Source organism: Eumetopias jubatus, unplaced genomic scaffold (assembly GCF_037043125.1).
Source record: "Eumetopias jubatus isolate StellerSeaLion01/CBP00866 unplaced genomic scaffold, mEumJub1_p1.0 scaffold_3, whole genome shotgun sequence".
Lineage (NCBI taxonomy): Eukaryota > Metazoa > Chordata > Mammalia > Carnivora > Otariidae > Eumetopias > Eumetopias jubatus.
Genome location: NW_028274809.1, coordinates 19,937,442 through 20,078,017, shown reverse-complemented (window position 1 = coordinate 20,078,017; position 140,576 = coordinate 19,937,442). Strand labels below are relative to the sequence as shown.

The 140,576-nt window shown below is 47.5% G+C and overlaps 6 protein-coding genes, 1 long non-coding RNA gene and 1 pseudogene across 9 annotated transcripts in view; 4 read left to right on the top strand and 4 right to left on the bottom strand.

Annotated features, from left to right (window-relative positions):
- The window catches only part of LOC114203260 (uncharacterized), a 35,047-nt gene extending 29,509 nt beyond the window's left edge, over positions 1–5,538 (bottom strand). The window contains exon 1 of the long non-coding RNA XR_015767846.1: positions 4,456–5,538. This is a non-coding gene — a long non-coding RNA (uncharacterized LOC114203260). The remainder of the gene's footprint in view (positions 1–4,455) is intronic.
- Positions 5,539–13,650: 8,112 nt separating this feature from the next.
- On the bottom strand, positions 13,651–17,817 carry CXCR1 (C-X-C motif chemokine receptor 1). 2 transcript variants are annotated; one of them, XM_028092175.2, is made up of 2 exons: positions 17,721–17,817; positions 13,651–16,755 (listed from the first exon to the last, which is right to left on the bottom strand). In XM_028092175.2, the coding sequence occupies exon 2, from the start codon at positions 16,741–16,743 to the stop codon at positions 15,673–15,675; it is 1,071 nt and encodes a 356-aa protein (XP_027947976.1). In that variant the 5' UTR covers positions 16,744–16,755; positions 17,721–17,817; the 3' UTR covers positions 13,651–15,672. The 2 variants fall into 2 exon arrangements, with proteins under 2 accessions (XP_027947976.1, XP_027947977.1); XM_028092176.2 differs by having other exon boundaries at positions 13,651–16,751; positions 17,721–17,811.
- Positions 17,818–29,123: 11,306 nt separating this feature from the next.
- LOC114200177 (S-phase kinase-associated protein 1 pseudogene) lies at positions 29,124–33,331 on the top strand (annotated as a pseudogene).
- Positions 33,332–58,498: 25,167 nt separating this feature from the next.
- On the top strand, positions 58,499–87,908 carry ARPC2 (actin related protein 2/3 complex subunit 2). Its single transcript, XM_028092243.2, has 11 exons — positions 58,499–58,603; positions 58,827–58,908; positions 66,597–66,631; positions 67,961–68,073; positions 73,314–73,359; positions 76,352–76,538; positions 77,194–77,287; positions 82,798–82,924; positions 84,137–84,237; positions 84,698–84,798; positions 87,449–87,908. Exons 2-11 carry the CDS (start codon positions 58,835–58,837, stop codon positions 87,471–87,473), a joined length of 903 nt encoding a protein of 300 aa, XP_027948044.1. The 5' UTR covers positions 58,499–58,603; positions 58,827–58,834; the 3' UTR covers positions 87,474–87,908.
- A 687-nt stretch (positions 87,909–88,595) lies between these two features.
- Positions 88,596–95,034, top strand: GPBAR1 (G protein-coupled bile acid receptor 1). Its single transcript, XM_028092195.2, is given in 3 exon segments — positions 88,596–92,291; positions 93,864–94,816; positions 94,818–95,034. Coding segments are annotated over 3 exon segments (1,431 nt in total). The 5' UTR covers positions 88,596–91,994; the 3' UTR covers positions 94,999–95,034.
- Positions 95,035–95,289: 255 nt separating this feature from the next.
- AAMP (angio associated migratory cell protein) lies at positions 95,290–100,209 on the bottom strand. 2 transcript variants are annotated; one of them, XM_028092196.2, is made up of 11 exons: positions 100,014–100,209; positions 99,394–99,552; positions 98,589–98,708; positions 98,038–98,177; positions 97,643–97,787; positions 97,261–97,344; positions 97,041–97,156; positions 96,776–96,879; positions 96,534–96,624; positions 96,208–96,362; positions 95,290–95,760 (listed from the first exon to the last, which is right to left on the bottom strand). In XM_028092196.2, exons 1-11 carry the CDS (start codon positions 100,132–100,134, stop codon positions 95,685–95,687), a joined length of 1,311 nt encoding a protein of 436 aa, XP_027947997.1. In that variant the 5' UTR covers positions 100,135–100,209; the 3' UTR covers positions 95,290–95,684. The 2 variants fall into 2 exon arrangements, with proteins under 2 accessions (XP_027947997.1, XP_027947998.1); XM_028092197.2 differs by having other exon boundaries at positions 99,394–99,549.
- Positions 100,210–100,545: 336 nt separating this feature from the next.
- Positions 100,546–103,059, top strand: LOC114200143 (putative thioesterase PNKD). Its single transcript, XM_028092137.2, has 3 exons — positions 100,546–100,650; positions 101,386–101,554; positions 102,676–103,059. Exons 1-3 carry the CDS (start codon positions 100,584–100,586, stop codon positions 102,866–102,868), a joined length of 429 nt encoding a protein of 142 aa, XP_027947938.1. The 5' UTR covers positions 100,546–100,583; the 3' UTR covers positions 102,869–103,059.
- Positions 103,060–103,958: 899 nt separating this feature from the next.
- Positions 103,959–120,164, bottom strand: TMBIM1 (transmembrane BAX inhibitor motif containing 1). The gene is made up of 12 exons (XM_028092136.2): positions 120,063–120,164; positions 111,210–111,451; positions 109,863–109,963; positions 109,009–109,073; positions 108,780–108,833; positions 108,236–108,286; positions 107,676–107,715; positions 107,401–107,438; positions 107,135–107,222; positions 106,707–106,802; positions 105,662–105,715; positions 103,959–105,238 (listed from the first exon to the last, which is right to left on the bottom strand). The coding sequence occupies exons 2-12, from the start codon at positions 111,409–111,411 to the stop codon at positions 105,092–105,094; spliced, it is 936 nt and encodes a 311-aa protein (XP_027947937.1). The 5' UTR covers positions 111,412–111,451; positions 120,063–120,164; the 3' UTR covers positions 103,959–105,091.
- Positions 120,165–140,576: the final 20,412 nt, after the last annotated feature.

Below are 140,576 nucleotides of genomic sequence, written 5' to 3'. Positions count from 1 at the left end.
TAATGTAAGGTGAGGGTCGCAGTGCTACTGAATCTGAGTAGCTGAGGGTGAGTCCTGGGAATCTGGAGGCCCAGATGAGTGTGATCAAGACTCAAGTTTAAAACCCACTCCCCCAGAAGCAATGATGGCAGAGAGGCCCAAACTAGCAATGAGAAATGCACTGTTGGAATGAGAATTGTTTGTGAAGGTGAGTCTTTCCCTTACAGGTCTATATTCTACTTCCTCTCTCTCTCCATACTGTATGCTTCCAGTCTCTAAGACCCTCCAACCCCTGCTGACCCCGAGCCCGAAGCAAGGTGGCCTTGCATTGCGGCCTCCTCCTCCGGACCATTCTACCTGCCCAAGGTGGAACCGATGTGGGGATGGGGAGGGAATGTGGGGAGGAATGGAGATCCCGTCCCAACTCAAGGCCCCTCCCCCAGCAGCTTCAGAGACATTCACAAGTCACCTTCCCGGAGAAGACAGACACACAACTGATTTCTCAACAGAGCCTTGCAAAGTCTGATGTCAGACATGTTCCCCTGACCAAAAACAGCAGGGTCAGCTTCCTATCAAATCTGGCTCTGTGCCAAGCCAACTCAGCGATGGGGTCAAACTCTTGAGTCCCATGAGGGGACCTGTCCCATGTTCTTCTCTATTCCACTACAGTAATAAGACCAGCTAGCATTTCTAGAGGACTTTCTTGGATGGCCAGCATTATGCTAAGGGGTTTACTACACTAGACTGCACCACTGCCTATGACACTTTGGACAACTCTGCTGCCCTGTAAGTCCACACTTGAGTCTAACTCAATTGCCAAAATGCAAGAGCATGACTCCCAGGGAGATTCTGAAAGACTCGGGAGTCTCAATGTCATAGGAGCTCCCAGGGACCAAAGTCAGGGATGCACAAAAACCCTCTGTTTATGGGAAGATCCTGCTAACTCAGCTTAGGACACATACATGTAAGCGTGTTATTCGCATCATACTCTATGCAAATGGCACCCCTTAGGCTGTGCAGTGTCAAATCTGCCCATCTGTGAGTGGTGGCCCTGAACTGCCCTACCTGAATCTACACGGTCTGGGTGGAAGGGAGCTTAAAATATCCCCCCCTGGACTGAACTCCCCTTTTAACAGGTGAGTGACTTGAGACCCAGAGCAGGTGGACACCCGCGAAAGGTCTTGAACTACAAGTGAAAGAAGCAGAACTAAACCCTGGTCTCCAGGTCCCTCATCCATTGCCATCTTCACTATACCAGGAAGCGTCCTGTCAAGTTGCTGGGGAACCTAATTCCCATAGGACTAACAGAAAGATTCATGAGAACGTGCCCCTGACCTTTTTCTTCTCGTACCTATAGATAAAGATCCAAGGGGAAGGAAAACCCAAAACTAGAGACTTAGAGCGCAGTCCTAAACTTACTTCTTCATTTATTTGCATCTGTCATGAGAAGCCCATAAACATTTGGAGCTGGTCTAGATGGTAGATTTAGCTATTTAGGGATCTGGCCCCAGGGCTCACCACCTATAAGTAGGTTTAGCTTAGGTGGTAAGCCCTGGGACCAGATTCCTACATGCACATCCCAACTCTAGTTAAACTCTTGTGCCTCAGTTTCCCCCTCTGTAAAATGGACTAATTACAGAGCCAGCCTCATAAGGTAGTTTTAAGGATTAGATTAGTTAGTGAGCACATAAAAAGCACATAGCTCAGCAAATGAGCAAAGGGAAAAAACAAGAGACAGAGGGAGACAAACCAAGAAGCAGTTTCTCAATTATAGAAAACAAACTGATGGTTACCAGAGGGGCGAGGCATGGGCAGATGGGTGAAATAAGTGATAGAGGTTAAGGAGTGTACTTGTCATGAGGAGCAGCGGTGATGTATGGAATTGTGGAATCACTGTATTGTACACCAGAAACTAACACAGCACTTTTAACCGGAATTAAAATTAAAAATTTTTTTTCTCCTCTTTTTCGCCTGGGTGGCTCAGTTGGTTAAGCGACTGCCTTCGGCTCAGGTCATGATCCCAGGGTCCTGGGATCGAGCCCCGCATCAGGCTCCCTGCTCCACGGGAAGCCTGCTTCTCCCTCTCCCACTCCCCCTGCTTGTGTTCCCTCTCTCACTGTATCTCTCTCTGTCAAATAAATAAATAAAATCTTAAAAAAAAGAGAAATAAACATTTTTTAAAAAGCACTTAGTTTAGTAATGAAACATGGTAAGCTTTCAATAAATGTTAGCTATTATTTTTTCTTTAAATATTTAATTTTGCTTCAACTTCACATATGTAGTAATTCGGGCTACACTGTATGCACAGCAACACTGATAGAAAGTTCAAACGAGCTCCCAGCTAGATTGTCAATATAAAATGACCACAGCGACCATCAACTTGCCTGTCGTATAAAGGTGGTGACATTTTGAAAATCTGTTCTGCGACCCAATCTGTTCTGCTTTTAGCCATCCATTTTCTTATATCTGCTAATAAGTCAGATTAGGCAGTTTTTATCTAGGAAGTCAGAACCCCGTAAACTTTTCAGAAGACGAATCTTAAATCACGCACCTTCCTGAGGGCTGACACTCACAGCAGAGAACATGCTGTCGTTGGAGAAAGCCAGTGTGGTATGTTCTCTTTTCCCATCATACGCCTGAATCCTGCCCAGAAAAGTTCTTGCATGCGGTAGATGGAGACTAATTAGCTGTTCTGTTCATTCATTTAAAAGCTGATCAATCTCTGTTTTAGACCTCACTCTTTCCCTGACTCTAAAGATGAAGGGGTGAACAGGTTCACCTCTCCTAAGACCTTATGGTCTGATGGAGAAACACAGGAAATCAATTAACACAACCCAAATGCAATAAGCATTCGAATCAAGTATGCAATGGCTTTATGGGACCACATGGAGGGACTCATAACTCAATGTAAGGAGGCTTTCAAAACAGTCTAGCTTGTGAGCTAACTTTTGAGGGACGAATAGAATTTAACAGATGGAGATGCAGGAAAGGGCATCCAGTGAAAGGGAATAGTAGACACAAAAGCTCAGAGATGAGAGTTTAGAGACTTCTTTGAGGTTATCATCCAAGCCTCCCTTCTCCAAGCTCTGTGTGTTCTACCAGAAGCTGCCTCCATGGCCAAAGTTGGGCCAATCAGAGTTGCTTTCCTGGAAATGGAAGGCTGGGATTTTGATTGACTTGGGGTGATGTAAACTCGTGCAGTAGCCATGGGCGGAAAGAAGCAGAGAAAGCTGGTATGCTTGGAAAAAGGAGTGAAACAGAACTGCTAAATGCAGTCGAGATGAAAAATCCGTAGTCCCCAAAGAGAGAGAGCCCAAGAAAAGAGCTACTTTCTTGTTCCTTGTTCTTTTCCCTCTTGGAATCTCCTGACACTTAGGTCCATCAGATGACCCTTGGATCCTTCCACTAAATTCCTTTTAGGCGTCAGTCTCTTTAAAGCAGATTTCTATTGCTTACAAGCAAAGAAATCTAGACTAAGGCAGACAGCATGATGTATTAGGGGAAATTTAAGGAAAAGAGTCTGGCCAAAGCAAAGGTCATAACAGATGTGGGATAAAAATAAATAGGACCAGGCCAGAAGGCAAAGCCGAACCTCAGAGGACCTTGAATGCTATGCCAAAATGTTGGAGCTTTATCCCACAGGCAACAGGAGATCTGGGAAAGCTTTCAGCAGATGAATATGCAAACGGATCGTTCCCTGAGTGGTGTGTGAATGGACCACGAGGGCTAGAGGTTCAGGCAGGAGTCCGGTTAGGAGGCTATAGCAGAAATCGTGAGAGTCTGGGCAAAGTAATGACAATGGGAGTGGAGTTTAAGAGCTCTTTAAGAGCAAGACAACAGGACTTAGCCATCAGGGATAGGTGTAGGGCAGCAAGAAAGAGGGAGTGGGTCAAAAAGATTTCTTCCACCCATAGCTTGGACTAACAGCTTGAAGAAAGCAGGTTTTGGAGAGAAGATACTGGCTTTCATTTTGGATTTACGGTTACGTCCAAGTAGGCATGTCAATGTGCATTGGAAAATTTAGCTCAGGAAGCGCAGGGGAAATGGCTAGCTTAGAAACACATTTTTGAGGATCATTTCCACTGAGGTGGCAAATCACTAAAGCCACAGGGGTAAATAACATCACCCAGGGGAAGCTGATAATAGAGAAAGGGCAGGAAAGGGGGGACAATGGAATCCGGAAGAATGCCAACATTTAAGGGTCTGGGAGAGGAGGAGGAGCCTTCCAAAAAGACTGAAAAGAAGACAAAGATACATGAGGAAAGCAGGAGTCCAGGGAAAATAAACCTTTAAGAAGGAGGAAGTGAGGAAGTGAGGCATGTGGAGAAATAGCTCTCCTATGTTACTGGCGGGACTGAAAATGCAACCATCATTTTCTTCCTGAGCTCACTCTTTGTCTACAACCAGTATAAGGACACCCAGTGAGCAAGCTGTGATTTGGCACCTCAAGGAAACTCTCCGGGACCCTCTCCCCACCTGTCCGTTTGAGGCTCCTTGGCTTTCTTGTCAAGCTGGCGTGCATCCCTCTGCCAATTCCAGCCTGGCCACCTAGAAAGAACAGTGCCAGTTTCCCTGAGTGAGTGTGTTGCTTGCACCAGCAAAACCTCCCAGCGTTTTTCATTTTCTTTCCCAGCCCTATCTCCCTAACCCTTAGGTGAGACTCCATGGGCCAGAGTCCATAGTCTTAACCACAGCGTCCACTCCCATTGCCCCTGATACTGACTAATTACCCTCTGCAGGCCCAGGGACTTTACTCTTGTCCCGTAGAAATGAGCTCATTTCCTAAAAGGCCCTTGGCCTCTTGTTCCTTTCAAGTGTGCTCAGACTTACATGAACCCCCAGAGTGGCCCAGTTCAGGTTCCATCTGAGACTCTGCTAAATGTCCCTCATCTCCCTTCATAGGCTTGAAGCGTCCCTTGAGCCATGAGACTTAGATCTCAGCTGCAAAGTGGAGCAGAGAAATAGGGCCATAGCTGACAGGGATGTGGTGGGGTCAAGGGAGGGTTATTATAAGAAAGGAGCTTGTATGCTAATGGGAATGATTCAGAAGAAGAGAAAAAAATGGTTGTTGTAGGAACATGAAACTAGACCATTGATCCCCTTTCCAAGTTCTGTCCTTTCATCTCAGAGCTGCCCAATGCCTATGAAAGTGGTTTATCCCAACTCTCCTATTAGCCCCTTGCCCTTGCGACATCATGAAGGAAGCACTGCCATTAAAGTTAGAAGGTTTGGGGATACTTGCCAGTTCTTCAGCTGAGTCACCCTCCCAAGACTCTCTGCTATGGCAATAATGTCTGCCATTTGTCAAAGCCCTGGTCTGTTTCAAGAGTCTGGCATATATTACCTTGAACCTTGACAAGCATTTAATGTTACCATCCCTTCAAGGAGACAGGGGTTCAGAGAGGTTAAGTTACTTGCTCAAGATCATAGAAGTCAAGATAGACCAAGATCCAGCCTGCCTCGGGGCGCCTGTGTGGCTCAGTCGTTAAGCGTCTGCCTTCGGCTCAGGTCATGATCCCAGGGTCCTCGAATCGAGTTCCACATCAGGCTCCCTGCTTGGCGGGAAGCCTGAATCTCCCTCTCCCACTCCCCCTGCTTGTGTTCCTGTTCTTGCTACCTCGCTCTCTGTCAAATAAATAAAATCTTAAAAGAAAAAAAAAAAGAAAAGAAAAGAAAAGACCCAGCCTGACTCAAATCCTTACCATGGCTCTCACTCTGCTGTGTTACCTTGAGTGAGGTACTTAATCTCCTTGGCTCTTATTTCCCTCATCTGTAAAATGGGAATAATAGTAATTGTTACCATAAAGTCTCAGTGAGCATTGAATGAAATCATGACTGTAAGAAGTGTCTTTCATAGTGCCTGGCACAGATTAGGTTTTCAATTAGCAGACACATCTGTTGGTGACAAGCTAAGCTGACATGTCAGACAGAGGCATGCAAGCTTCTCATGACCTTGAGAAGTTAACCTCTGAGCCTCATGGCTCAGAAAGAGAGTCTTCTGTGTGAGGGAATGATTCCAACCATTCTTGTTCTAGGCTTAGTGACTGGAAGAAAAGTATTTCCCTCACCCAGGGGTATTTGCCCTTTTTCCAGAGGGCCTGCCTACCCCAAATAATAAATTGCTGGCAGATGAGAAAAGAAGGTATTAGAAGGGGAGGAGGAAGAAAGGAGGAAGGAGGGGAGAGCAGGAGAAAGAAGGGAGGCCTTTCTGGAAACGCTCATGTTAGACCTGGTCAGCAGCTTCCTGGAAAGCACAAAGAAGTGGCCTTCTATGATGTATCTAATCACTAATGATCATGATCTGAGCAAAGATGAAAAATTTTCTATCAAGTCATGGAACTCTACATCTGCACAAATATGGATGCATTTGTACATCTCTGTAGACTCTTAGACTTAGATCACCTCCTGGAACTGGAAGGGAGCTTACCTAATCAGACCTCATTTCAATAAAGAGGAAATTGCGTTTCAAAAAGTTTTAGTGAATATTCAAAGTCACACAGCTGCTAAGTCTTTCTTTTCTTTTCTTTCTCTTTTATTTAATTAGAATTATTTCCCCCAAATCTTCAGATTGAGCTTGTGGTACATCAGGACCCCCAGATAGACCTCCTTGTTCTGGTCACCATGACACTATAGGAAATTTCATGAACTCTTCACACATTCTCCATTCACAAGTTTCCTTTATCCCCTCAGTTTCATTTCTACAGGTTACGCCCTCATCTTAAGGATTGAACACAAAGTTGGGCACATAGTAGGCATTTGATACATAATCGGTTAACTGGCTTTGATTCTTACTCATTCATGTATGTTTTCTAAAACACGTTGGTCATACATTACACAGAGAATAGTGCATGCTAAGTATCATCAGGATCCCAGCCAAGAGAAGTTCACAGGACACTGGCAAAGCGGGGAGCCCTGCACTGCATGCTTAGTCTCCCTCTACCCTCCACCCTTTCAAAGCTGGAGCAAAGCCAGCTCTTTCAGGAAGACAGCCTTGTTTACAACATGGGAACCAACAGAGGCACGGATGTGGCCTCATATTTCTGTTGGGCAATACAACTTCTTCCCATGTCGGAAGTGACTGGATTTCTTCAGAAGCACCTTCCTACTTACCTTCTCGATCTTACTTCTCCCACCCTCCCACTCCCCTGAATCTGAACCTGGCTAAAAGAAGGGGGTGATCATTCTGGGATAATCCACTATCACTCACCTCCAACACACACATACGCATCCACACTGTGAGTTAACTAGAAATCTGATCAATGTGTTTTCCAGGTTGATATTTAAGATGTGTTGGGAGAAAGCTTTAACAATGTTTATCTTTATGGAAAGGAAGTAAAGAATAGGAAGGGAAACTTTGTTTTTATTTTGTGTGCTATTTGAATTTTTACTGATACCCTGTCATCATGATGGTGGACTGAGGAGGCATGAGAAACAGCGCACACACACACACACACACACACACAAACACACACACACACACAATCTATGTAGAAATATGTTAGATTACATGTATTTTTAAGTTTTTAAATAAATGCCAGAGATCAAAAGCAAAAGGAGAGAGAGAGAGATCTAAGGGCCAGATGGAAAGGAACTTAGAAATGTATGGACTTATCAGGAAGGAGTTAAAGTCAGAGGAACCCAGAAGGATGCTAGAACTGGTCATGCACCTCAAGGATGGGAATGGTAACAGCAGCAGGTCTACAGACCCCACACACCAAGAAAAGGCTAAGAACTAGGAAAGACTTGGCCCACACTTGTCTGGAGATAGAAAAACACCAGGTAGCTCTGAGACATGACCAGAAAGTGAGCTGCTTGCCCTAGGCCAAAGGGGAAAGGGAGCCACCGGGGGAACAGTCCCGAGTCCCAAGCTGGAGTAACAAATGGTGAGGACACAAATCTGCCTTTTGAAATGGTATGGAAACCCAAGACCAAGAAATAACAACAATAACAAAAAATGCTCTGAACCATGTGACCCAGCAGAGTTCCAGCAAGGACGGCCATGACACTGTCCCTGTGTAGACTTCTTCATAATCTAAAACACATGCAAGACTCCCATGGAGATAAAAAAAAAAATGTTCTTCAATAGATGAGCTCACAATCAAATATTACAAAGACCTAATACCACTACAATCAACAGTCAGCCAACACAACAAATGGGAGAATTTAGACCCGAGGAACTGAATATAACAGAACAATCTGATTGTGCCCTTAAAATAAATATATTTTTCAAATCCAGGGGAATTTTATATCAAAAATGGAAGATTGAAGGAATGTTTTTATCTCTGCTCCCACTCAAAAATCCCCTAAAAATGACACTAAAAGGACTTTTATTTTATTTATTTATTTATTTATTTATGATAGAGAGAGTGAGCACGAGCTGGTGGCGAGGACAGAGGGAGAGCGGGGCTGCAGGGCTTGACCCTAGGACCCTGGGATCATGACCTGAGCCTTAACCTACTGAGCCACCCAGGCACCCCAACACTAAAGGGATTTTTAAGGCATAACCCCACAATGTACAAGAACAAAGAAAATTTGAGAGAAAATATAAGAGTTTTCTTTAACAGAAATCAGAAAGTAGATGTTATTGGACCAGGAGAAAATGAAGGGAGCTAAAGAAATCGTCGCAAAAACCGTAATATTTTCAGAAAGGTAAGAGGAAATATTGCAACCATGAGGCAAGAAAGAGATGTTATAAAAGAGAACCTTGGGGAACAGAAAAAAAGTCTATTGGAAATTTAAAATATGATATCAGAAATGTTAAATTCCAATTAACAGGTTGAACAATAAAGTTAAGGGTAACTTCATGAGAAGTAGAAAGATGAAGATACTGAAAAACAGGCAAAAAGTGATAACAAAAAATGTATTAGTGAATCAACCTTGGGGAGTTCAACACCCAGAAAAGGAATCCTAAAAAGAAGAGAATAGAGAAAATAGAGGGTAGAAAATTATCAAATAAATAATACTAGAAAATTTCACAGAACCTGAGTCTCCAGATTAAAAGGATTCACCAGCAAAATGAATGAGAAAAGAACCCCCACCAAGGCGCATCATCGTGCATTCTAAAATTAAGAAGATAAAGAAAATATCCTAAAAGTTTCTTTTTTTTTTAAAGATTTTATTTATTTATTTGACAGAGATATAGAGCGTGCACAAGCAGGGCGAGTGGCAGGCAGAGGCAGAGGGAGAAGCAGGCTCTCCTCAGAGCAGGGGGAGCCCGATATGGGACTTGATCCCAGGACCCCGGGATCATGACCTGAGCAGAAGGCAGTCGCTTAACCAGCTGAACCACTCAGGCGCCCAAAAGTTTCTTTTTTTAAATAATCTTCACACCCAACGTGGGGTTCAAACTCACAACCCTGAAATCCAGAGTCACACACTCTACCAACTGAGCCAGCCAGGAGCCCCCTAAAAGTTTCTAGGAGAAAAGTCAGTCTCTTACAACAGATCAAGAATTAGATCAGCAGTCTCAACATCAGCAGTCTCAACAGCACCCTAGAAGCTAGAAGAAATTAAGAGACAGAAAAATTCTGAAAGAAAATAAATTCCAACCTAGAATTCAATACTCAGCCAAAATACCAATCAAGTATAAAAGTAGAATAAAAGCTTTTTTGGGGCGTGCCTGGGTGGCTCAGTCAGTTAACCATATGCCTTCAGCTCAGGTCATGATCTCAGGATCCTGGGGTCAAGCCCCATGTCCGGCTCCCTGCTCAGCAGGGTCTGCTTCTCTGTCTCCCTCTGCCCTCCCCTCCAGCTCATGCTCACTCTCTTGCTCTCTCTCTATCCCAAATAAATAAATAAAATCTTTTTTTAAAAAAAGCCTTTTTTGGAAATTCAAGGTCTCCAAAAAGTTATTTCCCATATATCCTTCCTTAGCAAAATCTAGTAATCCAGCAAAATAAGGGATAAACCAAAATAATGCTTATTATTGATGACATTTATATAGTACCTATTGTATGCTAGGCATTCCTCTAAATATCACAGGTGTGTATGTGTGCTCATTTAATTTAATTTCCATAGGAAATAGCTGAACATTGTTACTATCCACATTTTATAAGGTAGTAGAGGGAAGCTAAGTAATCTGCCCTTGGTCACAAAGCCTGTAAGCACTTAAGAAAGAGGAAGATTCAACACACATTCATGAAAGGAACTTCCTCAACCTGGTAAGGGTCCTCTACGAAAAATCTTCAGCTAACATCATATTTAATAGAGAAAGAGTGAATGCTTAACTCCTAAGACTGGGAACAGGACAAGGATGTCCACTTTCACAACTTCTATTCAGCATTGTACTGGAGGTCCTAGCTAATGAATTAAGGCAAGAAAAACAAATAAAAGGCATTTTAAAAAGGAAGAAATAAAACTGTGTTTATTCTCAGATGACATGATTATGTACATATAAAACCCAAAAGGATCTTTAAAAATAAAACCACTAGGGGCGCGTGGGTGGCTGAGTCGTTAAGTGTCTGCCTTCGGCTCAGGTCATGATCCCAGGGTCCTGGGATCAAGCCCCGCATCAGGCTCCCTGCACAGCGGGAAGCCTGCTTCTCCCTCTCCCACACCCCCTGCTTGTGATCCCTCTCTCTCTCTCTCTCTCTCTCTCTGTCAAATAAATAAAATCTTTTAAAAAATTAAAAATAAATAAAACCACTAGACCTAATAGAATTTCCTGAGCTCCCAGAATATAAGGTCAATATATAGAACTCAATTATATTTATACGTACTGGTAAGAAAAAAACCTGGAGGGGCGCCTGGGTGGCTCAGTCGTTAAGCGTCTGCCTTCAGCTCAGGTCATGATCCCAGGGTCCTGGGATCGAGTCCCACATCGGGCTCCCTGCTCAGCAGGAAGCCTGCTTCTCCCTCTCCCACTCGCCCTGCTTGTGTTCCCTCTCTCTCTATCTCTCTCTCTGTCAAATAAATAAATAAAATCTTAAAAAAAAAAAGAAAAAACCTGGAAAAAATTAAATATCATTTATAATAGTATCCAAATAACCACAAAATACTTAGGGATAAATTTAACAAAAGATGTACAAGATCTGTGTACTGAAAACTACAAAACATTACCTAGATAAATTAGATAAGATGTGAAAAATTGGAGAAAAGTTCCATGTTATTGATTAGAAAACTCAATATTGTTCAAATGTCAACTTTCTCCAAACTCATCTGCAGATTCAACATAATCCAAATTAAAATCCCGGTAGGATAATCTTATAGAAATTGGCTATCAGATTCTAAAATTAATCTGGTAAGGTAGTTAAAGCAATTTAGGAAAAAAATTTAAAAAGCACAGGCCCGAAAAGTAACCGGTCCAGATTGAAAATAGGACTAGGAAGGACTCCAGGAGAGAGGTCTCCAAGAAAGAAAAATATATATATAGGTTATCTGATGAATGTGAATGTATTGAGGGAGACATTTGAGAATGATGTAATAAAAAGTAATGATGAAAATCCTATTATTAATTCCAGGGAAGACAGAACTTGTACAAAGAAAGGAAATGTAAACATTGTGTCCAACAATGAATAATTTCTTATATAGTCATTATAACAAAAACACTGAACGCTGATTTAACCAAAAAGTGTGATTATCTGTCCTGGGAGAAAGGGAGGAGCAGTATTTGTGTTTGCTTGGACAGGGTAAATGCTTGAGAGAGTTTGAAAAAATGTTAAATCCTCAGAAGCCAAAGGAGAAAGTCAATAAATGATATCTAAATCTGGGCGGGGGGGGGGATCAAAAGCATGATATTTAGAAATGTGTACACCACTATTAAATGAAACAGCTATGAGAGTTGAAAGTTGTTTCCTTCTCCCGCAGGGACTATGGCAGGAGGGATGCTGCTGATGTTCATTATAAGCTTTATAAAGCTATTTCACTTTTTTTAACAATGTACATGAAATATTTTGATTAAAAAAACTAATTTTAGAAAGTCTGAAACATCGTCTATTTTATATATTTTTAATTCTTTTTTTTTTTGTTTTTTGGGGGGTTTTTTTTTTTTAATTTTTTTAAGGATTTTATTTATTCATTTGAGACACAGAGATACAGAGAGAAAGTAGAGAAAGCATGAGCAGGGAGAGAGGCAGAGGAAGAGAGAGAAGCAGGCTCCTCGCCGAGCCAGGAGCCCGATGTGGGGCTCGATCCCAGGACCCTGGGATGACCTGAGCCGAAGGCAGATGCTCAACCATCTGAGCCACCCAGGCGCCCCTATATATTTTTAATTCTTAAATTCATGTTTACCCTCAAGGTTGGAAAAAGAATCTTGAGTTTAAAAGCAGAGTCCCAGGTTACATAAAAGCAACTGTGGTGAGAACATAGCTGTTAGCCATTTGTGGCTTTCTAGAAGGGCCAAACCCAGAGATCTTTGGTCGCCCCAACCTCTGTGTGGAAATAGCAAAAGGCTGTAGTCCATCATGATTTCTCAGTTAGTGGTCATCTCAGAGAAGACACATCTCGGGAAAGACCCTTGGACCAAAGAGGAGGTGGTCATTTTATTTCCTCTGAAAGTCCCTAGTTCAAATGCAGCTTGCAGGGAAAGGGACCATCTTAAACCCCTACAGATAAAACTCGGACTTTCAATTAATGTTTTTCCTGAAACTAGTAAGAACGGGCCACTGGACTGGGGACAAGGGATGGGTGAGGAGGCCACGGGTGGTCAGATGGATAACTAGTATAGGGGCAAGTAGTATATTTCAACATAATTGCATGGAGGCTGGAAAATGTTAACCTAGCCCACAAAACAAATTTTCTTTTTTTAAAAACATTATATACTTTATTTTTTTTAAGTTTGTTCACTCATCATTCATTCATTTATTTTTAGTAATCTCTACAGCCAAGGTGGGGCTCAAACTTACCACCCTGAGATCAAGAGTCGCATGCTCTTTCCAGTAAGCCAGCCAGGTGCCCTCAAATCAAATTTTCAAAACTTACAAGCAGCAAGCATTGAACAGAACACACATCCACATCCCAATCCCTCCCCGACTCTATCCTTGATGTTCCCCACATCCCTAACCCAGTCCCATCCCCGGCTCACTACCGTCTCTGACACCCCAGTCCCCTCCCAAGATGCACTCCATCCCTGATCCCAGCCTCACCCTCGACACTGATTCCCTCCCTGAGGTGAAACAGCTCCTTGACCTTGCCCTATCTAGTGGTTGAAACACTTGTTTTTGATATTTCAGGCTGCCCTGTTATTTCAGTACCCACATCCTGGCATTGTTACAGATCTGAAACCCCAATCATTTCTGTGTTGAGCTCTACCCGGAGAATTACACCTTGCATTGAAAATCTAATGGAACAATGTTGCCCTTGTTCAAAGGGAGTTCTGACTACAGTTGGCCCTTAAACAACAGAGGGGTGAGGGACACGGACCCCACCATGCCATGGCAAATCTGTATGTAAATTCTTGACTCCCCAAAAACTTAACTGCTAACAGCTTCCTGTTGACCAGAATCCTTACCAATAACATGCATAGTAGATGAACACATATTTTGTATGTTCTATATACTATATTCTTACAATAGAGTAAGCTGGAGAAAATGTTATCAAGAAAAATCATGAGAGGGCCCTTGGCTCACTCAGTCAGTGGGACATGCGACTCTTGGTCTTGGGATCATGAGCGCAAGCCCCATGTTGGGGGAGTAGATTGTATTTAAAATTTTTTTAAATCATGATGAAAACAGATTTACAGTACTGTATTTATTTTTGAAATCCACATTATCAGTGGACCCACACAATTCAAACCTGTGTTGTTTGAGAGTCGACTATATAACCCTCCCTATTTAAAATACTTCCAAGTTATTTTATTGCTGTTTGATTCCCACTTCCCAGGTTACTAGCGAGGCCAAGCATCTTTTCAGATACATGTTCGTCATTTGTGTTTCCCCAGACACAATATGGATCCATATTTACTTACTGAAGCCCCTGACAGAGTTGTCTTTGGGACATCAGAGGATGGAGGAAATGGGCATTTAAGCTTGCAGTTGAGAGGTGGAAGGGCGTTAGGAGAAGGAGGGAGGGAGAGGAAGGGGAGATTCCCAGACCCTGTTGCCAGTCCTCCTCCCTGGATTTCTTCAGCATTCTTCCGGCTTCTCTCCTGAATCAGATCTATCTCTTAGGGCTTGAGCCCTAACTCCTTTCTCATCAACCCACTTGGAGACCCTCAGCTGGACAGCCAAGGTACCTCCATCCTTGCCCCCAGAAAAGCATTTTAGACAATGCTCCCCAGAAAATGGTGAATCTACCAGTGATGTCTTTTTGCTCCAGCCACTAACTGGACTACAATAGCAGCCCCTGACATTCACTCCCAGTTCTGACATCTCTCCCTGAGACTCACCACACTAGCACACTCATGCCATTCCTACACTTCCCCCCATACCTGGTCCCAACCCCACTGAACCTCCCTGAATCTCATTAACCCCAGCCCCAGCTTCTCCCCATTCTGGATCTCCCCCTGTTCCTGATATTCATCCTTTTCTGAACTTCCACCTTGTCCCAACCTGCCACCCCATCTCTGGCTCCCTGCCACATCACCTCTAACTCCAACCTCATCCCTGGTTCCACTCTTAACCTTGATCTAAACCTTATCTCTGAACTTCTCTCCATCCCCAACCTCAAACCAAATGAAACTTTTCCTTATAATTTCAGCTTTTATCATTAGGTATTTGACCCATTTTGAGTCAACTTTTGTACATAGTGTAAGGAAAGGGACCAAGTTCATTCCTGTGCGTGTGGATATCTGGTTTGCCCAAACCATTTGTTGAACGACCATCCTTTCTCCATTGAATAGTCTGGGTGCCCCCTGTTGAAAATCATTGGCCATTTACACTTAAGCTTCTTTCTGGGCTCTTTATTCTCATCTGCTCCATCTGCCTAAGTGTGTTGAGCACACTTTTTGCCTCTTTGTCACATCAGATCCTACAACCATATTCAAAGGTGAGAACCAAGGGGGTGTGCGTGTGTGTGTGTCTCTCTCTCTCTTTTCTTAATCAGGACTACTTCCCAGGAGTCCCTGGACCCAGCAGACTTCCTCTTAAGCAATAGTGCCCTAGGGCCAGTTTGTACCTGCTTGTGAAAGCACTCATTACATTACTTGAAAACTCTTGAAATCGCCATGGTGGGAGCATTTATACCGGGCAACTCAGTAAATGCTACAAATCAGGACTTCTTTCCCCCAGGAGAGTGGTTTACCAGCACACCATTGCCCTGAAATCTAAGTAGTCCGAAGTGAATGGCAGGGCCACTCCTAGCCAAGGGAGTCTTCGAAAGTGAGTATCTGTCCTTCTCAGCCTCTCTCAAGGGAGGTGGGCTTTGCTGGCTAGCGAGAAAGGGACAGTCGGGGCAGCAGCTAATGCCGTTCACCACTGATGCTTCCCCATGTAGGAACTTTCTGTAGTCACTTGAAGGAATGCCTTTTAAATGTCTTTAACTGCCTCAGAGAACAGAGTGCTGTGGGCTCAGCGGTGGGGTGGACTGAGCTCTAGCAGCTGACAGAGTAAGTATAGTCAGGCCTGGGGGACCAGGGCAGGCTTTCTAAACCGTACAACGGGCCTGAAAAGGACACGGCCCCAGTCACTTCCTGCAACCACACCCGGGGGCTGCCTTGACACAGAGGCTGTGAACAGCCAGTGGACATGAGGCTCGGAACGGGATGCTGATGGTGAGGGAGGAGCCCCGAGGGGCTGCGACAGGGCCGGGGTGGGGGGCTTAGAAGGTAGTAGAAGTGTTTGCTGAAGAAGAGCCAACAAAGGAAGGCCTGCCGTCCTTGGACAAGAACTCCTTGCTGATGAGCCCATGGAAGGCCATGATCTTGAGGAGTCCATGGCGAAACTTCTGGCCAATGAAGGCGTAGATGAAGGGATTGAGGCAGCTGTGGAGGAAGCCCAGAATCTCGGTGGCATCCAGGGCCCGGCCAATGTCATTGCGGCGCTCACAAGTCTCCTTGATCACCCGGAGCCTCATGAGGGTGTCTGCGACCAGGACCAGGTTGTAGGGCAGCCAACAGAGCAGGAAGACAAGCACGACAGCGAAGATGACCCGCATGGCCCGGTGCTTCTGCCCCATGTGGGCCTGAAACAGGGTGCGCAGGGTGAGCCCATAGCAGAACAGCATGACCACCAGCGGCAGGAGGAAGCCAAAGGTCTGGGGCAGGGCCCGCATCACTATCCGCAGTTTTGTTGTATTGGCACCCATGTCCTCGTAGCAGACTGGGCTGGAGTAGGGGGGATTGACGGCCCTGCGGAAGACGAAGATGGGTAGGGACAGGATCAGGGACAGGGCCCAGATGCCTAAGCATATGAACTTGACCCAGTGCCGCTTCTGGGTCAACGTGCGTGTGGCATGGACAATGGCCAGGTAGCGGTCCACGCTGATGCAGGCCAGTAGTAAAATACCACTGTAGAAGTTGACTTCCTTCAGGAGCGAGACCACCTTGCACAGGGGTGTGCCAAAGATCCAGCCCTTTGCCTTGGAGGCGGCCCAGAGAGGCAAGGTCAGGGCGAAGAGCAGGTCGGCTATGGCCAGGTTCAGCAGGTAGACGTCAGTGACAGACTGGCTGACCCGACTATGTAAGACAACCAGTATCACTAGGGAGTTTCCCAGCAGGCTCAGCACGAAGACCAGGGCATAGGTGACCACCACTGCGTACTTGTTGTGTGTCTCATTGTCTATCCTACAGGGACTATATGTTTCTGTTGGTGGTGTGCCGCTGAAATTTCCAAATTCATCATAATCCCACTCATCGGTAGCATTCCATAGATCATTCATCAAGACAATCATGGTTCAACCTGGCTGAAAGATTCAAAGGGAAGAAATGTAATTTAATAATTCAGATTAAAGTCACCCATCAGGGACAGGAGAATAGTTACTGGGATGTCTTCTGCTTCTCTGTGGGTTTGGCGACAGGAGGTCCTTTCCTTCTCCTCTATTTTGGACTTCTTTAGAGGTCAATTTCATAGCATCATCGTTTGAGAAAAGTCCCCATCTTGTTCCCTGTTATCACCCCCTACATATCCACAGAACCATCAGCAGTGCTCAGGCATCTTCCTAAATTGTGAAACGCTTTGCTGAAGCAAAATCATACCAGAAGACCAATATGTAAAACCGACAAAAATTCATCTGCCGGGAAGGAGGGGGTGCTGCCATTTCTACCCAGACAGCTGCTCAGGTGGCTCCCCGAAAACTCCCCAGATCTCCAGGAAACAGTCTGAAGACGGTGGAAAGTTACCGGGACTGGAAATAAGGATACCTAGTACCCAGTCCTCACTCTATCCTGATTTATCAATACTAAGCTCTGTAACCTTGAGTGGGTCGTTTGACCTTTACAGATTTCTGTTTTCTCCTCTGCAGCTTGAGGGAGGCAGAGTATATAACCCCTGACTTGCTTGCAGCCCTGAGGTTCTATAAGTTCATTCCGATCCACACATTTTAGTATGTTCTCTGCCTGCCGATACTGCATTTTTACAGAAGACAACATTTGAGGGCAAAGCAATAAACATTAGATTGGGGAAAGGTAAGCCTCTTCCCTCAAAAAAGGGAGAGGCATGAAAGGGGGAAGTGACAAGACTGTGACCCCCTTGTTACCGACTACAGCCACGTATGAGATCAGAATTGAATAGGTAGTCACAAGGAAGGAGGCAGGAAGCCAAGTGAGCAGAAGTCTTCACGTCCCAGAGAAATGAATGCATTTTCTAAAACACAGTCAAACCAAGTCTCCCTCCCCAAGGAAAGTCCTGGCAACAGAGGTGGCTTCCTACCTGAGGCACGCCCGTGGACACACACGGCCAGGTGTGTCCAGCTGTAAAAGGCTGGAGCTCAGAGACCAGCGGGACTTAACAGTCAGAGGAAACTTGATGAATAAAGGGAAATAGGGAAGCTTCGTCACTGCACACCTCCTCTCTGAGCCCTGCCCGTCTCCATATTTGGAGAGCAGGTAAAATCAAGGGACCGCACGGCATCAGAGACTCCCAGGACCCAGATTTTCAAGCAGGGCTACCAGACATGAAGGTGGAGTTAAGGGTCCACTATCTGAATTCTCCACTTGGATGACTGTTTTTGTTCTCTTTTTCTTGCATTTGTGTCCACTTGTTTATCCCTTAAATTCCCTTAGATCACCTTTGAAAGCTTCCAACTTGCTTGGACATGAATAAAGGGGAGAGGACTTTACTTTTGACAGTAGAGACTTCAGGAGTCCACTGTAGGCGGGCCTGGTAGGAGCCCCCCACTTAGGAGGGACTGGGCCCCCCTCCACCCCCGCTCAATTTTGTGGGAAGGAGGTGGAGGTCTGTCCGTAAGCTGTGTTTGGACAACAAGCACACAATTTTTACTTCTCCTGTAGGCTTCTTTGGGGTGGCCCCAGGGGGTGGTGGAGACGTCATGAAGATCAGAGGGAGAACCACCCCCCCACCCCGACACACCACACAACCATTCTCAACAGTTGGTTGATTAGAATGGCCTGAGGCTGGGGGCTGGGACCACTCCTGCAATCTGGCTGGACAGCAGGGAGACCACTGGAGCTGGGGCAATCTGTGAACGCGGAGTTGGGGTTAAGGTCATCTTGCTCCTCTCCCAGAATGAAGGATGGCTTCTTAGAACCTGCCTCAGCTGTTCCCAGCAGCTAATGTGTGTCCCCTGGCTTTACTCCTCTGGTACAGGAACCACGTCTCTGTTACAACATGAACCCTACTGCATTATAACGATGTGCTTACAAGTCAGCCTTCCCCGCCAGACCGTGAGCTTCCAGAGAATAGAGACCCTCTCTGATCCATCTTCTGATCCTCTGTCAGGGAACAAAGTAGGTGCTCAATCCATGGTTGTAGAAGAAATGACATTAGATATACCTGCTGTGATTCACAGATCAGGTCACCACCCTGATTCAGAGCTTCTATTGCTTTCAGCCACACAGTCATAGATGAGGTATGCCTGAAAGCTTCACTTCCACACAGCCAGGCCGGTCTGTCTGGCATCGTTCTTCTCCAACCATCCCCTTGAGTTTAAAGTTAGCATCGATCTGTTCAAGTATAAAGTCTGCCCCTACCATAAATGCCAATTAATCATGCCCCCGGTGCCTAAGTTCTGTCACTGGCAAGCATACTTTCTAAGCTAAGTCATGCTCTCCTCCTGGGTTCTCTTCCCATTCATAAAAAGTAGCAGGAAGTATAAGGAGACAATTGCCCTGGGGCCACCCATGCTTTGCTTTTACTGGTGTTGGACTATTGTGTTCTGATGCCTAGACCAGAAAGGACTTGAAGGTGGGGAGTCCCTGAAGGGAATGGACTTTCCCTTATTAATCATCTAGGGGAAAAGTAATTCTGGGGCAGCAAACAGTGACTAGTAACACAGGAGAGAACAGACTGTCTGGGGCCTGTCTGCAAAACGCCTACGAATACTCAAGTGCAAGCAGAGGCCATGGGCAAAGAGAGCGTCTGCCACAAGGGGGCGGTAGTCGCAGGACAGAGCCGTCCTTGCGAGGGACCCAATGAGAAAGACCAGGGCAGGAGCCGCCCTAGCTAATATTTTAAGTCCCTCTTTGTATACAACTCACTTCTGCTTTTCTTAAGCCCTGACTCTGGTCAGTCCAACATTCCAGTCTAACCCAGTGAATGAGGTATGAGGAAAGGGTCTGGTCCTCCCTCAGGCCCAAGGAGTAAAGGAGAAGCAGTCCCTCTGGGTGGTTGTGGGGGCAGCAAAGGTGGTAGCTTAGGTCTCCAGTGGGAAGGCGATCTGGAGGACAAGAGTTAAAGACTCTCCCCTTCATGGAAGGAGAGAAAGGAAAGAGCATTCCACTGAAGAAGGGGAAAGGCACATATAGATGAGCTTGGAATAAAACGTTACCCACTTGAAAATGTTCCAGCAAGTCCGCCCACCCAACATATCTTCCGTACCGCACCTTCCCACTTAGAACTGCTTCCTCTTCAACGGATCTATAAGGTTCCTAATGGGAAAGCATTTTTCTATTCTGTGCAGAACATCCAGGGCCACCAAGATTGCTGTGACATGTGTCACCTGGATGCCAGTCCTCTGGCAAAATGCAGAGGCCTCTTCTTGCCACTGTGGTTTGAAAATGGAAGTTTCTGTGTAAGAGCATGTGAGCAGCACAACATGGCTGCGAGTATATCTATTCCATCCCGGTGTCAGCTTTCATGCCAACAGCAGCATCTCTTCACATTCCTGCAGAAGGGCCCACGTGGACCTGGGGACTGAAAGAGAGGTAGAGGAGGTGGAGGAGGGGATTCGCCCCTCTCCCCAGTGATTACCCCCATTGCCATAGTGACAGGTGCAGGGTAAGCATGTGACCTAAGATGACCCACGCAGAGCCAAGTTCGGGATGACTATTTGGTGACAGTGGAAAAGCAAGGATGTCATCTTAGTTACAGCTGGAAGCCATTTGGTAATAAGTGGCAAACCAGTCCAAGGACCAAAACTAACACACAGAAGAAGGCAGAACTGAGAGAATCACAGAGAAACCGAGCCAGAGTCCTGAACAAACCAGAGGCGATCTTCCCTGGGTACTTTTCAGTTCTCTATTGTTAAGACCAGTTCAGGCTGAGTGTCCTGTGACTGGCAACCAAAACTGTGACCAACTGAAAGAGTTCTAGAAAACAAGGTGATCTAGGATGAGAGGAGAGGGGAGGAAAGTCAGTGCATCACAGGGTCCAGGCTGTGAGAGTCAGGGTAAGTGAGGACTTGACAGAGATATGACCTGGGCAGGTGCAGAACCTCCAAGGCCTGACTGCCGAGCTCTGGCAGAAGCCAAAGAGGAACTTTGAAAAGTAAGCACATAAAAACCCAGCTGAGAACACACTCCTGAATGAATTCAGACATCCTCACAAAGGACCCAGAAATCTCTGCTTTGGAGTCAGACAGATGATGCTTCGAATATGGCCCTTCCTTTATTGGTTGATGATCTTGGACAAGTTTCTTAATGTGCATCAAAATATCTTTATCCTTGGAATTAAAATTAAAACTTAAAAAAAGATTTTAAAAAAATCCTTATTCATAAAGATGGGGATAATGATACTTGCCTCATGGTGCTACGTGATGATGAACTGGGATAGAGTGCAGGCTCTGGAGCCAAACCACCGTGGTGCAAATCCCAGCCCTGTCCCTGGCCAGTTGTTGCCCTTCGGAGGCTTGGATACTGGCTCAATTGCCCCAAATTTTCTTGTCTGTAAAATGGGAAGAAAAGTAGCACCTAGCTCATAGAACTGATATGAGGATTGATGAGTTAATACATACAAAGTGCTTAGCACAGTATCCGGCAGATAATAATTGTTCAATCACATTTTGCTGTCTTTGTACCCGCCCCCTCCACACACAGTCCTATTGGGAGAATATGCATCAAACACACTAAACAATGCAGACCCTCTGACCCTAAACTCCCACTTAATGTGAGGAATGGAAGGGGGGAAGATGGAGGGAGGGAAAACAAAGCTTATCACAGGGTTGTTTATATAATACAGGTTGATAAATTTCAGTACCCTTCCAAAACTTTTATACAAATAAAAGTAGATCTATAAAATGGAACACTGTGAGTCCATTAAACACAACACTGATAGCTACAATTAATGTTAGGGAAAGGTAGCTATAATAGGATGCCAAGGGCAAATACGGGTTAACAAGTAGAACGTGCAGTAGGATAACACTTTGTAATAAATGCATGTGTGCGCCCAGGGGAAAAAATAGGAGAGTCAAAATGTTAACAGGGGTTATCTTTGGGGGGTGGGACTACAGATAGTTGCTTTCTTGTTTATATCTTTTGATGTTGCCCAATCTCTCAAATAAGCACGACTTCTGCAATTTAAAAAATATGTATTTAGCCATTTTCACACACACACACACACACACACAAACAGTAAATAACCTTCTAATGGTCATTTCCCCTTCTCCTCACTCCCATTTGCCGGTCCAGCTAGGTTCGTGAGCAGACGCCCAGGACCTCGAGTCTCCTGTCCACTGAACTCCCAACTCCTCAAGCCCTGAATGCCCTGCATCCTCCCTCCCCTCCCCTCCTGTGTCACCCGCCCGGGTTCTCCACTGTTGTGGTTTCCAAACTGTGTTATTGAATCATTTTTAGAAGTCTTTCCCTCCCACTGGGCTGTGAATAGGCAAGACTCTGGCACAGAGTAGTGATTCATAAACAAGCCCTTCGTTCCTCACCCCTCCTTAAAGGCAGGAGCTATAAAGGATCCTTTTTTGCATTCTTGGTGCCCCGCAAAGTGTGTGACACATACAAGTAGATGCCAAACAGGAAGTGAGTGGGTGACCAGCACAGCCACACGGAGTCCTGTGCTCAAAAGAGCCCTGAGCTTGGGGCAGAATGCTCTGCAGTCACTGCCTTGAACTTCTTAATACTTTATCTTGGAGTCGGTGTCTTCTGAGTGAAGTCTGGTGGGACAGTGGAGCGCACACAGGGGCTTGGAGCTCAGCTCACTTGCAGTGCCACCCTTATCGCCTCCTTGGGCTCAGCCTCCCACTCCCCCACCCCACAGGGCCCTGTGCTTCAGGGAGCACAGCATTAAAGAGCAAATAAAAAACACAGAGTCCACTAGAGACCATCTTTAGGGGCACCTGAGTGGCTCAGTCACTTAAGTAAGCCCAGGTCTTGATCTCAGGGTTTTGAGTTCGAGCCTCACATTGGGCTCCCCGTGTGGAGCCTACTTAAAACAAAACAAAACAAAAAAACACAGAGTCCGGTTAAGAGAACGATCATAGAAGAAAGAAACAAGCTTTTCTCCTGCTTTTGGAACGAAGGGCCCCAAGCTTTTATTTTGTACCGGGTCCTGCAGCCAGCTCTGCACCAAGTAAATGTTGGTTAAATGGATGAAGTAGTGGAGAGGAGTGAAGAGGAGGATTAGAATCTTCATCTTAGCTCAGCCGATGGCCACTCCGTCCTTCCAGTAGCTCAGGCCACTTTGTAGACTCTTCTTTGACACCTATCTCTCACACTCGACATTCAATCTGCCAGAAAGTTCTGCCAGTTCTACCAAAATAGATCCCAACTCCTATTTTCTCATTACCCCAACAGCTGATACCCTGGCCCCTGCCACCTTCCCTTTCTCGCCTAGGTTGCTGAAGTGGCCCCCCAGTCCTCCTGCCCTTCCAACCTCTTCTCCTCATGCCCACCGGAGTGATGCTTTGACGTTCTAAGTCAGATCACACCATGCCTTCTCACTGCCCTCCCATGGCTCCAAAGAATGAATTTCACTGCTTTAATATTTTTGAGTGCATTTTAAGCAGCTTCACAGTGGAGAAACCTGGCGAACACTACCTTAATCAGTTAAGGAAGGTTGACATCACCTGGGACGCTGTGTGCTCCTACCCTCCCGACAGAACATGATGAGAAGTCACCCACCTGTGGTGTCCTCTCCAAAAACCCATAACCCCCATCTAGTCGGGAGAAAAACATCAGACAAACCCAGACTGGGGCGGGGGAGTGTTCTATAGCATACCTGAACAGCACTCCTCAAGACTATCAAGGTCATGAGAAACAAGGAAGGACTGAGCAAAACTACCCTAGGTCACAGGAGATTGGGGTGACATGCCAGCTAGAGGCAATGTTGGTCCCCTGGCCTGGATCCTGGTACGGAAAGAGGTAATAATGGAAAAGCTGGCAAAATCCAGATAAAAGCTGGAGTTTCATTGACACTTGTTTTTAAAGTTGTCACCTATCTGATTTTATGGAGTTTCATTTTTCAGTCTTAAAACTGATTTTTGTAATTGAAAGATTCATTTCTACCTTATTTATGAATACAATTCCATTCTCCTATTTTTGAGAATGCTTTCTGCCTACAGGTCTGGGTGGATTTTAGTTATTTTTTTATTTTCATTCCAGTGTAGTTAACATACAGTGTTATATTGAGTTTTATTTTTTATTTTTTTTAAAGATTTTATTTATTTATTCATGAGAGACAGAGAGAGAGAGAGAGGCAGAGGGAGAAGCAGGCTCCCAAGGAGCAGGGAGCCCGATGTGGGACTCGATCCCAGGACTCCAGGATCCTGACCTGAGCCGAAGGCAGACGCCCAACCATCTGAGCCACCCAGGCGCCCCTTGAGTTTTATTTTTTAAATCGGGAGTAGTGGGTATTGAAGTTTGTCAAAGGCCTATGTAGAAGGTCATACGATTTTTTTTTCTTCTTAGATGTATTAGCATGTGAATTATATTAATGGCTTTCTGATGTTGAATAATGCTTGCATTTGGGGGGATATATCCCATTTAATCATGAAAAAATGAATTTGAAAAAAGCCAAAATCCTTTAAGGCCTTCCCCATCATTCCCCACCCCCACTCCCACCCTGCCTCATCATCCCTGTGTGTTAGTGTGCTGGGGTGACTCACACAGCAGAGAGTTATTGTCTTACAGTCCTGGAGGCTGGATGTCCAGGATAAGGGTGTCAGCAGGGCTGGTTCCTCCTGAGGGCTGCCAGGGAAAATCTGTCCCAGGCTTCTGTCCTAGCGCCTGCTGGCTTGTTGGGCATCTTTGGCATGCCTTGGCTTATCGATGCATCAGCCTGATCTTGCCCTCATCATCACTCTCCTCAGATGCCTGTGTCTGTGTCCAAATTTCCCCTTTTTCTAAGGACCTTAGTCATATTGGATTCGGGCGCCCTCTGATGGCCTCACCCTAGCTACTGACATCTGCGACAGTCCTATTTCTAAATAAGGTCCCATTCTGACTTACTGCGGGACTCTAACATATGAAGGGGTGGGGAAGGGAGGGGACCCCTTAGAGCTCTGCTCCAGTCATATTAGCCCGGCTCCTGCCTCAAAAGCATCGCTTCCAATGCCCACTCTTCTCTGAATGCTCTCCTATAGATCTCCCACACGTAACTCCTCCACCTCCTCTGAGAATTTGCTCAAATGCTACCTTCTCACTGAGGCCCATTCTGTGCCCCTATTCCCAACCGCACCTCCCCTAGCATTCCTGATGTCCCTGGCTGTGCTATATTCCAAACATGTTTCCCCTCTCACAGCACTTACCACTTTGACCGTACTCCATAAGCTGCATGTGTATTACAAACACTACTGTTTATCGGCTCTCTCCTCTCTAGACTATAAGCTTTGGGAAGGTAGAAATCCTTACCTATCTAGATCACTGTATCTCAAGTGCCTAGGAGACAGCTTGATGATTAGGATGGGATAAAAAGTGGTTGAGGAAAGAAAATCAAAAGAAAAAAGAAAAGAAAGAAAGAAAGAAAGAAAGAGAGAGAGAAAGAAGAAAGAAAGAAAGAAAGAAAGAAAGAAAGAAAGAAAGAAGAAAGAAAGAAAGAAAAAGAAAGAAAGAAAGAAAGAAAGAAAGAAAGAAAGAAAGAAAGAGAGAGAGAGAGAGAGAAAGAAAGAAAGAAAGAAAGAAAGAAAGAAAGAAAGAAAGAAAGAAAGAAAGAAAGAAAGAAAGAAAGAAAGAAAGAAAGAAAGAAAAAGAAAAAAAGTATGGGCTCTATTCCTAGAGACTAGGAGACCCACAAGTCACTTGCTTTCTGTTTACCTCACCTCCAGTCTCTGGGATATAGCACTGAAGGGCAAGCTGACTCCACCATGGCTGTAAGAAATGACTTAGCAAAGCCTGAGACCCCTAGTGATACCGACACCACTTGAGATCAAGCGAGGGCTCCGTTGCCTGGGGGGGCAAGGGGAGGGGGGTTGACTCTGGGTGGCCAGGGGCTGCCTTTGCAAGATTAGCCCAGGAGAGGGCAGCATTACCTTCAAATCAAAACAAATGGCAGTGGGGACAAGAAATTGAAATCATCTCCGTGAAAATACCCTCTACCCCATAGAAGTTGAGTCAGGCAGCCAACATCCAGAACCTAACATCACCCTTGAAGGTTTGCAAATCCTCTCACATGCTTTCATTCTTCCCTCTACATTCCTCCCAGAGGAGAGTTTAGCGGTTGGCAAGAGTGTGAGCCCAGCTGGAGACTTGCAGTTGAAGTTAATCACCCTTGTGCTCATAGGCCACCCAACTTCCAGCGGGCTTCTAGCACTTCAGGGCCCTGTCCCTGTGGTCGTCCCCTTCCCCCACAGAGCCTTCCTCCAGACCAGTGGTTCTCAGTCTCTCTGTGTGAGCCCGCACTTTCAAATACAGCACATTGGGATGCTCTGGGCAAAATCATTCAAAGGTATATTTCAAAGAATTGGAAATCTTTCCACAGTTTTCTCAGAGCTCATTTTTTAGTTGGTGCCAGAGCCCCCGTCTTAGGCAGCTCAGGCTGCTGTCACAAAGCAGCGTGGACTCGGTGGCAGATGGACGTCCAGGCGCCAACACGGTGGGGCTCTTAGTGAGAGCTGGCTTCCGGGCCTGCAGACAGCTGCCTTCCCATGACGTCCGTGCACAGTGCTGACAGAGACAGGGCTCTGGTCTCTCCCTCTCCTCCTAAGGACACGAAGCCCATCACGGAGGCCTCACCCCATGACTTCAGCTAAACCTAATTGCATCCCAAAGGCCCCACCTCCAAATACCATGACACTGGGGGTTAAGGCTTCAACATATGAATTTTGAGGAGACACAATGTAGTCCATAGCAAGCACCATGTCACACTTTAGTAGGATGATTTCCTGTCCAGATCGCACTCTCTTACATACTCATGAGGCAAGGTTCTAGCAAGTTCTAACAAAGTTCTATCTGGTTTTAATGCAGTCTTGCTTGTTTTCTCTTACATGCAGCCAACTGCAGTGAGCTCTACCCTGTGCGGCCCAACCGGCACACTCAACATTCTGTCAGACAGACATGGTTGCCAAAATAGTGTCCTTGGTTGTGGTAAAAATAAACTGTACAAATGGTAGCTGGGGGTGGAGGGGTTGAAGACGGGAACTGGGCAGATGGGAGACAGGTGGGAAAAAGACTTTTCATTCATCATTTTTAATATTTTTTTTTATGTTTGAAACATGTGGGGGTGCCTGGGTGGCTCAGTCAGTTAAGCGTCTGCTTTCAGCTCAGGTCATGATCTTGGGTCCTGGGGTGGAGCCCCGCGTCTGGCTCCCTGTTCTCCCTGTTCGGTGGGGAGTCTGCTTCTCCCTCTCCCGCTCCCCTGGCTTGTGCTCTCTCTCACTCTGTCTCCCTCTCTCTCAAATAAATAAATAAAATCTTTAAAAAAAATGTGAAGTGGTTCCTGTTGAAATTTTTATTTTTTTTAATTTTTTTAAATTTTTATTTTATTCTATTTTTTTTTAAAGATTTTATTTATTTATTTGACAGAGAGAGACAGCGAGAGAGAGAACACAAGCAGGGGGAGTGGGAGAGGGAGAAGCAGGCTTCCCGCTGAGCAGGGAGCCCGATGCGGGGCTCAATCCCAGGACCCTGGGTCAAACCCCATTGACCCATGATCATGACCTGAGCCCAAGGCAGACGTTTAACGACTGAGCCGCCCAGGCGCCCCTCCCATTGAAATTTTTTAAATGTAAACTGTAATCTTAAAATGTTAAAAACTAGGAACTTTAACTTGGGGATGACAAGTAGGTGGCGCTGCTGAGAGCCCTGTGTCATTCACCACCCAGAGAGCCAAAGAGATCTTCAGCCAATTCCACGAGGCGTCTTTCTGGGCCTGGGCCTAGAGAACTGTCCCATCTAGCCCCCTCCACTCCAGACCCCTGACTCCAAATCAGCTCACCCAGACTCCCTTGGTCCTTCTCTCTTTCCTGTCACTAGTCTGTCTAGAGGCCTAAACTCTCAGTCCCCACACTATAACCCAGGGCATGCTGGCCTCTCCTCATCTCCCACCTGGCCCTCTCTGCCTTTATTGTTTCTAGACGTAATTCCAAATAGCTCCCCAGATGTACTCCCCCAGTCTCCTGGGCACCAAAGAAACCTCAGGCCTGGATTTTAATCTCACCCTGGCAGTGAATTCTCATTAACAGGCACTGACTATTGAAACCCACCTGCCTGCCCTGGAGACCTTCCCATTTTCTGTCACTTATAATAAGGAGCTTGATTTATACTTGAATATACATATATCCAGCTCCCTGCTGAAATTATCTCCCCTGCTCCCAAGGCCCCAGACCCAATGAGTTTGTTTGGCTGCACGGAGTTGGTCTCTTTGTTTGTTCATTTAAATTTAGAGTTGGTTTTCAACGTTTATAAATTTAGACTTATTCACATTAGAAACCATCAGAGTTTCTATGCTGTCCTCTAAAATTTGAGAGATCTGGCAATACTGAGCCCATGGCAAAAATCAGCTGACCCTGGTACAGGAAACAACACACTCATGCCATCATCTGATTTTCAACGGAAGTGCCAAAGCAGTCAGATGGGGAAAGGAAAGTTTTATCAAATGAACCATTGCTAGAATAGTGAGGTAGGGGAAAAATAAGAACCTTGACCCCTACATCATACACAAACATTATTTTGAGATGAATCAGCAGCCTAAAAGTAAAAGCTAAAACTGTAAAGCTTCTAGAAGAAAACATGAATGAATATCTCTATGACTCAGGGGCAAGCAAAAAGTTTCTCAGACAAATCAAAGAATGCAATAACCATTTAAAAATGTCTTTGCTGGGGGCGCCTGGGTGGCTCAGTTGTTGGGTGTCTGCCTTCGGCTCAGGTCATGATCCCAGGGTCCTGGGATTGAGCCCCGCATCAGGCTCTCAGCTCTGCGGGAAGCCTGATTTTCCCTCTCCCACTCCCCCTGCTTGTGTTCCCCCTCTCTCACTGTGTCTCTCTCTGTCAAATAAATAAATAAAATCTTGAAAAATTAATAAATAAAAATTAAAATGTCTTTGCTAAATTAGATTTCATCAAAATCAAAACTTTCTGCTCATCCAAAAGACACCATTAAGAAAAGGGCTAGACAAACCACCACCTGGGAGAAAACAATTGTGAAACATATATCTGACAAAGGGCTGGCATCCAGGGTATATCAAGAACTCCAACAATAATAAAAATAGTAAAAGATAACTCAAAAAAAAGTGGGTAAAAGATTTGAACAGGCAGGGGGGCGTCTGGATGGTTCAGTCGGTTGAGTGTCTGACTCTCACTTTCAGCTCAGGTCATAACCTCAGGGTCGTGAGATAGAGCCCCATGTCAGGCTCCACACTCAGCACAGAGTCTGCTTGAAATTCTCCCCCTCCGTCTGTCCCTCCCCGTCTCTCAAATAAATAAATAATAAAATCTCTTTAAAAAAAAAGATTTGAATGGACATTTCACAAAAGAAGATATACAAATGAGCAGTATGTCCATGAAGGATATGAAGGCTGTGGACCAACCAGAAGTCTCACATGTCGTTGGTGGGGATATAAAACGGTAAAACCACTCAGGCAAAAGGTCTGGCAGTTTCTTCTAAAACTAAACATACTCCTACCCTCTAACCCAGCAATTCCACCCCTAGAAATATACCCAGGAGAAATGCAAATATATGCGCACAAAAATATTTATACAAAATATTAATAGCTTTATTCATAAGAGCCAAAAACTAGAAACAGCCCAGCTGTCTGCCCACGGAGATGGCTAAACAAACTGGTCTGTTCCTACAGTGGAACACAGTGGAAGACTTCTCAACAACTAAGAGCAATGAACTACGGATACGCTCAACAACACGGATGAATCTTTAAAACTTCAAGCTGAGGGAAAGTACATTCTGTATGAGTCTACTTTTGTGAAGTTCCAGAACAAGCAAAACTAATCTATGGGAGAAAATAATCCGGCAGGGGCCTTGTTCTCCACCCTTTCTCTTCTCGTTGCTGAGGCCACCGTGTTCTTGTCAGCCTCTGGCCCACAATCCCCCTGAGACGGAGCGCCGTGCCTTCGATTAAGCGGCAGAGTTCTGATGGAGAGAGATTTGAAGTTGATGTTGAAATTGCCAAGCAACCTGTGACTATCGTGACCATGTTGGGAGATTTGGGAATAGATGAGGCAAGCAAAGTGAACAGATGATGTCCCTATTTTGGACCAAGAATTCCTGAAAGCTGACTGAGGAACACTTTGCGAGCTCATTCTGGCTGCGAATTACTTGGAAATCCAAAGTTGGCTTGTTGTTACATGCAAGACGGTTGCCAGTACAATCAAGGGGGAAACTCCTGAGGAGACTCGCAGGAACTTCCATATCCAAAATGACTTTTCCTGACGAAAAGGCAGCCCAGGTACTCAAAGAGAAGCAGTGGTGTGAAAAGTGAAATGTTGTGCCTGACCCTGGAACACTCTAGGGATTGTTCCAAAGACGAGTTGCGCTGCTCTGTTTGTAATTGTTAGTATTAGACCAACAGTAGACAAATGAAGCAGCAAATTAGTGGTGTGGGCAGAATATCGTCCTCCTTGCAGGTGTGGGTTGAGTACAGATTCCAAACACAATGTTCAGTTTCTTCCAGGATGATCAAAAGTCTCTTTTTTTTCTTTGCTACAAATAAACCTGAACAGTGGTTCTCTCTAGAAGGTGGTATTTGGGGCTTTCCCTGTCTTTGTAGAGCGATTTCCTGCCTATTTTATTGTCTAGTTAACTTTAGTGACCTGATAAAAGTTGGCATTGTAAATAAAACAAGGTGCAAAATAGAAAGAAAAGAATCAGAACTGGGGCCCCTGGGTGGTTCAGTCAGTTAAGTGTCTGCCTTCGGCTCAGGTTATGAGCCCAGGGTCCTGGGATCAAGCCCCGCATCGGGCTCCCTGCTCTGCGGGGAGCCTGCTTCTCCCTCTCCCACTCCCCCTGCTTGTGTTCCCTCTCTCGCTGTGTCTCTCTCTGTCAAATAAATAAATAAAAATAAAAAATAAAAAAAAGAAATATAAAAAAAAGAAAAAGGAAAGAATCAGAACAGTGGCTACCCCGGTGGGGACAGAAGCAGAGACAAACAGGAGGGACTTGAGGGAATCTTTAGGGATAATGGTAATGTTTTCTATATTGATGGGGGTTGGGATGATACAGGAGCACATATTTGCCAAAACTGAGTGAATATACAAATAGGTAGATCTGTGTGTTTCATTGTCTATAAATTTTACATCAAAGGAAAAACTATAAATACTGATCTCTAGCTAATGCTCTACAACGTGATGTATTTAGAGAGAAGTGCACGGCTGTCTGCAGTTTCCTTTGAAATGCATCAAAAAACCAAAATGGATTAATGGATACAGGGATGGCTAGATGCATAGATACAGGATAAGGCAAGTCAAATGTTAATGGTAGCTTCTAGGTAGTAGGTATACAGGCATGTACAGTGAAGTTCTTTCAACTTTGCTATACTTTCAAAATTTTTTACAATAAAATGGTAGGGAGGGGGGCGTCAGCCGGCACTCGGTCTTGGCACTCTTTCAAGCAGGGTGTACACCCTCCAGTTTGCCACACTCCCTACCCCACCTTATTGCCTCAAGCCCACCCTGCTTCACTCATTTACATTTCCTGCACCCCCTGGTCCAGGGATGTTTTGTCCTAGACACATACCACATATCCTAATGTTTAAGAAATCTCTGGAAGAGGTAGAATAGCATTGTACCAATTCCATCACTTAGCAGTTTTGTGATCTTGGGTAAATTAATTCACCTCTGAGCCTCGATTTTCTCATCTGTAGGATGAAGTGAAATGGTGAACACAAAGTTTCTAGGACACAGCGGGCACCAGATACATGTTGACTGTTATTACACAGTTCAATATACTGACGTTGTAAATGTAAACAGATAGAGGACTGTTTGATTTTCTCAGTAAGAAACTGTAGAGTTTACACGCAGGGGAAAGTATGGGAACACTTTTTGCTGGGAACTGCCCTATGTGCTTTCACTAAATTTCCTTTCACACAGAAAAAGCAAATGCCACCTGTACCTGTGAGCTAAACACAGTCTCTGCAATGGAGAATTCAATGGGGAGCATACATTTGAGCTGCAAGGGTGGCAAAGAAAGCTTTAGGGTAGAAGGAACACTTGAGTTGGGTCTTGCAGGATGGATAGTTTTCCAGGTAGACCTGGGGAAGGAGGGTTGTCCAGGCAGAAAGAACAGCAAAGGCAAAGGCATTGAGCAATGAAAAAGCAATGGGATAGGGAGCCTGGGTGCCTCAGTCAGTTAAGGGTCCGACTCCTGATGTCGGGTCAGGTCGTGATCCTGAGATACAGCCCCACGTCAGGCTCCACACTCAGTGGGGAGTCTGCTTGAGATTCTCTCTCTCTCCCTCTTCCCCTCCCCTAGCTTGCTCTCTCTCTCTCTCAAATAAATAAATAAATCTTAAAGAAAAGAAAAGAAATGGGATCCTCAAATTTGACAAACAGCTTTTACTAGTAGAACCCAGGGAAGGCAGGAGATAAGACTGGAGAGGGAGGTGGTGGCTAAATCATAGCCCATTTGGCTTGTGGCAGGTTTGGGTTTTGTGCTGCAGAGTCAGAGCTACCAGCCCCTTTTAGAAAGCTACTGCTATAGCAGAAGAGAGCTAGATTGACTGCAGAGCACCCTTGAGGCAGGGAAACCAGCTCGGTACCAATGCCGCCCCTGCTCAGCAGAACTCATTGGGATCGTTGTGAAGCATGTGGATTCCAGGGCCCACACCAGACCTATTGAATCAGAGCATAGGAGGAGGGCCTGGGAATCCAGATAATTAACAAGTACCCAGGTTTCTAACAAGCTTAGAAAACAATGAGTCCAGGAGATGGTGTCCACTGTCCTCCGAAAGGAGATTAAGGCTGGAACTGAGGCATTGGGGGAAGATGAGAGGAGGCATATTACAGCCTGATTAATCTTAAATAATGTGGCAAGCGGTTGCATGTGGGGGTGGTGACTTCCAGGCATGACCGTGTAGACCGCTGTACCGTTTACGGAGATAGGGAATGCAGAGGAAGGGTCAAGTTTAGGGAGAGGAGATAATGACTTCTGCTTGACCAGATGAATCACCATCTTGATAGCTGACACTGTCTGGGTGGTGGTGGGAGCTCTGGCCACAAAGGTCACCCAAGGAGAGCTGATGGCGTGAGAAGGGGAAGAGCAATAGCTCCCAAATGCACTCATTTTCTCTTGTGCTTCTCACACAAATCCACAGCTTGAATAGCCCATATCTTCCAACAATGTTAAACAGTAATCAGGACAATAAATTACAGGCATAAGGTTTGAAAATAACAAGCAGAAAAGTAAACATTTCCTGGGTCTCCAAAACCCAGATGCATGACAGAGTCAAGCCGCCTCCTGCCTTTTGACTTAAGCCAGGGACAGAGCTCCTGGGTGACATTGGCAGGCCCCAGAGGAAACTCCATCTCTCATCTGCCCTTGATGCTATTTACAGAATAAACACTTCTCCTGCATGGATGAATCTCCTCAAACTACAGAGATGGCATAAAGAATATACTAGTTGCCAGAAAACCTGGATCAGAATCACATGAGTGTGGGCAAATCTAACCTCTCAGAGCCTCTTTTTGTTCTTGCAGAAAATAAGGACAACAGCAACCGCTCTAAGGAACAAATGAGGAGACACATGTTAAGACCTGTCAAAAACTCTGCTCACAGCTCTAAGGAATCAGAGAAACCCACCCACTCCCACCAGCTCCAGTCGAAGGAGAGTTTATGGAAATGAGACAACAAGCAATCTCGCCAGCTCCCAAGAGCAGGAAATGAAGTACAGTTTGTCACTTAGGCATCGGAGCTGAAAGCCTGACTTGAGTCCTTACCGTGGCTTTCTCTCTGGGGCCATATGGCCTACTGTCTCTTCCTCTCTCTGCCTGGCCACGCATTCCCACATGGCAGACATGGTGCTCATCTAACCCACTCCCTGTTCCTCCTTCCTCACTATAAGGAGCTCAGCTTGATGGAGATGGTCAAAGGCAACTATGCCAGTCTGTTGTCCACGTTCCCAGTCTCCTTTCCACCTAGCAGTGATCCCGTATGTGGTTCTGGCAGATGCTTCAGGAGAAGACTGCTGGGAACTCTAGGAAAGCTCTTGCTTTTTCCAACAAAAGGGAAAGGTGCTGCTGGATGCCACCTCTTCCTTTTTCTTCCTTTTGGTTGTGGGAGCTAGAGCTACAACAGCCATCATGGGACCATGAAGAGAAGGTCAGAAGAATCACAAAGAGGTGGTTCACCCTTGGACAGCGTTGAACCCCTGAACCAACATTAACGGACATTGTGTGTAAGTTAACAACAAAAATACCACTATGTGTTTAAGCTATTATGAGTTTGGTTCTTGTTACTCGAAGTTAAGGCACTCTTGACTGATTGAGGGATTCGACTCTCATCTAATTTGGGATTTCCTAAACTTCAAGCATCCTCAGACCATCCGCAACATTTGCACCATGTCTATTCAAGCGCCATGGTCTTCTTTAAATTGATTAACTTGTATCATAGTAAGTTAAATACCCACTTTAGCCTTGTGGCTCTCATGTGTGAGTCTGATCTTTTTCTAATACCTGTTAAAACAAATATGTAATGATTAAAATTAAACCAGGTTTCCAAGTTGATAAACACATCCACCCACCACAAGGGTGGTACACCCCAACTCCACTGAGAAATTCCTGCATTCAGGAGCCTTCCAGACCTTGCCTGTCCACCCGGCTGTTCATTTGTATCCTTTATAATAAACTGGTAAATGGAAGTAAAAATAATAATAATTTCTTTTATTTTTATTTTTTATTTTTTTAATAACATATGATGTATCATTTGTTTCAGGGGTACAGGTCTGTGATTCATCAGTCTTACACAATTCACAATGCTCACCATAGCACATACCCTCCTCAATGTCCATCACCCAGCCACCCGTCCCTCTCATTCCCCTCCACTCCTGCAACCCTCAGTTCAATTTTTAATTTTTAATTAAATTAAATTAAAACTGATTCACCACAGTCCACCCAAATCATCTCATTTTTACCAGTGGAGCACTTCACAAAAGTAAAACCAGCTCTGTCTCTGTCTCTGACATTACTGTTCCAGATTCCCAGGAGGGAAGGCTAGTGATCAGGGTCTTCTCCTGAGCCACATGGCACATAAAGCCATACACACCTCAAGGAATTTAGGGGAGATGGAGATAACAGGCAGGTCTATCACAGTCTTATAAAGGATGAAGAAGAAGAAGACGATGACGAAGAAGAAGAAGGGGGAGGAGGAGGAGGAGGAGGAGGAAGAAGAAGAAGGAGAAAAAGAAAGAAAGAAAGAAAGAAGGAAAGAAAGAAAGAAAGAAGGAAGGAAGGAAGGAAGGAAGGAAGGAAGGAAGGAAGGAAGGAAGGAAAGAAAGAAAGAAAGAAAGAAAGAAAGAAAGAAAGAAAGAAAGAAAGAAAGAAAGAAAGAAAGAAAGAAAGAAAGAAAAGAAAGAAAGAAAGAAAGAAAGAAAGAAAGAAAGAAAGAAAGAAAGAAAGAAAGAAAGAGAAAGAAAGAGAAGAGGAAGAAGTTCTCATTGCAAAATTAGGATTTCCATGTACCTGAGAATAAACAAATTAGGGAATATCCTAATGGATATTTGTCCTCCGAGACACCACCTTTCACATAATAAACTAATAATACTGGTCGGTCCTTTTCTATGCCTGTACAGAGAAAGCTGCATGGCTGAGGAAGAATTAGGAATACCAGGCTAGCTGGTACTGTTGGTCCAGCGGAAGCAGGAAGCTCCTTCATAAGTTCCTGAAGACTTTGCTATGTCCACCTCTCAACATCGTCAATCTAGCATTCATTCTGTTGTAAAGCAACACTTCAAGACAGTAAAGAAAAGATGGGTTATTCAACACATGATGTTGGGATAGTTGGAAATTTTGTGGGGAAAAATTATGTTATATTCCCAATTCACTCCACTCACATATACATACACCAAAAATTCAGGTGGATTAAAGATTTAAACATGAAAGAATTAAACCACAACTTATAGTATATTCACACAATAGACTATCATGCAGTAGCTAGAAAAGGCAGAGGTCAATCTATTGGTACTAACAAGGAAATATTTAACTATTGTTCATTGAAAGAGCAGGTATGAATAACATATAGAATAATACTATTTATGTTAAATATGTATGTATATTCATGTATATGAATACATGAATGTAAATGTATTAAAGGATTTTGAAAGGACAAATCTTAATCAGATAACTGATTACTTCTAAGAAAGTGACTAAAATGAAATAAAGAAAAATAAATAAAATAAAACAAAAAAGTGACTAGAATATAATATATTGTTCATCTAATTAAAAAATAAGCAGAAAAGGATAAAATTTTAATGACAAATTTTAAACTACAAAGTAATAGAGAAAAAATAGAATTTTTTAATAATTTTGATGTGATAATCAGCTTTCTTAGGACTATGTCAATGACATAAAAAAAATAAAACAAAATAAAATAAAATAAAATAGGGGGCACCTGGTTGGCTCAGTCAGTAGAGCATGTGACTCCTGATCTCGGGGTCATGAGTTCAATCTCCACGTTGGGCATGGAGCCTACTTAAAAAAAAATTTTTTTAATTAAAAAATAAAATAAAATGACAAGAAAGATTGAGAAATTTGACATGAAAATGTAAAAATCCCTATATCATAAAGCAAACCAATGGCATAACTAAAAGATAAAGAACAAAATGGAAAAAATATTTGCAACATGATAAAGAGTAATATTATTAAACTACGGATTATTTAGAAACAAATAAGAACATTACAAGCCTGATAGAAAATTAGTAAAAGGCATTAAGAAGCACTCCATAAGAGAAGACATGCAAACAGCCACAACTCATGTTCAAGATATTCTACATCACTAACAATTACAGATAAGCAAATTAAAATGAGATGTCATTTTTCACTTAGATTAACAGGATTAAAAAGACTTATAAGCCAGTTGTTAGCAAGAGTGTGGGGAAACAGGCACCCTTAGCTTCTGTTAATGAAAGCTCAAATTGGCAGAGCTTTCTGGAGGGCAATTTAGAGATGGGTATCAAAATTTTAAGTGTGCACATGTGTTTCCCTCTTCTAGAAATTTATTTTAAGAAAATAATAGTGCAGGTGTGCAAAGTGGTATGAACAAGAATGGTCACTGTATTGAAAAATTAGATACAATCTAAATGTTAATCAAAGGGTTTTTGTTAAATAAATGTAGAACACTCAGAAGTGTTATGGAGACCAGAGACCAGGCAGGTGTTACAAAAGATAAGGATGATCTTTACACATTGACACAAAGGATATGATGTGAAAGTGAGAGAAACCGCTCACACAATTCCATATATTGTCTTTTGTTTAATATGTAACCCACTGGCACGGTAGCTGCTCACCATTAACAATGGTTATTTCTGTGGGGTAGAATTTCAAGGGAAATTTTCTATATTATTTAAATTTTTTTTACAAGGAACATGTGTTACATATATGATAACTAAAGTCAATAAGGATTTCATTTCGAAACACTTAAGGAAAAAATACGCTACGTATGCTGTCCTGTAAAGGGTTTGTGCACGTACCCTTCCATTCAACAGTATTATTAGTTTATTATGTGAAAGGTAGTGTCTCAGAGGATGCAAAAGACAATGGACCCTGAGTTCTGGGAACCTCCCTCTCCTTGCTGACAGCAGACCAACACATCACCAGGCCCACCCCACACCTTCCTCCTTCACTCCCGCCATAGTGGAGCTGCTGTCCCTTGGCCATGCCAAAGCCAATCTTGTGCCCTAGAATCCATCTCCCTTCTGCTTTCTTGGAAGTCTCACACTATTAATTATCATCTTCACTTTTTTTTATCTTCAATTTCTCCTTTCTTTAAGCCTACTTGTCAGCAATGAGAACTGTTCAAGCCTCTTCCATACTTACAAAAGGAAAGAAAGAAAGAGAAAGAAAGAAAGAAAGAAAGAAAGAAAGAAAGAAAGAAAGAAAGAAAGAAAGAAAGAAAGAAAGAAAGAAAGAAAGAAAGAAAGAAAGAGAAAGAAAGAAAGAAAGAGAGAAAGAAAGAGAAAGAAAGCAAGTGGGGTGCCTGGGTAGCTCAGTCCTTAAGCGTCTGCCTTTAGCTCAGGTCATGATCCCAGGGTCCTGGGATCGAGCCCCGCATCAGGCTCCCTGCTCCGTGGGAAACCTGCTTCTCCCTCTCCCACTCCCCCTGCTTGTGTTCCCTCTCGCTGTGTCTCTCTGTTGAATAAATAAATAAAATCTTAAAAAAAAAGAAAGAAAGAGAGAGCAAATAAATTCTAGATAGAATTATTGGGGATGAGGAAGAAGGAAGGGGACAGGAGAGAGAAGGGGAGAGGAAAGAGGGTCCTTGGGCATATTTTCCATTCTTAACATTCTTAAAGAACTATGTTAGCTTGACTATAATAAAAACATGATAGAGAAAGTGGCATAAAAGCAAGACCATGATATAGGCAGAAAAGGTGCTCTCTCTTCCCCTGACCAAGAAAGCCACCCAGTCCCTCACACCCCAGCACCTGCCTTGGGCTGCCCTCTCTTGATGTTAGAACCTAAATGATCTCAATAGTGGATGACTCATCTCCCTCCAGTTATCACTCAATCTCTCCCCGCTATGGCCAGACTTCTAGAAAGAACTGTCTGCTTGCCCTGCCCTTCCTCGCTTCCTGAACATTCCTCAGCCCGTGGAGTTGGCTGCTGAGCCCCACCACTCCACCAAAACCAGTTCTCCCCATGGATACCTCAGTCCTGTCTCAACTTCTCAGCAGCATTCAGCACCACACTCTTGTGTCTATCCTTTCCTGGCAGCCTTTGCCAGTGTTTCCCCTCCAGCCTGACTTTTCAGTTTGGGGGCTCTCAACACTCAGTCCTGAGATCCTTGCTCTCCCTCGATCTTCTTTCCGAGGCAGTTCCATCCAAGGCAGCATGCTAATTACTGTACAAACACCAGTGACCTCTAGGCGATACTGACCTCATCACTATCTCCACTAGGATGTCTCACAGATCTCATTCATTCATTCATTCATTCATTCATTCATTCATTCATTGTCTCAAGCACCTATTATGTGTCATGAGCTACCCTAGGTAATGGATAAAGAGTGAAGAACAGAATAGGCATGGCCCATGCCCTTGAGCAGCTTACCTTGTCCACAACTGAACTCAAGATCTTCCCTCCACAAACATACTCCTCCATGTTCTCTATCTCTGTAAATGGCAATATCACCACCCACCTGCTCAAGCCAGAAATCTGAACTTTATGGCTGACACTTTGCTTTCCCTTCTCCTTCCCGTGGCAGACACACTCTAAGGTGTCATGCTTTTGTATAACTCCTTCCCCTTGAGGCAGAACTTGTGACTTGCTTCTAATCAGTAGAATATGGCCAAGGTGATAGATGTCAGCACCTTGTTTAGGTTGTATTACATTGCAAGGGTGACAGGATGCCAGGCCCAGGATAATGTTATGTAAGACTCCATCCTGCAGGCTGAAGTGAGAGAGACTCCCTTGTTAGCTTTAAAGAAGTAAGCTGTCATATTTGTCAAGGAACTGTGGGGGATCTCCCGACAGCCAGAAAGAAAACCGAGATCTCGGTGCTACAAATTGCAAGGAGATGAATTCTGCCAAGCACCTGAGGGAGTTTGGAAATGAATCTTTTCCCAGCTGATCCTCTGGTGAGACCACAGCCCCAGTCAGCACCTAACTGAAGTCTGGTAAAGGCCTGAGGAGAGGACCCAGTCCTCTGTGCCTGGACTCCTGACATGAGGAAACCATGAGACAATAAATGAGTGTTGCTGAGTTGCTAAGTTTGTGGTGATCTGTTGCTCAACATGGAAAATGAACGCAGCATCTCTTCAATCCACACCAGAACTTTTGGATTTCTTCACTGAAATAATTCTCAAAAACATTCAATTCTCTCCGTCTCCACAACTCCACCCAGAGCAAACTGTCCTCATCTCCTAGCAAATGAAGAGAATAGTCTCCTGATCTCCCCTGTCACTTTGGCCCCTCCTCTCAGAACTGGGCCAAGGCATGAGAGCATCCCCGGTGAGCAAATAACTTGGCATTCCTTCAGCTCAGCATCTATTCAGCAGACATGGGGAGAAATTGTCTATTAATAAAACCGGTATGCCTCTCAACTTATGCCAAAATGGGAAGTTGATACGTGTGATTTTCCAAAGCAGATAACTTTTGGGGAGGCACATTAAACCACATAAAATTTAAATAAAATACATCACTAATTTCCTGCAAATAGCACAACCCATTACATTATTCATATTCAGACTCTCAGCTGACTGTACATAATGACAGTTCTTGGCTGACTCATCTCAGGTTTGGAGGTACAGCTTGAATGTGTCTGCCACGAGTCTCTAATTTTGAAAAACAATTCATCTGTTTTTCCTTTTGTTCCTTGGGCTTTCATGTCATGTCCAAGTATCCATTGTCAAATCCAAGGTGATGAAGATGTTGCCCCCATATTTTCTTCTAACAGTTTTATAGTTTGGGCATTTATACTTAGGTTGTTGATCCATATTGAATTAACTTTAGTATCCGGAATGAGGTAAGGGTACAACCTCATTCTTTTGCATGCGGTTAACCAATTGTTCTAGCACAGTTTGTTTAAAGAGAGACTCTCCTTCCCCCCAGTGAATGGTCTCAAAATGCTCTTGTCAAAATCAACTGGCCATAAATGTTGGGTTTATTGCCTGGACTCTCAATTCTATTTCACTGGTCTACATATGTCTGTCTTGATGCCAGTACCACACTGGTTTTATTGCTGTAGTTTTGTAGTAAGTTTTGAAATCAAGAAGTCTGAGTCCCCTGATTTTGCTTTTCTTTTTTAAATGTTGTTTTTGTTGTCTGGGGCCCCTTGCAGTTCCCTATAAACTTGAAGATTGACTTTTCCATTTCTGCAAAAAAAAAAAAAAAGTAGCCACTAGAATTGTGAGAGGGAGTGCATTGAACCTGTAGATTGCTTTGGGGAATATTGCCATCTTAACAATATTCAGTCTTCCAATTCATGACCATAGAATCTTTCCATCGATTTAAGTCTTCTTCAATTTCTTTTAGCAATGTTTTGTACTTTTTAGTGTCCGAGTCTTTCATCTCCTTGGTTATACTTATTCTTAGATAATTTTATTATTTTAGAAGCTATTGTAAATGGAGTTGTTTTCTTTGTTTCCTTTTTATATTGTTCATTGCTGGTGTATAGAAACACAACTGATTTTTGTGAATTGACTTTGTACCCTAAAACTCTGCCGAATTCATTTATTAGCTCTAGCATTTCATGTGTGTGTGTGTGTGTGTGTGTGTGTGTGTGTGTGTGTGTGTATTCTATAGGATTTTCTTTACATAGAATCACATTGTGCATATAAAGATAGTTTAATTCTTGATTTCTAATTTCAATGCCTTTTATTTATTTCTATTGTCTGACTGCCATGGCTATTGCTTCCAGTACAATGTTGAATTGCAATGGTGAAAGTGGACATCTTTGTCTTGTTCCCAGTCTAAGGCAGAAAGCTTTCAATCTTTCACCATCAAGGATATTGTTAGTTGTGGGGTTTTTTCATAAATGTCCATGACCGTGTTAAGGAAACTCCCTTCTATTCTTAGTTTTCTGAGTACTTTTGTCAGGAAAGGGTGCTGAATTTTGTCCAATGCCTTTTTTGCATCTATTGGGATGTGCTTTTTTATTTTCCTTCATTTTGTTAATGTGATTATTACATTGATTGATCTTATGTTGAACCGTTGCTGTATTTCTGGAATAAATCTCACTGGGTCATGGTATATAATCCTTTCAGTGTGCCGTTGGATTTGGTTGGCTAGTATTTTGTTGAGGATCTTTGTATCTATATTCATAGAAGGTATCACTCTACAGTTTGCATTTCTTATGGCATCTTGGTCTGGGTTTGGTATTAGGGAAATGGGGATTTCAAAGAATGTGTAGGAAGTTTTCCTTCCTCTTCTGTTTCTTGGAAGAGTTTGAGTAGGATTGGTATTAATTCTTTAAATTCTTCTTTTAAAAGACATTTCTTTCAGAGAGGTGAGTGGGGATGGGTGAAATAGATAAAGGGAATTAAGAGGTACAAACTTCCAGTTACAAAATAAATAAGTCACAGAGATGACAAAGTCCAGCATAAGGAATATAGTCACTAAGATGGTAATAACGTTGTTTGGTGACAGATGGTGGTTACACTTACCATGGTGAGCACTGAGTAATTGTTGAATCATTATATTGTACACTTGAAACTAATAATAACACTGTATGTAAATTACACCTCAATTTATAAATAAATAAATAAATAAATAAATAAATACCTTTTCTTTCTTGGGAAGTATTCTGTTTTGTTTTATTTTTTGTTTTGTTTTGTTTTGTTTTAAGTAGCCTCCATGCTAGACTTCACAGCTCAGGACCTGAGCTGAGATCAAGAGTCATATGCTTAACCAACTGAGCCACTCAGGCACCCCAGGAGGTTTTTTTTTTACTAATTCATCTTTACTTGTTATAGGTCTATTGATATTTTCTACTGGTTCTTGAGTAAGTTTTAGTAATTTGTGTATCTCTAAGAATTTGTTCGTTCCATCTACATTATTTAATTTGTTGGCATATACTTATTCACAATAATCTCCCAAATCCTTTTATTTTCTGTATGGTCCCCATTTTCATTTCTGGTTTTAGTAATCTGCATCTTCTCTCTTTTTTTTTCTTAGTTAAGCTAAAAGGTTTTTCAATTTTATTATCTTTTCAAAGAAAAGAATTTTTCTTTTGGTTTCATTGTTTTTCTTTATTGCCTTTCTATTCTCTATCTATGCTTCAATCTTTTCTTTTTTAAAGACTTATTTCTTTATTTTAGAGAGAGTGAGGAGGGGAGGAGCACTGGAGAGGTCTCACGCAGACTCCACACTGAGCACAGAGCCCAATGCAGGGCTCCATCCCACCACCTGAGATCATGACCTGAGCCGAAACCAAGAGCCAGACACCCAACTGACTGCACCACCCAGGTGCCCCGATGCTCCCATCTTTATCATTTCCTTCCTTTTGCCAGCTTTAAGATTGGTTTGCTCTTCTTTTTCTAGTTCCTTAAGGTGTAAAGTTAGGGTGTTGATTTGAGATCTCTCTTCTTTTTTAATGTAGGCACCTACAATTATAAATTTCCCTCTGAGCACTGCTTTCACTACATTCCATCCATTTTGATATATTGTTTTTGTTTTTTTGCATCTCAAAATATTTTCTAATTTCCCTAGTGATTTCTTCTTTGATGTATTGGTTGTTAAAGAGCGTGTTGTTCAATTTCTGTTCATTTGTGAATTTTCCAGTTTTCCATCTGTTACTGATTTCTAGCTTCATTCTCTAGTGATTAGAGAAAATATTTTGTATGATTTTGATCTTTTAAAATGTATTAAGATTTTTCTATGGCCTAATACATGCTCTATCCTGGAGAACGTGCTATGTACAGTTGAGAAGAATGTATATTCTCCTGTTGTAGAGTGGGGTGTTCTGTATATGTGTGTCAAATTTAGTTGGTTTATAGTGTTCCTCAAGTCTTCTATTTCCCTATTGATCTGTTTAGATGTTCAATCCATTATTCAAAGTGGGATACTGAAGTCCAACTCTAACTATTATTATAGACAGTCTAATTCTTCAATTCTGTCAATATTTCCTTTGGCTATTTCGGGGGGTCTGTTGTTGGGTGTATATATGTTTATAATTGTTATATCTTCTTTATGAATTGACCCTTTTATCTATATATAATGTCCTTCTTTATCTCTTGTAACAACTTTTAACTTAAAATCTACTTTTCTGATACTCGTACAACCACCCCAGCTCTCTTTTGATTAGTATTAACATGGAATATCTTTTTCTATCCTTTCACTTTCAGGCTATTTGTGTCTTTGGATCTAAAACAAGTCTCTTATAAGCAACATATGGTTAGATCATGTTTTTTAATTCATTTTGCCAATCTCTGTCTTTTAATAAAGTGGATTTACTCTATTTACATTTTTCTATTATTTTATTATGTTATGTTAATCACCATACATCATTAGTTTTTGATGTAGTGTTCCATGATTCATTGTTTGCATATAACACCCAGCGCTCCATTCAGTACGTGCCCTCTTTAACATCCATCACCAGGCTAACCCATTCCCTCACCCCTCTCCCCTCTAGAACCCTCAGTTTGTTTCTCAGAGTCCATAGTCTCTCATGGTTCTTCTCCTCCTCCGATTCCCCCCCGCTTCATTTCTCCCTTCCTACTATCTTATTTTTTTTAACATATAATGTATTATTTGTTTCAGAGCTACAGGTCTGTGACTCAATGGTCTTACACAATTCACAGCTCTCACCATAGCACATACCCTCCCCAATGTCTATCACCCAGCCACCTCATCCCTCCCACCCCCCACCACTCCAACAACCCTCAGTTTGTTTCCTGAGATTAAGAATTCCTCATATCAGTGAGATCATATGATACGTGTCTTTCTCTGATTGACTTATTTTGCTCAGCATTATACCCTCCAGTTCCATCCACATCTTTGCAAATGGCAAGATTTCATTCCTTTTGATGGCTGCATAATTCCATTGTGTAAATATACCACATCTTCTTTATCCATTCATCTGCCGATGGACATCTTGGTTCTTTCCATAGTTTGGCTATTGTGGACATTTCTGCTATAAACATCAGGATGGATGTACCCCTTCAGATACCTACATTTGTATATTTGGGGTAAATACCCAATAGTGCAATTGCTGGGTCATAGGGCAGCTCTATTTTCAACTTTTTAAGGAACCTCCATATCGTTTTCCAGAGTGGCTGCACCAGCTTGCATTCCCACCAACAGTGTAGGAGGGTTCCCCTTTCTCTGCATCCCTGCCAATATCTGTCGTTTCCTGACTTGTTAATTTTAGCCATTCTCACTGGCATGAGGTGGTATCTCATTGAGGTTTTGATTTGGATTTCCCTGATGCCAAGCGATGTTGAGCACTTTTTCATGTGTTTGTTGGCCATTTGGATGTCTTCTTTGGAAAAATGTCTGTTCATGTCTTCTGCCCATTTCTTGATTGGATCATTTGTTTTTGGGTGTTGAAGTTGATAAGTTCTTTATAAATTTTGGATACTAGCCCTTTATCTGATATGTCATTTGCAAATATCTTCTCCCATTCTGTTGGTTGTCCTTTGGTTTTGTTGACTGTTTCCTTTGCTGTGCAAAAGCTTTTTATCTTGATGAAGTCCCAGTAGTTCATTTTTGCCCTTGCTTCCCTTGCCTTTGGCGATGTTTCTTCTTCTAGGAAGAAGTTGCTGCGGCTATGGTAGAAGAGGTTGCTGCCTGTGTTGTCCTTTAGGATTTAGATGGACTCCTGTCTCACATTTAGGTCTTTCAACCATTTTGAGTCTATTTTTGTGTATGGTGCAAGGAAATGGTCCAGTTTCATTCTTCTGCATGTGGCTCTCCTATTTTCCCAACCCCATTTGTTGAAGGGACTGTCTTTTTTCCATTGGACATTGTTTCCTGCTTTGTCGAAGATTAGTTGACCATAGAGTTGAGGGTCCATTTCTGGGCTCTATATTCTGTTCCATTAATCTATGTGTCTGTTTTTGTGCCAGTACCATACTGTCCTGATGATTACAGCTTTGTAATAGAGCTTGAAGTCCGGAATTATGATGCCGCCAGCTTTGCTTTTCTTTTTCAACATTCCTCTGGCTATTCGGGTCTTTTCTGGCTCCATACAAATTTTAAGATTATTTGTTCCATTTCTTTGAAAAAAGTGGATGGTATCTTGATAGGGATTGCATTACATGTGTAGATTGCTCTAGGCAGCATTGACATCTTCACAATATTTGTTCTTCCAATCCATGAGCATGGAATGTTTTTCCATTTCTTTGTGTCTTCCTCAATTTCTTTCATGAGTATTTTACAGTTTTCTGAGTACAGATTCTTTGCCGCTTTGGTTAGATTTGTTCCTAGGTATCTTATGGTTTGGGGTGCAATTGTAAATGCGATTGACTCCTTAATTTCTCTTTCTTCTGTCTTGTTGTTGGTGTATAGGAATGCCACTGATTTCTGTGCATTGATTTTATATCCTGCCACTTTGCTGAATTCCTGTATGAGTTCTAGCAGTTTTGGTGTGGAGTCTTTTGGGTTTTCCACATAAAGTATCATATCATCTGCAAAGAATGAGAATTTGACTTCTTCTTTGCCAATTCAGATGCCTTTTATTTCTTTTTGTTGTCTGATTGCTATGGCTAGGACTTCTAATACTATGTTGAATAGCAGTGGTGATAGTGGACATCCCTGCCGTGTTGCAGACCTTAGGGGAAAAGCTTTCAGTTTTTCCCCATTGAGAATGATATTTGCTGTAGGTTTTTCAGAGATGGCTTTTATGACATTGAGGTATGTACCCTCTATCCCTATACTCTGAAGAGTTTTGATCAAGAAAGGATGCTGTACTTTGTCAAATGCTTTTTCTGCATCTATTGAAAGGATCATATGGTTCTTGTTCTTTCTCTTATTAATGTATTGTATTACATTGATTGATTTGCTGATATTGAACCAAACTTGCAGCCCAGGAATAAATCCCACTTGGTTGTGGTGAATAATCCTTTTAATGTACTGTTGGATCCTATTAGCTAGTATTTTGGTAAGAATTTTTGCATCCATGTTCATCAAGGATATTGGTCTGTAATTTCTCCTTTTTCATGGGGTCTTTGTCTGGTTTTGGGATCAAGGTAATGGTGGCCTCATAAAACAAGTTTGGGAGTTTTCCTTCCATTTCTATTTTTTGGAACAGTTTCAGAAGAAAAGATATTAATTCTTCTTTAAATGTTCGGTAGAATTCCCCTGGGAAGACATCTGGCCCTGGGCTTTTGTTTTTTGGGAGATTTTTGATTACTGCTCCAATTTCCTTAGTGGTTATAGGTCTGTTCAGGTTTTCTATTTCTTCCTGGTTCAGTTTGGTAGTTGATACATCTCTAGGAATGCATCCATTTCTTCCAGATTATCTAATTTGGTGGCATATAGTTGCTCATAATATGGTCTTATAATTGTTTGTATTTCTTTGGTGTTGGTTGTGATCTCTCCTCTTTCATTCATGATTTTATTTATTTGGGTCATTTCTCTTTTCTTTTTGATAAATCTCACCAGGGGTTTATCAGTCTTGTTAATTCTTTCAAAGAACAAGTTCCTAGTCTCATTGATCTGTTCTACTCTTCTTTTGGTTTCTATTTCATTGATTTCTCCTCTGATCTTTATTATTTCTGTTCTTCTGCTGGGTTTAGGCTTTATTTGCTCTTCCAAAATTTTAAAGAGAGAACAACTTATATATATATATACCAAAAATAAGGTTAATTACTATGAAGGGATAGAATATGACTCTAAAAATGAAAAATGAAAAATATTTTTTAAAAAAGGCATTGGTAAGATGTTGGTTGAAAAAGGGAAAAAGAAAAATTCAAAAAAAAAAAGAAATAAAATACAGTTTTAAAAAATTAACTTTGAAAGACTAAAGATCATGGTAAAAAAGCCATGAATTCTATGTGCAGTATTCCCCTAGCTCTGGAGTTCTGCCGTTCTCATTGATCGGTAAATTTGGTCTTGGCTGGCGGTTCTTGCTGATCTTCTGGGGGCGGGGCCTGTTGCCATGGTTCCCAAAGGTCTTTGCCAGAGGCGGAATTGCCCCGCCCTTGCCGGGGGCTGGGCTAAGTAATCCACTCCGGTTTGCTCTCTGGAGCTTTTGTTCCCTGCAAGCTTTCTGTACAGCTTTGGAGGAGGAGAGTGAAAATGGCGGCCTCTCAATCTCCACCCCGGAGGAGCTGAGAAATCGGGCCCCACTCCTCAATGCACCCCCAGAGAAAAGCAGTCAGTCACTCCCGTCTCCCCTGTCTCCAGCCACTCTCTGTGCTCACCCGGCCTGTGACCAAGCATTTCTATCTCTGGCACCCAACTTGGTGTGGAGTCTCCAAACCCAGCAGATCCCTGCAGTGCGCTCCTGCGCAGCTCCTCCCAGGGGAGGAAGGGGAGTCTCCCCAGATCTGCCGCTTGTTGGGTCCCTGCTGGAGGAGCAGTGGCCCGACTGTGCCATGGATCACGGCTTATGGCAACCCCAAGCTGAGAGCCCGCGCCTCGGCTCCGTCTCTGCAGCCGGCTTCCCTGCTCCGATACCTGGGAGCTCTGCCGCACTCAGGCACCCCTGGTCTTTCTGTGACCCTGAGGGTCCTGAGACCTCACTGTCCCGCGAGGGTTCCACCCCCCGCTTAGCCACTGGAGCGACGTCCCTCAGCGGAGCCAACTTCTAAAAGTTCCGATTTTGTGCTCCGTGGCTCTATCACTTGCCAGAAGCGGCCGAAGGAGATCCCCCTCCCCCACCATCTATCCTCCCGAATATCGCCTCAGATTCACTTCTCCGCACGTCCTACCTTCCAGAGAGTGGTCGCTTTTCTGTTCAGAGAGTTGTTGCTATTCTTTTCTTCAATCTCCTGTTGAGTTCGTAGGTGTTCAGAATGGTTTGATCCTTATCCAGCTGAATTCCTGGGACCCGATGAAATTTAGGTCTCCTACTCCTCCACCATCTTGCTCCTCCCCCTGCTCTATTTACATTTTAAATGATTACTGATAATGAAGGACTTACTTCTACTATGTGCTATTTGTTTCCTCTGCATCTTATATCTTTTTTGCTCTTTATTTCCTCCAACACTGCCTACTTTCATTTGATTTTTCTAGTGTATAATTTTGATTCCTTCTTCATTTCCTTTTCCATACATTTTTTCCATAATTATCTTGGTGATTACCATGGAGATTACAACTGACATCCCAAATTTATTTTTTTTAAGATTTATTTACTTATTTGAGAGACAGGGGGAGGGGCAGAGGAAGAGGGAGAGAAAATCCCGAGCAGACTCTGCGCTGAGTGCAGAGCCCGACATGGGGCTCAATCCCACTACCATGAGATCACGACCTGAGCCAAAACTAAGAGTTGGCCACTTACCCCACAGCACTGCCCAGGTGCCCCCTAAATTTATTTTGAAAATCTAGTTTGAGGGGCCCCTGGGGGGCTCAGCCAGTTAAGCACCCAACTCTTGATTTCGACTCAGATCATGATATCAGGGTCCAGAGATCAAGTCCCATGGCGGGCTCCATGCTGGGCTTGGATCCTGCTTAAGATTCTCTCTCTCCCTCTCCGTCTTTCTTTAAAAAAAAAAAATTAATTAATTAATAAAAATCTAGCTTGAATTGATATTGACTTACTTCAATAGTGTACATTTACTCCGCTTCTATCCAGCTCCATCTCTTTATTTTGTCATTGTCACAAGTGACATCTTTATACATTGTGTGCCTGTTAACATATATTAAAAATTATTATTTTCTGCATTTGGCTTTTAAATCATATAGGAAATAAAAAGAGGAGTTACATTCAAAATACAGTAATACTAGCTTTTATGTTTATGTGGTTAGCTTACCAATAATCTTTTTTTTTAAGATTTTATTTATTTATTCATGAAAGACATAGAGAGAGAGAGGCAGAGGGAGAAGCAGGCTCCCAAGGAGCAGGGAGCCTGATGCAGGACTCGATCCCAGGACCCTGGGCTCATGACCTGAGCGGAAGGCAGATGCTTAACCATCTGAGCCACCCAGGCGCCCACCTTTACCAATAATCTTTATTTCTTCATAATACTTCAAGTTACCATCTAGGGTCCTTTTGTTTCAGCCTGAAGAGCTCTTGTTAGCATTTCTTCATGGAAGGTCTACTAGCAATTCCATTAATTTTTGTTTATCTGGGAATGTCTTAATTTCTCCTTCATTTTTTAAGGATAGTTTTGCTGGAAATGGAATTCTTGATTGATAGTTTTTTTTCTTTCAGCACTTTAAAGATTTCATTCCACTACCTTCTGACCTCTGTTTTCAGGTGAGAAATCAGCATTAAATCTAATTGAGGATCCTTGTAAATGATGAGCCACTTCTCTCTTACTACTTTCAAGATTTTCTCTCTGTTTTTAGCTTTCAACTGTTTGGTTAAAATGTATTATAGTGTGGATCTCTGTTTATCTTACTTTTGGGTTCTTGGAGCTTACTGGCTGGTGTATATTCATGACATTCAACAAATTTATAAAGCTTGTCACCATTACTTCTTCAAATATTTCCCCCCTCTTTTCTCTCTTTTCCTTCTGGGATTTCCATAATGTGTATGCTGATATTGTTGATGGTGTCCCATATGTCCCTTAGGTTCTGTTCATTATTCTTCATTCTCTTTGCTTTCTGCTCCTCACACTAGGTAATTTTAATGTGCCCTATTTTCAGGTTTGCCGAGTCTTCCTTCTGCCTACTCAAATCTTTTGATAAACTACTCTTGTCTTTTCAGGTCCAGAATTTCTATTTGGTTCCTATTTATAGTTTTTATCTTTTTATTTAAAGATATTATATGTGTATTCATACATCATTCTCCTGATTTTCTTTAGTTTTTTGTCCATGGTTTCCTTCAGCTTTTTGAGTATATTTAAGACAGTTTATTTAAGTATTTTTCTAATAAGTCTAATGTCTGGGTTTCCTCAGGGATGGTTTCTTTTTTTTTTTTTTAGAGATTTTATTTATTTATTTGACAGAGAGAGACACAGTGAGAGAGGGAATGCAAGCAGGAAGAGTGGGCGAGGGAGAAGCAGACCTCCTGTGGAGCAGGAAGCCCGATGCGGGGCTCCATCCCAGGACCCTGGGATCATGACCTGAGCTGAAGGCAGACGCTTAAGGATTGAGCCACCCAGGCGCCCCAGAGGGATGGTTTCTATCAATTTCTCCTTCTTCTTTACTGTGAATAGGCCATAGTTTCATGTTTCTTTGTATACTTTAAAATTTTACATAAGAATTAGGCATTTTTTAAGATTTTATTTATTTATTTGACAGAGAGAGACACAGTGAGAGCGTGAATACAAGCAGGGAGAGTGGGAGAGGGAGAAGCAGGCTTCCCATGGAGCAGGGAGCCTGATGCAGGGCTCAATCCCAGGACCCTGGGATCATGACCTGAGCCGAAACCAGATGCTTAACAACTGAGCCACCCAGCGCCCCAGAATTAGGCATTTTGAATGTTAAAGTGGTAACTATGGAAATCAGATTCTCCCACATACAAGGACTGTTGTTATTGCTTGATGAAGTTTGCAGTCATCTGTTTATTTAGTACCTTTCCCAAACTGTTTTTGCAAAGACTATATTCTTTATTATGTGTAGTCACTGAACTCTCATCTTATTATCTCTGTAGTCAGCCAGTGACTGACAGAGATTTCCTTGAATGCCTGGATCCAGAAACTAAAAGAATGGAAAGGAAAAGAAAAGTTTCACCCTTGAAACTAAGATACAGAACTATCCGGTCCCTATTGCCCACACTTGAATCAGCAAGTCACACCAGAGATGTGGAATGCCATCCACATGACTACTTGCTATAGGGATGAGGGATGGTAGCTGCTAGGTGAAACACTGAGACTCACCAAAAGTCACCAGCATCTTTCTTCATCAAGCACTCCCCAAATGCTGCAAGTGTTCAACTAGACTCCAATGTTCCAAATAATTTACTCTGACAGCTCTTGCCAGCTCAGTAATTGTTTCAATGAAGGGACCAATTCCTGGAGCTTCTTCATTTCACTATTTTCTATGATATCACTCTCTACCCCATATTGGTTTTGATTCCACAACAGATGGGAGACTTAAGAGGAGGGCTGTTTATAAAGTGTGGATATGGGACACCTGGGTGACTCAGTCAGTTAAGTGGCTGCCTTCAGCTCAAGTCATGATCCTGGGGTGTAAGAATTAAGCCCCGCATAGGGCTCCATGCTCAGTGGGGAGCCTGCTTCTCCCTCTCCCACTGCTCCTCCTCACCCCGCTCATTCTCTCTCTCTCTCTCAAATAAATAAAACCTTTAAAAAAATTTTTTTTGGATTGGATGTACAGGAACCACAAGAGAGAGTACAGTAAGCTAGGACTAACAGCAGTCAAGCTGATAGCACCTCCAGGCCCTCAGCGTTGCAGAATAGAGGTGGTTACCAGGTACTGAAGGGACACAGCCAGCCTGAGGCAACCTCCCGAGGAGGAGGAAGCAGGGATTAAATACCTTGATATCTCTCTCTCTCTATGCTTCCTCCTCCTGCTGGGCCTCCCTACTAGCCCACAAAGCCCAAGTGCAAGAGGGCGCTGATGATGTGAGAGTGGAGAAGGTTGAAGAGTAGACCAAGAGGACTAAATAGGACAGCCAGACAGCCCCCCAGTGCCAGGATGAGCTCCCACCTTTATCTTCAAGACCAAAAGCAACAAATTTCTGACTGTTTTAGAACAATTTCCCTACTTTGGCCATCAGGGTTCAGCAGGATGAAGGTTCAATCTAGAAGCTGTTGCCATCATTTTTAATGGAGTGTTAGGTCCAGCTTTTTTATACATTGATTTTTTCACCCTTGAAACTAAGATACGGAACTCTCCGGTTCAGCACCGGATACCAATATTGCATAGTGATCAAAAGCATGACAGTTGAAGCCTAAATCTCAGCTCAGTGACCAGCCACATATATTACTTTGGATACATTCTTCAGCCTCTCAGCATCTGTTTCATCATCTACAAAGTGAACAAATAGGAGTACCTACTTCTCAGAGTTGTCCCAGGGTTTTAATGAGATAATACATGTAAAGCTCTTCAAACAGTACATAGCACAGAATAAATCTTCAACCACAATAAATCTTAGTTTTTATTGTGCCTCCAGCTGTCAATTTCTTGGCACATCCCCCCCAGCTCTACCCCACAATTACTGGTCGGCTTTCACCTTCTGCAAGATATCGTGTTCTCTCACCTCTAGGCCTTCATACATCCCTCTTTTTCACCTAGCTAATTCTTATTTTTAAAACAGTAAGATGCTTGTTCATATCCATCCATTTCAAAGGCTGACAATACCAAGTGCAAGCAAGGACAGGGAGCAATGAGAACCCTCATACATTGCCAGTAGAAGTAAAAATCAGTACAACTACTTTGGAAAGCAATTTGACAACATCCAGCAAAGTTGAAGATGTCTGTAGCCCACATAATAGCAGTTACATTCCGAGGAACATACCCTAAAGAAATCTTCACATCTATATATAGGAAATAGGTACAAGAATGTTCAAAGTAGCATTGCTTGTAATAGCAGAAATACTGGGAAAAAAACTGTGGTGTTTTTAATAGGAGAATGGATGAATACCTTTAAAATCATAATGTATAATGGTACATTGTAATGCTACATCACAGTTAAAATACCTACACATAACAACATAGGTAAATCTCAAAAATACATTGTTCACTAAAAGAAACAAGTTTCAAAGAAGATATACAGTATAAAACTATTAACAAAAGCTTAAAATCAGCCAAATGTGCTATACATTGTTTATGGATACACACAAATGCAATGAAAGTGTAAAAACATGCATGAGAAGAATAAACACCAAATGCAGGGTGACGGTTACCTTTATGGAGTGGGGAAGGAAGAAGAGAAAGGAATGGAATCTGGTGGGATTCACAGGAACTTTCAACTATAGTTCTTTTTTTAAAAGCTCTGAAGGTTTATTTATAAAATGTTAAGATTCAAGAAAAGTGGGTAGTAGTACAAAGATATATTTCCTATTAGTTATAAATTTAAATAAACCAAAACTGAGATAAAGAAAATGGGAAGAAAATCCATATCAAAAGTCTTTGGCATTCCAAGTCCACTAGCAGTCAAGGGATTACCTTTTTCGGACCCCACCTGCCCCACTTCCACCCCTTCCTCCATTACTACCACCAAAGATTCATTTCCTATAGACGCTAACCCAGTGGAAGGCAGCAGGGAGGTGCAGGGCTAATAATGGGATTAAACAGAAGTCAGCTGAGACTCAAAGCATTCTTCCCCACTCCCATACACTCTGGGAATGCTCACCGCCAAATTTATAAGCCCCCAACACAACTAGAGGATTCCTTTCTGGAGAAAGACTTCCCAGTATCGACTTTGTGGGCCCCCAGTGAAATCTGACACACCATTGGTGCACCTTATAGTGAAGCCCATTAATCCAGGGCTTCTCACAATATTTTTTTTAATTTTTTATTGTTATGTTAATCACCATACATCACATCATTAGTTTTTGATGTAGTGTGCCATGATTCATTGTTTGTGCATAACACCCAGTGCTCCACGCAGAATGTGCCCTCTTTAATACTCATCACCAGGCTAACCCATCCCCCCACCCCCTTCCCCTCTAGAACCCTCAGTTTGTTTTTCAGAGTCCATCGACTCTCATGGTTCGTCTGGGGCTTCTCACAATATTATGTGCATTTAAATTACCTGGTGATCTTGTTAAAATGCAGATTCTAGGGGTGCCTGGGTGGCTCAGTTAGTTAAGTGTCTGCCTTAGGCTCAGGTCATGATCCCAGGGTCTTGGGATTGAGTCTTGCATCAGGTTCCCTGCTCAGTGGGGAGCCTGTTTCTCCCTGTCCCACTCCCTCTGCTTGTGCTCTTTCTCTCTCTCCTCTCTGTCAAATAAATAAATAAAATCTTTTTAAAAATGCAGATTCTAGGGCGCCTGGGTGGCTCAGTTGGTTAAGCGACTGCCTTCGGCTCAGGTCATGATCCTGGAGTCCCGGGATCGAGTCCCACATCGGGCTCCCTGCTCGGCAGGGAGTCTGCCTCTCCCTCTGACCCTCTTCCCTCTCGTGCTCTCTATCGCTCTCATTCTCTCTCTCTCAAATAAATAAATAAATCTTAAAAAAAAAAATGCAGATTCTAAATCTGTAGTTTCTAATGGGGACTGAAATTCTGCATGTCCAAAAAGTTCCCAGATGAAGCCAATGCTGGTGGTCCCTTCTGAGTAGCAAGGTGTTAGTGAACTCATCTTGCCCACACATTGAGTCTCCCTTCGGCTTCTTAGAGTCTCATTCTTCAATATAAACAGACTGCTAGAGTAGCCAGACTTTAGAGGATAGCCATTAACATAAAAGAAAGAGACCTAAATAAATGAGCATAAAAAGGACCCAAAGAAACAGATCAAAGCAGAGAGCAGAAGAAAAACTAAAACACACTATAACATCTCAGAGAGATAGAAGATATTCTTGTCCATAAAACAAAGATAGAATAATATAGGGTGGGGTCAGTCATTAAAAAGGTCTTGGGAATTAAAGATAGAAAAACTGAAACTTAAAATGGTTAAAGATAATGACAAGGACATAACCCAGAAAAGCAGGACAACAAAAACCAACAAACAATGGGAAGAGAGTTTCTGTTTTGCAAGATGAAAACAAGTGGTTGTACAACAATGTGAATATTCTTAACACTACTGAATAGTACACTTAAAAAATGGCTAAGACAACAAATTTTATGTTATGTGTATTTTAACCACAACTAAAAATAAAAACCAGGGGCACCCAGCTGGCTCAGTCAGAAGAGCATGCAATTTTTAATCCTGGGGTCATGAATTCAAGCCCCACGTGGGGTGTAGAGATTATTTAAATAAATAAAACTTAATAAATAAATCAAACAAAAAAACGCAAAGAAATAGGAAATAGAAAATTAAAGAATCAATCCAGAAATTAAACTTCTAAATAACAGGCATTCCAGAAAAAGAACAAAGAAAATAGAGAAGAAATTATCAAGGAAATAATAAAATTCCCTCCCAAACTGAAGTACATGAGTTTCCAGTTTGAATGAGTGCTCAGCACAAAAACATTAAGAGTCATAGCAAAATATATCGTTATAAAATTTCCAACCAATCGCCTAAGGAAAAAATTCTAATGCTTCCCGAGATGGAGAAGATAAAACATACAAAGGATCAGGAATAGGAATAGGAATCAGACTTTTTAAATAGCACCCCTGGATGGTTGAAGATAATGGAGTAATATTTTCAAAATTATGAGGAAGAAATTATTTTCAAATTTGAAATCAATAACCAGCTGTTAAAAAAACAAAATTTAGGGGTGCCTGGGTGGCTCAGTCAGTTGAGTGTCTGCCCTCAGCTCAGGTCATGATCTCAGGGTCCTGGGATCAAGCACTGCATCCTGCTCCCTACTCAGCAGGGAGTCTGCTTCTCCTTCTCCCTCTGCCCCTCCCTCCAGCTTGTGCACGCACCCTCTCTCTCTAATAAATAAATGAATTTTTTTAAATTTAACCAAGTTAATTTGAAGATCTAACTGGCTTTATTAAATGATTCACGAATCAGGCAACATCCCATCCCATAGAGGGGAGCTCTCAGGGGCTACCAAAAAGGAAAAGTTTTTTGTTTGCTTTTTTAAGTACGCTCCACGCCCAACACGGGACTTGAACTCATGACCTTGAGATCAAGAGTCACACGCTCTACAGACTGAGCCAGCCAGGCACCCCGGGAAAGGTTTATAAAGGCAGGACAAGGAAGTCAAACAGAAAAAATGATTATTTCAGGTGAAGTCACCTTCACTTGAGGGACAGAGGGGTCTTAGTAGATGGATTACTTCATCTTCCTTTGGGTATGGAGAGGGCCCATGAGACTGATAACCTTATAGGTGCTGATCACAAAATTTCTGAATAATGGCTAAGACTATATTTCTGGCGGAGGTTGAAAGTATAATTTGGTTAAGTATTAAGGCCCAGGTTGGTGAGTTGGCCTAAGTAACTCCATTTTGAGTTTCTTGTTAACACAACCCAACTACAATCCAAGTGTTAGAATAAAGATATTTTCAAATATGGGGGCACCTGGCTGGCTCAGTCAGTAGAGCATGGGACTCTTGATCTTAGGGTCCTGAGTTAGAGCCACACTTTGGGTCTAGAAACTACTTAAAAAAAAAAAGGATTTTCAAACATGCAGATTTCAGGGCACCTGGGTGGCTCAGTCGTTAAGCGTCTGCCTTCGGCTTAGGTCATGATCCCAGGGTCCTGGGATCGAGCCCCGCATCAGACTCCCTGCCCCGAGGGGAGTCTGCTTCTCCTTCTGCCTGCCGCTCCCCCTGCTTGTGTTCCCTCTCTCGCTGTGTCTCTCTGTCAAATAAATAAATAAAAATATATAAAAAATATATAATTTGGTTCAACCATCTAGGGGTGCTATTTATATAAAAATATATAAAAAATAAAAATATATAAAAAATTAAAAAAATATGCAGTTTCCAACAACATATCCCTTAAGTCTCTTCCTTAGGAAGTTACTAGAGAAGATGCTTTAGCAAACCAAGGAAGTAACGCAAGAAAAGGAAGCCAATGGATCCAGGAAGTGGGCAAAACGGCCCAAAAATAGCAGTAAGGAAAATCCCAGAATGACAACTGTACAGCAAGTCTAGAGAGCCGTCAATCCAAATTAAAACAAGAGAAAGGAGAGCTCTGGGACAAAGACTCTAGAGAAAATGTCAAACTTCTGTATTTGAGTATATGGAAAATATTGCTAGACTTTGACAGAGTCTTAGAGCACTTGGGAGAGGGGATGAGCAGTAAACTGTAGATAATACAGAAAATTTACAAGTAAGAGGGAAAAAAGGCAACAATTAAGTCTAAAAAAATGAGGGGTTGTATAAGTTAGAAGGCATGGTTGTAGTGTACTTTGGGGCTCATTGGTAAGCAGTATGTGCATACATAATAATTTAAATGCCAATTATCAGTTTCACCAAAAATCGTTACATAACTGCAGGGTGCGGGGGGCAGAAGTGAAATATCATGTTCTTAGTATGGCAGGAAGTCAACAGATAATGCTTAAAATTAACAAATCAAGAATATTACAAGCATTTGTTTCGATATATGGTTCAAATCAGAATGAATACATAAGAGTTGAAGATACTGCCTTTACAAAGTAGGCCAGGGAACTACTTTTTCCATTACAAGACTTTTAGCTTATGTATATATTTTTACATCATTCATGTGCATTATTTTAGTTCAATAAACATTAATGCTAAAATATTAGCAGCTAAGAATCTGTTTTAAAGAGCTGTCTGGGCCTTGATGACAGGGGATAGTTTTTGTTCATTTTTTGGATTCTCCCACTCCCACCCCAAGAGTACATAGCAGAAAATAAATCAATGCATGTGGAAGAGACTCAACTAAGTTTGTTAGATTCTCCCTGGAGGAGGGAAAATGCAGAACAAGGCACACACCTTCAGATAAGTATGAAGGTATGTCTCTGGCAGAGGCACTGAAACGTAAGGGTGTCTGACAGAAATCAAATCATGTCGTGGAACCCAGAGGCAGCTCCCAGGCACAGAATGGAGGCATGACAAACCCAGGGAGGCCTATTCACCTAGGTGACTTCTCATTGCTTTCCTTCATTGCTCGTTTAATTATTTGTAGTTATATAATTAAGACTTGGTTTTGTTTCCATTACCAGACTATAAACTCCAAGAGGGCAAGATGTCGTCAGTATCATTCACCACTGTACCCCCAGCACACAGCCACGAGCCCGCTAAATATTGGTTGGAAAAATGAATTCGTGATGGTACTGCTAGAAGCCATTAGTGTGGCATGAAAAAGGGGCACGCCAACAAGCTGAGAGCAAAGGAGCTGGCTAGGAGAGGACAAGGGCGAGCTCCTCGCGGCGTCTCTGAAATGACACGACCGGAAGGGTAGAGCTGGACCTCTGGGACGAGCGGGCGGGAGGGGCTGGACAGTGAGGCAGGCATTGGCGAGTGACAGCTGACGATGAGACAAGCTTACAGGAGCTGGAAGTGAAGGTGCGGGGGCTGTGGGAAAGCGGAAGGAACCGGGGGATGGGGTGAGGGTCGCGCATGCGCCAGCCCAGCCTCCGCGGCGTCCTTGCGTGCGCGCGCACGAGGGGTCAAAACGGAAATGGCGCCGCGGGGCCGCGCGTCCGGGCAGCGAGCGGAAGTGGGTGTGAGAGCGGAAGTGGCAGGCTGGAGCCGGGGGCTGGGCGGGGACCGGGCTTGTCGGTGAGGCGGCAGCGGTGGCGGCGGCGGCTTGGCAGGCGGGTTCAGGCTTCGGGGGCCAGGTCGGTCGGGTGGGTGGGCGTCTCCACAGTCAGTGCGTGCGAGGACGAGCGCGCGCGTCTTCCCCTTCCCTCCCACCCTGGTCCCTCTCCCCTTTCCCCTTTCCCCTGACCTCCTACCCCACCCAACCCCCCTTCTCAGGGGGCAGCAGGGCCGCTCCCTCCGTCCTTTCCTCCCTTACCCACCCTCACCCTCCCGTGTTTCTCCTTCCCCTGCCCGGGGCAGCCGCCGCCATGATCCTGCTGGAGGTGAACAACCGCATCATCGAGGAGACGCTCGCGCTCAAGTTCGAGAACGCGGCCGCCGGGTGAGCGCGCGCCCGGGGCCGGTGGGTGGCGGGGGAGGCAGAGTTGACCCCTGCTAGTCCGCAGTGTCGTTCAGTCCCCCAGACTTGGAGGGACGAGATGGGAGATCTGGCCGGGTGTGGGGACGGCCCTAGCGGGGTAAACGTGGGAGGCGACTGGGCGCGGTGGGGTGAGGGGCAGAGATGCGTGGGGAGAGGCTCGGAGGAAGGATGCGGAAGCGGCGAGTGGACCGGAGCGCGCGTGCCAAAGGGCAGGAGACCTGTGGGATGTGAGGGCAGCTGGGGCCGGAACTCTGGCCGGAGGATCCCATTGCCTTCTGGATCGAGCAGGGGACCCCTTACCTCTGTATTCCCCGTCATTGTTCTGAACCCCAAGAAAGCCCGTTTGAGATTGGGTTGGAAGGAGTTTCCAGGAATTCCCAGGACTGGAGGAGGGAAGAAGATGCAGGCCCACATCCCCGCTGGCCTTCTCGCTCCCCAGCCCCACCCCCACCTCTACGTCTAAAGGAGCTGGAGACAAGACTGAAAGACCCAGTCGTGCAGCCGGAAAAACGCGACTTGTCTAGTTTCTCTTCCCGGAACCGTACTGTTAAGACACACTGGCCATTTTGTTAACATATTTCTCAAGCAAAGCTGATAGTCTCCCCATTCACACCCGTCCCTTATCTCTCTTCTGAGGTTCTAATTTTCCTCTCCCCACCCATTTATCTTTTAAACTCTTAGACAAAACCCCTGGTCTGTGATTTTTAATGTGGTAATCCTGGCCCAGGTACACACTTAGAAGCATCCAAAGTCTATAAAGTTCTCAGATAACCTTTATCATTGGCCTTTTTAAAGGTAGGTTAGTGCATATTTCTAAGGCAGCCTTCTCTGTGAAACACAAGAATCAGTAGAAAACAGCCTCCTTCCCCAAAGCTGCTTTGCTTTTCTAATATTTAAAACGTGAGCCAAGGGTCTGGTTTTAGCTGCTAATTTTTGGTGACCTGTAGCCAGCCCCTTTGCCTCGTTTCCCCACTGTGAGGCTGGGGCTTCGCCTCTTGGTTAGGCAGTTGAGGAAATAAGTGCAAATCTTCTGGTGAACTGGGAACTAGTCATAAGAAATAAGTACTTGGAGATAGGCAGATGGGAAAGGATTGGTGCAGGGGAAATTCTAAAGTGCTCACAATGAACTTGTGGCTTGGAGGCATAAAAAAAAATACTTATAACCCACTGCTTAAATTGAACATACTGTGTCTCCTGTCTGTTTTATAAGGTCACAGATTTTATCTGTAAAGTAAAGCATGGCTTTCGTTGAAGTAAGGCGTACAGTAAGCAGTAGCTACTGTTTCCTGCCAGGGGCTGCAGTTACTTATATCTGAAGCTAACTTGCTTCTTGTCTTCAGTCTCACCAGTTCCTTTGCATTTTAAATGTTTGAGTGAATCAGCTCAGAGTCTTATTTTGGGTGATCGCTGGGTACTTTTTTTGAGCAGTGTAGCACATCGGAGGAAGTTAAATTGACTTCTGCATTTTCACAGCTGAACCTCTTTAAGTGCATTCTCGAGTCCAGACTAGCAAAGAATGAGACCTGGGTGGTTATAAGCTGATCTACAAGATAAATGTCTGTTCATTTTCAAGTAGAAGCATGCCTTGTAGTATAGAAGTACATTCACATCTATTTGTGTATTTGTGATTCCAAAATGAAGCCCATTATCCAGAACATCAGCTCTTTTCCTTTTAAAAAATTAACTCTTAACAAAGTACCGTTTCAGAGGAATTAAAATAGGCACTCAAGTCTGGAAGCATAAGTTAGAACTTCTAAGACGTTTCTTAACGAAGTATATGTTATAGCAATGTTGGATATTGGGGCAGGGCAGCAAATTTTGGCTTTTACTATGGCCTGTCTTCCACTTGAGATGTGACTTTAAGTGTGCTCAAAACATACTCTGCTGAAAAGCGCCCTGAAGATCTTTGAAGAGACCCTGATAGCAGCCCTAGGAGGTAGGAGGTAGGTGGGATTGCAGATGTAACACCCACCAGAAGCTGGCTTCTAAGCCCGCTGTTGAGTTTCCAGGCATACAGCGTGAGGCAGCAGTGAAGTAGTTAACGTATTTATCAAGGGGCATGGGTACTACACCAGAACTTCCAGCAAAAAATGACTAGTGTGATAATCATAAACATTTCTGGGATTCTACCAGTGCTCAGCACCAAGCAAGAACAGAGAAAGGAGGCCTTTCTGAGAGAGTCTGTTGACAAAAGTTAAAGAGGAGCTAAAGGGTGAGGTGTGTTAGAGTGGAGATGGGAGAGAAACATTAATGAAGGGGAGTAGCTTGGAGGAGAAACCCTGGAAATTGGAAAGGCTTTGCCAGTGTGGGAACCTGCTGGGAGAGGGCAGCTCCATCTGGCTTTCCGCTTCTCAGAGCAAACCAGTTGGGGAAATTTTGGTTCTGAGCAGCCTTTTCCAGAGTGAATCTCACAGTTCTGTGGTGTCCAATATAGTAGCCAGTGGCTACGTGTAGCTAGTTAAGTTTAAATGAGAAAGTGAAATAAAACTAAGTTCCTCACACCAGCCACGGTTCTAGTGCTCAGTTGCCCCCACATGTGGCTAGTAGCGGCCATATTTGGACAGCACACATGTAGAACATTTCCACTATTGCAGAAAGTTCTATTGAACAGCACTAGCACTGTTAACAGCTACTGAAAATGCGAGCATGAGATAGTCTTAAATAAAGTTTTGTGGTATATGCTTCAGAATACAGTTGCAGTAATTTTCCTCCTGAGGTTGATTTTTTTTTTTTTTTTAATACTGAGGACCATCCTGCTGAATCTTGCCTATAACATCCTACTAAGAGTCTAAACTAACTTTGGGTAAAACATTTGTTAATCTAAACTGTTGAACATTTAGGCATGATCGCCTTTTAATTTGGAGGCAGTTCCAAAAAAGCCTTAAGATTCATTCCCAACAAATTGCTTTTTATTTTTTCCTACCACACTCCTGGGAAAAATGGCTTATTGGAATGGTTCATATATCGTCACAAAATGGTAATTATTGGTAAATTGTCTACTCGACAGCCTACACACTATGAGAATATGCTGATTAAGAAGCCATGCTCAATACTGCAAATAAGCTCATGCAGGTCTTGTCAACAGCATTGCCTTTTCATTTAGGAATTCTTACCCAGATGCCCAATTAAAACAAGTAATCTGGCAAATTAATTTAATTTTTTGTTACTATATACATACCAAGAACCTTTCAGCCTCAGAAGCTAGGCCTGTCAACTTAAGAGTCTGGAGTCCAGAATTGAGGAAATGCTGTCAGATGCGAATTGCTGTTGATTTTAAGTGCATGCTGGCTCCTTGCCACAGCTGTGCATATTGTGGGGCTCTGTGGTTGTGTAGGGGGAGTGAAGCAAGCAGTACCAGTTGGGGTGGGCAAGGACTGTGGGAGGAGAAATTTGAGAAAGGAATAAATTAAATCTTGCTGATACCTTGTTCAGATTCCTGAATATGCTGCATGTGTCCTCAGAGAGACAGACTGGTTTGAAGTGATTTGGAATTGGGACATTGTTTAAACATCTAGAAGAAATGGAATGGTCTGGTTGGTCTTTTTACAGGTCATTATAGTTACACACTGTTGCCTGGCTTCTGACCTCCTTGGCACTGCTTTGTGCATGAAGCCCCAGAGCTATACTCCAGGAAACTGATGACTCCTTAAGGGCAGGGCCTATCACTTTGGTTATCTTTCTTTCCCAGCATCCTCACTGTATATATAGTTAGCTCAGTAACTATTCTCTTGGAATGGATGAAGCCAGGTGGAATGGATCTTAATTTCTTTAGGTGCTTAATTTATCACTATTCTGATACTGTGTGAATCAACTTTTAGATCATCTTTGTTCTGCACATTTTGAGATCTGGCTTAGCAGAGAGTAGGGACCGCATTTTTTAGTCTTGGCTCAAATAGGTTGATGGGAGCCTTATAGGGGAGTTAACTGGAGAGTGATCAAAAACTTTGCGGTGAGAGATAGCCGAATTCAATAATTTCTCTCATTCAGCTCATAGAAGGGGTAAGTAGAAGAGGCACATAAATGGCCAAATGGGGAATTGGATGCATTCAGGAGTAAAAACTCCAAAATCCTTAATGAGAAAAGAGAATTGGAAAATAGTTGTCAGGAGTTCTTTAAGGATTTTAAGAATAGCTTTTGAAACCCATCTGAATGAATTGAATATGTTTTAGTGTCTTGTACTATCCAGTCAGTAATCCTCAGGACTTATCTAGCTGGTTTGTTCTAGGATTCTGGACATTACAACACTGTTCTGTTTCTCCTTACAGTGCTGACCAATTCCTGATTCTGGGAGTTAGCACAGTCCCACAACTTCTCCCAACCATGGCTTCAAAGTCTGGTCTTTTCTGACTTCACGTAGAAGAAAAACTAATTTATTGATCACTGTCTATGAATTAGACACTTTGCTCTAAGCTTTGAAATCCTAACTTCATTTGATTTCAAAATGTGCCTGTGTGACAGCAGTTCCCATTTACAGCTGAGAAAACTGGGCCTCTTGGGAGTTGTGGAAGGAGTAGACATTCATTAAGCACTGTGCAGATACCCTTCACTGGTGACTTCTAACCTTATTTATGATCTGTCACACACCACATGATATTTGTATGGCACATTTGAGTAAATGGTCTAGCCTAGCGATCCTGCTACTGGGCGGCCCTGAGGGCTGTGAGGATCATTATCTCAGCATGTCTGTAACTTAGTCGCAAGACACTGGTTGGGAAACTTTCCTGTACGCATGTCATCTCAATTAGTCTTCACAACAACCTTTTAATCTTCATATTCTGGAAAAGGAACCTGAGGCTCAGCAATATCTGAACAACATTGAGTGTGGTTTATAGCCAGTAAGTGACAGGACTTGAGTTGAACAGTCAACTCTGAAGGACTTGGTTTTATTGTGATTAAACTCATTCCCAGCATCTGAAACTTTAGCAGATGGTAAACAAAAAAATAACTTAATCCATTTATCTTTTGGGCCTATTAAAGTGGTACACTTTCCCCCAGACCAGTCTTATTCCCCTCTAGCTCCGTGATTTTAAACCACAGAAGTAAATAACAAACACCTGGTCTTAGAATTGACACACCATCCTGTTTGCTATATTTGACTCTTGCTATGGTCTTTTTGTTGGGGCACATGACCCACATGACCTCTCAGGAAGACTCCTTTGGACAAATGCTCTCCTTTACAGCCTGTCTTCTCTATAACCGATTGTGCAGCCACAAATAGTAAACTAAAATATTAATGGCAGTGATTTGACAAATATTCCTGAGTCAGACAGCAACCACTTAGTATAGCTCTCCTAAGCAACTTCTCCCAGTGGGGATCTGTGCTTAGGGAACTTTACATCCTAGAGAAATTCAGAATTTCAGTTAAAATGTTTATAGGTTGGGGGAGCGCCTGAGTGGCTCAGTCGGTTAAGCTTCCAACCCTTGATCTCGGCTCAGTCGTGATCTCAGGGTCATGAGTAAAAGCCCTGCATTGGACTCCAAAAATTTTTAATGTTTACACCTTGGAACCCTAAGGTTTTTTATTTATACCTAATTTTTTTGAGGTAGGAGAGTGAGGAACTCAGTCCTTCGTTGGCTGAGTTAAAACCTAAGGATTAAAAAAAAAACAAAAACAAAAGAAAAACCCAGCCACCTACTAAGTGATGCAATATGGACTTTTACAAGCCTCCACCCTGACTTTTTGGCATAGCCACCCTTCCCCAGGAAAATATACTTCGGTGCTCCCTCCCATTGTGCAGCCTCTTCATAATTCCTTTAAGTGAGCCATAGATTAATGTTTGTGCTGCTGCTTCCTTTACTCTTGCTTTTTAGAGGTGAGGAATGGTGGTTGGCCATTCATTGTCTTTGTCTCCTGGCTGTAGTTTCAAATGAAAGATCAGAAGCAATTTAAGTTTTCATCTCGCTCTTTTCATCATATTCTGAACTCACTGCTTTTCTGTAAACCCACTTGGTGCTTCGGTTCTTAGAGTCTCCCAGAGTGATTCTCCTAAACCACACATGGATGGCTATGATGAAAGAGTAGAGTAGAACTCTGTATGTGACTTATATTGGTTGATTTTTCAACAGGGCTAACGTACACTTCATAGAAGCCAGTTTCCTGGAAGGGCATTGTGTAACATCTGCAGCGGCTTTTTAACACTCATAAACCCCCCTGTGTATTCCGTTATTTCCCAGCAACCTAGAGGGCAGCTCAGTCGTGGTGCCCTTTACAGGTAGGGGAGCGGAAGTAGTAAAAAGATGTACTTGATGTAAAAAGAAGTAAAAAAGATGTACTTGATGGTGAGGTCTTGAGCAAATTAGGCAAGGATAAATGTGGAAATGTGTGTGTCTTGTCTGCTGGTCCATAAACAAAGTGGAATCATTAGAGTCCTAGGTAGTTAGAGATAAAACCGGGGAGCCTTGGGGCGCCTGGGTGGCTCAGTCATTAAGCATCTGCCTTGGCTCAGGTCATGATCCCAGGGTCCTGGGATCGAGTCCCACGTAGGGCTCCCTGCTCGGCCAGAAGCCTGCTTCTCCCTCTCCCACTCCCCCTGTTTGTGTTCCCTCTCTCACTGTCTCTCTCTGTCAAATAATTAAAAAATCTTTAAAACAAAAAACATGGAGTCTTCCTTTGTTTCCTACCATTGGGCTCTGAGGAGAAGTGGGGAAATCACGTAAGGTTGCTTTTCATGGGAGGTTAATTGACCATTGTTTATAGCTAGGATGTATGTCATGCCTTCTAGGTAATAACTGAGCAGCATTTATCAAGAAGTTTCTGTACAGGCTGAGCAGGGAGCTGCACAGAAAGTATCAGGCTGTTGTCATTGCCTTCCAGGATAAGTTTTATATCTCTTCTCTTGCTTTATCTTTAGCAGTTCTATGAGGTCAGTAGGATCACTTGTATTCTCCCATTTTATAGATGAATAAGAGAAAGGTGTGCAGGTGTTAATTTGTTTGAAAACATGGTCCTGATGAAAAGCTAAAGCTGGAAAATTGGTGTCTTGACTGTTCCCAGTGATTTCACAGTGTTATTTTGTGCTATGCTTTCTATGCGGGTGCAGCACAGGAATTTCAAAACAAAACAAAACTAGGGTAGAACCAGGCAGAGGGCTTCGTGAAGGAGAGTGTTGAATACTTCGGTGACATTAAGGTAGAGGGAAAGACGTGTAGGAAGACTTAGAGATTGTCTTTGAAATGGTATAGAACTTCCTGTTTTGTTTTATGGCCTGGAATTATCCTTTCATCTTTAGTGAATTAAAACCATTCTACATTCGTTTAGCAGCTTTCCTGCTGCATGTACTACCTCCACGTCCATCACTACTGGCCTGTAGCATTTTGTAGTTCACATATGCAAATGTGCATATCATAGTCTTAAGGAATTCTGAACTGAACTGAACTGAAGCTAAGTACCAACCATGACAAAGATTCGACAGCAGCTGGAAAACAAAAACTGTATCTGTCCTGCTACCAAAAAGTATCCTCCACCTTAAGTGAGCCCAAAGGTGCCAGGTACATGAGAAAATGAGTTGTGTTCTCAGGTCAGCAGTAAGCATACGATTGGTCCAGAATGCTCTGATCTGAAATAAAGCTCAGAAGTCTTTGCAAGTCCCCTGGAAGCCAAGCAGCAATACAACTACCTTAACTAAGGGACTTTTCTTTTTGTCTTGCAGTAACAAACCAGAAGCAGTAGAAGTAACATTTGCGGGTAAGTGTCCTTACTTCAGCCCTGTTAAGAGAAGGCACAATATAAAAATAGAAAACAGAATCATTCCTAGAATAAGTTTTGAGATTTGGAGTCCTGTCCTTTGATTGTCAAGTCTTTTCGAGGTCTTTGTTTTAGATAATTATTTCATGGATTTATTGAACTGTGTAAAGTTACCTTCTGATATCTTAGAAGTTTGGGCTTACTGTTGTGGTGTAAACTCAAGTTTATTTAATTTGGAAATGCTAAATTACTGTCTTCAAGCAGTCTTCATCTCAGTTTGCCTAGCACTAGAGTAGCGGGAAAACATGGAAAATACTAGAGACCTGTTCAACAAGTCAGAGAGAGGTTACTGCTTTCTAGTTCCTGTTAAGAATTAGATATCGATACTACTCACTTGCTGTGTGGACTTTGAGGAGTTAAACAATCACCCTCTATAAAGTGAGGATACTTGACTAGACCTTGGAAGACTTTTTGCAGCTCTAAAGTGCTGTGACTGGAGGCCAGGCACCATCCATGTCCCCTCCCACTAACCAGCAATGCCAGGTCTCCCTAAAGTGATGGCACTCAGCACCTGGTTTCAGGGACTACACAGGGTAAATCCTCTCTGTACTGAGGGAAGATAGAAGCCAAAGAGAGGGGAGGCCTGGATATAGAATAGAAGAAACTTAAGAAATAACCAAATGCAGCGTGGGGCCTTATTTGGATCTTAATTCAAATAAGACAACAGTATTTTAAAACCTTTTTTTTTTTTTGAGGCAGAATATTTGAACACTTGACTGTATATTTGATACTAAGAAGTTGTTTTTAAAAATTTAGGCATGGCAGTGGTATTGTAACTGTGTTTTTTAAAAAATCCCTCTTTATCTCTGGAGATACATTCTGAAATATTTATGGATGAAATGATGTGATGTCTCAGATTTGCTTTAGAATAAATCATTGGGAGGGGACGTCTAAATGAAAGAAGATTGGCCATGTGTTGATAATTGTTGAAGTCACATGGGGGAAACTAGGAGTCCGTTATACGTTCTATTGTAGATTTGTTTAAAATACATCACAACAAAAGCTTTTTAAAAAAAATACTTTCAGTACCAAGCTGTGATGAAGGTAAGAATAGCTTTGTAATTTTAGAAGAGAGCAAAGAGATAAGTACTTGATAGTTCTATCCCAGTGTTTTTGCTGACTTTCTGCATGGATTTAAAATAAATACCATTTTACTCATATGCCTGTTTCCAAGGAAGACCTCCTTGTGGCCTGTAACAAGGTAGGCAGGTGCTTTGAGATCTTACTTCCCATTCCCAAGTTAAGCAGTTTTATTTACTTTCCTCACAGATTTCGATGGAGTCCTCTATCATATTTCAAATCCTAATGGAGACAAAACAAAAGTGATGGTCAGTATTTCTTTGAAATTCTACAAGGAACTTCAGGCACATGGTGCTGATGAGGTATGTTCCACATCATTTTCCTTGGGACTCTTGTTTCCTCTTCACTTTATTGGCAGCTTACCACTCCTAGAAGGTCTGTGGCACTGGCCACTCTGGACAGCTTGCTCACCTAACCAGGGGCTCTTGACCCATAATGATATAAAGAAGCGTGTCTTTCAGAAAAAGCTTTAGAGCTTGTTGTTCATTACTTTAGAAATAAAGGTGTTCTCTAACCAATGAAAACAAAAACAACTTTAGTTCCCAAAAAATACACCAAAGAATACATTCTTTGATCAGTATAAAAATAGCTATCATAGGGCACCTGAATGGCTCAGTCGGTTAACATCCAGCTCTTGATCTCAGCTCAGCTCAGGTCTTGATCTCAGGGTCGTGAGTTCAAGCCCTGCATTAGGCTCCACGTTGTGGAGCCTACTTAAGAAATAGCTATCTCAAGACTGAGATGGGTTCCGTTCTATTTCTATAATATTGTAAAGCAGATATATAGCTCTGGCCTTTAAAGTTTATGGTCTTAATTTCTCATTCTGGAAATTTAAGCACAAATCTACCCTTTAAATTTTTTTATTTAAACTTCTTTAGGGCTGGCCGCTTTAAGTTTCTCTTCTTCCTTATGACTGCCTTTGGGGAAGTAAGAAAGGCTGTCCATGTATTTTGAAATTCTTGATGGCCATGCCTTATTCACTGGCCTCTTTCTATAGCTAAAGTAGCAGGTTTGGTTCCTGTTGAACTATATTTGCTCTGGGGAGAGCCATTTATGGAAGAAAGAAAATGCTGTTACACTAGCGTGCGCACGTTGTGGTTGGGTCTCAAAGCAGGAAGTATGACTCAGTTCCTGAATCAGTTTTCAGATATCTTTTAGTTTTAACAAGCTAGGTTCTCCTTAATCTGGTGAATGAAGATAACGGCCATTTCTATTTTCTTTCTGATTAAGAGCAGTAGCTTTTGAAATATTTAAAATTTATGCAGTGAAAAGGCTGTTTGCAATAAAAAAATCAAGATCCATCTCAATAATATTTTGGTATTGGGTGGGGGGATGGGTTAGCCTGGTGATGGGTATTGAGGAGGACACATTCTGCATGGAGCACTGGGTGTTATGAACAAACAATGAATCATGGAACAGTACACCAAAACAAATTATGTAATATATGGTGATTAACATAACAATAAAAAATTAAAAAAATAATATTTTGGTATTAAAACCAAAATTGGTATTAAATACAGTCCCAAGAGTCATAGGCAGTCATTTTTCTTAGTTATTCATATGCAGTTGATCTGTCCCAGCAGTTCAAGGGAAGAGCCAAAACCTTTTGTGATTTGCCTCATAAGTTCAATGGAAGAAGAGATGTTTAGCGAATTTGTATTCAGGGTGATTTTACCTGAAAGAAAAGCTTCAGGAGGAAGACCTAGTCTCATAAAACGTATGAAGGATCATTCTATAAAAGTTAGTGGCTGGGCGCCTGGGTGGCTCAGTCGGTTAAGCGACTGCCTTCGGCTCAGGTCATGATCCTGGAGTCCTAGGATCGTGTCCCGCATCAGGCTCCCTGCTTAGCAGGGAGTCTGCTTCTCCCTCTGACCCTCTTCCCTCTCGTGCTCTCTCTCATTCTCTCTCTCTCAAATAAATAAATAAAATCTTGAAAAAAAAAAAAAGTTAGTGGCCAACTCTTCCCTTTACCAGATTAAGTACAAAAGGGAACAAAGAGACCGTTAAAGTGGCCCCGCTTTTGATTAACCATAAAATGACTACCTGAAAAGAATTGTTAAAGCTTTGAACAGACAACCCAAAGTTATGTAATCGTTCTCCCCAGACAGTCCTCTCTCTTTAAGATGCAGGCACAATGATAATAATAATCTTTGGAAGTGAAAGAAAGCGTTAAAGCTAGATTTCTTAAATCTTTCCAGTCTGTGCCTTCTGCACACTGGAACTCCACAACACAGTGCTATTCTTGTAGTTCCCACAGGGTCAACCAACCAACCCCACCCTCCCAAGTGGGTGGAGCAAGTTAACACAGTTTTGGAGCAGAGTACATAGTACTCTGTACAGAGTGCACAGTAAAAGGCTCTCTGGGTTGGTTAAATAGTGACCAGCCTGTGATAACCAGAGGAAGCTTGCTACTTTGCCCAGGCCCTTTTTCAAGGCAGAAAGCCCCTGCTGCTAGGGTGGGGAGGTCTGATGGTGAGGACTGATGGGGTGCCTCCACCCATCTCCTGGGGTCAGGTTGGAAGAGGGGGCACTCAGTGGAAAAGTGAATCATGGTTAAATGTGCAAGTGAAATCAACAGGGAAGCGTTGGCTGGTTTTGCCAGGTGGAAGGAGCAGAGTAGTTAAACAGGGTATGTTTGGCTCTAAGAACCTTTCAGATCTCAAAATATTAAGTTTGGAATTAAACTAAATCTTAGGAGCTATGTTTTTTTCTTCCACATCTAATTTCCCCTTCCTCCAAGTACCCAGAGTGCACATGGTACAGTATTGTAGCTCAGAGATATCATGCTAGTTAAAATTCTTCTGGGATGTGCCTGTTATTCCCCCCACCCCAAGACTCCTTAGGAGAAGTGGTATATAGTACACCTAAAGGTGAGATCTCTCTGTGCCACCAACAAACTCTGTGACCTTAACCTCTCCCTTCAGTTCCTCTTCTGTAAAAGAGATAACCTTAACAGTGGCTGTATGGTCACCAGATCGGAACTGCATGTGGCATTACTTGTCATTTGCCTGTATACAAACAAGTGTGCTCCCAGTCGGGCGTTGAGGTCTGTTCTGTTTCCATAGTTTGCAGATAGAGAATTTCTTCCAGCTGTAGGAAAGTGGTAAAATAAATATGTGGAATATTAAAGAGTATTTAAGAATAGAAAGGAGGGTGCCTGGGTGGCTCAGTCGTTAAGCGTCTGCCTTCGGCTCAGGTCATGATCCCAGGGTCCTGAGATCAAGCCCCACATCGGGTTCCCTGCTCGGCAGGAAGCCTGCTTCTCCCTCTCCCACTCCCCCTGCTTTTGTTCCCTCTCTTGCTGTCTCTCTCTCTCTCTGTCAAATAAATAAATAACAGAAAGGAAAGAACCTCACCATGTGATAATTTTTTCAAATAGGACATAAAGTACATGGTTTGCTGCTGCGGGGTTTTTTTGTTTGTTTTTTAATATCTAGAGGGTGCATGGGAAGTAAGATTAGAAAAAAACCTCAATATTCACTCAGCTCTATTTATTGCCATTCCCCATATGCAGGCATGAGAGGGTGCATGGGAAGTAAGATTAGAAAAAAACCTCAATATTCACTCAGCTCTATTTATTGCCATTCCCCATATGCAGGCATGAGTGGGTGCAGAGACCAGAGCCTGCTCACATGGAGCTCCCCTCTAGGACTACCTGCATTAGCACTAGTAGTCCCCTCTAGGACTACCTGCATTCCATCTGGCTGATGGAATCCTGTAAAACCTGCATATGTAACTCTTACAATTAAAACAAAATTTAATGCTTTTATTCACTTTTAATTTGGTAACTTGTCATAGATTAAGTGTCCCCCCTTTTTTTTTGGTATCCCAGAAAATTCCAGAGGATCATTAGTGTGTTTGTGGTGAGATAGTGTTGAGAAATTGAATAAATGTCTAGAGACAACCCTGCAGCCTGTTATACTAATCTTACATACACTGTTACATACATGGACCTCCGTTTTCCCTTGTGAAATAGTGACGACACCTTCCCTCCCTATGTATGTTTTAATGAGAGTTAAGAATAAGCCATGTCTGGGACGCCTGGGTGGCTCAGTCGTTGAGCGTCTGCCTTCGGCTCAGGTCATGATCCCAGGGTCCTGGGATCGAGGCCGCATTGGGCTCTCCCCTCAGCAGGAGGCCTGCTTCTCCGTCTCCCACTCCCCCTGCTTGTGTTACCTTCTCTCCCTGTCTCTCTGTCAAATAAATAAAATCTTAAAAAAAAAAAAAAAAGAATAAGCCATGTCTGTTTTGCCTCTTACACATACAAAGACTACTAAATACCAAAAAGTTATTAAGTTCTGATGGCTGTAATGTTTATTTTTTTCTATCATCAGATAGCTGCTTTTTTCTTCTGCTTAATGTAGCCTATATAACATTTAAGTCTGAACTAGTCCTTCCAAAAGATTTGTTTCTTAAACTGTCAGCCTAGGAACAGTTTCCACCAGGTAAAGCAATCGCTCTGACAGAGAAATAGGAAGGTGTATAAACGGTTCTTGTTTTATCATTTACTCCCCAAAGCTGGAGAGTAGCCAGCAGTAAGTATTGGTTTGGGGGGAGAGACATTCAGAGAGTACTGCCTTCTGTGGGCCCACCAGTAAATAAATGGCTGTGGTTCAGTGATCTCTTGTCTTTTGTCATAAAACTCATGATGAGCTAAATAATTTTAAGGCTTGCAAGATAAGCAGACTAACTGGAATCTCTTCCCAGCAATTCTGGCTTTATCTCTTCACTCACCTGGGTTACTGGTTTGGCCTGTACTTAGTTGGTAACTAACATCTACTCTCACTTGGATTTAACATCTTTTGCACTCTTGAAAACAAAAGTGATTGTGTGCGATGTACGATATATGGGAGGAGAACAGAGAACATACAAAGGGTGTGACCACGTCCTAAAAGAGTAAAAGATGAGCTTGATTGAAAAACCAATCGTAGATTAATCTTTTGGATTTTTTTTTTTTAAGCAAGATTTTGTGGGGTTTTTTTTTAAGATTTTATTTCTTTATTTGAAAGCAAGAGACAGCATGAGTAGGAGGCGGAGGGAGAAACAGACCCCCTGCTGAACAGGGCTCAATCCTAGGACCCTGAGATCATGAACTGAGCCAAAGGCAGATGCTTAACTGAGCCACCGAGGTGCCCCTAACCTTTTGGATTTAATCTCAGTTCCATGAGTGACTTGCTTGGGAGCTCAGATATATCTGCTTCCCCTTGTGTCTTCATTGTCCCATCCACCAAATGAAAAATTCTGTCTTAGAAGAAGCATGGCAAATACAGTGCTTTAAAAATAATGACATTATCGGGCGCCTGGGTGGCTCAGTTGGTTAAGCGACTGCCTTCGGCTCAGGTCATGATCCCAGGGTCCTGGGATTGAGTACCACATCGGGCTCCCTGCTCAGCAGGGAGCCTGCTTCTCTCTCTGCCTCTGCCTGCCACTCCCCCCTGCTTGTGCTCTTTCTCTCAGTCAAATAAAGAAATAAAATCTTTTTTTAAAAAAATAACGACATTATCATGACCTTTGGATTAACATTTGTTTTTGTATTTTCTAGTTATTAAAGAGGGTGTACGGGAGTTTCTTGGTAAATCCCGAATCAGGTATGTAGTAATGTGAGCAACTGTGGAGTGACATGGGAAGAGACCTGTCCTGTTTGTACTCTGCTTTCTTTAACCAAAGCATTTCGTTTAAATATTGTTCATTTTACAAATATTTCTGCCTGAGCCCAGTTCGCACTTTAATCCTCTCCATAAAAATAGTTTTTAAGGGGCTTTACTTTGTCCAGTAATGGTACACAGTGTGGTTTGCAGAACTGATGCGTGTCATTTTTAACACTTATGTGGTGGAGCCAAGTAACTTGCAACCAGTGAGCCACTTTGGTTTGCTCATGGTGATTACAATGCCTTTTGAGACTGAGCAAACATTGATTTTCACCTTAGCCCCCAGTAGCACCATTTTCTGTACTTTGCACTTTTGGAGAAGGAAACACAACTATTCTCACATATTCAAGGAACAAAAATTTCAGCCCCCTTTTCAACCCATTCTTCTAATAAAGAATAAATAGCCTCTTTGCAGCCAGAGGAATTGAAAAGCACCATGGCCTTCCTTGATTACAACAGCTATGTTCCTACTGCTTTACAGGAAATTTAAAGCAGAAAAACGGAACATTGTTTTCATCTTTGTGAATAAGTGGTAGCCTCAAATTCTGAAGCATTTAGCTGGGCCCCCTGATGAGGACCAAGTGGTTAAGTTCCTTTGAACATAATATTACTAGCATTTTGTTTCTGTGGTACTTCGATTAGCAAATTGTTCTAAGAAGGAAGTACATCTGTCTTTTCACAGCTGTTACTTTTGCTAGCTTATTTCCTCCCCCAACATTTTTGTGTGGTTTTTGTTTGCTTATTTGTTGTCATTTTTATAAAGTGACATGCCTCACCAGTCCCAATAGAAGACCTTCCCCTGTCTTCTGTATGCTGTGGAAACAAAATATCAAATACAGAAAGAGGTCTTTCGGATGTAACTTGTTACTAGGAATACTGTAGGTGGGAGCATTGACTGCAGTCCATAAAGAATACTAGAATGTGTTTCATCCCCAAATTGATGATTAAAGTATATCGAGAAATAAAAACCAAAAAATAAATAACACTAAGATTTAAGGGGAATCAAGGAATTTCAGAGAGAGAAGAAGGAAGAAACAGAACTAGAACGGAAAAAGTTGTGTTGGAACTCTTGGGCATACTTTACCCAGCTCAGATCCTACAATCTATCAGAACCACTGGAGTGCTTATGTTTCTGTCCCTGGGCCTTTTCTTCCACTTCCTGCTAAAAGCACAGGCCATTGCCAAATTGCAGACCTTGTGTTCATACAAGTGTAAAGTATAAAAACGTGAAAGTTGTGTGTCTCCTCCTGTTTTTCTCTGGGTTTGTCTAGGCAAGTTGTCCAGGCCATACTAGATTTTTACTTTTAATCCATCCTCAGTATGTTTCTCTTCATCATATCAAAGCCTTACTTAGAGTCTGACTTTAGCTATAGTTTTACTTAGTTTTATTGGCTTCTTAAAACTAACAAACCTCAACTATATATTTTCATTTTCTGTCTAATCTTTAATCCTGTAGTCTGTTTGCCTATCTGGTTTTCAGGTACCCAAAATGGAATGATGATTGATATTATTTAATATTGGAGTGCCAAAAATATGTTAACACAATCTAGAACAGAGATTTAGATAGCCCATGTTCTCCGTGAAGATGAATCCAACAAAAACAGACTTCAGGAATGCTCTTGGGAAAAAATTAAATAGTGACAAAGTATAAATGTTTAAGATATTCCATACAGTTCTGGTAAAATTATTCCCAGCAGTTACCCAGACTATGAAATGATCCTCAGTGATGTACAGATACCCTTGAGCAAAGCCGCCTCTAGGCTTTTTGGCGTGTATCAGTTGTTTGATTAACTACTCAGTTGTCCTAACCGTGGTTGCTGGAACTCGTACTCAGCATGCCGTAAAGAGGGGGAGTAGTGTGCAGTGGTCAGCGGACTTGGCTTCGGGTCCCATTTATTGATGACCTACTGTGTTCTGGGTGCTTTAAAATACTTAACGCTCTCTCAGTTTTCCCACGGGCCTCCCCCAGGAATTAGAGAGGTTAGGTAGTTTGTCCAAGGTCACAAAGTGGCGAGGCCAGGATTTGGACCCCGTTCTATTCAACTCAAAATAGAGTTGCTCACACCTGTATATCGTGCTGCATTTAGCACGGCACTCTGCTCCTTTGAACTTGTTTTCCCTCTAAAATGGGAATAACTGTATATGGCTTGCCTACTTCAAAGAATTCTTACAGAGATCAAATGAAGTAAAATATTTTAAAACACTGAATTTTTTATAGCGTTTACAAGTAAAAGCTATTGGGAAGGTACACACGTGTACACACACACACACACACACACACACACACACACACACCACACCTTTTTAGATTTGTCCATACACACACACACACACACACACACACCACACCTTTTTAGATTTGTCCATACACACACACACACACACACACACACACACACACACACCACACCTTTTTAGATTTGTCCATACCTTGCCTCCTCCCACAAAGGGTTTGTGATGGTATGTAAGGGGTTTTTGGTTTTTTTTAATCAAAAAGCTACCCAGTGCTGATTTACGTTAGCACTTGGCAGTTAAACCAGCAGAGAAAAATATGTAACTTCTATTATTATAGCTTGATAGCATACACAAGTGCCCCCTTCACTACTGTGTCTAGAACACTAAATTTCTACTTAAAAGTTCCTGGATTATGGTTTCTCCCTATTCTTTATTTGTAATCAGTCATCTTTGATATTGATTCAAATTTTTGCATAGCATTTGTTAATTAGCTATATATATTTACAGTGGTTTTCTAAGAAAGTTTTATCTTACCTCATTTGCCATTTGAGGCAGATGGGAATGGATAGCAATCTATCTCATTTAAAAGTATGGACACTGAAACAAAATAAAATGTCATTAGAACCTGCAGTTTTTTGGTTTTGTTCCTAATAGAACCACTGTTTTTTTTGTTTTTTGACTTTTTTCCCCTCTCCAGGGTACAATGTCTCGTTGCTATATGATCTTGAAAATCTGCCGGCATCCAAGGATTCCATTGTGCATCAGGCTGGCATGTTGAAACGAAATTGTTTTGCCTCTGTCTTTGAGAAATATTTCCAATTCCAAGAAGAGGGCAAGGAAGGCGAGAACAGGGCAGTTATCCATTATAGGGATGATGAGACCATGTGAGTATAGAACTTGGTCCTAAAGCCTGGGTGTGGCTATTACATGCCCTTACTGAAAGATACACGGTTAGGTCAGACCTTAAGCTCTATTGTGTGAATCCCACTAACATGTCTTTCTCATAAAATTGTTTAAGCCAGGATGTAGATGACAGAGGAGAAAAGGGGGCCATTTCTGCTGATCTCCAGATATCAGAAGTTGGCAAAATCTGAAAGGGGAATCCAGTGCTTTCCTTTAAGGCACCACTATTGAAGGTCCCCTTCAGTCACACAGCCTGGGTAACGAGGAGGGAGGGGGGACTGTGCATTCTGTGTGTTTGCAACTCTTGGATCATCTACATAGTAGGATTCTCCTAGTATATAAAGAAATTTTTTAAAGTGAAGTTCTTAGAGTTATTAATCCTAGACTCCATGTCCTACCACACAGACAAGTCAGTACCAGCTACTCAGGGTGATTTTCCTCTCCTTCCTCTCTTAGGGCATGCATGTGTTATACTGACTTTGTTGGCCATACATACTGAGTCTCCCTTGGCATGCCTTGTTTTATGATCTAAGAGATTTAGGACTTTACCCACCTACTTCACTTTGGAGATCAAGTTCTTGACAAAGTCTCATGCTGATTCTGTACTTCTTACCTCATGGGTTTTGTTCCCCTCAGGTACGTTGAATCTAAAAAGGACAGAGTCACAGTAGTCTTCAGCACAGTGTTTAAGGATGATGACGATGTGGTCATTGGAAAAGTGTTCATGCAGGTATGGATCGGACGTCTTATGGGGGGACACCATGGTGGTGGTTTATACCTTGGCACCGAAACACACCATGACCATAGAAGAGAGAACTGGCACTCTGAGGGTGCCAGCACTTGTTGAAGATTTCATTAAACAGCTCCCACCAAACTCACTGCGTGTAGTTTTTCCTTAGTGCCTTTAGCCTTTTGCAGGACTGGATTGGACTGGAGAGAGAATTGAGGATTAAACATACTTATGGTATGACTGAGTTTTAAGCACCCTTGCTGCCATAGGGTCTTCAATTTAAAGCTTAGTCATGTTTCCTACCCTCTTGTGTTTCCTGCAGTTTCTGGCACGGTCCATTCTTGGCTTGATTTAGTCCTAAAGTCTTCTCAGAGCAGAATCTCTAGAAAATTCCTAAGTAGTAGATAGTACATCAGTAGGGTAGAGTCATTGAGCAGACAGCGAGGCAAATTGGAGTTTGCCTGAGGTCACCATAGAACGCCTCCTTCAGAAGCAGCTCACCTACCAAGAAGAGGAACGGGGCTCAGTGGGACATTTTGTAATTGGATTTCTGGTACAGTTGGACTCCAGTCTGATACAGTACCCCATTGTGGCATTGTCATGCTGTCTGCTAACCAGTTGCTGGCTCTAAGATAATGAGAGCTTGTTGTTGAAGTGATAACCAGGCTGATTTCTTCCGAGATGGCTCAGCATTTAATATGTAGTACAGTGGTTAAATTTTCCAACACCTTTTGTACGTTCATCGTGTTGCTTGGCAGGGTGAAGAGATTTAAGAATTCTGGGACAGAATCTTTTTTGCTACATGGAGCTGAAAAATGGTTGTGCCTAATGTAGTGAGGATATTTTATGGGTATTCTCTCTTAAGCGGCTAGGAAAATAAAGTGAGAGCCTCAATTTCATCCATCTTTAGTGGCTTTTTGTGTTTAGTCTAATTAATCAGAAACTCTAATTTTGGAGCCACAATGCAGAAAAATTGGGATATTGACACTTAGCATTTGAGAGTACTAAACTTTGAGAAAGAGAGAGAGAGAGAGAGTGTGTGTGTGTGTGTGTGTGTGTGTGTGTGTACACATATATAGACCTATATCTTGGGTCCTAAATGTAAGCTTCCAGACAGGCATTTCATCTGTTTTTAGGCAGAATTGACAGGGGAATTAAATGCAGTAGCTTAGAAATTGGGCTGAATCCAGACTGACAAACTAATTTTAAAAGCTATGAAGTATATATTTAGATTTGGCTGGTTTTTTACCAGTCTTGTTCCATTTTATGCTTTAAACGGACCTTATCTTGGAGAGCTTACAGGAGATTTGTTCCTTAGGAGAATATTGTGTATTTTTTTGCATATGAATTTAAACTGAGAGAATAAGCCCCTCAAAATACATGCAGTAGGGCACTGGTCTAAAAGGGAAAAGAAAGTCTCCGCATTTTTGCACTGACAGTATCTCTAGTTAGTGACTGGACTGGCACCATGCAGCCCCATCTGGTGTCCAGGGATGTGGAAGGGCTGTGCTCGGGAAGCCATCTGCCTTGCCTCCTTCTCCACAGAGTCGAAGGCTGGGGCAATTTATTTGAAATGACCTTAGAAACTTGGGCTTATTTTGTTAGATTTTACGCCAAAATAAATCATCTGAGACTTTTCCTGGACTTCGTTATTTTAAATTCCTAGAACAGTGAATGTCTAGCACAGAATGGTGGGACCCAGGGACACTGTTAGAAGTTCCTCCAGGTCACTGACCTGCTTGCTGTGGGCCTTTATGGGTTTTCCCCTACCGGCGTGGACCTCCAGCCTGGTCAGAACACGATTCCTGCTTTGGTAGTCAGCAGGCCAACTCTGAGGGGTGCTTCCTGCCTTTAGGAAAAAGATGGAGTTTCCATGCGCCACTCACATGGATATTTTAGTGTTTGCCTTTGGTGCATTATCTTTGTCAGCATGCAAGCTGAGCACTAGAGAAAGTCTGATAGACACCATGTCACTGCTCATTCTGTGAAAAGCATTAGGAACAATACAATTTTGGAGATTAGAGTATGGTGAACTAGAATATTTTTCATATTTTTAGATCTTAACATCAGCCCCATAACCAAGAAAAGTTAAACAGAGACCGCTGGTTTCTGTATGTTCAGGGGTAAGACAAGCAGTCTGCCTCTCAGGCAGGTGTGAAGATAGGATGTTGAGAACCCTGTCTACCTGGACGCCTGTGTGGTTATAACTGTAGGATGTTTTCCTGAAGTGGGAGCACTGAGTCAGTCAGGAGCTTTAATAGATACTGCCAGACCCTCCTCCACGGAGGTTGTACCCTTTTGCCTCCCACCTACAATGCATGAACGTGCCCGATTTCCCAGAGTATGTTGTCAGACCTTCAGATTTCTGCCAGTCTGATAGATGAAAAATGGTATCTGCATTCTCTTGGGAATGAGGTCCAAAATCTTTTCTTATGTTGAAGGCTATTTATTTTTCTTCCTGTGAGATGTCTCTATCCTAACCCATTTTCTATTGGGTTACTAATCTCTATTTCTTTATATACTAGAGAGATTAAGATTAGCCTTTTATCTATGGTAGGAGTTGCACATATTTTTTCCAGTTTGTCATTAGAGTTTGTGGGGGTTTTTTTCCCCTCAACGCAGAAGCTTATTTTCACATAGTTAAGTCAGTCTCTTCTGTGGCTCCTAGATTTTGAGTCGTAGTTAGAAACTCCTTTCCTACTCCAAGATTGTAAAGAAGGGTACCTGTATTATTTCTTAGTATTTTTATGGTTTCATATTTTACACATAATCATTGGTTACCTGTTTGTGGAGTTTTCTCCTGGTATATGGTATGAAAGATGCATCCATCATTTTTTCTAAATGGCTACCCACTGGTCTTGGTAGCCATTGTTTCAAGGCCCATGATTATACTACCAATTTAAGATGCTATCTTTATCATATACTCAGTTTCTGTGTATACTAGGATTTATTCTGAATTTGCTATCATAAATTGTGCTTTGATGGAAGAGAGAAATAGTATTGTGATACTCAAAAGACATCCTAGTTGGAGGAAGAAAAAAGAGGCATCATTGTTGACACGCACAGGACAAAGACCCTAATGAAAAAGGAGAACTGTTTGGGTGGGTTGGTTGATTTGTTTCTTAAGTTTTATTTTAGAGAGCGTACCAAGAAGAAACAAAGACAGGACAGCACGGAGAGGATAGACCCAAATCAGAAGTGCATTTTTAACCAGATCCACATGTGTCATTTTCCGTACACAGAACTGATGGAAGCCACGCTAATAGGTCACCATGGGTTTACATTCACCCATCTGGGTATGAATGCCAACAGGTACCAGTGATTTGGAGCCTTTGAGAAACTTAGTAACACAAGAAAATGCTGGCAGTTACTATCTGTTCTATATTCTCTGCTCCCCCCCCCCGGGAGGGGGGGCTAAAGAGTAAAAATAAAAAGTGAGAAAACCTCCCAACCCCTTTGCAGAATGAAAAGTAATGTTTTCTAGAGAAAGGTAATCTCAGAAGCTTTGCTTTAGGAATTTCCATTTTGAATGATCTTGACTCCTTCCGTACCTTTCCAAATATTTTTCATTTGAGAAACAAAAGATAAGGGAGCTAACCTAACCTGGCTGTGTTAGTTTATCTTCCACCAAGCTTTAGAAGCCAAGCAGTGCCAGCTCAGGAGGCAGGGTGGTGGAGCAGGTGAGATCCCAGACTGGGCGTTAGAACTCCTCAGATGTTATCCTTTGGCCACTAATTTGCTGAGGGCTTGCTGCCCTGTGCCCATTCTTCCTGCCTACAAATGGAAGCATTGTTCCTGTCCCTTCCTTTACAGTGCGACGGCTGTAACTCAGAGTAGAAAGTGCTTACTTTCATTGAACAAGCCATGTGCTAGCCAGCCTCTGAAGGAGGAGGAATGAATACAGAGTAATAAAGGAGGATCCTTGGCTTGCAGAGCTTACAACCTGGTAGGGAAGCCAGATGCATTAGTGAATAGTAAATTGCCATAGTAGAGACTTAGAAGACATGGGAACTCCCAACGAGATGGCAGCCAGCTACCCGAGTCTATTGGAGATGGCAGGATAGAGGTCATAGCTGAGCAGCAGTAAAAGAGCATTGCAGACCAAACAGCCCTGTAAGCATGCTTTCGGTACTCCTAGAACTACCTAGCCCTTGGTTCCATCCTTCGGCTATCACTCAGTGAATTTGGATCACCCTGTTTTACTGGCATTGCTGGATAATCTAGTTCTATTCTTGCAGATCTGGGTTGAGACAGGGATCCCTTGTATCACTTTGGTATGTACAAAGGAATGTATGCATTAGAAAAGCTTGAGGTTTGAAGATTAAAACATAGAGGGGAATGGCCTGGTTTTTACATCCTCATTTTCCTATCGTTTGATGAGGGTGGAGACGTTTTTGTTATGGATGATGAGCTCTTAGGCAGAGTGGTGGTGATTGAGTCTATAGCCATTCAAGACCAGAATTAACAGTCAGGCTTTCACTTCTCATGTCACACAGCCTCCTCCCCTCAGCGAACCCTAAACAGCTTCTTTAACTTCCATTGTCTTCTGCCCCCAAGAAGGGCTTACATTTAGTCTAAAGTTCTGATTGGTAGATTCTAAACAGTAAAGGTCTAAGATACCTCCATGAAACAGGACTTGTGCAAAGGTCCAGAGCCCTGAGAAAGCCTGGTTTTCAAGAAAGGGGAAGAAGCAGAGATGGGGGTGGGAGGGGTGAGAAATGGGCCAGCTCATAAGGGGCTTTCAGGCAAAGATGAAAGGAGTTAAGATTTTATCTTGAGTCTTAAGCAAGCTAGAGCCTAGGTTCCATGCACCCTGAGATTTTCAAGATTTCCTGATAAATACAGGCTCTTCACATGAAATCAAAAGAAACAAATCAGCAGTAGTCCTTAATCCTAAATGTAACCTGGTTTTCATGCTTTACAGTTCGTTGTCTGTTTAGTGTCAGACAAACTTTAATTGCCTCTTTAGTTGCCTTTGTCATTCCCAAACAAGAGAAAGGGAACAGGATTAAGAATGCTCTCATCAGGGGCGCCTGGGTGGCTCAGTGGGTTAAGCGTCTGCCTTTGGCTCAGGTCATGATCCCAGGGTCCTGGGATGGAGCCCTGCATTGCATCGGGCTCCCTGCTCACCAGGGAGTCTGCTTCTCCCTCTCCCTCTGCCCCTCCCCTCGCACGTGCACGCGTTTTCTCTCTCTCTCTCTCTCTCTCTCTCTCTCTCTCTCTCTCTCGTGCACGTGCTCTTTCTCAAGTAAATAAATCTTTTGGGGGAAAAAAAAAAGAATGCTCTCATTCCATTTTGAAGATAGCTTTGTTAAGTACTCTGTGGTCTTTGCTTTTTGCATCCAGATTGCATCGGTAGCAGCCGGCACTTGTCCTGCTTCATGTCAGGTGTTTCTTCTTAGCCATCTGCCAGTCTGGAGTGCTACAGAAGTGACACCCCGTAGGGCCAGCCTTGTAATGGAAGTTGCCATTCATCTCACGTCAGGTTCTCTTCTGGTTGCTTTGTGCAGGAGTTCAAAGAAGGCCGCAGAGCCAGCCACACAGCCCCACAGGTCCTCTTTAGCCACAGGGAGCCTCCTCTGGAGCTGAAAGACACCGACGCTGCTGTGGGTGACAACATTGGCTACATTACCTTCGGTGAGTGGGGTGGGGGGATATGCCAAGTCGTGCGCCTCTGGTGCCTTCCCCCTGCAGGATGCCTAAAATGGCACAGACCTTTGTTAAAATGGGAAAGGGGCAAAAGCAGGCATACCAGATCGTTCTCATAAGCCAGTGCTCTGACTGTAGGAGGGTGTGCCATAATCATTTTCTTTTTTCCCTGTTTTTCTTAAATCCTGGGGTTGGAAAATAGAGCCCCTAATGTCAAGTGTTAAGAGTCAGGACCACATGAACATCACTAAGCACCTGGGTGGGAGGCAGTTCTCTTGCATTTGACATATCTTGGTTTTTTTCCTTACTAAGCCAGAGCTCTGGCCATGATTCACTTACTCCACTGAAGAAGTTCAAGTCTTCCCTTCTTATGGTTATTCCAGACCAGTGAGCTTGGCTTCTGATTATAGCAAACAGTTTGGAATAACAGCTCATTCACACATTGCACCTGATGCCACTAAAATGTTACCTTTTCCGAAATTTAAGTCACCTCAGTACTGAAGGTGTACCTGTTTATTGATGGTAAGCCCACCGACTTACCATGTTCCATGACCTCTAAGCTACACGTTTCTTTCACTTGACTGTCGCTGAGGCTGGGACGCGGCTTACAGTGCACGCCATGCGGTTTAATTGGCAGCCTTTCTCATTACGCCACAGAAATGGTACAGTCGCTATGCCACGTAGTTAGCTCTTGTCCTGCTGTTCGTTTCTTCTCAGGGCAAATTGACACAGAGGTCCCACCCTTTCTTTTGAGGTATTCCTTTTTGTGTTGGCAAACCTCCCGCTTGGAGGATTTTACTGCTGCCAAGACCACTGAGTAGAGTAGGTACAGGAGATGGAGAGGGTTCCAGAAAGCTGAGGGGAGGGGTGAAGAGGGCGGAGTGGCAGACGGGGCATAGACACCAGAATGCACAGCCACAGGCTGGAATCCAGACCTAGTGTGATGCCCAGCACTAAGCCCTTTCCCAGGGAGCCCTGGTTTTCTACCATGATCTCCTCCATTTGCACTCCCTGGTACCTGCCTTGTACAGTACTTATCCCTTCCTCGTGAAAGAGAACACCTTGACAAAGCCTAGGCATAATGAAACAAGTGCATTGTCCTCAGGCAGGGAGAGATCAGAACTGACTGTAGGCTCTGATCTTCCCGTCCTTCGGCCTTGATGTTACACCCTGACGTCTTGTTTGTGTCCCTGCCCACAGTGCTGTTCCCTCGCCACACCAATGCCAGTGCTCGAGACAACACCATCAACCTGATCCACACTTTCCGGGACTATCTGCACTACCACATCAAGTGCTCTAAGGTGAGAAGGGGCCACGGCAGCTCAGCTCCAATGCTCCAGGTCATTCTCTCACCAGAGTTAATAACATAAAAAGTCATTTCTGTGTGGGCTGCACCTGGCTGGCTCAGTCGGTAGAGCATTGATCTTGATCTTGAGGTTGTGAGTTCGAGCACCACCACTGGGGGTAGAGTTTACTTTAAAAAAAAAAAAGTCATTCCTGTAGTCCAGGCTGTTGCTATGAACTCTAATGGTTTTAGAGACTTCAAGATATCATGGCCTTTCTTCCATCTCTTCCCACTACCCCTCCCCATAGTAGAGAGATGCAGATGTGTCTCCAGAAAGTTGCCCTCCTGCTTGCCTGCATATGGCCCTGTGTCAGTCCCAGGGCATATGTTCCCAGACCTTCCTGATAACTTCTACTGAAAGCAAAGCTGTCTTTCTAGAACATGACTGCTTCAGTACCCATTGTGTTTGCTCCCAGGCCTATATTCACACACGTATGCGGGCAAAAACATCTGACTTCCTCAAGGTGCTGAACCGTGCACGTCCAGATGCCGAGAAAAAAGAAATGAAAACAATCACGTGAGTAGGGCGGTCTCACAAGCAGGACCACCTTCCTTTCCTGATTTCACCAAGAGGGAAATAGTGGATGTTGTGACCTGGCCCTCCAGGTGTCTGGGCAGCAGCTACATGTGAGAGGCAGGCAGGGTCAGGCCTGTAGCCACCTGACTGACTAAAGACGGGATGGACAGGTTTTCATTCCTGAGTGGGCCGGGCTGGATTCCCTTGTTCCCACATCTTTGTGAGCTAGGGGAATGTCAGCTAGGGAAAACACAACGGGACCTTTTTACTGAGATACACTGTGTTCTCTTTGGGCCTGAGTTAGGTCAATCCTCAAGGTCTTCCTGGAGAAAGGGAGAGCTTTGCTTACGGACATTTAGTTGAGTGAACAGGCCTGGAGCCACCCCCTAAGTGTTTTTATCCCCTGGTCTGCTTCTCAGCAGGAGTTTTGCATGGAGATGATGTTGTCTTTCTCAGGGATGGAAATGTCGAACTGGGGGCGGGGGGGGGGCGGGGGCGGGGCTCCAATATGTGGCTCCATGCAGGAGAGGACAGCATGGTCTAGAGCCTAGGTAGGGATTTAGGTCTTTAGGCAAAGTGTCAGGGGTTTTTGTTTCCCCTTCTGTGAAGTTTAGGTGATCCCGCCTCAAGATAAGTAATAAGTGCTTATCTGCCAGCTTTTGTGCCCATTGAACTCAAGTCTTGAGGCGAACTAAGCTTCTGTACATCCCTCACAGCCAGGGTATTTGCCAACACCTACTGCTCTCGGGGGTGACCTTCGGCAGGTATGGTGTGCACAGGGCTCCAGGTTCCCTCCCCTGGCATGTGAGGCCTCTCCTGCCAAGGTAGTTTCTGCTGCCACCCAACAGGATGAGAGAGGTGCCTGACTCCTCGTACCGGAGCCGAGGGTTTTCAATCTCAGAAACCTCAGATGGTTATAAAAGCAGTTTAAGTCACTCCTGACTTCTTAGGTGAAGGCTTTAGAGGCTGTCCATCTCATGAAATTGGTACCAAAGGCTTCTCTCAGTAGTACCTCTGTACCTCCTGCCCAGAGCCTGAGGGGTGGGGTTCAGTCTGTAGTTAGATCCTCTGCTTCCGGCGGGGTTTCCAGGTGTCATGGTGACAAAATGGCAGCATCACACCTTCTGCTCTGCAGCTTTGTGGCAAGGCCTAAAGTGGGCAAAACCAACACAGGGTGGGGAGGACGTATGTCCTGGACACACAGGCTCTTTCCATGTCTTCTAAAACCTGGCCTCCCCCTGGGGTTTACAAGTTCCCCTGCCCCTCTTGCTTTCCACAGGACTGCTCTTCTCACAGGGGCACCGCTGTGGTGGCCCAGAGCGGGAGGCAACCAGTGCCGTGCCATTTTCAGGGCCAGTGGAGAGACTGGCTGGGAGGTGAACAGGCAGCCAGGCACAGCAGAAGGAAGCCTGACCTGGCCAGCCCATCCTACACGAGATAGGAAGGCTGGCTTCGTAAATAGTCTGTCATGGGGCTGCCTGTGTCCGCTTCAGCCCTGGAACTTCTTGTCTGTTCAGAAGAGCCCAGCAAGGCAGCCACCGCCCAGGGTCTCCCCACAGGGCTTCTGCCCTGCCCTGTTACCCCACCAGCAGGTGGTCCTGGGGTGCAGCAACATGATTGCAGTCGTAGCTGGGGAAGGACAGATCCTTGAAACCAACAAATTGTCCATAAACCTCCTTCCTGGGAGTTAAAAGAGCAGCTTTGCCTTTTTCTGTCCTGTGACCTCTCTTTAGCAGAGATGGGCCCCAGAAAGGAGGAGGGGGAGGCAAACAACCAATCCAAGCTGAAAACCAGATCATGTTACTAAGGATGAGTAGAAGCCAGGACACATACACACACAGCGCAGACAGCAGAAACGGAGGGGCTGCATGCAATAGGATGGCAGGCTTGGCTTGGTACTCGAACACTCACCAGCTTTGCATGGGGGGGGGGTTGAAAAAATATGGTTTCAGTTTGGGGTGGCTGAGACATCCAGGACAGGAAAATTTAGCCCCTCTGTCTTTGCCCCAATTTCCCATAGTTCTCAGCCCTGGCTTCCAGGCTGCTGTACCAAATGAGCTCTGTCTTTGGGAACCAGCCTGTTCCCAGAGCTGGCCCTTCTGGAGAAATCCTGGGTGGGACAGAAGCCAGGACTCGGGAGCCTAAAGTCAAGCGAGTGTTCTGTAACCCGGAGTGTGGTCACTGCATGGCAACACAAAGTTCTTGTACTTGGAAGTTTTGAGCATCCTGCTCCCATGGTGACAAATGGCAGGAACTGCAGTGTTCGAGGCTGAAAAGGTACAAACTGTGTAAGGGGAGCCTGAGCTCTCAACCCCGAGGAGGGTCGAGCCCAGTCTGAAATTCGAGTAGGTCTAGGCCATCCAGACGTTGTGGGCAAGGGATTCTCCTGTCTAACTTGGTACATCAACCGTCCTTGTGGGTGTGGCACAGGTGCTCCCTGGTATCCCCGAAGTAAGTTTTCAGCAGGAAGAAAGAGGTGATCACCTGTCTCTGGGAACTGGGCCTTATTCCAGGCCTAGAGTTCCTGCATCTTCCTGAGGAACCTCGCACCTGTGTCTGGTGTCTCTGGGATCCCATCCCCAGTCCGGGGGGCGGGGGCAGGACAGGGGAGCCAGAAACCGGCCTTCACACTTCTCTCTGCTCTTTGAAGGGGGAAGACGTTTTCATCCCGCTAACTCTGGGGAACAGGAAGAGGAGGCAGCTGGCAGCTGAAGGCTGGAACGCTTGCTACTGGATAATCGTAGCTTTTCATGTTGCACCTCTTCAGGTTCTTAAGGGATTCTCCGTTTTGGTTCCATTTTGTACACGTTTGGAAAATAATCTGCAGAAACGAGCTGTGCTTGCAAGGACTTCATAGTTCTCAAGAATTAAAAAAAAAGAAAAAAAAGAATTCCACTTGATCAACTTAATTCCTTTTCTTTACCTTCCCTCCCTCACGCCCTTGCCTTCCTCCCTCTTTTCCAAGCTGTTGCGCTTTGCAATATGTTACTGGTAATGAGTTGCAGGATAATGCAATCTTAACTTGTTTTCTCCTAAGTATTTGAGTTCAAAACTCCTGTATCTAAAGAAATACGGTTGGGGTCATTAATAAAGAAAATCTTTCTATCTTACGTGAGAATTTGCTGGGTTTCTAGACTGAGTCCAAAAGGGCGGGGGAAGGACGAAGGGTACACATGGTGCTGCCCTTGAACCTACAGACCCAAATCTGGGAAGCCGTAGATCAGGAATCCCTCAACAACCCCCACCTCCACCCCTTTGAGGAGAGAGAGGATGGCTGGCTAGTGAGCTCTTAGTTGGCAGTTCTGAATAAACGTGAACGTGCTTCCTGTAAAGCTTACTTTGTCTGTCTGTGACCAAGAAGCTTCCAGGACCGTGACAGTCACATGAAGTGTTTTCTGGCTTATTCTTTCATCATGAATAATGCACAGCACTTCCCAAAATGCATTTTGTGGCATGTGTTCTGCAGGACAGTGATGGGTGTTAAGGTATGGACCTGGCCACCCTTTCTCTTCTACAGTAGCCCAAAAGACCGGCCTTCCACAGAATTCCCTTCGGGGAGATGCTCCCCTAACAGTACCGAGCCTAGCAATGTATACTGTCCCCCAGCTAGCAGGACACTGATCCCAAAAATAAAATCGTTCAGAAAATTTGGGAAAGAATTATCAGGAGAGTTTTATGAGCACCTGAAATGGTCTGAGGGCCATCCTGACGGTTTTTAGCTTCTTTTTTTTTTTTTTTTTAAGATTTTATTTATTTATTCATGAGAGAGAGAGAGAGAGAGAGGCAGAGGGAGAAGCAGGCTCCCAAGGAGCAGGGAGCCCGATGCGGGACTCGATCCCAGGACTCTGGGATCATGACCTGAGCCGAAGGCAGACGCTCAACCATCTGAGCCACCCAGGCGCCCCCGGTTTTTAGCTTCTTGCTTTCCCTTTTAACTTGTCTCCATCTAGTGCAGTGGGTCTCAGACTAGTTTGAGACCCATTCATGAATTGTGAACTGTCCTGACATTTTTGTTTCCTAAACTGTTGTGAGATCACTGTAGGTTCATACGCAGTTGTAAGAAATACTACAGAAATTCTGTGTGTCCTTCACCCAGCTCCCCCCAGTGGTAGCATCTCGAATGATGGTAGTGCAGTATCTCGGCCAGGACCATGTCATGGACACAGTCCGGCCTGACTCGTGGGTGTATGCTTGTGTGCGTTTGGGAGGGGAGGGGGCGTGTATTTCTGTGTGTCTGTCACGTGTGTAACTTCATCACTGGCCTTTTTTTTTTTTTTTAAGATTTTATTTGAGAGAGCGAGCGAGCACAAGTGGGGGGAGGGGGAGAAGCAGACTCCCCTCTGAGCAGGGACCCCGATGTGGACTCGATCCCAGGACCGTGAGATCATGACCTGAGCTAAAGGCAAATGCTTAACTGACTGAGCCACCCAGGCGCCCCAGCTTTTTCTTTTTTTTTTAATGGGATAGTATAGATCAGAGTACATCGCATTTCTCAAGGGTAGGTATTGATTTTGGAGTGTATTTTGGTTATGTACACACATCTTGATTAGATTATAAAACACCTTTTTTTACTGTGGGTCACCGTCAAGAAATCTGAAAGCTATAGGTCATTCAGTCACCTGGACTCCACAGAAATGGGCTCTTAGTTCGGGGCTCAGGGCCCATCCCAACAAACCTGTGCACTGGGGAGGGGTGGCCCCTTGTCACCCGCTTCCGGTGGGTGGCAGACCTGGAAAAGGAAGTGCCCGCTGCTGCGTCAGCCCTGTCCTGGGCAGCCCATACTTAGCAGTTGCCATTTCCATTCCCTTTGGTCTCATTGGAAGTGAAAGCCCTTGTCCCAACAGCTCCTGAGGCCAGAGACCCAAGCCTGCGTCTGCTCTGGGGTCTCTTGAGTTCAAGCAATGCTACACCCTTCCAGGGATTGCTGAAACACTGCAGTGGCCCGGAGGGGGCCGTGGAGAGTCTGAACCCTAACAGGAAGGAACAGGGTTTCTTCTGCCCAGAGACCTGGCTCAGGGCTTCCTGAGGCCAAAGTCCTGGCCAGGATTGTACCCAGGGCCCTCCAGAGGCTCCCAAGGGCTTGTCTGCTCTTGCCTGAGGGGAGTGAAGAGTGTTGACAGCGGCTCCTGGAGGCCAGCCAGGGTCCAGAAAGCCCCGGGGCTTCCTTGCCTCCACTTGTCCAGTTAGCAAGTGCCCCAGCCCCTGCTTACCACACCCACCCGACCCCGGGCCCCCAAGGTCAGCAAAGAGCTGCCAGTATCCAAGAGAACGGAGTGGACTAAGGAGGCCTAGGAGGATTCCCTGGCAGGGTTGGGCCCTGCCATAGAGGCTGTGCCTGAGGAGAGGAGAACGGGGACCACGGAAACCGGCCTGCAGCTGGAATGGAGGGTCTGGAAACTGCCTGCACCAGAGCCCTCCTGTGGGCCAATGGTCTAGAAGGCCAGGGATGAGCTGGTGCCAGAGTTGGAGGAGAGAAGGCCCAGATGGTCCAGTGAGGAGGAGACAGGACCCAGGCTTCCCAGCCCCTGCCGCCTAAGCTGCCCCCTTCGGACGTCATCCCACACACATTGTTTAGACAAAGCAGCGAAGAAGAAACACAGACATCCTGGATCCCGAGGAGGCCAGGGCTGGGAACAGAAGGAGGTCTGTTTATTCCTGGCAGCCCAACATCTGACGGGCCCCACAGCCACTTGTGTCCAGGCCCCAGTCTGAACTCTCCCAGAGCCTCTGACTTCTGCCCGACCAGAGAGCGTGGGTCTGCGGGCCGGCTGCTGGAAGCCCGCGTCCTCTAGCCACCAGCTCGCTTGAGGAGGGTTTTGAGGCTGGATGCTTTCTTCTTCCCACTTTTTGTCCCAACAGAAGTCCTGCCTCCCCGGGCCCCCTGACCCCTTGCAGGATGGGCAGAGCTAGACCCCTCGGGCCGCCAGCCTTCAGTGCGGGTCTCCCTGCCCTTCCCCGCTGAGGGCGCAGAGGTCCCCTCGCTCCATCTACCTGTGCTCTTGAGCAGGGAAGTCTTTCCTCCTGTCTCATCTCTGGCATTCTTGCTGCAGTTTGCTGCTCCCTCCCACTTCAGCCTGCTGCTTTCCAGCACCCCAAGGCCTCGCTTGATACCAGTGAAAACGGGAGCATCACACCTCTTGGCTCCCCAGCCTTGCACTCGCCCTTCCTCTCCTGTACCTGCCCTCCTTGCTGTCTGTGGAGCAGAAGTGCCATCCCCTCTAGCTTTTCATGAGCTATCTGCCTTTCTCTACAGTTTTCTTAGCGGGGACAGGTGGCTGGAGGGAAGCGACATGCAGAGGGCAGAAATCCTAAAAATGTTAACAGCTGCCTTTCACTGAGTGCCTGTGTGCCTAGTGCTCATCCAAGTCTTCACGCGTTGGCTCGGTTAGTCTCGCCCTAGGGGAGCGCAATAGAAGCCCCATTCTGCAGATGAGGAAACGAAGGCAAAGGAATTTCAGTAATTTGCCCAAGTTGACACAGCTAAACAACAACAAAAAAGGATCCCAGCCAAGATTCTAAGATTCAAACCCAGGCTTTCTGGGCTCACGCCTCTTATTCATCATGGAGGCCTCCCATTAAGTGTCAGACACTGGGATATACGCAGTCACATATGTTACTCCATGATATTCCCCCAACAGCCCCGAGAGGTAGTTTTACTTGTTCCCCTTTTACAGTAAAAGGGGGGAAAATTGAGGCCCAGAGGTTAGCTTGCTCAATGCCACACCCCCAGAGCCATTTTTACCTCACTGCCCAGAACTTGACTCAAGGCAGTTGAGAAAAGTGCGGAATGACCCCCAAGTTCTAGAAGGTAAGTTTGGCTTTTAAGCCAAAAGGCCCATCAGGTAATAGGATGGGAGGATCCTCAAGCTCCAAACACCCCCAGCCCTGGCACCATCAGACACTGCTCTTCAGAATTATGGAGCTGGGGGTGCTGTCAGCCAGCTGGCCACTCCAGGGGTTTAAGACTCATCAAATGTAAATGTATTCGCTGGGACAGGAAGTGGAGAGGGGGAGCCGGAACCCTGATTATTCATTGAGTGGACAGCATTTCTCCCATTAGCTAGGCAGGCAGCAGGTGACAGGGCTCCAAGTTGGGTGACCTGAGGTAGGGGATCTGCCACCTTGGTGGCAAGCTATAGCTGGTGGCCGGAGAGGGGGCACATGGGTACAGCACAGGGCGAGGGTACTGGACCAAGATGGGAAGGCCTCCCAGCCCCTGCGGCCCAGCGTGTGCCAGGCCCCACCCCCCCAGAGGCGGGGCCAGGCTGAGCCCCACCCGCTCCAGCTCCATCCCTCCAGAACCCAGGGCAGGGGCAGAGCCTGGGCAGCAGAGAGCCCCAGGGCCCTGCGGTCCCCGCGGAGTGGAAGCACCATGTCCTCACCGGCCGGGACACCAGACAGCGCCAGAAGCCCTGCAGGCCTGCCTACGGCAACACCCTGACACTGAGGGGAAAGCCCAGGCTGGGCCAGGAACACCTGCCCCCAACAGCCATGTGAGTAGCTACGCCCTCCTCCCTCTTCCCCCACCGCCATCCACCCCGCACCCGACCTCACCGGGAGACCTCAGCCCCGGGTCCTGAAGAGGCCCCGCAGCCAGCCCAAGCCACCCGAGCCTCCAGGGCGTGCAGGTCACGGGGCCAGCCCAGCCCTGGGAAAGCGGCCCTAGGGCCAGCCCTGCCTTTCAGGCTGCCCCAGGGGAGGTGGGGTGGGGACTCACTCCAGGGCAGTGCTGGGAGCTCCAGCCCTGGACTCCAGAGTCCAGGTTTGAGGTCACGGACCCTGAGGTCTCATGGGGTTTAATAAAGGTGGCGCAGGCACTAAGGGAACAGAAACTGAAGGGCCTGATAGAGAGGGAAGGATGTCCTGGGTAGAGGGCTCGGGGCTCGGGGCTCAGGAGGATGAGGAAGAGGAAATGGGCTGAGGGGAGGGGAGAGGGGCAGCAGCCTGGTGTGGCTTGGCCGGCTTTGGGGGGGGGCTGGGTGGGCAGCTGGGAAGAGAAGGGTCCTGAGCTCGGGGTGGCGGTGGTGCCCTCGGATCCAGGGGGGTGGGGGCCGGTGGGAATCCTTTCCTGGGGCCAGGGTGCCGGAGGGGGCTGAGGACACAGAATCAAGAAAGGGAAGGGTGGGGCCCGATCAGCCACAGACCGGCCAGGCCCTGCCCTCAGGCTCCCCCCCGGCCCCCCCCCCCCCCGCCGCCGCCTCTGGGCTCAGGTTCAGGTGCACGGCCCGTCCTTGCTGCCCCCATCTTCCTCCTCCCCTCTCTACCTCCAGTTCCCAGGAAGGGCCCTGTTGCTAGTGTGGTGCGGATGAGTCAAGTTTATGGGCTGGAAGTCCTACCCGGAGGCTGCTCACTGAGCTGTAACCGGCTGTGCAGGGGAGGGGGGTGCTCAGGGGACGGGGCACCCTGCTTGCTGCTGCCACCCGTGGCCCTGGCCTGTCGCTAACTCAGGTGTTCAGCCAGCCCTGCCTTCGCCTCTGCCTCACTGTTCCCCCCCGCCCCCCCCAATCCTTAGCAGCCTCCCTTCTCCTAATGCTCTGGTGCCAAGCAGGCTGGGAGCATCTGAGGACAGGGACCCCTCCTTCATCGTAGCACCCCCCGCCCCCCCAGCACTGGCCCCAACCCGACCTGAAGGAGGCTCTCAGCTGATGGCTGGCCAGAAATCACTACACACCAGCCAGACCCTGTCCTCCCTTCTGGCCAGTTTGAGAGGCCTTGCCTTGTGGAGGCAGGGGTGGACAAAATGCTCTGGGGCTTTGGGGCTGGGTGGGTCCACCCTTCCGTCCAAACGGAGGCATCAAACGCGGTGGCCCAGAGGGGCTCGGACAGGGAATGACAATGGCCAGCCGGCAGGGTAGGGCCTGGGGAGTTGGGTGAACACAGGCACCCCTCAGCTCCAGCCGCAGGACATACTCGCTGTGGGAAGTGGGAAGCCCAAGATACGGATTTTTATGTAAATCGTAACTGGCACTTAATTGAAAAAAAAAGCGTGCCGGCTTAAGAAGGTAAGGCTCGCGGCCCGCCGTCGGGCACCATCTGCCTCACTGGGCCGCCCATCTCTCACGCAGGCCCGCCGACTGCTGCTCCAGGCGGCCCCCGTCCCCGGGCCCAAGATGACACCCAACGGCACCAGGGAGGCGCCCAGCCCCGTCCCCGCAGGGGCCTTGGGGCTCTCCCTGGCCCTGGCCAGCCTCATCGTCGCTGCCAACCTGCTCCTGGCCTTGGGCATCGCCCGGGAGCGGCAGCTGCGCCACCCGCCCGCTGGCTGCTTCTTCCTGAGCCTGCTGCTGGCCGGGCTGCTCACGGGGCTGGCGCTGCCCGTGCTGCCCGGCCTCTGGAGCCAGAGCCGCCGGAGCTACTGGCCCTGCCTCTTCCTCTACTTGGCGCCCAACTTCTCCTTCCTCTCCCTGCTCGCCAACCTCCTGCTGGTGCACGGCGAACGCTACGCGGCCGTGCTGTGGCCCCTGCGGCCCCGCGGGAGCCCACGGCTGGCCCTGCTCCTCACCTGGGCCGGCCCCCTGCTCTTTGCCAGCCTGCCGGCGCTGGGATGGAACCGCTGGGCCCCCGGCACCAGCTGCAGCTCCCAGGCCGTCTTCCCCGCGCCCTACCTCTACCTCGAAGTCTACGGGCTCCTGCTGCCCGCCGTGGGGGCTGCCGCCCTTCTGTCCATCCGCGTGCTGGCCGCCGCCCGCCGCCAGCTGAGCGACATCCGCCGGCTGGAGCAGGCAGTGAGCCGTAGCACGCCGTCAGCCCTGGCGCGGGCGCTCACCTGGAGGCAGGCGAGGGCGCAGGCCGGGGCCACGCTGCTCTTTGGGCTGTGTTGGGGGCCCTACGTGGTCACCCTGCTCCTCTCGGTCCTGGCCTTCGAGCAGCGCCCGCCGCTGGGGCCCGGAACTCTGTTGTCCCTCATGTCGCTGGGCAGTGCCAGCGCAGCGGCCGTGCCCGTGGCCATGGGGCTGGGTGACCAGCGCTACACGGGCCCCTGGAGGGCGGCCGCCCGGAGGTGCCTGCGCGCGCTGCAGAGGAGAGCCCCCCGGCCCCGGCCCAGCCTACCACACCAGCAGCCAAAGCAGCATGGACCTCAACCTGAACTGGGGCAAGGGCCTCTGCTGGCCCCTACTCGAAGCATCTGTCCATCTCGGCCACCGAGCCAGTCTCCTCTTGTCCCCAAGCCCCGGGATCAGAGGCCCTGCCCTTATGTGACCCCACCCTGACCAAATAAACTCCTCTGGCCCAGTTCACGGTTATCTCACTCCGCAGCTCCGAAAGAGTGGTGCGGGCGGGGGGCAGCGGCGGAAAGAAACCAAAGCCAGACACGCAGCCACACAGACCCGACTCCCTCAGAATCAACCGCCGGGGAGGATGAGCCGCCGCCCCACACGGTGAGCTGAGGGATCTCGAAGCCTAGCAGACTTTGCGGGGAGCCTCACCCCGACGTGTCCCTCAACTGGTTCCTCAATGTCCAGATGCCACAAAATCCACATACACACGGTCTCTGGGAAGTATATTTTATTTACATTTTTAAAATCTGTAACTAATCTCTCTTCCTCCTTTCCACCCCCCCGAGACTTGGGAAGGGAAAGAACGGGAACCTCAAAGACCTACTCCCCACATACAAACACACACCCCCGGGGCTCCCACCAGCAAAGGGAGGTGAAAGAGAAAGAGGCCTGACCACCCCCCCAACCCCCCGAGGGACCCGCAGGTCTGGGTGAGGGTGGTGGGGGGAGCCCAAGGGGTGGGTCTCTTAAGAGAAGGGACAAGAGGGGGCAAGTCAGTTTGAAGGGGTTGGAAAGTAGTCCGAGGCCCCCCCCTTCCCCCGTACCCTACCGCCTCTGCTGGTGGGGCTCTCCCTTCACCCCTCAACACCAAAGCAGAGACTGCAGCCGTTAGCGGTCAGGTCTCTGGACACAAAATACTTTTGCTTTGTGGTCTCCTGACGTTGTCACCACCAGGGAGGCATCTCTGTGGACAGAAAGCGCAGGTCGATGGGACTGAGGGACCTGGGGCCCGGCCCCAAGCCCATTACCCAGGGACCCTCGGGTGGCCCCCTCCAGGGCATCCTCAATTCTAGATCCCTGGTGCCTGGCACCGGGCTGACACGTCCACGTCGAGTGAACACACTGGACGCCAGCAACCAGTAAGGGGATCGGAGAAGAGCCCACAGCATGGGGGGAGACGGTCCCAGCCCCTGAGCCCCGGAGCGGAGATGTGAGAGCCCACGCAGGTCACCATCAAGCAGAAGTGACAACTCCCTCAGGCTTCCCTGCATTTCGGGCTCAAACACCGGGCCTGCGGCCCCAGCTTCCCTTAGGAAGCCCCTCCCGCACCCCAAGGACCCTACAGCACCCCCAGGTGCCATTCCCACCCTCCAAATACACAGAGGCTCCAGCCCTTGCCCAACTCACGTACTTGCTGAGGGCGAAGTCCAGGATCTCGGCCGTGTGGCCCCGGTAGTCCGTGAGCAAACGGCCGGTGCGAGCGTCCCAGAGGCGCACGATGCCGTCCAGGCTGCAAGTGTAAACCACGGCGGTGCCTGCCTCCCACAGCAGCTGCACGATGCCCGACTGCACCAGGCGGGGTGGGGGGGGCACGGGACAGAGTGGACAGAGTGGATGTCAGGGCCGGGAGAGCGGGGAGGCGCCGGCCCTGACTCTCGGGGAGGGCTGGAGGAGGGGAGCAGTGGGGAGGCGGGGAGGGCCACAGAGGGCCACGCTGCAGCTCCAGGCTGCCCATACCTGGTGCTGACACCGGTGCCTGAGCGTCTGCGTAGATAGGTCGTAGATGGCCAAGGTCCCGTCCAGGTAGCCGACCGCTGCCAGAGGCATCCTGGGCAGAGGAGGGCACCACTAAGGCTCGTGGGAGGACCTGGACTCATGCACTCTGCACTCCTCCCTGGCTTTCCGGCCCAGGCACCCCTCACCAAACCCCCTCCTCCCCAGCTTTCTCCTCTCCAGGCCGAGGCCCTTCTCACACTCACACGCTGCAGAAGCCCAAAGACTCCACGGAGTTGGACTCGCTCTCCTCCCCTTCTCCCACATTGGGCTGGGAGGCCACGGTCTCGGGTCTGAAAACCCCCACCACCTAGAAGCCACGGGAGACAATTCGAGGATGGGAGGAGGGCTGATGAGAAGGAGGAAAGGTGACGGGAGAGGGGCTGGGAGAGCCCTCAGAGGCGGGGGCGGGGGGGGGGGGCACGACACGGGAGGCAGAGGCCCCAGAGCCTGGCTCCGGGTCACACTCACCTTGCCAGTGGTGGCACTGACCAGCTTGGCCTGGCAGTCCACGGAACCGGTGAGGATCAGGCTGCCGTCCTGGTTGGTGGCGACACAGGTCAGAGGGCCCTGGTGACCCTCGGTCCCTAGGACGGAGCAGACAGCTAAGTCAGGCTTCCTCGACGCACCCAAGGCCTACCCCAGGCCTTCCGCACAGACACCCGCTGAACCCTGGCCCTGCCCTGGAGACCTTTTAGTACGTGGATCGAGCTGCCCTGCTTCAGGTCCCAGATCCGGATGGTGCCATCTTCATAGCCGACCACGGCTCTCTTCCCTGAAGGGCCACAGGCACGGACGGAGAGAAGGACAGACAGCACTCGCAGACACACCCGGCAAGGGAATGGGGGGGAAGGGGGAAACCAGGAAGTAAGGGAACAGACGCCGCCCCAGGGACTAGCGGCCAGTCAGGGCAGGAAAGGGGAAGCGGTTGGCTCTGGGGCCTGGGTCCATGTTCCAGACAGCAGAGCTTGGAGCTGGCCGACTAAGGCCCGGTAGGGAGCCCAGGAAGGCGGGTGAACCTGGAGCCAAGCTCTCTGTGCCCTGGGAAAGACAGACAGGACAGCGGCCCTCACCGTCAGGGAGGACTCGGCCACAGGTAGCTGGGCAGCTGGGGCCTTGGAAGGTCTTGCAGTCACCATTTGGGACCTTCCACATCCAGGTGTTGCCATCAGCTGTGCCCGCCAGGAGGACAGGTGCCCGAGGGTGCCACTCCATCCACTGGGCAGAGAGGAAGGGTCAGCAGGGAGGCCTGGCCCCCCTAGGAGCCCGTCCCGTAAGCGCCACCCAAGCTGTCCTTGCTTCCAACGGCGGCAGGGACGGGACAGGAAACAGAGCCCCACACTCTTGCTGCACGTGGAGAGCACAATGCCTTAGAGCGGGCTCAGTCTGGTAAAGGCGAGACTGGACCCCCCAGTTCCCAGCTCCTCCCCGAGGCCCTGCGCAGCTAACACCACTCTGATGCTCTCACCTCCAGATCTCCCGCTTCAAAGGACCAGACTTCCTCCTTGGTGTCCACCTGCCACACTTTCAAGAGGCCACTCATGTCCCCTGTGGCCACAAGGGTAGAGTCGTGGCTGAAACCAGCACAAGTAACAGAGTCTTTATGGCCTGCAAAGGGAAGGAGGCAGAAAGAGAGGAGAACATCAGGAAAACAGGACCCAGGTGTCTGGCCCCCAGAAAGGACCAGCTGGGAAGAGAAGAAGGGTGGGTCCCACCGTAATAGGTGACTCAAGCTCACTGCCGCTCCAGGAGGTCTCCCTAGGAATGGTAATGTTAGCCTCCCACTCAACCATGCCTAGCCCAGGCCTATGTCCTCCCCATTAGACCTTCCCCAGACTCCTTTGGCCAATACTGGCTCCCTCCCCATGCCCAAGACAGACTAAGTTATTCTGAGGTCCTCGGGTCCAGCATAGAACTGGCCCAAAATGGGCACCAGTAAATGGCTGCTGGATGCACAATCATTGCAGGCTAGCCCCCTAAGACCTCCAAAGGAACATGACCTCACCCATACTCCCTCACCTGCACACTCAAAGAGCAGCTCCCCATCGCTGAGCCTCCACACGAAAGCTTTGTCATCCTCACCCCCCGTCACTGCCAAGGTGTTGGTCTTGGGGTCCAGGCTCACACAAAACACAGATGCTGTCCAAAGAGATATTCCATGAGTAAGCGGACAGGGCTCCCACCCCAGGTTCTGTCCTTCAGGACCTTCAGGAAACCCACCCCCTTCCACCCAAAGCAACATGTCTTTCCTCCTGGAAAAGAAGAGTGCATCCAAGTTCTTCTAAGTTTCAAGCATCAAGTTGTTGGAGCAATTCCTCCCCACGCTTGCCAAGCTCCCAAGTCCTTGCCCTGGGCTGCTGCGTTCACCACCCCAGACAGACGCACAGACAAGAGGAGGGTACACGTGGAGGCTTACAGGTCTCAGCGCGGGCTGCCACCAGGCTGACCACAGAGTGAGGAAAGCACCACGTCACCTACCTCATTAAGGGCTACCATTTGGGAGAATTATATAAAACATGCTCAAAAAGGTACTACTACCTCTAACTTACAGCAAGACAACTTTTTGAAAAGAAATTGAGACCCAGAGAGGTTAATAGAAATCACAAATCTGTAAGGAGCAAAAGGGGAATTTGAAGCCAGGTGTCTCGGCTGGCTCCAGGAGCTAAGCTCTGCCCCAGGCCTTCACGGCGCAAGTTCCTCCAGGGGAAGGCCAGCCTCTGTTTTCCCACCTCCATGTCCCTCGGAAGGCTCCCGACACAGCAAGTGTGTGATGTTCAAATGCCCACGTGCACTGAGTTGATGACGGATCTCCTCAGAGACCTACCTGAGTGCAATGCAAAGGTGACTTCGCTGTCGTCTGGGCCCTCCATGCTGCCCACCACCCCTTCCTGGGGTTCCAGAACCCAGCCCTCCTCGTTGCCCTCTTCCTCTTCCTCCTCTTCTTCAAAGTCCACATCTTCCATCTCCTGGGCCAAATCATCTGCTTCGGGGAGACGGTTAAGAGATGGGGCTCGGCAGACAGTAAGAAAGAGGGCAGGGGAGACGTGGTGGGGAGGCCTGAGGCGCTGGGATGTAGCAAGAGGGTCGGCTGAGGTCAGACGGAGAGGGTGAAGCGCGGGGAGGAGCGACAGGGAGGAGGGGGCACTGGGGACGGAGGACAGGAGAGGGTCTGAGGACCCGGGGTTGGCGAGAGACGGTGTGCGAAGGGAGGACCGAGGGGATGATGGGAAGGGGGTGTGTGAGGGGAAGGGCCAGAGGAGGCGTCAGGGGAACCCCCACCCCTGCCAGGCCTGAGAACTAAGTGTGGGGGCAGGGCAGGGGGAAGGGCGAAAGAGGTCGGTAGGAATGACCGGTGGGGAGGGGACGGGAGGGGGGGAGAAGCAAGGGTCAGAGGCCAGGGGTGAGCGCCTCCTGTCCCACGGCCCGAGGAGCGACAGTTCTCACCCGGGTCCGGCGGGCCAGGATCCAGTTCTACCACCTCGATAATCTCCTCATCACCATGGAAGCTCAGGGTCTCCAGTGGGGGGGTGTCAGCGGCGGCCCCGCTCTCGGATTCGGACTCCATGCGGCGCAAGCTGCCGATCCACTTCTCTGGGCCCAAACGCCTCCCAGAGTCAGCTCTGCGCGACGACGCGGAACTCGAGCCCCTCCTCCCGGGAGGAAGTAGGCGTAGGCGACTCCCCGGCAGGAAGAGCGACGGCCGCTAGGCCAATGGCGAAGGGGGCTAACTGGCCGACCCACCAGTCACAGAGCAGAGATGGGAGAAGGGGCCGGGGCGTGGCGGGGAGAACCCAAACTCCGCCCGGCCTGACTCCGCCTCCAACAGGAGGGAAACAAGCGAGCGTGCGCGCCTCCGGGGTCTCCTGGGAAGAGTAGTTCTCCCGGGTCCCCTCGCAGGCTTCTGGGAGATGTAGTTCCTGGTCTGTAGGCAGGACGGAAGGAGCGGGGGAGGCCCCTTACGCAAACTACAATTCCCGGCGCGGAGCGCGGTGAAAGGGGGGGTGGGATCTGAACATGGCGGCGGTGGTAGCTGCTACGGCGCTGAAGGGCCGGGGGGCGAGAAATGCCCGCGTCCTCCGGGGTAAGGAGAGGGACCCCGGGGAGGGCAGGACGGCAGGGGATCCCCTTTTTTTATACATCCCGACCAGCAGTAGCAGGAGGTCATGGCTGTCGATTCCTGCCTGCACCCCTCTGCAGGATCATAAAGAGTCAAGGGGCTCAAAGATGCTCTCTAGAGGTCACCCAGCCCATCCCCCTGCCCTCAAGTTGCGCGACAGCTCTGGGGTCATGCTGCGAGAGGGAGCTCCGAGGAAGCCTTTTAGACTCCCGCGCTCCAGGTGTTTCACACTCACCGCAGTGCAGAGGAAAGAGCCCTGGGCTTCTGGAGGCTTGGGTTCTAGCCCCGGATAATTAGCAGTTTGACCTTGGGCGAAGCAGTTCGGCTCTTGGGGCTTCAGTTTCCTCTTCTATAAAGGGGATGGAGTAGACTACCTTTAAGCTCCCAGTGCTAACATCCTGCAGTTTGAAAACCTTTCCTCGGATTTCCTTCGTACGACTTATGTGAGCCCCACTGCAGTCCTTCACATCCTGTCGTCTGAGCAGATGAAGAACAACGAAGCTCGCTCTCCTGGCACCAGGGTGATGAGCCCGCAGTGACGTGGAAGTGGCTTCCAGAGGTGCCACCTCGATGGCAATTTTCCCATTTTCCCTTTGGATTCTCCCTGGCACTCATTACTCCAAACTGCCGTCTCTCCCCTTCTTCCCCTGGGCTTTCTTCTCGTTCTCTCTTACTGACCTTCCTTCCTTCCATCCACAGGGATTCTCGCAGGAGCCACAGCTAACAAGGCCTCACAGAACAGGACCCGGGCACTGCAAAGCCACAGCTCCCCAGAGTGCAAGGAGGAGCCGGAGCCCCTATCCCCTGAGCTGGAATACATTCCCAGAAAGAGGGGCAAGAACCCCATGAAAGCTGTGGGACTCGCCTGGTGAGTTTTAACTAAAACCCTTTGCCCATCAATGGGGAGTGGCACAGTGGAGGGTGGGACCCAGAAAGTTCTCCAAGTTTCAGGTGGTGAGTTGAATCTGAGGTTGTGGGGACAGAACTGCTTGGCGTGAGGACTGGAATCTCAGAGGAATGGCGCAGGGGAGGGGGGAAAGTATGTGGAATTGGAGACACAGTGGGGTTTCGGTGTAGTAAGCTGAGCTAATCTGATTTGAATTTGGGTCCCTGGCCTCATTCTCTCTTTTGGGAGCTTGGGCTGAAAGGCCATTGAGCTCTTTCATGGAGATCGTTAAGATCATGTGAGATTATGTTAGTTGTATAAAGTAGCATCTAGAAGGTGTTCAATACTTCGTTATTTGGATGTGACTCTGACCTTAATATGTACTGTTGATCAACATTGAAAGGAGGGGAAATTTAACACTTTTTTTTTCCCACACCTGAGGTGTGCCAGTACTTTACAGTGTAATGTTTTAGTTTTTCTGAGATAAATGTTACATCCCTTAAACCCAAAATACAAAAAAAACCCTTTTTTTTTTTAAGTACATCCCATTTCACAGAGGAGGGAACTATAAGTAAGGTTCAGAGGTGGGATCCTCACAGGTCTTGTGACTCTGCCCTCTCCGCCACACTAAAGTGCCTCCCAGGTAGTGGTTACTCAGATGAAGGGGAGTCTGGGAGGGGATGTGGGGCAATTAAGGCAGAGGGAACCTTTGCCAACACTTGGAGAGGGAAGGAGGATGGGCCATCTGGAAAATCTTGCATAGTCCGTATGGCAGGATCGCAGGGCTCACGTCAAGGAGCCTCAAGCTATACGGGACAGGAATGAAAATGTGGGCAGAGGACCAGCCACACTGGGCCTTCTGTGCTGTGCCTAGGAGTTTGGATTTGGCCAGGAAGTGACTGAGAGCTGTTAGAGAGTTTTAAGCAGTGCAGCAGCAGGATCTGATTTGCTTTTGGCCCTCCAGCAGCCAGCGCGGAGGCTGCATAGACAAGAGAGATATTGAGGTGTTCGTGCAACCGATGAAGCTGGAATGAGATTCCCCCAGCTCCTCTGGCTCAGGCATGGCCCTTCCCCAAATCCCGTGCACATCTCCCCACCCCTAGGGCCATCGGCTTCCCCTGTGGTATCCTCCTCTTCATCCTCACCAAGCGGGAAGTGGACAAGGACCGTTTGAAGCAGATGAAGGCTCGGCAGAACATGCGGGCATCCAACACGGGCGAGTATGAGAGCCAGAGGTTCAGGGCCTCCTCCCAACATGCCCCGTCTCCTGAAGCGGGGTCAGGGGTGCAAGCCTGAGGAACACTGCCACCCTCCCCTAGACCCTATTGACTGTGGCCTCCAAGACTGTGAAGTCCTGTGGGTTTGGCCAAGATTCTGGTCCTTGCCTATGAGGTCCACCAGAGGGCGCTGCCAGCCCCCTGCCCTGCCCCTCCTCAGAAGCCAGCCAAAGGCAAATAAAGTCCTGAAATGTTTTGAGCGCAAAGGAACCAGGAGTGGGCTTGTGAATTCCTTGGGACGGGAGGGGCCGAGGGAGGGGTTGGTTACTCACATGTGCTCCCTCTCACAGGAGCGTTCAGTGTTCCTGGCTGGCTGGTTGGGGAGACTACAGAGACTTAAGTACAACAAGCCTAGGCTCAGGCCCTGGGGACCAAGCCTTCAGAGCTGCTGGCCAGGAGGGTGGGGTCTCACTGAGCCTCTAACGAAAAATAAAAAGAATGAAAAAGGGCGTTCAGAGTGTGTGTGTGGCGGGGGGGGGAAGCGCTCCTCCTCTTGGTCCGGTCCAAGTGACTGGGCACTCTGGGCCTCAGTTTCCTTGTTTGTAACAGGGATTGGACTAGTGATTTCTAAGGCATGGGTTCTAAACTTGAACCTGTGGTTCATCTCCCCCCACCCCCACATGCGAAGTCGTGTGAACACATACAGCTTTGTGGGGAGGAGAGTTCATAGCTCTCATGTGCTTTTGTAAAGGGTCCAGGATGCAGAAAAGGTCACGTGCCACTGCTCTGACCGGTCCCTGCCAGACCCCATATTGCAGGGTTGAACCTTTACCAGTCTGTTGCATCCATCACCCGGAAGCACTGAGGCAAAATATATTTGATTATCTTAGAAAAGGCAGAAGACGCCAAGCCGGAATGCAGAGGCAGGAAGCGGATGCTTTGGGCAGAGCCAAACCAGCACTCCCAGAGCTCCCACCTTAAAGCAAAGAAACCAGAGCCAAATAGGGGTTTAACTCCTGAACATAAAACTTTATTACATTTCTAGTTATGTCCTTTTGCGTGATATATTTACGACCAAGTAGTTAAGAGAAGTCCTAATTATATCCTTGGGCTAATTTGGTTTCCACCCCCACCGATAGATTGACTCTTGTCCCCCCCCCCCCCCCCGCCCCCGTTCCAGCTTGAGGCACTATGTGTAGCGAAGAAAGTGGCAGCTGGCTGGAGAGATAAGCCTCAAGTCTGAAATCCCCCAGTACAAACTGAGAGCAGAAGTCTCCTTTCGCTCAGGGTCCTCCCCAGGTTAGCATAAGAACATGGAAGTTTCCATGGATACCACAGGAGGCTTTCATATCCCTCAGACCAGGCGGAAGACCCCAGAGCCTTTCCCCTGCCCCCACCCTGGCCTCTCTTCACCCTCGTTACTTCCTGGCCACACTTACAGTCCTACAAACCACCCCATCTCCTGACCTTTGCTCCTCGCTTTCTGCTCGGAGCAGCTTGGGCACTGGAACAAGAGGTCTCTCTGACCAGAGATCTCAGAAGCAGCCAGGGAGGCCCCAGGCAGGGCTTTGGAGAATGGGGACCAGAAGGCTGCGAACAGGCCTGTCCTCTCCACCACTAGAAGCCATGAGGAAGCCCAGGGTAGATGCCACTCTGTATTGGCCCCTGTGCTTGACTTTGCTTACCGCCCCCCTTCCTCCCCTGCTCCAAACAGTATCCGTATATGCCATCGAAAACAGGGGGATTGAAGCAGGGGAGACCCATGGGCACAGATCTACCTTCAGGAGCTTGAAGACACCAAGGGTTGTCAAAGGAGTACAGGACAATGGCCTAGGAGTCCAGGAGGCTGGGGACAAAGCTCTCTGACTTGGGGGTTGAGGGAGGAAATAGCTCTAGCTACAGAGCCCAGAAGCCTATGGCAGAGGTGGGAGGGGACACCTCATCACCTCGAAGTCACTTCTACCTCTCATACTCCTTTTTTGGCTACACAGTAGGCTCTTCTTGTCCTTCCCTGCAACCCCAGCTATTGAGAAGAGTTTGGTGCCATGTAGTGGGTGGAGAAGAAGGCACATCTGCCTAGTCCCCTCTGGGTCTACCAAAGGCAAGAGTTAGTCCCCAGTTCCTCCAGCCCACCAGGTAACCTGCGCATCTACCACCAGAGAGGCCACCCATCCCAGGACAGAACAGAAACTGGGCATGTTACTGGAGGGGAAAGGAAAGGGATCTGAGGTCCAGACTCTGGTCACAGGGCCCGGCCCTCTAGGGAAGTGGGAGCCCACGGTGGGGCGGAATGCGGTGCTCCTTAATTGCGATCCCCGACAAGCTGCAGCACAAAGGTGAAAATGTAGATGATGTCGGTGTAGATTTGCAGAGCGCCAGTGATATAGTCCTCGGGGCTGATGGTGTGCTTCCGGTTCCCAAGGACCAGCTGCGTGTCATAAGCCAGGAACTGTAGGAATAGGGAAGGCACGCGTGAGAACCCAGGGGCTCCGTGGCCAGAGCTCCTTTCTGGTTCTCGTTTCATCAGCAGATCTGTCCTGGGGAGCTTCCATGCCATGCACTATGCTTAGGGACATGTTAACGAACAGCACAGCACGTGGTCTCTACCCTCAAGCGGTTCAGAGTCTAGAAAGGGAGAGAGACACACACCCTCATCCGTAATAGGGCCTGCTGGGTGTACTCCATAGCTGGCGGGTGAACAAGAGGTGGCAGGAATGCCCAGAACATCAGTCACCTCGACAGCGGAGAGAGAGAAAGGTAACTGTGGCCTGCTCCCTGCCTCCCAAGCAGCCCGAATTCATGCTCCGTCTGTCTAGTTGCTCCCCTCCAGCCCCTCAGCTCCCCTGCCAAGAGGGAGCAGGGCCTTACTCACCAACGTGAAGCAAATGGCCCCCAGAGCAGCATAGACCATGTGGAGCCAGTAAATCTGGGGAGAAGGGACGGGGATGGTGTTAGAAATCTTAGCAAAGCCCGGACCTAGGCAGTCCCTCAGAACCAGCTTCCCCTGGAATTCTGGGAAGAATAAGGAAGAGCAGGGAGAGCCAGGAAGCTAGCTACATGAAAGGACCACTTCTGCCTTCTACATCGGGGAAGAAATTAGGAGTAGTAACATATTTAGAATGCCTGGCTGGCTCATTCAGTGGAGCATGCAACTCTTGATCTCGGGGTTGTGAGTTCGAGCCCCACACTGGGTGTAGAGATTACTTAAAAAAAAAAAAAAAAGAATAGTAACAAATTTGGACAGAGAAAACAGAGGCCATCCTTCAGTGGTCATATGAAACCAAGCTCCAAAGTTAGGGTACAGAAGTGTCCACTGTACTTCTAGAAAAAAGCAGATGGTTGCGTTGTAGCTCCGGGAGGGACAGAGCCAGGCAGGCACCGGTTGAAGAGCCCTGCCCCCTTTCCCCCAGTCCTAGTCCACACTCAGTCGTGCTTCCTGCCGCCAGCCTGGGAAGGAAGCCCCCAGCCACCGAAGGACTGCCGGAATCCTGGAGCCCTCCGGGTGCCTGTTCACAGAAGGGCAGGGCCAGCCATGGTCCAGTAGGCAGATGCCCTCCCAGCACTGTGCTCCCCTCCTCGCAGGTCCCTTCCATGCAAGCCCATCTTCTCAGTCCTGGGCGCCTCTCCCATCTTCCTTCTGGAACCTAACCTCAGCTGCCAGGCAGATCGCCCCACTACTTCCCATGGGAATTCTGCAATGCCATCCAGGGCCTTGGGTTCTACGGCTCCCAGGGCCTTCTCATCTCCAGATAGAGATTACCCTAACCCAAACAATGGTGCTCCGGTGTTGGAGCCTTTGCTAGCCAGTTGTGAGCTTCCAGAAGAGCGAGCCTGCCCAGAGGCCTGGCCACCACTTGATACAGAAAGTCTCCTCCGAGTGCTAGGTTCACTGACCCCAGCTCTCCCAGGACACTCACATATTTGAAGGACAGCACAATGGCAGTGACAATCCCTGTCACCATCATCACAATTCCCAGGACACAGAAGAGGCCTGTGCACGAGGTGAAGTCCACCTGCCAGAAAGGGAGAAGGAGGTACCTGTCAGACGAGCGTCACAACCAGCAGCCCAGCCAGACTCCCCTGCCTCCCCAGCCGGGGAATCCCAGTGCTGCCTCCTAGAAGGCGCGGGAGTAACCATGACATTCTAAAGACAGACACAGGAAACAGTTTTATAGGTGCAGACAGGAGGGGAAGGGGATTAGGGTCTCTAAGGGAAATCCCTGGTGTAGAGGGGTCTGGGCCCTGGCAGGCCTGCTGCGGTGCCAAGCCTGGAGGGCCAGGTTTATATAAAGAAAGGGGGGGGGGTGGCCAGGGAAGCGCCCCCCACCCCTCCCCATACCCTCACCTTGGTCTGGAAGCAGAAGATGGTGACCGAAATGGACACCACAGCAGTGATGATCATTGCAATGATGACAGCTTTAGTTTCATACACACTGAGGGGAAGAAGGAGTTCAGAGAGGCCAGAGGCATAAGTCATGTAGGAATGACTTCAAAACTATCACTTCTAGAAGGATCCTGCCTGGCATCCCCCCCATGCAGAGGACCGCGGGATGCCCCACTCCCCCATAATACACACTTCGCAAGAGTGTGATGGTTTGTCCCTGAGTGTACCTGGAAATGGTGCCCGTCATGAAGCCCATGGCAAGAGTCTGAGGGCAGGACAGAGACAAGAGCGGAACACGTAAGAAAGGCAGGTCCCCTGCAGGCACGGCCCTGGCAGACTGCCAGAGCTGGGGGCACATGTGACTGAGCAGGAAAGAGGCAGCCAGGAGGAGACCAAGGGCGTGGGTCAGGATAGGGTGGGGGAGAGAGCCAGGGACATCGGCCACGGTTGTGTCCCCAGCCCTTCCCTGGGACCCACCCTCCCTCACCCCTTCTTGACTTACAAAGATGGTCAGCAGGATGATGTTCCATGGGAACCGGCGTCTGAAGGGAAAAAGACCATGATTAAGTGACTTGGGGCCAGCCAGGTATCAGAGGCTCCTTCAGCAGAAGGTAGCTCTTGGCTCAGGTGCTTGGAGAATGTGGCCTTGACTTGGGGGGGGCGGGGAGGCTGGCATGGCCTTTGGGACCTGCTCAGGTGTTCTATGCAGGGACAGCATGGGCCAATGGGACAGACCTGGGCTGTGGAACCACAAAGACCCGGATCCATTTGCAGCTCTTACCCGGCCTGCCTGTGTTAACTGTGGGAAAGTTACGCAGCCTCCCTGAGCCGTGGGTGCTTCCTATTTGTAAAATGGTTAAAATGCTACATACCTTGCAGAGGTACCGTAAAAATAACAGCCACACAACTGAATCGATCCCACACGGGCAAGGGACTTTAAACACACCTGAACCTCAGCTGCGCCCGTCACCATTCAGCTGCTATAGGGATCCCCTTTCTTCCCCAAACACTTGGTCCCGCCCGTTTGCCCCCCACCATCCCTTCTCATTGTCTGGGACTCACCTGGGTCCCTGGCAGCAGGCGAGGGTCAGATAGGTGGCCAGGAAGACAGCACTGGGAAGAAAGTGATGAGGAACTAGTCCACAAGCCCGGTCCACCCCTTAGCCCCCTCCGGGCCCCGCCTGGCAGCACTCCCCAGGCGGGCAGGCTGGGGGCCCACGGAACCCTTTGGAAGTCTGAGGGGAAGCCACCCAGGACAAGGGTACCCCAGCCAAGGGCACTGAGAACCTCTGAGACGGGGTTTAGCCAGGAAGGAGGCTGAAGGAGACCGAGGCAGATAAGCTAAGAGAACTTGAGGACCCGACGGCAGTCTGCGTGTTGTGTTGCCGCCAGTCCCCCACCCCTGCTCCCAGGCGCTCGGTGGTGCTGTCACTCTTCACTAGGCCCCTCCCACACACCCACACTGTCCAGCACAGCTGGCAGCTGGAAGGGCCCCTCTCAAAACGTATTTGGATCCCTGCCCTGAGAGAAGCTGGCCAGTGGTCCCCCCTCATCTCCTTGCCCCCCTCCCCCAACACACATGCAGCAGAGGGGAGCAGAGACTCACTAGGACACATAGTAGACATACAGGTTTCTCCTCACGAATTCACCAACTGGCTTCCTGTGGAGCAGGGGAGGATGGGAGGGGAGAGGAGTCATACAAGGCTTGGCTGCCTCCCTGCCCAGGCCCCCCCCCCCGACACTTCCCTTCAGGGTCCATCTGAGCACAGGGCCCACCCCACCCCGCACGCCCCGAAGGGGACCCAGTGAGACCGGGGCAGCGTCCTCAGACTCACACGAACGTGAAGATAGCGATGATGGCCACCGTGATGAGCAGCTGGATAGAGATGATGGTGTAAACCTGGAACACAAAGCCGGGGGGGGGGGGAGGGAAGCACGTGTCACCGTCCCACGCATCCCCCCAGGAAACAGCCAGCCCCCTGGCCCAGGAGCCCAAAGACCCTCTCTCACTGGCAGGGAGGGGGCTCTTTCTTAATTTTGGAGGATCTCTTCTTACTTCATTTCTCCTCAGGGGCCCTCCCCTGCTGCCGCCTGTCCTGAAGGCCACCCTGGAGTGAGGAGTCTGGCTCAGAGACTACCCACACCCTCAGGGCTGACCCCTACCTCCGGCTGCTCCTTGCCATCTCTCCCCACCCGCCATGTCCCACGGCCAGCCTCGCTTCCCTGCTTCCTCCTCCCGCCTCACTACCAGGTAGTCCTCCCCGCTGCTCACACAGCAGTTTCTGTGCCGACTCGGAGCAGGGCACTGTGCACATGGGAGCCAGGGGAGAGGGGGAGTATAAACAAGTATGATCATTCTGGCTTTGAGTTGCTTCCAGTCTCACAGGAGAAAGAAGTTTGCGGAGGGCAGGACAGTTTGGCAGAGCCCGCCTAGATTTTCCTAGATTGAATCTGTCCCCTGCCACAAGGTCAAGGAAGAGAGGACCGAGAGGCGGGGAACAGGGGTCAGAGGAGCTGCCCCCCCCCCCCGAGGGCAGGGCAGAGCTAGAAAGAACTTGGAAGGCGGCAGCATCTCTCCATGGAAATGAGTGCCTGGGGCTGACCGTGCCTGGCCCCCCGCACCCCGTCCCCACCCCATTCCCATAGCCCAAGGGGCCCGGGGACAGTGGCCTCCCAGCCCGTGTCTCACCTTTCGGATGAAGGTGTGCCGGACTTTCCTGTCATCCCACTCTCCAGGCCCGAAGCTTTCACTCACTGCTCTCTCCTCCCCATCATAGCCCTGGCCTGGGCCTGGGGGGAACAGATCACGTGTGACCAACTGGGGACTGGGACATGTGGCCTCAATCCCAAAGCCTGCATGACCTTATGTCAGAGTCTCCAGTATCTCCAGCCAAAAGACGGGTGCCATAACTCAGGAGCTCTTCACCCAAGCCAGGTCCTCTAGACGCCCTCAGAGTGACCCAGTGCTGGCCTGGGCACCATATGGAGCCGTGTGTCACTGTCACAAGGGGCCTTAGGTGCGAGCCCATCCATCAGTGCACATTCATTGAGGGCTCCTGCATGAGGGTGTCTGGCCCACACCTGGGTGCTCTGGGGTGTGAACACACATGGTCCCTGCCATCTAGAGGTCACGACCTAGTGAGGAGGCCAGGCAGGGGCAGGGCTCTCAGGAATGAAAGGAGGAAAGGCAGGGAGAAACAGAGAGCACCTGTGTGGAGGGTGGAGAACAGAGTGAGGGCCATGTTCTCCATCTGGCAAGCATGAGCACTCAGGGATGCCAGGGGTCCACGTGCCCAGGACAAGGCGTGACTGTGAACGTGACGGGTGTGCTAACATCCCCACCAGAACACGTATGAACACGTATGGGCAGCTGAGGGCTGGCCGTGCCCCAGCATTCCAGAGGCTGCAGGGCTCAAAATATTCCTTCAGTGCCTCCTTAGGAACTGCTTTCAGAATCCACACATGAGCCATTCACAAAAAGGCACTACATCTCATCTCCCATTTCTGACCTGACAGAGCATTTCCCTGCCATGACATTTATCAAACATCCAAATGACTTCTGGATGTTTGCAAAACTCAGACATTACCTTAACAGATGAGGACCTGTTAGCACCGAGAATATTAACCAAAAAAAAAAAAAAAAACCAGTGTTTCAGGTTCTAAAGGCAATTCCTAAGGGAGGAGTCTGGGGGCAGAGGTGACACCTGTCTAGTTAGGACATGGAAATGGCCTCCTAAGGTAGCCGCTGTGAAGTAACTAGTTACTTCATCCTGCCACTTTCTCATCTGATGTTTAAGTTCTGGTGTGTGACTATGGACTCCGTCTCCTTGCTGAATAAAGGGGCTAGCAGGCGTCTGGGGCGGGGGGCGAGGTGCTGAGGGGGCAGGTGGGGAGGTAACAACGATGGGGAAACAGAAAGAACTAAAGAGATGAAAAAAGGGACGAAACAGGAAGCTGAGAAGGAAGGAAAAGAGGTGGCTCGTGTGGGACAAGTGCTGCCCCATCATCCCTGCCTGAGCTCCCTTCAGGGACTCACCGTAGCGCATGGGCATCGGGTGGATGGGGGGCATAGGCTGCGGGTAGCCAGCAGGGTGACCGTAGCCAGGCTGGGGGTAGGCAGGGTAGGGAGGGTAGCCCCCAGGCAGGACGGACGGCTGCGCATAGCCCCCCTGGGGCGGAGAGCCAGGGTACAGGGGGTTGCGGTCCTCATACGGAGGGGGAGCGCTGGGGTTGGACATGGCCGCTCAAGGGCTGAGAGGAGACCCCAGCTGCTGGCACCTGAAATGGAGATGAGAAGAGCAGTCAGAAATGCCCAGACCCAGCTCACCAGGCCCCAGTCCAGGTTGTCCCTGTGGAGAGGGGACCCTCCTATTTTCTCTCTTAATCACGCCCCCCGTGTGTCATCCTGTGCCCACAGGCCATCCTCCTGATCCCCACAGCGCTGCCTGTGCCACCAGCTCAGCCCCTGCCCCTCGGCCTTCATGCCAGCTCTCTGGCCCCGGCCCTCCTTCCTGTGCAGTTTCACGCCCCCGGAAAGCAGAAGCGGCGGGGGGGGGGGGGTTGTGCAGGAGCCCAGAGCAGTCACCGGGCACTGCTGGCGTGAGGGGCAGGGGGCGGGCCTGGGAACCCCCACCCCGTGTTCATTTAAGCCAAGCTTCCAGCGACCAGGGAAGAAGCCTGCTGGCCCAGCCAAGCCTCGGGGTGAGTCACACGGCCAGCTGGGACCCATTGCAGGGGTCAGCCCAGCCCCCAGGGCAGGTGGCAGGGGCATGGAGCCTGAAAGGCGGAGCTGGGGAGGAGCCAAGGCTCAAAGTGGGGGGCGGGGGGGGGCATGTGGAGAACAACAAGCTAGCCCCAGGGCCGAGCCACCAGGCCCGGAGCCGGAGGGCAGTGGGCCCATGGCCAGTGGCTGAGTCAGGGGACGCCAGAGAGGCCTGGGCAAGTAGGTGCCCCGGGCTGGCCACTCAGGGCTGGGAAGCTGCACAAAAGGGCAGGCCAGAGACAGGACTTTCTGGCTCCTTCAGATAACAGCCTAGACAAATCCACCGGGTGTGCTGGGAGCAGGACAGCGCGTGCGGGCCCCGAACCGCCCCCGGAGGGACAGACACATGTTTTGAACGCCGGGGCCTCTGGTATCCCCACGTTCCCCAGCAGGGGCCATGGCTAGTGGGGAGGACAGAGTGCTGAGGAGTCTGCCACCAGAGCCAGCCCGTACCTTCTCTGCAGCAGGAAGAGTCCCACAGCCGGGGCAAGGCTGAGGAACGCGGAGGAGGGAACCCCCAAAACAGCTCAAAGGGACCTCCAGGTTGTATGGCCCCAAACACTCAATTCAGATAAGGGAATTAGGCACAGAACAGTGAAGGGACTCGTGTCTCCCCAGGGTCACAGAAATCGCAGGTGAAGGCACAACCAGAATTGAGGCCTTCAGGGTCCTGGGTATGCACGCTCTGTGTTAGGCTACATTCTCAAGGCCTCTTAGGCCAGATAAACGTCCCCCAGGCCTGGGGTCCCCTCTGAGGTTGCAAAGATCGGGGCTGCAGAAGAGCTAAGGAGGAGGTCCCAGAAAGGCCCTACGTCCTTGGTTAGGATGAGCCTTGACAGTGCCATGACCTCCTCCTACAGCATCTCCCAAGGGGCAGACCTTAAGGAACCCCCAAGGGAGGAAGCACCCCCCCAGATCCAGGCAGGCAGCCATCCTCAGAACCTCTGCTGGAAGGAAGAGAGAACCGGCTTCTCTTTTTAGGGTACTCCGCAGAGTCCAGGGATCAGATAAAGGACTGTCTTTTCTCTCTTAGGAGAAGTGGGATGCAGAGAGGAAGGGGGTAGGGAGGGGCAGGGTGGAGGGGTGGCAGAACGGGCCAGCTCTCTAAATGGGCTGCTTTGAGGAAAGCTATTCGTCCTCCCAGAGCCGACAGACCAGCACAACAAGAATGTGTCAGGTCAGAAATAAGAAAGACCTTTCTAGCAGTGAGGGTATGACACAGCGGCCCAACGTGTCCACAGCAGGCTTGTGGTGAAGGTCTGCACAGTGGAGGAGAGCAGCCGGAGATAAGGAGCGGAAGAGAACAGGAGACCAAACACTGAGTGTTGTTTCAGGAACAGATACTAACTGCTGTGGGAAAGTTCTGGGCCCATGTAAGGGTAGGGAGATGAGCATAGACAGGTGTAATACGGAAATTTCTGTACATTTTTAAAAAGGAAGAAACACAAACTGACTCTCCTCCCCTGAGGCCAGAGGCTCCTTCTCCCTACACCCCCCTGCCCGCCCCTCTCCAGGAGCCCCCTTCTAACTCCACCAAGAGAATGGCGTCCTGTTTGTAGAAAGAGGTCTGAACAGGTCACCTTTGGAGTAGGACTATCTGTCCTTATTATGGCCATCTCAGCCCCGGGTCCACCTGGGTGGTGGCACGCAGGTGAACAGGCCAAACATGACCCAAGAGACACTGGCAGGGAAGGCCCGGTGGTTGGAAGCCCCAGCTGGGCCACCACAGTGATGTCACCATGACCCGGCTCTGTCAGCTGCGCAGGGTGCACCTCTGTAAAATGAGGTGTCATGGGCCACATGATCTGTGAGCTCCTTTCCAGCTCTAGCCAACTGTGAATTATCTGAGGCACCCAGCTACGCTGGGCTTGCCCTTTGCCCAGCAAGCAACTGGCCCTCCCTCCTTCCTCTAGGCCAAGCCAGGCCAACAGGTCCCTTCCCAGACCACAGGGGCTGTGGCCCCAGACTGCGGGGTGAATCACCGAGAGAAAGGTCAGCCTTGGAGGGGCCACCAGGACTCCGGGGGCCCGCTCCAGCTCAGAAGGCTACGGATGCACAGGGACTCCCTTGCCCCGCCCTCGCCCCCCCGCCCCCCCGCCCCCGGCCCCGGACTCTTCTGGTTTCAGAGGAATTCGCCAGTAGACCTGCCTGCTGGAGACACAGCAGGTCACAGTCCAGTTCTCTGAGGGCTCAGCCAGCAGCCCATGCTTACCAGAGACTGGCACTGGACCACTTCACCTCACTATGCCTCGGTTTCTCCACCTGGAAAATGTGTTTTAACACTATAATCATACCCACCACAGAATTGTAAAAATGTGCATAAAGCACTTAGAAGGGTACCTGACCCCTGATAAAAACAGTAAATGGTGGCTGGTTTTAGTTAATATTTTATTAATCGTTATGGTAGTCCAACAGGGTGAATAATGTTATCCCTAGTCACAAATGAAGAAAGGATTTAAGTCACTGGGCCAAGGTTTCTTAGCTAGGGTGTGATGAAGTCCACACCCAAGCTCCAAGATGGACTCCAGAGCCCATGCTCTAATCCCACATTTGGACAGCCTGTCTATCTAAGCCTCTCATCACGTCTCATGGCTACCCATCTAAGACTCTCTAACAACAACAGAAGGCTTACATAGCAAGTGGACACCGAGCTATTCAGCCCCCTCTATAATTGCCCCCCCCAACCCCAGTTTCCAAACAACCGCCAGGAGGTGAAGAGGGTGGTCAGAGAGAGAGAGTCTTAACTGCCCGAGCTGAAAGCAAGCCCACTCATCTAAGGCGAGCCAAACCTCTCACCTTACCAATGGGACGGGAAGGTAGAGTGACCTATCCATGGTCATGGAGCTGGGCCCGGGGCTGGGACTACATCCTGGCTCTCTAGAGGTAGAGTCCTGGGCACAGGAGAGGGAGATGGTGTTGAGGTGGGTCAAGGGAGTGGCTAAGCTCAGCCTCACTCACCTCTGAGTGGGGCCAGGTGGGGCCCAACTGGCTGTGGCCTAGCCTACACAAGGGGCCTGGCCCCTTCCATGTCATTGAGGCCTCAGCTAAAGATGAGGTTTGGGGCCGGCCTCTGCCTAGGTAGTAGGGAAAGGGGGAAGTGGTCAGTGTTAACTTTCGTAGCTATGACTAAGGGCGGGAGCTGGAGAACATGGAGTCGAAAAGGAATGAGAGGAAAAAGGACGGAGACAGTCCAGAGACCAGAAACCAGGAATCGGGTCCTTTGGGTTCTGCCAGGAGCTAGTGGAGGAGCTCACAGTCTCCAGGGGCTAAAACGGACCTTTAAGGCTCCCCACTGCAAGCCTGAATTTTCCTAAAACACAGTAGGCATTCAGCTTCTCCTGAACACACTCCAGTAACAGGGAGCGAGGCTGATCACTTGCAGGCAGCCTCAATCATTGGAACATTCTTCCTCACCACGCCTGTTATCAAGACATTCTAACTCTGCCCCATCCCTGCCATGTTACAGATCTAAGTTTGCTCCTCCATCCTCATGACCCCAATCCCCCCCCCATCAGGAAGGTGCCAGAAGCTCTCCTTTCTCCTCCAGACCCAGCCATCCTGGCAGCAGAAGTGGGTGGGCTCAGACCCAGGACTTGTTGGCTGTCAAGGTTTTCAGATACAGCCTTGAGGGGGAAGCATCTCCTTCCCCTGGAGCCATCTCAGTGCGGTCCAGGCTCGCGCTCCCCTGGGGGCACCTGAGGGTTAAGGCTCTGGAATCCACGCAGAAGGGTTGCAGCAAGAGGGTGTGTGTGTGTGTGTGTGTGTGCGCGCGCATGCGTGTGTGTCTCGGAGGGAGGGGTGGAAAGGAGCAGCTGACTGGTCAGGCAGCCTCCCTTCCTCTCTCTGCCAGGAACGGATGCCCAGAGCCAGGATGGAAAGAATAGCTCAGAGTGTGCATCTCAGGAAACCGCCCCCAGCAGGCGCGGGAGCACAGCCCCTGGTCTCATGCCAGTCTCCTTCCCTCCCTTTTCCTTCACCTACCCCCACCTCCTCCAGCCCTCCCCCACCCCCAGGAACCGGCCCCCCACTCCCCTCCCGCCCCAGCCCCAGCACAGAGCCACCAGGGCAGAAAAGTAAAAAGATACACCCAGGAGTGTCTGGGCAAGTCACCAGGTCTGCTGCACACGGACCAAGAGGCCCAGAATCAACTTATCCTTCTGTCTGCCTGGCTTCTGGGAATAACAGGATGACTCTGAGGGGACCTAAAACCTGAGTCGGAAGAGCTGGAGTGGCCTTTAGAAATCACCCGGTTGCCTGACAGAAAAGGAAACCCCAATACCAAGAAAGTTCCGGCCCAGCCCACAAAAGGCCCTCTCTGTCATGGGTTTGGAACTTCAATTCCCAGCCCTGCCCATTGTCTGAGAACCCAGTAACAGACGCAAGCACACACACAGCTGAGGCGGAGCCGCAACAAGTCACTTCCCTCCCCACCCCACCACCCCCGTCCTCCGTGCCCCCCTGCTCAGAAATAGATAAGGCTGCCAACCCATGACTTCCCTCCCGGCCCGATCTAGAGCCCAGGGCGGCCTCTCTCCCATCGGAGGCTGAGAGGGGTGGGGAGGGAGAGAAGCCCTGGACAGCAGGGGAGGACCCAGGCCCCACATCTCTGTCACCCTTCACGGGGGGGGGGGGCGAGGGCGGTGTAGAAGTGGGTCACCAGTGCCAGTAAGCTCAGTGTCCCCAGCCACGTCACTGGTCACTGGTCCCAACGGCCTGGAAATGCAGATAAGGAAGGAGGAATCAGAAACATAGCCCCTAGCTACCTCCTCCTTTGCCTTTCAACTCCTGCGTTTCCACAGGACTTCAGATTAGGAGGGAGGAGAGGCAGACGTAGTTGGCAACCCACCATGGAGAACAGGGACTGAGTAACCCTTCCCTGCGGTGGGCAGGGCGGGCAGGAAGGAAGAGAGCCGCTTACAGCAGTGAGTACTGGGTATCCGGTACTGGCTACTAAGGCAGGTCTGAGCCTGACAACAGCCCTCCGAGGTGCATATTCTCATCCCCACTCTCCAGAGGAGAAAGCTGAAATTCATAGGAAAAACCCATCTAGGGGCCCACAGCAGGAAAACAGCAGAGATGTGTTTGAACCCAAATTGGACGTCTGATTTTAGAGTTCCAGCCCTTTGCTTTTACACCTGCTTAGAACACAAGCCCCGGAGACACCCCCATCAGCCACTTGCATGCACAGGCCACCACCTAGGGCGGGGTGACGTAGTGAAGACCTTTCCCTTGGAGGGAGTCAGTCCATGCCAAAGCTCTGGGTTAGAAGGCAGGGAGTGGAGTTTTTGCCCGGGTCCTAACTCTGCTGTGAGTCAGGGTGGGCCACTCCACATCCCTGGACTCTCTTTTCCCCACCATAAAACAGGTACACTGAACCAAGAGATCAAGTCTATTCCAACTCCAACAGCCTCTGCTTCTGAAGGAGCAGCCTAACAGAGCACAGCAGGTTTCAGGGCAGAATGACCTGCTTCCTAAAGAATCTACACCTGGGCTCACTCCCCATCTACAGAGGCAGACACACACGGCATGTTCAGGGGATGGGACTGACCCTAGCACCCTCTCCTCCAAACTGCCCCCATACTGCCCTCTGGAACCTACGGCCAGCATTTCCTAGGCGCTCACTTACCCCAGAGCCTGCAGGGAAACACTGTTAACAGTGTAGACAAGAAAGAGTACCAGCAGGAGGGAGGTCAGGAGACCCGGACTCCAGTTCTAACCCTGCCACCAGGCAAATGACCTCCCTTGGCCTCCTTTTCCCCCACAGCAGCCCCCATGGGAGAGTGGGGGGAGGAGGGAGTAATTACCCAGAACCATGGAGTTGAGAGCTAAACTCATTCGGCCAGGCACTTCCCGGACTGCTCTAAAGAACACCACCCCAGGAGATGTTAATGGATGAGTTCTGAAACATAGAAATCTGAAAAACAACCCATACCCCTTTCAGAAATTCCCAAGGCACAACGGCATATTCAGCTTCTGAGCAGTCCTGCAATGAGCAAAAACTGTTCAACTTTGTTTAACCCAGTTTCCCTCCAAACTTCCTTAAGCCTGAAACATTTTTATCAGGGCACACCTAATTAATATCCTGTGGGATCCTGACCAGTCCACCTTTGTTTTACAGACAGACCCAGCCCTGAGAATGATTCATGTGCTAACTCCTCATATCCTAAAACCCGTCCTTATAGCCCCCAGAGCAGTCACGTGAGGTACAAGTACGTCCCCTCACTCTTGAGTCAGCTCGATCCCCGGCGAGGGTCCTCTCCTCTCCGCCGCCCACCCCCAAGACAGCTGCTATTATCTCCACAGTGAGATCTACTGCCAAGGGCTGGGGGACATCCTCAACTAGCACAGAACTAGGAGACTGGCATCCCCTAACATCACCTATATGTAATGGGGAAAAATACAAATCATTAAATACAAGGATTCATTCTTATCTTCCTCCCTGACCAGTGCGTCGAGTACTCTCAGTAGCCGGCCCTGTGGCCTGTGGACTTCTGAATATCTCTACTTCCAAACAAGACCCAGGTTTTGGTCTAGAATCCCAGACTCCTAGGGTTGGAGGATCCGGCCAAGGCCGTCCACGGCATTCCCAACAGAATACTCAAGAAAGCCCGCATCAGTTAACACATCAGTGTTAACCGTATTGTTAGCAGAGGCCTTCTTCCCTGAGAGCTGTTGGAGCTTCCACGCTCTGGCCCTCCCACTTCAGCGCTCCAAAGACACGAGTGTGTGTTCCTTCTCTGGGGCTTCTGCTCTTTCTGAAGGACCCAGAGTGAGAAGTTTGGGGGGTGGAAGTGCTCTGAGGTGGACAGCTTCCAGCTGAGGCCCCCGTTCCCGTGGGAGGAGTCTGAGCTGAGGTGGCTATTACCCCAGCCCATGACACGAAGCACTCCCCACACTTATGGCGTAACCCGTCATTACCTCTCTGACGTGCCCATTTTTTACAAGTGAGGCCCTGAGGTCACGGCACCAGAAGACAGAGGAAGTCAGTGCCCTTGACACTGTGTGGTCCCACCACTTCTTTCCAAGTTACAAACTGGCTCTCTGTTTGGGTCCCCTGCCTAGAGAGACAGGGACGGCAGGCAGGTGAAGAAAAAGTACGGCTGCCCCTTTGGCCCAGACAAAGCAGCCCCAAGGCAGCCCCGGGCTCCCCCGGCCACCACTGGCCTTTGAAACCAAAGCTCACCAGTGAGATGAATATTTCAGAGCCCCAGAGAACTGGACACCGGAGGGAACTGCCATGACATCTGGCTCTGACCCTAGTTCCCAGGCCTTCCCCCACTTATCCCATGCCGGACGTTGGCATTAGGTAGAAGGCCACCCCCTGGATACCACACCCAGGCCACAGGGGGGTGAGAGGATGGAGACCCCCAGAGGACAAGAGCTGGTGCGGGACCCCCGGATCAGGGCCAAGCCTCCCAGCAGCCTTCCCCTGCTTGCCCTCCCACTGTCTTCTGGCTCCTTCCCGGGGTTCCAGTTCTTTTCCCCTTTCCCAGGTTCCTGTCGGGTTTTTATGCTGACCCAGAGAGGGCCCCGAGGACAGTACTTCCTTGTTGCTTTCTCAACCCGGCCTGGGGACAGTGGCTGGAAGCAGGCGGGCTGAGGCAAAGTCATGATGACAGGGGTGGCCATTCCCCACGCCAAGCACGGTGAGCCGCTGGCTGCTTCCACCCCAAAAGCCAGGCCCCCTCCCCCCGCTCGCATACTCATTCACCTGTCTACGCCTAGCCTGGCACCAGCCTCCCGGCCGCTCCCCTACCCCTCGCACCGGCCTAGGGCCCTGACAGCCCTCCTCCCGCGCACAGCCGGCCACTCCGGGGGCTCGTACGGTGGACACGCCCTGCGACACACGCGCCAGAAGGAGGGGGACGTGACGCCCTCAGACCCTGGCCCGCTCGCCGGTGCCCACAACCCACTGCTCTGCTCCCAACGCCCAACAGGCGCCACTCGGCCGCCCGGACGCCCGCGGGAAAGCGAAACTCCCAGGGCGAGGGCCACAGATTCTCAACCGGCACCGCTTCTCCCGGCCAAGCACTCGGAGAAAGTTCGGGGCGCCGCCCCAGCCCTGGCCCCGTTCCCGCCGGCCCGCGCCGGCCCCCCACTCCCGCCGGCCCCGGCCCCCCGGCTTGCCTGGCCGCTCCGACGGTGCGCTGCCGGCCTCGCTCCCGGTCTCCCTCCAGGCGCAGAGAGTCGGGCACGGAGCGCACGGCCCGGGCCTGAGCTGGGCGGGCCTGGGATGGGCTGGGCTGGGGCTCCGCGCCCCGCCCCGTCGCGCCGGCTCCCCGTGGGGCGGGGCCTCGGGACGCCGCCAGGGGGCGCTGGGGGCCGCCCGGGGTCCCGCCCGCGTCCGCCCGCTCCGCGCGCGCCTCCCGAGGCCCCGACGACCGTCTAGGGTTCTCTCGGATATAAAGGCAATACGCGATCACTGATGGGAACAGAAAACACAGACACACGGGGGGGAAAATCTGTTCTCTCCACGCCTCCCGACTTCCTGCGGAAAGCGCTTGCGTTTGTGCTTCTTTGCCTTCCATGTCTGTGTATTTTACTTATCTTTCCAGAGTGGGGCGTATTGTATGATGTTTTATATATTGCTCTTATTTTACTTAACATTTTATCATGAACATTTTTCTTGTCACTAGCTAATTCTTCAGAAGCATAATTTTAATGCCGCAAAGTATTCTGTCACATAGCTATGCTGATTTATTCAACCAATTTCCTACTGGAAGACACTTAAATTGGTTCCCATTTCTCATTATTAGACATAAACCCGTGGTGAACATCCTTGACACTTCTCTTCTTTTAAACCAAACGCACTTCACAGGTTTAAAACTTCAAACGTCCAGACGTAAAGACGGGACTTGGAATCTCTCTGTCCCTGGGAACTAGGACCTTTCCTGCTTGAAGTTAGTTCAACCAGGAAAGCAGGTGTTTTAGACTCAGAAATCCTGACCTGGGATGTAGGTTACTAGTACTCGCGGGCCTGTCATCTCAGCCCTCCCAGCCACTAAGGCAAGGATGCCCTCCTAGTGCCATTTTACAGACCAGGAAACGGATTCTGGGAATTTTTGAAACATTGCCCGAGTTTGGATAGTTGCAAAGTCCATGTTTTTTCCATTACGCCAAAGCTGCCAGTCGATGAACAGCTTAATTTCAGGTGCTTATCTAGTGCTAACAGCTACAAGTCAACATTACCACTGGATGTCTTACATAGCCTCTAGGGCTCTAACTTCTTGAATGGCAGGGGTGGGACCCGTAGACTTGACGAAACACAGCTGGAAGCCCTCCTGATTCCAGACCCATCACTAAGCACTTTTCCTTTACATGATTCTCTCTGGTGGCCCAGTCTAGCTTTGTCACAGAGCAAGACTTGGGAAGGAGGGGCCCATGGACTTACCTGGAAACTCATAAGTGAAAGCATTGTGCCTACCAGTAAGCATAGTAAGCAAAATTACCACTCAGATTATATATTTCAAACCAATTAAAATAGAGATTTTTTTTAATTGCCTCCCCCACACACAGTTCGTATGTTTATTCATATAGATATAATTCAAGTAGGAGTTACTCAGGGGGACTTGTGGACATTTTGGCAGGCTAGCCCCCTTCTCCCCCAGCCACCCCAGCTCTCAATGTGAATTCAGATCTTAGGAGCCATGAACCTCATTTTAGGAAGTCCCCTCCCAACGCGTGAGCTTACCAGCAAAAGCTCACAGGAGCAAGTTCTCTGATAGCAGAATAGAGCCCTGGTGAAATGTAAAGCTCCACAGAATCTGGCCAGATCTCCGGGCACCTCTTCATGTCCTCTACACTTGGGCCTGTTCTCCAGAAAGCACCCTCCACTTTCTGGAACTGCCAGAACAGTCTCCAGGGAGATTTGTTTTCCCAGCCAGCAATCACATCCGCCTCATGGGAAAGGGGAATGTAGAGACAAGCCTTGCTGCCTGCTTTCTCCGTGCCCATTTTCTGATCATGGAATCAAGATTATAATCCTACAAGAATCTGAAACGAAGCACCTGGCCCAGGGCACACCATGGGCATTCAGTGAATGATGTCTCCTTCTCTTGACCCCCTTTTATCCCTGGATAAAAGGGATAAAGGCCTTATTTATAAGACTCTCAGCAGATTACTAACTAAGCCCCTGCTGTCTGTCAAGCAGACAGGAATTTCTGGTTCTGGAGATGACAAAACTGAAGGACGCAGCCCAGCCCCTGTCCTCAAGAAACTCACAGTCTAGGGGAGATGGTAAAAGACCACATCATTTTCATTTTGACAGTTCGGCAAGTGCTGGGATGAAGAAGTGTTCACTTGGGGACAGCATCTTAAGCAAGGGGTTTAGGGCCCCTACATCCCAGCAATCTAGCATTGAGCAGGTAGAGTGGGGTGGGAGTGCTAAGAAATTGGGCCGGGGCGGGGGTGCGCCTGGGTGACTCAGTCAGTTAAGCATCGGACTCTTGATCTCAGCTCAGGTCTTGATCTCAGGGTCACGAGTTAAGCCCCTCGTTGGGCTCCATGCTGGGTATGGAGCCTACTTAAAAAAAAAACAAAACAAAAAAAAAACCAGGACTGAGCAAGGAGACAGGGGGTCAGAACTGAGATTTCACCTCTGGGGCAATGGGAGGCATGTGGCTGTCAACAGCCATCTAGAGGAAAATGAGGAAGGGCATGGGAGGCTTGATGGTGCCCCTGGAGTAGGGGGACCAGCTTCAACAAATAAAGAGGCAGAATGACCAGGTATATTTGAACTTCAGACAAACAACAAATAATTTTTTGCGTAAATGTGTGTCATTGTCCCATATAGTATTTGGGAACACTTAGACTAAAAAGTGTGCATTGCTTATCCAAAATGCACATTTACCTGGGCGTCTTGTGCTCTTCTGGCAACCCTGCGCCAGGAGGAAAGTCAAATCAAGTTCAGTCAAATCAGGCAACAGGAGGCAGAGTAGAAGGAAGGAAAGGAATCAGGCTGTTTGTTTTAGGGACGGGCAGCCGGAGCTTAGTGATTGGAGAGGGGAGGTTGGCAGGATGGGGGTGGGGTGGGGGTGGGCCTGGAGTGGTTTCCCTGGAGCCCAGGTGGAACCAGAAGGAAGTGGGTCGGGAAGGCTCAGCTTTCTCTGCAGCCAGCCCCAGGGCTTCAATAATCTGTCCTATACATTCCTCCTGCCCTGTGCCTGATCACTTAGAGCTTATGCGTTACTCCACCCGAGAAAGGTCTTTTCGTTTATCACTCACTTTCTCCAAAAAGCTCCCTTTTGTTTTTCAGAGGTAAATATGGGGGTAAATATGCCTCTTTCTCGCCATTGAAGGGCAAGGACAAAGTCTCATTCATCCCTAGCCTCAGACAGCCCTGCCCCATCATCTGTTGAATTAAAGGGACTCTAATTTTTTTTAAAGATTTTATGTATTTATTTGAGAGAGAGAATGAGAGACAGAGAGCACGAGAGGGAAGAGGGTCAGAGGGAGAAGCAGACCCCCCGCTGAGCAGGGAGCCCGATGTGGGACTTGATCCCGGGACTTGATCCCGGGACTCCAGGATCATGACCTGAGCCGAAGGCAGTCGCTTTAACCAACTGAGCCACCCAGGCGCCCGCATTAAAGGGACTCTAATGCACCAAGCTGGGGTGGGGGAGGGCATTAGAGCTCTTTCCCCTGAAAATTAGTCTTATTATCTATAAACAGTGCTCAGCACTTTCATAAAGAAATCGGGAGAAGAAAGAATAGTGGATTTGAATGTGCCAGAAACGAGAATTTTGTCCTAGCTTTGCCCCTGAATGGCTGTGAGGCCTGGGGCCCATGTCTTTACTTATAAATGAGTCTAATCATACTGTTCCTTCCTTCCTCCTACACTTTTGAAGCCTCAGATGAAGTCAGCTACGTGAAAAGCACTGGAAAAGGCATGCACGTGGGGCTGTTGTTAGTGATCTTGCCAGCGAGGTAGAACTGGAAACAGGTTAGGTGAGAGAGCTCCCCCTTCCCTAGATGTGTCACCTCGTGACAGAGGCCGGGCCACGGAGCCCGCGTGGCATCCACCGCACCACGGCCACGGTGCGCGGCAATGCCTTCCAGTCATCCCTGACCATCAGAATCGCCCCAAGGGCTTGGGAAACCATGGCCATTCCTTGGGAGATACCTCTTTCTAGAATCAGAAATGTGAATCAGAATCTTCAGGGGAGGCTAAAAGAAACGCCCCCTGGTGAATCCGATTCTCAGCCAGCTTTGGCGCTAGACAGACCTGGGCTCTGTTCAAATCGCGTTAGTGACGCCAGGCCTATTACTTAACTTCTCGGAGCCTTGTATCTATAATACAGGGTGTAAGGTTTCAAAATAGCAGCTTCCAAGGGCTTGGGGCCTAGCAAAAATTGTCAACTGTAATGGCTGGCGGTGAGAGAGAAACGCAGTGACTCAGTGATGAGCACACACCTCAGTTTAGCCAGCAGTGTGATTGCCTTTGGAAGACCAAACAGGACCAGAATAAATGAATTTGCGGTAGCTAAGGTGTGCCCTCTCGCCCTGCCCACTGCTGCCCGTGGACCTTGGCCTCCTTGGTCACCCTGACCTGCCGGGAGATTCCCAGCTTCTGCAGACTTCTCCTGCGCGAGAAGGCCTTCCTTGGATCCTACCTGCATTTGTCTAAACACCACACTCTGCAAAGCCAACAGCCATTTCCTCTTCCCTCAGTCCCAGCCCAAGATAATAGCTGCCCTAAGGTCTCTCTTGCCAGTAACTGTGCCCCCTCTGTAATCGCAGGGTCAAGCGCCCACACTCTGATCACCATTTATCTCCCCAGCTCAACAACCCCAACAGCAACAACTCTGTGAACACACCAGGGTTGACAGCTTCTGCGTCTTATCTCCTTTTCCCTGTCCCTCCCCGTTTCACTTCCCTCCTTAACTGGCTTCCATCCCCTGTGGGAATCCCTGCACTCCTTTGCCCCACTGCCTGGTGGAGCTCAGAACGATGCCCGCACACAGCTGAAAGGCAGAAGGAAAACATGCAAGGTGCTGACAGATCTCCCTGAGTTCATCAAGACTTGGGTTTTTCTCGGCATTCATCTTGACCTTCCCGCCCTAGATAATTACTCCACACTTCCATCAATCTCTTCAAAGCTCCAACTCCTTCACAGCCTCACTCTCAGGCTTGGACTTCCTTCCCGTGTCACTGAGCGAACAAAAGCTGTCAGAGAACCGCAGCCTGGATCGCCACTGAGCTCTCTCGAACCTCAGTGTGCCTAACAGATGACGTGGGGATCTTGTCTAAATGCAGATTTTGCTTCCCGGGGTGGGACCTGAGAATCTGCATTTCTAATGAGCTCCAGGTGATGCTGCTTCCTGGTGGCCCATTCCAGGTGAGGTCATAAGCTTTTCAAGCTTAATTTGACCAATGCTTAAGTAATTTAAAATTTTCCAGTAGGCCCATTTAAAAAGTAAAAATAAGGGCATCTGGGTGGCTCAGTCGGTTAAGCGTCTGCCTTCAGCTCGGGTCATGATACTGGAGTCCCAGGATCAAGCCCTGCATTGGGGGGGAGGGGGTACCTGCTCAGCAGGGAGTCTGCTTCTCCCTCTGCCCCTCACCCCGCTCGTGTTTTTTCTCTCACTCTCTCTCTCAAATAAAATCTTTTAAAATATAAAATAAATTTTAAAAAAAGTAAAAATAAGCAGGTACAATGAACTTTAATAATTTATTTATTTAACCCAACATTTGTCTAAAAGCATCAACATTTAACCAAGTCTAAAAAATTCTTGATAGGTTTTTTTTCATGCTAGGACTTTGAAATCTGGTGCATAGTTTACACTTACAGCACATCTCAATTTGGATGTTAAATTTTAATCAGAAATACTATCTAGATTTTATAAAAAATGTACAGCCGAAAAGGTAGATTCACATACCCAGGTTGTTCCAAACATATTTGAGTAACTGAAATCAGTTGATTTTTACATTTAACTTTAAGTGAATTGAAATAAGATAAAATTAAAATTCAGCTTCTCAGCTGCACTAGCCACAGTTCAAGTATTCGCTGGCTGCATGTGGCTGGGGGCTATACCATATTGGACAGCACGGATGCATGGCACTTATGCTGGTCATCAACTGGGGGAAGAATCTGGGGTCAAGGTCTATGCTGTATTCATCTCAGACCCCCCACCCCCCCCACTTCTCCCCAGATGCCTGGCCTAGGACCTGAACTCAGCACTTTTTATAGAAATAAATTTATTCCCAAGTTGAAAATTGACCTCTAGGAACACACGCTTAGTTCCCAAACATGACCACTAGGGGGCAGGATCTGGCTAGCATCTCTTGGAAAGAAAAAGAACACTAACAATTGTCTACATAGGTGGAAGATCATCCAGTGCAGTGTTTTTTATTGCTCATCATAACCCATTAGCGAATTCAATTAAGTGAGTCATACCGACATAAAAAAAAAGGCCAGAAAAATATAGGAACATGAGCCCTATTATTGTTACGTGTAACTTTGTTTTAGTTTTATGTATACATTTATTGTGTATGAGTCTTTTTTTAGCTTTATTTATTTGAGAGAGAGAGAGAGAGCGTACACACACGAGCGGGGGGAGGGGAAAAGGGGAGGGAGAGAATCCCAAGCAGACTCCTTGATGAGTGTGGAGCCCCGCACAGGGCTCCATCCCACAACCATGAGATCATGACCTGAGCTAAAATCAAGGGTCAGACACTTAACCATCTGAGCCACCCTGGCACCCCTGTGTATGAGTCTTGATGTAAAATGTCCTTATTGTGAGTCATGGTCAAAAATCACCTTAATTCCCCATACCTACAGATAAAGAAACGAAACCCACAAGTTGACCAGTGTTGAAGCTAGGAAATGGGAACAGGAGAGCTCCTTATACTGTTGTCTCTTCTGTTTAGCTGTTCTAAATTAGCTGTTCTAAACCGTAATAAGAGGTTAATTTGAAAAGGAGCTGAGCTCAGAGAAGTAGAATGGCACGCCCGGGCTCAGGGCTGGGCGCTCTGGAGCCAGGCCTCACACCCAGTGCTTTTGTACCGACTCAGCAAGTGTGGCTGCGGGGCTGTGGGGCAAACTGTGTGCTAAGCCCTGCCCCAAGGCGCAGGCAGGCAGGGGGACGGCCATACCTACCGCTCCCGCCTTCTTGGGACCTGCAGTCCAGTGGGGAAGACAGACATTAGCGACTAGTCTCAGGTAAATACATCATTACAACCAGTTAATACCTGCTCTGAAGAAAAATGGGCTTGGGGCCGTAAAAGAGCTTACCTGAGATTGGAGAGACCAAAGGAGCTGCCCTGTGAGGGCGCTATTGAAGAGTAGCCCGAGTTGGCCTAGCTGTGCGCGTGCGTGCACGCGTGCACACGTGTGTATGTGCAGATATGCGTGGGGTGGGTGTGGATGTGTGTGTGTGTGTATAGTGTATGGTGTGTATATGTGGATGTGGATGGTATGTGGTGTGTGTGTGCAAATGTGGATGCAGTATGTATATGTATGGTGTGTGAGGGGTGTGTGTATGGTGTGGGGGTGTGGGGGTGTGTGTATGGACGTGTATGATATATGGTGTATGCTGTATGTGTGCATGTGTGTGTGTGTGGACGTGTATGGTATATGGTGTGGTGTGTGTGTGTGGATGTGTATGGTGTGTGGTTTGTGGTGTGGATGTGTGTGTGTGGATGGTGTGTGGACGTGTATGGTATATGGTGTGTGGTGTGTGTGTGTGGATGTGGATGGTGTGTGGTATGTGGTGTGGATGTGTGTGTGGATGTGTATGTGTACAGTGTGTGGTATGTGGTGTGGATGTGTGTGTGGATGGTGTGTGGACGTGTGTGGTATATGGTGTGTAGTATGTGTGTGTGTGTGTGTGGATATGGATGTGTATGGTGTGTGGCATGTGGTGTGGATGTGTGTGTGGATGGTGTGTGGACGTGTGTGGTATATGGTGTGTAGTATGTGTGTGTGTGTGTGTGTGGATATGGATGTGTATGGTCTGTGGTATGTGGTGTGGATGTGTGTGTGTGGATGGTGTGTGGTATGTGGTGTGGATGTGTGTGTGTGGATGGTATGTGGACGTGTATGGTATATGGTGTGTGGTGTGTGTGTGTGTGGATATGGTTGTGTATGGTGTGTAGCATGTGGTGTGGATGGTGTGTGGACGTGTATGGTATATGGTGTGTAGTGTGTGTGTGTGTGTGTGTGTGTGTGGATGTGGATGTGTATGGTGTGTGGCATGTGGTATGGATGTGTGTGTGGATGGTGTGTGGACGTGTATGGTATATGGTGTGGTGTGTGTGTGTGGACGTGTATGGTGTGTGGTTTGTGGTGTGGATGTGTGTGTGTGGATGGTGTGTGGACGTGTATGGTATATGGTGTGTGGTGTGTGTGTGTGGATGTGGATGGTGTGTGGTATGTGGTGTGGATGTGTGTGTGGATGTGGATGTGTACAGTGTGTGGTATGTGGTGTGGATGTGTGTGTGGATGGTGTGTGGACGTGTGTGGTATATGGTGTGTAGTATGTGTGTGTGTGTGTGTGGATATGGATGTGTATGGTGTGTGGCATGTGGTGTGGATGTGTGTGTGGATGGTGTGTGGACGTGTGTGGTATATGGTGTGTAGTATGTGTGTGTGTGTGTGTGTGGATATGGATGTGTATGGTCTGTGGTATGTGGTGTGGATGTGTGTGTGTGGATGGTGTGTGGTATGTGGTGTGGATGTGTGTGTGTGGATGGTATGTGGACGTGTATGGTATATGGTGTGTGGTGTGTGTGTGTGTGGATATGGTTGTGTATGGTGTGTAGCATGTGGTGTGGATGGTGTGTGGACGTGTATGGTATATGGTGTGTAGTGTGTGTGTGTGTGTGTGTGTGTGGATGTGGATGTGTATGGTGTGTGGCATGTGGTATGGATGTGTGTGTGGATGGTGTGTGGACGTGTATGGTATATGGTGTGGTGTGTGTGTGGATATGGATGTGTATGGTGTGTGGAATGTGGTGTGGATGTGTGTGTGGATGGTGTGTGGACGTGTATGGTATATGGTGTGGTGTGTGTGTGGATATGGATGTGTATGGTGTGTGGCATGTGGTGTGGATGTGTGTGTGTGGATGGTGGGTGGTATGTGTGTCTGTGTATCATATGTGATGTATGGGGGGCGGTGTGGCAGTGTGGGCATGCTGTGATCATTCTCCACTGAAGGAACAAGCTGTGTGGAGGTGGCAGAGGTTACCCCGAAGCCGAAAGTGCCTGGGGTGCTTGGGGAACTCTGAGGTGAGGTGAGCACTGGGGTGCAGCCGAAGAGGAGACTGGGGAGCTGGGCAGGGGCCAGACCTGCAGGACCTCTTGCGCCTCATTGAAGATTTTGAATTTTACTTCAAAGGGAAGCCATCGAATGGTTTCGAGCCGAGGAGAGACATGATTCAGTTTTCGTTTTAAGAAGATGCCCTGGCTCTGAGTGGAGAATGGGCTGGGGTGTGAGCGGGAGAGCAGGGCGGCCAGTTAGGAGCTGTCTCGGGTGTCAGATGGAAGGTGGTGGTGGAACCTCCACCTCTGGAGAATCAATGCACCTCCCCCCATAGCCACCCCAAACCCACATAACTTCTTTGGCCTCATTTGGCTGGCTACCTCTCCTTTGCCCCCCACGACTATCTCTGCCCTTCCCCACTACTCAGAGCTGGCCTGGGTGGACGCATCCGTGGGCCCTTTGTCCTCCAGCTTCGGTTGGGTTTGGCCAATGGAGAGAGGGGAGTCGAGGAGCCCGTGAAGTCAGGGTGTTTGTTCTCCTTCTCCTTCCCGAAGGGTCTCCATGGACCGGCTCATCCCTCAACCAAAGGTCAGGTGGCTCTGTCCACACATCTCTGTCCTTCCAAGTTCTACACCTGCTCCATGCCCTCACCTGTCAGGCCTACGGGTGGTGCCAGGACACACCTGTCAGAGTCCTGGGGAATGGCACTATCCCTTGGGCTTCCACCTTGCGCATTGCCTTGTAATCCTTTCACAGTGCTCTCCTCCAGTCCCCGGGTTGAGTAGCTTCTCCATTTCCTGGCCGACTCCGGCAACACAGCATCCGTGGGATGAGCCTGGACTTCGGGGTCAGATAAAACTAGGCCCGAAATCTGGCTCTGTCACTTACTAGCTCTGTGAGGGGGTGCATAATTCAGCCCGGCCGAGCCTCAGTCTGTTCATCTCTAACACGAGGACACCATCACCTGCCTTACACAGTGGCTAGAACAGCGGAGCAACACGCACAAGGGTGCGGCTCCTGCCTGGTGCACAGTAGACGAGCATCCACGCTGGGTTTGTTCTTCCTTCCCCGGCGACTGAGCAAAGCACTTGGTACTCTGCCCTGGGTCCAGCGCGGTACTGGGCGCTGGGATGAGGGGCAGACTGGGGAGGCCGTGGTCCTGGAAACAAGGTACAGTGGCTCCCCCAGCTGGACTCCGCCACAGTTCAAGGGAGAAAATCGTGAAGGTTACTTTTCAAACCATTCATTTCCAACTATGTGGCAGGTGTTTCTCCAGAGTGTGGAGATAGAGTAGTGACCGGGCATAAGCTGTGGTGATCAGAAGGGGCTTCAGAGGGGAGATTGAATTCACTTTTAGCTTTCAAGGAGCTGTGCTCCAAGGTAGGACACAGCTGTCTCCCTGGGGACTGACCTCACACTCCCCCCCTTCCTCCCCCTGGGAGAGCCTGCAGAGCGCCCCAGACTGAGAATCAGCCTCAATGAGTTACAGCTACTTCGGGAGTGTATTAGATCACCTTGGCCGTGTGGGGGCAGAAGGTACCCAGAAAAGAGTGCCTGGGGGATTTCTCCAGGCCTGGTGGGGCAGATGTAGGGGACAAAACATCCAGGACTGTGACCAGGGCAGACCTACTGAAGGGGGAAGGGCGTGAAAGGGAGCAGTGTGAGCATAAGATGCTGGAAAACTGGGTTGAAGCCATATTGCTAAGTCAGGCAATGTGAATTTAATGGTGTAGACGCTGGCTTTGAGCGGGGAGGGGACAGACCTGATTGAGAGTTGGGCTTCCAAAGCCTTTGTCTGATAGCCTTTGTAAGCTGGATGGGGGCCAGAGGTATCTGCGGTGGGTGGGCCGGGTGTTAGGACCCTGGCCCAAATTTGGGTGATGGCAGTGGGAAATGGAGGGCAAGGATCACACCCTCTGCACCCATTCCTAAAATGTTTATTGGCGTGTCCACAAGGACCAGGCGTCGATGTTGCAAGAAACATACAAGATTCAATAACATCACTGAATGAATATCTGCAAATGAACCCCGCACTGTGTGCTTTACTTGGGTAATCAAGGTTAGTCGTCAGAATAGCTTCGTGCAGATCCTCAGTCCCTTCTGCCAAGAAAGAGACTGAGGATCCCCTACATCTGCCCTGCCACACCTGGAAATGACCAGAAAGAGGATGGGTGTTTCGATTTGGAACTCGAGAGGGAAACCAGGGTGGACGTTCCTTTCTGGGAGCTATGCGTTCTATGTCAAGTGGAGGCAGGGGGAGCAGTGAATGTGACTCCGGAAGTAAAAGGGCCAAGTCATGAGCTCTGGGGAACAGGAGTGAGGGCAGCAGAAGGGGATGCTTGTGGGAGGGCAGTCAGAAGAGACTGCGACAGGGGCGCCTGGGTGGCTCAGTCATTAAGCGTCTGCCATCGGCTCAGGTCATGATCCCGGGGTCCTCGAATCGAGTTCCACATCGGGCTCCCTCCTCAGGGGGAAGCCTGCTTCTCCCTCTCCCACTCCCCCTGCTTGTGTTCCCTCTCTCGCTGTCTTTCTCTGTCAAATAAATAAATAAAATCTTTAAAAAAAAAAAAAGAAGAAGAAGAAGAGACTGCGACAGGGAAGGCAGAGCAAAAAGAAGGCTCTGCCCAGAGGTTAGGTGACCAGGACTGAACAGTGACAAAAGGTTTTGTTTGTTTGTTAATTTTTTTTTTTAAGATTTTTTTATTTTTAAGTAATCTCTACACCCAGTGTGGGGCTCAAACATACAACCCCAAGATCAAGAGTCGCACACTCTATGGACTGAGCTGGCCAGGTGCCCCAAGGGGTTTGATGTTCTAGGAGTCAGAGCCAAATTAGGATGGAATGGTGAGGCAGAAGCTCAGTTGAGTGGTCTAAGAACCAGTGCAAAGTGAAAAGTAAAGACAGGAAGGAGGACTGCTTTCTTTGTTTCAATAAAATTATATATATATATATATATATTTTTTTTTTAAGTAAACTCTAATCCCAACGTGGGGCTCGAACTCACCACCCTGAGATCAAGAGTCACATGCTCTACCGACTGAACCAGCCAGGCATCCCCTAAAATAATTTTTTATTAAAATAGTAATACATTCTCATTATAGTAGGGCAGAAAATATTTTTAAAATATAAGAAAAAGACAACAAGTGATATCCCAGAAGTCCATCAATCAACAATCATCACTGGTAGCATCTTAGATTTTCTTCTATGCATTTTTGTTTACAGCAACCTTATCAATGATACAAAATTTATACATGTCTGTATCCTATTTTTCCCCCACTTTATATTAAAATGGACAATTTACCCACAGTACTGGTTTGAATGTCTTTGGCTGCAAGTATCAAAACAAAACAGGGGCGCCTGGGTGGCTCAGTCGTTAAGCATCTGCCTTCAGCTCAGGTCATGATCCCAGGGTCCTGGGATCGAGCCCCGCTTCTGGCTCCCTGCTCAGCGGAGAGCCTGCTTCTCCCTCTCCTCCCCACTCGTGCTCTCGCTCTCTCTCTCTTTCTCTCTGTCTCTCTCTCAAATAAATAAATAAAATCTTAAAGAAAAAAATCTAGGGGCACCAGAGTGGCTCAGTTGGTTAAGCATCCAACTCTTGATCTCAGCTCAGCTCTTGATCTCAGGGTTGTGGGTTCAAGCCCCACACTGGGCTCCATGCTGGGCGTGTAGAAAATTATACCAATTGATATCACCACAAGCAGTGTATGAATACCCATCTTCCCATAGTCTTTCCAACATTCAGATGTTATTAGTTTGTTTTGTTTTGTTTTGTTTTGTTTGAGGGGGCAGAGGGGGAGGGAGAGAGAGAATCTCAAGAAGGTTCCACACCCAGTGCAAGCCTGAAGAGGGACTCGATCTCACGACCCTGAGATCAGGACCTGAGCCAAAATCAAGAGTGCCATGCCCCAGATTTTATTAGTTTTAATCTTCTCATTTTTTTAAAGATTTTATTTATTTATTTCAAACAGAGAGAGAGTGAGAGAGAGCACGAGCAGGGGTGAGGGGCAGAGGAAGAAGCAGGCTCCACGCTGAGCCGGGAGCCTGTTGAGGGGCTTGATCCTAGGACCTTGGGATCATGACCTGAGCTGAAGGCAGACACTTAACCGACTGAGTCACCTAGGTGCCCCTTTTTTAAAAAAATTTTTAAAGATTTATTTATTTGAGAGAGAGTCAGCGACGAGGGAGAGAGTAGCTTACATTTTCTAGATTTTTTTTTAAGATTTTATTTATTTGACAGAGAGAGAGAGAGAGGACAAGCAGGGGGAGTGGCAGGGAGAGGGAGAAGCAGGCTCCCCTTGGAGCAGGGAGCCCGTGGGGGGGGCTTGATCCCAGGACTCCGGGATCATGATCTGAGCCAAAGGCAACTGCTTAACTGACTGAGCCAGGCAGGCGCCCCGAGATGTTTTTAATTTGAGAAATTTAATTTAACTCTTAAATGTTAAGAGTTTAACATTTTTTCATGTATCCATTTATCCCTTTGTTAATTGGGCACTTTTTGTTTTCTTATTTATTAAGGTATTTATATTATAAAGGTCTTTATTATTTACTAAGTAGATTAGCTCTGTGACAAATTTGAGGCAAATATTTTCCACATTTTTTGTTGTTGGCTTTTTCTTCTGTTTGCACATGCATGGTTTTTCTTTTTCTTTTTTTTAAAGATTTTATTTATTTTTTTGTCAGAGAGAGAGAGAGCGCGAGCATGAGCACAAGCAGGGGGAGCAGCAGAGGGAGAGGGAGAAGCAGGCCCCCCCCGCTGAGCAGGGAGCCCGATATGGGACTCGATCCCAGGACCCCAGGATCATGACCTGCGCCGAAGGCAGACGCTTAACCAACTGAGCCACCCAGGCATCCCATAGTTGTTCTTTTAATTTATGAAAGGTTTAAATTTTTTTAAGTAGCTAAAAGGGTAATTGTTTCCCTTGTTAGATCTTCAGCTGCTTTTTGTCTAAGAGTAATAGATGCCTGCTAAAAAAATTAGAAAAACACTTCTATTGCTTTTAGCCCTAGAAAGTCTTCCACTGTCCAGAGGTTGAATGTATTTAAATTTCCTCTAATTTTGTATGGTTTAATTTTATGTCCTTAACACTTTCATTCACTTGGAATTTATTTTGCTGCACTCTGCTAGGCACAGATCTAAATTGCTCTTTTCCAAATAGCTAATCAGTTATCCAAGCATCAGGTTTCCAGCACCTGGAAACTAATAACTAATAACTAATCTTTTTGCTTCCCACTGTCTCCATCAGCTAGTGTTGCAATCATGCTGCATAACGAGCAAATCCAAAACTGAGATGCATACAATAAGCATTATTCTCTCATGCATCCGTGGGCAGGCTGAGTTTCAGCTGATCTAGGCTGGGATCTGCTGGGCTGGGCTGGGGGGGGGTCTACGTGTGAGTGGGGTCAAGTTGGCTCCATGTGTTTTTCATCCTCCTTAGACCAGCAAATGCCCAAGGGATGGTCTCATAGCAAAAGGCATGGATATAGAGACCAGATTCAACCACAATCGCATATTTAAGACCTCTGCTTATATCATTCTCTGCTAACATTCCACTGGCGGAAACAAATCACAAGACCAAGCCCAATGTCAATGGTGTGGGGAAATATATTTCACCTTTATCGAAATGTGCATAGTCACATGACAACGGATGTGTTTACAGGGAGAGATGAAGAATTAAGAACTGGAAAAAAAAGAAAAAAGAATTGAGAACTGAAATGCAATCTACCAAACCCATGGAGACAATTTTCAGGAAGCTCAATTGTGTTGAGATAAATGGCAGAACAGAATCTAGAAAGGGACACAAAGTCAAGGAAGCTTTTTTAAGGCAATGAGATACTCAATTTGCTCACAGGTTGAGGAAAAGTAGTGGTCAGGAGGAACACCACCTGAAGGTATGAGCAAGGCTAATAGCATTTCCTCTAAAAATGTGTATGGAAGCAGCAAAATTCGTAGGAGGTGGGCGGGCGCAGAAATTATTTCCTCTAAGAAGGATATTGGCTGGAAGCAAAGGAATTGGAGGTGGACCTGAGGTTTCCAATAGCAACTGGGGTCATGAACAGGTATCTCAGCAAAGTCAAAGCACTGTCATGCATTGGTTTTGGGGGTCCCAGTAAGGCCGGAATGGTAGAGACCCTCATTCACATGGGATGGCCATTTTCTCCAGCCCTGTCCATGAGGGTGGGGCAGAGCAGGTGGGTTGTCAGGTTGGTCCAGGCAGGTCTGGACATTGGTAGGCTAAAGACTGGTAGGCCAAGGGGGTGAGGAAGCTGACAGTTTCCTCAGCTAGTGAGTGGTTCCAGGGACTGAACCCAGGTTCTCACTGGGAAGGAAATGTGGGCAGGAGGAGCTGAGGGGCTGGGAGAAAACATATGGTTTGAGGGGCTAGAGATAAAGGAGTACAGGAAGTGGGGCTGAGGGGTCAGAGGGAAGGACACTGGACTAGACGTTTTCCGAGGTAGAGAAGTTCCGGGGGCATCCAGGGTGTGACCACGTGAGTAGGCCATTCAATTGCATTGAAGGCCTTGGAAGTGAGGTCAGGAACTGAGGCCAAGGCAGAGTTCAGGGTAACCTATGCTAAATGCAGATTCCTGGGCCCTAGCCAGACCTACGAAGTTGGAATCTTTTGGGGAGAGGCCCAGGATTCTGTATTTTAACAGACTCCCGGAGTAGTTCTTAGATTCTCTGAAGTTTGAGAACAGCTGAGCTGAAAGTTCCAATGAGCCATGCTTTCTGGAATTCCCTTATGACAGGAAGCAGGCAGGAAGACCAGAAACAGGTGTCTACTCTTCAGAGTCTGGGCTGTGTCAGTGACTGTGCTGCTGAGGAGGGCTGGAGAGAAGTTTTTACTCGAGGCAGGAGGAGCAGTGATCCTGACCTGGAATGGCACACGACAAGCGTCGGAGGCTGAAGGTTCCCCCTCCAGAAAGCAGGGCAGCAGAAGGGAGGAAGGAAATAGATGTCTGGGGGGTAGGGGTGGGGTGGGACTTGTTCCCACGCAAATCAGGGTTCCAGAGTGTACAGCACAACGCCTTGGAGGTTCATAATGGGAAGGTGGGCTCAGCATGGGGGCAGCAGATATGGGGCTGGGCTGAGGGGGGAGCCAGATAATCCTAGCCACTGCTGCTGCATCCGGCTGCCTTTTCTACACTGAACTCAGTTCTCCACACTGGTCCAACAAGATGTCTCTTTTCTCTAACATTCAAACAGCTCCAACCGTCTCAGCTCCTTCATGACCGCTCATCATCATCGTTGTCATCACCACCACCATCAATACCATGATTTCTTGACCGCCAGCCAAGCGCCAGGCATCAAGCCTGAGCTATGATGCAAGATGAAGATAGGCTCTCGATCCTAATGGAAGGTCCCGGGCCAGTTGGGAAGACAGGATTCAGACACCAGGGACAGGCAAACTGAGATGGAAAGTGGATAAGGGGCAGATTCGAGAACCCCCTACCCCCACCCCCAGGAACCTGCAGGGAGGCTTGCTCTTTGTGAGTTAAGCTCTAAAGCCCCCCATCACAGGCCAGAATGACATGCTGCCAGTCACCTGACCCAGGTGATTAAGGGGTCTCTCCTAGGAGAGTCGTAGAGGCAAACCTTAGCCTTGGCAATGCACCCCAGGCTGCTCAGGGGAGGAGGTCATGGGCAAAGAGGGGCTCCTCAGACTTGGCCCTCCTGCAGCCTCCTCTAATGTTACGAACCAAGGGCCGTCACCAGGCTTGTCCCAACTCCCTGTTCACTAGCTGCCCTCCTGAGTGGGGACTGGCTTCTGCATGTCAGTCCTGCAGGGATTCGACCCACTGGTCAGAATGCTAGTCTTCTGACAGTCACAGGGCTCAGTGGCAATAACCAAATTATCATTCATTCATTCTTGGCTTCTATCATTCACTCATTCATTCAACAGATGCTTGTCATCTACTTTGAGCCAGGCATTGTGCATCCCACTGAGAATACAGTGGGGCAGAGATAGATCCTTCCCTGACTTCATGGGGCTTTCATTCCAGCAGGGGGGTGGCAGATGAAAATCACAAAATAACATCATAGTGTGAAAAGCATGATGAAGGAAGTGAGCAGAGCAATACAGCCGACGGCGATGGAGTGGTCAACGAAGGCGTCTCAGAGAGGGTCGCATTTTTCTTTAATTTGATGTATAGCTTACATATGGTAAGTGCGCACATTTTTAAGGCACAATCTGGTGAATTTTCACACCTGTGTATGCAAGGGTTTCTCCACCTCTGTACTGTTGACGTTTGGGGCTGGATAATTCTTTGTCGTGGGGCTGTCCTGTTCAGCGTAGGATGTTTGGCAGCATCCCTGGCCTCCACTTACCAGATGCCACTAGCACACCTCCCCCTCCCTTTTGTGACAATCAGAAATGTCTCCAGACTTGGCCACATGTCTTCTGTGAGGCAACATCCCCGCTGTGGGGGACTCCTGGCATAAGCCATGTAATCCTCAGTCAGCTCAGGATACAGGCTCTTCCCATCACAGAGGGGCTGGCATTTGAGCTCCAACCCAATGGATGAGAAGCTGCTACCTGTTCAAAGAACTGAGGGAAGAGCGTTCCAAGAGGGAGCATGAGCAAAGGCCCTGAGGTGGGCATGAGCTTGGCCCATCTGAGGAACAGTGTGCCTGGTCCATGGTGACAAGGGCAAGAATGGCATCTGAGAAGGTGGAAGAGATAGGCTTGGTGTCATTAAGCAGGGGCCTTGGCATTGGGGCATTTCAAAGAACATTTGTGAGTATTTAGTATGCATCTGGTACCATGCCAGACACTGGAGATTCAAAGATGAATCAATTAAATCATACTCCCTACTCTTCAGGAAGACAGTAAAGTCTTCTAGACTCTAGACTCTTGAGACAGACATGTAAACAAATATATATATCTCTATATATAGCATGAGGAATTGCACTGAAAGATAGGGTTATGGACGAGACCTAGAGCGGCACAAGGGGCCCATGCGTAAGCCCATGCTGGGGTGGGAGGGTTCGAGAAGAGCTTTCTTGAAGAGAGCACATGTGATCTGAGTCTTTCAGGGAACAGAGGATGAATGACACTCCGGGCGGAAGGCAAAGCATGTGCAAAGTTGCAAGGATGTGGAGCAATATGATGGATTCAGGGAAAGACAAATAGTTAGGTAATATAAGGTGTAAGTTCAGGAGGGGGTGAATACTGAGGCATCAGTCTGGCTGGGACAGAAGGTTTTCATGGGAGAGGAGATGACACTAAAGCAGATTTTGGGGCACCTGGCTGGCTTATTGAGTGGAGCATGAGACTCTTGATCTTGGGGTTCTAAATTTGAGCCCCCCGTTGGGTGTAAAGATTACTTAAAAAATAAAGTCTTTAAAGCAGATTCGGAGCAGATGTTGGAAGTCTTCCAGAACAGTCCAGGGGAGGAGAGGAGGGCTTCCTGAGCCCACATGAGGCCCCTAAAACACCCACCCTTACTCCTTAGCCCCAGTCCTGTCCTGGCTCCATGTATTTTTTTTTTTAAGATTTTTATTTATTTATTTAACAGAGATAGAGAGAGAGCATAAGTAGGCAGAGCGGCAGACAGAGGGAGAGGGAGAAGCAGGCTCTCTGCCGAGCAGGGAGCCCGACGTGGGGCTTGATCCCAGGACCCTGGGATCATGACCTGAGCCGAAGGCAGCCGCTTAACCGACTGAGCCACCCAGGCGCCCCTCCATGTATTTCATAAAATGCATCTTGAATGATTATCTATAATCTTGTCAGCGTGTGTGTGGCTGGAGAGTAAGAATTCGATCATTCTGTATTCACAGCAGGCTCATGCCTGAGCCTGCATTTCCTGTTTCAGATGACAGAGACTGTGTTTTAATTTCCCAATATAATGCCTGGCACAGCCTTACCTGCAGAAAGGTGTGTTCACAATGACTTTTGATGAGGCTTCATGATTCTTCACTTTGCATGCATAGACATAGACTTAGAGACATACAAAGTCCCTCGACCTGGAAGGGCCTCTGCAAAGTAGCCTGTCGGTCTTCTCTCCTCTCTGCCTCCTGTGCGGCACTCACAGGTGGGAAGCTAATCACAGGTGGGAGCCTAATTCCATTCTATCTGATACTTGTTTATTCAGACCCTTGGGGTGCCAGGCCCTGAGAAGAAGCTGGATTGTGAGTAAGGAGACAGGGAGGGAGCAGGCCAAAGGTTCTGGCCCTCAAGATGTATCCATATAAGAGAAAGTCCATGCATGTCTGGGGTTTCTGAATGAAGCCAGGATTAGTTGTTGGGATTACAGTTCCGTTTAGGAATACCTCAACCCATCTCTTGGCTTTTTTGAAGGGGGAGGCTGAGGCCTCCAATTCATTGTACGTAATGATCCTATACGTCTCTGCTCTCCACGCTGGGGACCCAGCCTTTGGATCCAGCTGTCCATCAGAGGGAGAGAGTGTGTGATTCGGGGGTCAGCTTATCCAGCCTCTTAGGCCCGAGCCCAGGATGCAGGGAAGAAAATAAGAGCACTGCCTCACCTGCTTCCCTCCACCAACCAACTCCCAGCAGCAGATTGCTAACTTGACTGTTGGCAGCATTTCCTTCCCTTCTTGTGCTGGGCCAGGGCTAGGGCTGGAGCCAGAAGGTTTGCCCAAATTTGTCGATGTCACCACGCCTGCCCTTGCATCTACTTCCCTCCCACTGACCTCAACATCTTCTGGAACCCATCAGGAACACAGCAGTGCAGGGGGGCGGGAGCAGGGGGTGGGGGGAATGATGTGGAAATTCCACTGGGCTTGGGAGGCAGGATACCAAGGTCCTACTCCTGTCTCTGCCACCCATTGTTGCATAATCCTGGTTCAATCACACCCTCTGACCTTTATGGTCTCTTCTCATCCTTAAGGGTATATGGTTTACAGGTCACCTGCTTAGGGAGCCCCACGCCCATCTAAATTGGTCCTCTGTCCTCCTTACCATTGGCCCCTCTGCTCGCTCCCTTTATCACAGCACACTTTGTAATCACACACAAGTATGTACATATGTGTGTGTGTATATATATATATATATGTGCGTATATAAATATAAATAAATGCGTATATAATTATGTTTGTTGGCTTATTTGGTCTGTTTCCCTGCCAGAATCTAGATTGCAGGCTCCAGGAACGTAGAGGCTGTGTATCTTTGACCCTTGCATCCACAGAGCCTAGCACAGTGCTTGGCGCAAAGGAGGGCACAGAACAGTAATTTAGTGAATGAATACATGAATGAATGGCCATTGACCCACATGATCTTCCAGGTTCCTTCCAGCTGAAAAAGTTTCAGGCTAGGATTTCCCGCCAAGAGGACCATTCCAGGGCCTCTCGCAGAGTCCCCTGTTGGGGGAAGGTGGGAGGATGTCGAGGGTGGGGGTGTGGGGGTGTGGAGGGGGCGGGGGGCACCCGTCGAGCCTCGACCCCCTCCCCGCCCTCTGGAGATCTTGGACCGGAATCGGC

Bases quoted from the DNA above. Each gene is read 5' to 3' on its own strand.
- CXCR1 (XM_028092175.2), bottom strand. From the start codon at position 16,743: ATGATTGTCTTGATGAATGATCTATGGAATGCTACCGATGAGTGGGAT.
- ARPC2 (XM_028092243.2), top strand. From the start codon at position 58,835: ATGATCCTGCTGGAGGTGAACAACCGCATCATCGAGGAGACGCTCGCG. The intron at 58,909-66,596 runs GTGAGCGCGCGC...TTTGTCTTGCAG, and splicing joins TTCGAGAACGCGGCCGCCGG to TAACAAACCAGAAGCAGTAG. The intron at 82,925-84,136 runs GTGAGTGGGGTG...CCCTGCCCACAG, and splicing joins CATTGGCTACATTACCTTCG to TGCTGTTCCCTCGCCACACC.
- AAMP (XM_028092196.2), bottom strand. From the start codon at position 100,134: ATGGAGTCCGAATCCGAGAGCGGGGCCGCCGCTGACACCCCCCCACTG. The intron at 96,880-97,040 runs GTGAGTGTGACC...CGTGGCTTCTAG, and splicing joins TCAGTGCCACCACTGGCAAG to GTGGTGGGGGTTTTCAGACC. The intron at 95,761-96,207 runs GTACGTGAGTTG...TTCTGTCCACAG, and splicing joins CTGGACTTCGCCCTCAGCAA to AGATGCCTCCCTGGTGGTGA.
- LOC114200143 (XM_028092137.2), top strand. From the start codon at position 100,584: ATGGCGGCGGTGGTAGCTGCTACGGCGCTGAAGGGCCGGGGGGCGAGA. The intron at 100,651-101,385 runs GTAAGGAGAGGG...TTCCATCCACAG, and splicing joins AAATGCCCGCGTCCTCCGGG to GGATTCTCGCAGGAGCCACA. The intron at 101,555-102,675 runs GTGAGTTTTAAC...CCCCACCCCTAG, and splicing joins AAAGCTGTGGGACTCGCCTG to GGCCATCGGCTTCCCCTGTG.
- TMBIM1 (XM_028092136.2), bottom strand. From the start codon at position 111,411: ATGTCCAACCCCAGCGCTCCCCCTCCGTATGAGGACCGCAACCCCCTG. The intron at 108,287-108,779 runs GTGAGTCTCTGC...CTTTCTTCCCAG, and splicing joins TATGTCTACTATGTGTCCTA to TGCTGTCTTCCTGGCCACCT. The intron at 105,716-106,706 runs GTGAGTGTCCTG...CCTTCTCCCCAG, and splicing joins TTGTGCTGTCCTTCAAATAT to ATTTACTGGCTCCACATGGT.